Source organism: Galendromus occidentalis, unplaced genomic scaffold (genome assembly GCF_000255335.2).
Source record: "Galendromus occidentalis unplaced genomic scaffold, Mocc_1.1 scf7180000077185, whole genome shotgun sequence".
Classification (NCBI taxonomy): Eukaryota; Metazoa; Arthropoda; class Arachnida; order Mesostigmata; family Phytoseiidae; genus Galendromus; species Galendromus occidentalis.
The window spans coordinates 147,927-256,743 of record NW_003805173.1 but is presented as its reverse complement, the minus strand read 5'-3'; the positions used below and the strand labels follow the sequence as shown (position 1 = coordinate 256,743).

The 108,817-nt window shown below is 51.1% G+C and overlaps 11 protein-coding genes across 11 annotated transcripts; 6 read left to right on the top strand and 5 right to left on the bottom strand.

The window, feature by feature from the left end:
- Positions 1-2,241: 2,241 nt before the first annotated feature.
- Positions 2,242-4,689, top strand: LOC100909065 (uncharacterized). Its single transcript, XM_029110978.1, has 8 exons — positions 2,242-2,466; positions 2,570-2,650; positions 2,770-2,895; positions 3,022-3,120; positions 3,269-3,492; positions 3,630-3,897; positions 4,157-4,378; positions 4,471-4,689. Exons 1-8 carry the CDS (start codon positions 2,322-2,324, stop codon positions 4,599-4,601), a joined length of 1,296 nt encoding a protein of 431 aa, XP_028966811.1. The 5' UTR covers positions 2,242-2,321; the 3' UTR covers positions 4,602-4,689.
- Positions 4,690-4,942: 253 nt separating this feature from the next.
- On the bottom strand, positions 4,943-9,444 carry wapl (cohesin release factor wings apart-like). Its single transcript, XM_003741578.2, has 10 exons — positions 9,231-9,444; positions 8,928-9,114; positions 8,557-8,819; positions 8,065-8,420; positions 7,616-7,870; positions 6,785-7,484; positions 6,412-6,659; positions 6,124-6,315; positions 5,811-5,981; positions 4,943-5,679 (listed from the first exon to the last, which is right to left on the bottom strand). The coding sequence occupies exons 1-10, from the start codon at positions 9,442-9,444 to the stop codon at positions 5,614-5,616; spliced, it is 2,652 nt and encodes an 883-aa protein (XP_003741626.1). The 3' UTR covers positions 4,943-5,613.
- Positions 9,445-14,433: 4,989 nt separating this feature from the next.
- On the top strand, positions 14,434-21,129 carry Cds (CDP-diacylglycerol synthase). The gene is made up of 9 exons (XM_003741552.2): positions 14,434-14,703; positions 16,410-16,436; positions 17,600-17,748; positions 17,866-17,962; positions 18,494-18,702; positions 19,003-19,173; positions 19,300-19,609; positions 19,731-19,960; positions 20,065-21,129. Exons 1-9 carry the CDS (start codon positions 14,596-14,598, stop codon positions 20,213-20,215), a joined length of 1,452 nt encoding a protein of 483 aa, XP_003741600.1. The 5' UTR covers positions 14,434-14,595; the 3' UTR covers positions 20,216-21,129.
- Positions 21,130-22,325: 1,196 nt separating this feature from the next.
- drosha (ribonuclease 3 drosha) lies at positions 22,326-26,698 on the bottom strand. The gene is made up of 7 exons (XM_018638831.2): positions 26,402-26,698; positions 25,214-26,311; positions 24,989-25,127; positions 23,599-23,819; positions 23,098-23,477; positions 22,804-22,967; positions 22,326-22,693 (listed from the first exon to the last, which is right to left on the bottom strand). The coding sequence occupies exons 1-7, from the start codon at positions 26,612-26,614 to the stop codon at positions 22,326-22,328; spliced, it is 2,583 nt and encodes an 860-aa protein (XP_018494347.2). The 5' UTR covers positions 26,615-26,698.
- An 11,735-nt stretch (positions 26,699-38,433) lies between these two features.
- Positions 38,434-39,342, top strand: Prosbeta7 (proteasome subunit beta type-4). Its single transcript, XM_003741551.2, has one exon. The coding sequence runs from the start codon at positions 38,456-38,458 to the stop codon at positions 39,209-39,211; it is 756 nt and encodes a 251-aa protein (XP_003741599.1). The 5' UTR covers positions 38,434-38,455; the 3' UTR covers positions 39,212-39,342.
- Positions 39,343-43,449: 4,107 nt separating this feature from the next.
- On the top strand, positions 43,450-63,915 carry ck (unconventional myosin-VIIa ck). The gene is made up of 21 exons (XM_029110979.1): positions 43,450-43,467; positions 44,668-44,928; positions 45,056-46,322; positions 46,622-46,863; positions 46,993-47,285; positions 48,697-48,873; positions 48,997-49,287; positions 50,884-51,012; positions 51,093-51,427; positions 51,731-51,909; positions 52,073-52,914; positions 53,029-53,195; positions 53,303-53,678; positions 60,759-60,920; positions 61,039-61,449; positions 61,887-62,061; positions 62,155-62,292; positions 62,414-62,798; positions 62,994-63,169; positions 63,291-63,728; positions 63,826-63,915. The coding sequence occupies exons 1-21, from the start codon at positions 43,450-43,452 to the stop codon at positions 63,913-63,915; spliced, it is 6,552 nt and encodes a 2,183-aa protein (XP_028966812.1).
- Positions 63,916-72,742: 8,827 nt separating this feature from the next.
- LOC100908499 (tubby-related protein 3-like) lies at positions 72,743-74,068 on the bottom strand. Its single transcript, XM_003741575.1, has one exon. It carries the CDS (start codon positions 74,066-74,068, stop codon positions 72,743-72,745), a length of 1,326 nt encoding a protein of 441 aa, XP_003741623.1.
- Positions 74,069-77,311: 3,243 nt separating this feature from the next.
- Positions 77,312-84,274, bottom strand: LOC114828120 (uncharacterized). Its single transcript, XM_029110974.1, has 10 exons — positions 84,201-84,274; positions 83,991-84,108; positions 83,750-83,895; positions 83,390-83,516; positions 82,989-83,039; positions 82,607-82,682; positions 81,292-81,879; positions 81,038-81,193; positions 80,676-80,913; positions 77,312-80,543 (listed from the first exon to the last, which is right to left on the bottom strand). Exons 1-10 carry the CDS (start codon positions 84,272-84,274, stop codon positions 77,312-77,314), a joined length of 4,806 nt encoding a protein of 1,601 aa, XP_028966807.1.
- Positions 84,275-98,092: 13,818 nt separating this feature from the next.
- Positions 98,093-99,936, top strand: LOC100904653 (uncharacterized). The gene is made up of 3 exons (XM_003741550.2): positions 98,093-98,570; positions 99,148-99,432; positions 99,564-99,936. Exons 1-3 carry the CDS (start codon positions 98,380-98,382, stop codon positions 99,706-99,708), a joined length of 621 nt encoding a protein of 206 aa, XP_003741598.1. The 5' UTR covers positions 98,093-98,379; the 3' UTR covers positions 99,709-99,936.
- A 1,882-nt stretch (positions 99,937-101,818) lies between these two features.
- On the top strand, positions 101,819-104,475 carry LOC100903879 (deoxyribonuclease-2-alpha). The gene is made up of 7 exons (XM_003741543.1): positions 101,819-102,044; positions 102,318-102,453; positions 102,548-102,649; positions 102,816-103,059; positions 103,205-103,405; positions 103,548-103,792; positions 103,896-104,475. Exons 1-7 carry the CDS (start codon positions 101,947-101,949, stop codon positions 104,025-104,027), a joined length of 1,158 nt encoding a protein of 385 aa, XP_003741591.1. The 5' UTR covers positions 101,819-101,946; the 3' UTR covers positions 104,028-104,475.
- A 1,489-nt stretch (positions 104,476-105,964) lies between these two features.
- Positions 105,965-108,451, bottom strand: LOC114828119 (aurora kinase A-like). Its single transcript, XM_029110973.1, has 6 exons — positions 107,818-108,451; positions 107,478-107,713; positions 107,114-107,333; positions 106,705-106,916; positions 106,370-106,515; positions 105,965-106,199 (listed from the first exon to the last, which is right to left on the bottom strand). Exons 1-6 carry the CDS (start codon positions 108,449-108,451, stop codon positions 105,965-105,967), a joined length of 1,683 nt encoding a protein of 560 aa, XP_028966806.1.
- Positions 108,452-108,817: the final 366 nt, after the last annotated feature.

Below are 108,817 nucleotides of genomic sequence, written 5' to 3'. Positions count from 1 at the left end.
GAACTAGAACTTGCGCGCCCTGACAGATGGGCCGGAGCATGTTCGGCAGTCGGCTTGCCAGAGAGCGCTCAGCACGCGCAGTGGTTTCCGAATTTCCCGAGCTGGATGGGGATATAATTAAGGTTTCCGATCATTTCTGTGTACGAGACTCATCGACCAACACGTTTTTTCTGCGAGTTCTGGCTCCGGGCATCAGGGAAAATTCCGACAGCCCATTTGACAGAACCGCATGATTCCTGATAAGGGTGGGAAACCGGTGCGACCTTCGACGAAGGATGCTCATTCCCATCGAACGAATACCAATGGGAGAGAACCGCTGCGTACACCCTGATGTTTGTCCTCAGGCCAGATGAGACGGGAAGTCCTCCTTCGCATTTTTTCTTGAATCAGAGGATCGAGTGAATGTTCTCACCCAAGTGAACATCACGAGCAGATGCTGAAGGATGGGGGCAGGCTCCCTTTTCCTATGGGAAGGGAGGGTTTCCGATCCACGAGGCGAAGATGAAACTGTATCGCGTCACATGATCGAGGTCGATGCTGCATCCTTCGGTTTCATTTTCGAGGTCTTGGAGGTTCCGGTTTCATTGTATCTTTGAACACCCAAATGACCCTCTCGACTTTCGGAGATCAAGGTACTTGATCTCACAATGCAGGGTGGAATCGTTCTCGATCGGTTTCGAGGAATGCTTATGGTCCACCAATTCAAACGTGGAATCAGGCTGAGAGCAGTCTTCCCTGCGAAGCTACATGGAGAGTCATTTTCTGGCCCCTCTGAAGGAGTCACATCATTCCGTCTCTGAATGAACCCAAGACCCACGGAATGCCATGCATTCATACGGGTAAACGTGATCGACGAAGGGGTCATATCCGATTTCCGAAAGCGCCGCTTTAATGTTCGCTGCACGGTTACTGACTGAGAGATTGTAACCGGGATGTCATTCGACACTCAGACGTTTTTTATCCATTTAGCAAGCGATACGCTGAGGTCTTTGCTCCAGACAAGATTCGCCTCCCCCGAGAAACAATCGTCCATTATTCAGATTAACTTATTCCATGATGCAGGGCAGTCTCGCGATCGCGATATCATGGGGTGACTTGGTGTCGATCCCCTGCAAGCGACGCATCGCCTGTACGATCCAGAGTCCAAGAAGACTCACGAAATCATTACTCATCATCAAAGTATGAATGACATTATACGAGCTCCTGATCGCGTACGTTGACTAGCTCTGGCCGAATCATCCTGTTTTCTGGGCGAGTATGATCGACCAATCGAGGGCTGTCCGTTCACTGAATGCTGACTCGACCGAGTTGGTCTTTAAATTATTAAGTCTTGTTGCCACTCTGTCGCTAGAGGGCCCCATCTACTCTCCGGACTAAATTCCGGGTCATGAAACCCGTCGATTGATTCCTCATTGGATCACTCCCGGAAGGTGGAAGTTTCTGAGCGGCGAGTTGACATCGAATAGAGACGTTTTCGAGAAGCCCGTTTTCAAATAGCGACGTCCCGCAGGCGCAGCCTACAACTCGCGCTAAATCGTTTGCACATTGTCCATTACGATTTTTTGAAGCCACGGGTAGTGAGATCGAGGCGTTTAATGGCTACCTGTTCCCCGTCCAATAATTGTTTTGCTTTGATCCGATACATACATATGTGATCCGATGCACATCCTTATCAATTAAGAGACATTTTTATTAACCCATCACAGGTACTCGGTGATAATAAATTTAGCGAAGAACACATAACTCAATCCAATTCGCCAGCTCAGGAATCGAGTTGACATATATACAATCTTGAGCGTGGTATAAGGAGCATCTTGCTTTGCAACGTTTACAATAAAATCAGTAGTTGGGGCCATGGTAGGCCTCGGTCTGACATGGCTTGGCGTGAAAACCGAGAGCCGCAAGTCTCGTATACATATCTCCATGATCCGGGTTCTCGCCGTATTCAGGAGGAGAACATTGAAAAGCGCGTTGCGGCTCGACGCTCGACCGTACTTTTCTGATTTTAGCTCAATTCGTTCGGGCCCATTTCGTCCTTGGCTCCGAGAAAAACTTTTGGCTCTCCCTACCGAATATCTCGACTGGCACTGAACGTACTAGTTCTCCTCCTTTACGGCCTGGTTCGAGAATTAGGACTCATTCGATAGAAGCTTTGATATATTCATTCCTCAGGCAATCTACCCACTCCTCCGCGATATTCGTACTCGAGCCGGTCCGATCCGGGGCGATGATAACTACTTTCTGTCCCTTGATCTCTTCGTCCGGGGACTATCTCGAAAACGTGCATCCATGCATGGGCTCACTTTTGCGGACTGCTCAAAATGATGTTTCACTGGAATTCGTCTTTCCAGATGAAGCCGCTAACCGGCTTCGATTCTTGGAACTCATGGAGGATCGCAATCACTTGCGGATTTGTCCATCTCGTCTGTTCCATGACACTGGCGTCGATGGGGGAAATTTTCGTCGGTAAATGGAGACACCTGCTTTTCTATTCAAGTATCTCGTGGAAACATCCAGGGTAGGACCAAAGCGGAGGCGCAGGGCGTTTCAAGGTATCGATATCTTTCAGGCGTTCTCAACGACTTCAGCTCTGAACGAGAGCTCGCCTCTTGGCCTGTGACGGCCATCATATGTGGCATGCAATTGATCTGTAGGTTCATCGGACTCCTCCGAATCCTTTAGCGTCTAGGGTGACTCCATCGATTCGATATTGTAATGTCTCGGCGAACGATTGCATTTCGGCAACTTTGTTCTCTATGCCTCCCACAGCTCCCGCCTACTCGATCCTGGTCAGGATGGGGGCGGCCCACGTTTGGATCTTGCGGATCTGTACCTTGATGATCGCCGTGACTTTATGGCTGTGCTACTTCGCCAAAAACATTCTTCATTTGACAGGTGAGCCAGCGCGTCGAGCGGCCGATCAATGCCTGCAGCGCGGCGATCGACTTTTATCTGATGGCAGTCGAATACGAGAATTTCTCAGAATTCTCTTCAATGAGTCTTTATTCGTCTTTATTCCAGTACTGCTCGGACTGCATGGAGCGAGTATCGCGGGAATCTACGTCAGTGCGAATGTTCTCATGGCCGGTCATTTCTCGAAAGAGAGGACAGCAGCATCAGGTGCGATCGTCAAGATCTACGTCACTATCAAATTTTTCCACGCAGCGACCGAAAGGGCATCCTTCACAGCGTCCCCGGTCGAGATTGAATTCCCTCATATATCGTAATAGTGACTATCGGGGAGTAACAACCGCCGACCTTTCTGTAGGCACACAGGAAACGATCGCGGGAACGAGCGTTTTCTTCATGCCGGTTCTAATGCAGCATTTCGTCGCATCTTTCCGAACACCGGCGGCTCTGTCGGTGTTGGGCTGCATAGCCTTCTTAGCATTCCTATTAGCCCTAAGCATTTCGCCAATCGACACCGACGAGGAAGTTGATTCGGCCAAAGAATCAGCCAAAGATCCCGAAGAAGCCATCGAGTTCGGTCCTGTGAGTGGTCCTTCGCGCCAAGTCGAACCACCCGCGGACTTATGTCGGGGTCCCCGCTCATACTATCTGCCTCATTCTTCGCCGGAAATAGCAGAGTTTCAAGCTCAACTCATCAGTATTCCATTTTTTCCCCGCAGACGAATCGATCCGACAGGACGGAGCAGCCTCTCTGGAGAATTCTCACGAGTTTCAAGTTCATTCTCAACTTCTTCTCGTTTTGGGTCGTTTTCGACTGCTACTCGAGTTTCTTACAACTTAATGGCGACTACAGCAGGGACGTAGGGGTCCCTGATGCAGGCGTCTGGCTCGTTCCGATTTTCGGCGTAGGCGACATGGTTTTCAAGCTCGCTGCGGGATTCTTGTCGGATGCCAAGCTCACGTCACCTTCGATTCTCCTTGTCTTGGGTGAGGAGGGTTCCTGATAGTAAACGCTTAATATTTCATCTACGCTGAGGCGCTCGAATTCCGATTCCTGATGTCATTGGGAGAGGAACCGCTCCTGCGGAGAAAACCTGGCGGCGGATATCCTCGGGAGAACCAAGGACGACATCGGCGCATGTTGTAGGCGGCCGGGACTGGTCTCGATGCGAGCACAAGCCTCGTCTCCTAGGAACGAAGCCTCGCAAAACTCACTGTTAAATGAATTTCCATCTGATCTCCACAGGGAGCGTCGCACAATGTGGGGGGTTCCTAGGCTTGAGCTACTCAAACGATTTCAAGACACTCGCGATGAGTTCGTTCGTTCTCGGAGCGGCGAATGGCGCAAGGGTTTTCCTTTTCATCATAGTTCTGATCAATGACTTCGGACTGAAGAACCTCGCGCACACGTTTTCACATGCTAATTTCTGCATGGGGATTTTGACCCTCGTCAAGCCCTCCCTCGTCGGTGAGTCACCTAATCCGGTACGACCCGTTATAATTATCTGCGAGCTCGATAGATGATATACTTTCATCTGAGAGAACTTTTCTTCTGAATAGGGCTCTTCCGAGATCGCAATCAACAGTACCTCGGCCTGTTCCTCATGATGGCCGTGCTCAACGCACTCGTCGCCTCTTACTGGGTCATACGGACTCTGAGGAGTCGCAAAGGAGGGCCTCCGGCCCTCTGATGTCTCATTAAAATCGTTACGGTACACGTACTCGACTAGAGAGTGGTCGCCATTTTTAAATTAAAAATTACCTATTTTTCCATAAATATCTGTTGTTATCATTTGCTAGCAAAGGGAGCTCACATGGAAGATCTAGGATATTTCCCGAGATCACAATCCCGTCGATCCGGATGGGCCGAACGATTTGATTCTACGATCGCCCCTATACTTTCTTCGATCGATTGGATCAGTCTCCCGCCTCTCGCCTTGTCTACCCTAGTGAAAGATGAGGAAGAAGGAAAAGTCGGGTCTCCTAGGTGTCATCGATTTTTACTGCATCCGAAAATAGAAAATGCCGACAGCCGAAGTAAGTTAGAGATCTCTTTTTCTGAGGATCGGCATGGACCGACCTTCGCCGTATGTACAAGAAGAAGGGGTTCGGAGAGAAACATTCTCGTGATTACGCAACCGATTCAACTTTTCTATAACACCCATTAATCCATTCGTTCTGCTCGGCCTACAGCGATCGTGAACGACGTAGCCTCAACCAAACACCATTCAAAAGCCGTTAGTAGAATAGTCATTGAACGTATAAATCCTGTCACAAAGCCTGGTTGAACAGAACCAAACGATCGAATATGTGTACAATACATTTTCCTATTGGCTTCCCGCTGAGACCCTCTACACTCTCCATACACTGATATTTACAAATGTTTTGGGCCATCGTCTGCAGCTTTCAATCGACAAAGATCAGATTCTCCTGAATCCGACAAGAAAAACATTTCATGTGACGTGAGAAACGGTACTTTCTCCCACTGAACTCCCCAAGTTCTGGTCTGATGGATGACCACGGTCATTCCGTAGCCTCGACCCAATCTTCAGGAGGCTCGGAACGGCACTCTATCTCTTATCTTTGTTTCAGAAAATAAACATCCCTTTAAACTATCTCAAAGTAGAACGTATGACGCGTCATGTATCCTTTCGTTGTGGGACTGTGTACAAGTTGTAAGGTGTGGAGCGAGCGTCGAATTCCTTAACTGGTCTCGAGAACCTTGAGAATGCGCTCGATATTCTGCGGTGCCGAGTTCCCCAGCACACCCTGCGAAAAAAGTTCATCTTGTCAGCCTGCCCATTAACGGAACAATCAATCATTCTACAATCTTTTCGACAATCTGTCATCCTTGCCGGGGCGGCTGATTCTACCGCGATGTCAAGACGGAGAGAACTTACAGTGAGGTCTATAAAATCATGGAACTTCTTCAGAGCTTGCATGAACGACTGCAAATTTCCACCATTGAGCTCTTTGAGGGCCGCTGTTCTTTCGGCGTTCCCCTGGATCACACAACCCAACATGAGAGCGAGGTATGCGGAAACAATGCTGTGCTCCATGTGTTTTCCGGCCTGGAAGAAGAACGGTACGACTTATTTTGATTCTGCGTTCTCCGAAAGACCCGTCCCATAGGCAGTCGAGCCACTCCGAATCTGTGCACGTCGATGGTCAGATTGGAAAATCCCTCCCATTGCGATATATGTAGAGTCTTACTTTTTGAATGGCTTTGCGGATAGTCTCCTCCAAATCATCGGCGGCATCTCTCTCTTTATCGTTCACATCTTTCGCCGTGCGATCTTCGAGACGTTTCATTTCTTGCTGCTTGACTTTCTCCTCCTGGTTGTCCAAAATCTCATTGGTCTGGTTTTCCGAAGCTGCTGCCGCCACTTGTTTCTCTTTGAAAAGCTGTAATAAGAGCGAGAATTCCTTTATGCTGACCTCGGAAACGAATCGGAGATTTCTTCGAGTTCACTCCGGACTCAAAAAACGGGTTGTACTCACATCAACCAATGCAGAGAACGCATTGTGCTTCGTGGTGAGTTCGGTCTCGCTAGAGACTCGAACTTTCGACTTCAACAACCATTCCCGCAGTTTCGGGGAATGTTCACTAATGTTTATAGTCAGACCCAGCGCTAAAAGTTGTACATCGAAACGTATACCCGCATCCAGACTGTACGGTATGTGAAGCATACACTCTAGTAGCTGCCGCATCGTCTGGTCCCTGGAGCCCCAATTATCGCTGGACTCATCTGCAATTTCGACGGAAGCGTCAGACCCCAGCTGTTCCTCTCAATCTCTCGGAACCGATGTATCGACCTGGTCGACGATTTAGAATTTTTATTTTGATCCATAATTGTCGGCGTGGCGAACTTACCGTTTTCATGAGTTACGTTGAGCATGACTTTCAGAAGTGAAAGCATAACGGAAAGAAAGACTGGTCCGGGTCCCTCAGCTCTCTGAAGTGCCACCGTAATCGATTGTCCCTCAGGCGCGGATTCGTCGCTCACGTTGAGTACTTTGTGGTACTCGATGTTTTCAAAACAAAGATTCATCAAATCGGCGCAGAAGTTCATAACGACGCCATTGCGGAACTTTATAAGGTACTCTTGGTTGGCCGAGTTTCCGAAAGTAACGTTCTCGAGGACCCGCAGAACGCGATCGATCTTCTTTAGCTTTTCCAGCTGTTGGCCGGATGGTTCGAATATCACACCCCAATGAGGCACGTCTAGGGAATTCATCACTTGCGAGACAAGGTTCGCCAGATGCGTCAAACCTCCTTGGATTCTGAGCTCCTCCTTGAACCATTCTCCGGCGCGTCGAGACGTCAGACTGAGCAATGTCTCGAGGGCGAGACTGCTGGAAGTGATGTGGTTCATGTCCAGATGCTTGGCGAAACCCTTCCTGCGGATCTGTTCACAGAGTTGGAAAACCTTCTCCTTGTGGTTGCCCTCGCCAGCGTCGTCATTAATTTCGAAGAGTTGAAGTAAAATGGCGAGGGTCGAGGCTTCCAAGTCCATGGTGAGTCTGTCCTGAGACAAGACGAAGAACAGAGCCGACACGCACAAAGCCAGAGACTGTGAATAAAGAGGGGAATTTTTCAGCGGGAACTCTCGCCAGGAGCTCGGGGAAACGCTGCGAGCTCGGGTCCGCTGCACGTCGAACGATAAGAACTCGATTCGTATTTCCAGGAGTACGAGACACTCACCGGGTGTTTCGGGGCGTCTTTGACGGTACCGAAAAACTTTGTCATGACACCGTGAGCGCGGAGATGAACTCGAAACTGTGCCGACATGCATTTGCTGGCAAGGGAACAAACTGAAAGACATCTCGACACCAATGAGTTGGTCTGAGTGACGCTTTCCAGCAAATATTCAACGTCGTCGTTGAACTCCTGGGCTTCGCCGATTTCGTGCACCTCGTAAGCTTTCTTCACATTCCGAACTTTGGCATACGACTTGATCTGAAATGGCAGAATCACAAACTCTCATCGAGCCCGATCCGGCGCTATGGGACGCTCAGTGTATGAATTCGCAATGGAATGAATTCAGAGGCTGCAAATGATTGATGCCGAATTTCGCCACTTTCCAATGGAGTGGGATTCGTTGGCATTCTGACGGAGCTCCGTTTTCGGAGAACCTTGCAATTGTTCCTTACCTCCGGTGGAGCGGGTGCCGCGAACTCATCATCGAAAACAGCTGCGTCGACGTGAGGATTTTCTTTTTTAAGAAAAGGCTCCGCTGGCGGTTTCTCACCGAGGTCCTCCTCGTCGGCGACGCTGTTGTTGAAGAATTTATACCTCGATACCGCATTCGCTTTGGCAGCTGCCGGATCGGTTTTCTTGCTTTTGAAGAACGTCTTACGACCGCCGGGTTTCTCTTCTTTCTTGATCTCGGCCGCTGGCGGCGCCGCAGGTGTGGAAGCAGCGATTTCGTTGACATTGAGATTCTTCAACAAAGGGTTCTCGTACTCGATGTAGGGTGTCTCTGTCCGCGCTTCTTTCACCTTCGCGTCTGCGGAATGAAACGAACTTATCGTAATCGTGATTATTCTGACTGAGGCGTCTTTAGATCGAACGTCGCGGTTTCGCGGCAGGACCATAGCTCCCCCGATGTGACGGAGCCCCTCATCGAGGAGGAGAACACGAACCGTTTTCAACGTTGTTCTCAGATGTTGAGAGGGCAGCGGCGCCCCGTTTACGGCTGTAGGATTTCGTCGGCGCTCTCCTGCTAACAGTCGATGGAGGATCGTCGTCTGCTGAATTTTCAGGTTTTTCGCTTTTCGGAACCGGAGTCTCCTGGACCTCGGCTGGAGCTACGATCGGCGGCTTCGCCACTACCACGGGAGAGCCGGGCGAGTCTGACACGGGCGACGGAGACGACGAGCTCGATTTGTTGGCCGAAGATAAAGGGCTGTGGGATCGAAACGCCGGATGACACATGGGCACCACATAGAACTCCAGATTCGAGTCAATACGTGAGCTCGACCAATACGAACGAGTTCCTGGTCGCGTAGTTTACCTTGGTACGGCCGGTGAAGCCGGTTTGCTCCCGGCGAGAGGGGAGGACTTAACCTGCGCTTGCGGAGCCGAGAACAAGCTATCGAACACAGCGTCATTGTTACGGTTACGACTTTTGAAGAATTTCTTGGGCTTAGCTTGTCGAGGAACTGATGCCGATTGTTCCGTCGAGGCAGGTGATGGCGTGCCTGGAATTCCCAGAGTTCGAATATTTCGGAGGTTCGGGAGCGAGGCCCGGGGTTAATCAAGCGCAACGACACATCCACCGGCAGGGTGAAGAGAAATCTGGTTCGGAGCAACTTACCCGAGTTCGGTTCTTCATCGAAGGAATAAGCGTCGTCCTTGGCCGTTTCGCTGTCCCGGATCGATGTGAATGACGTGACGCCGAAGCGATTCACGCGACCGACAGCTCGCTTCGTCGGGGCCCCCTGACTCGCCAGAGTTCCTCCGCCACCTGCACCGGGAGACGGCGCTTTGTCTTTTTTGCGGAAGTCACGATAGGGTTGACACGACGACATCCCGTCCGCCCTGTACGGAAAATAAGAGATTAAATTCTCGGATCGGATTTATTTTCGAAGGAGGCACAAGCTCTCGGAAACGACGAATCATCGGGTGAGACACTTCTTCACCCACTGGTCTACATAAGCCGAATTCACCGTGAGACTTATAAAAAGCACCGGCGGGAAGACAAGAGCACGATGGCTCGTTCGCTGACTCCCACCGCGAGGAAGAATCTTGGGAGAAGAGCCGGGAAGCTTCCGGCATGAAATTCATTTGCAGACTTCAATTCATATCCACGAAAAGTCGATCGATCACCGTGCGTCGCCCCGCAAATAGCGTGCAAAACGCTCAAAGTATGAATGTAGTCTCTTTGACAAACGGGCCTCGGGGAAAGACGCCCCCGAATAAATCCCGCGAAAAGGAACCGCTTCTCCGCCATAGCGGTCTTCCCCGGCCTTTCCAGACCCACGGGTTCTTCGCCACGGAAAGATCGTCACATCCATATCATGGAACTTGACTGATTCGATCCGAGACAGGTGTCGGTCACGATCAGATCGCGGCCATATCTGATATCGTGCCCGGATCGTTGCCCAAGAATTTGGAATGCAACCACTTTAGAAGGTATAGAGGTGGCAGCCGTAAGGAATCACTAACGGTAGCGGCACACCAAGAGAACGACTAAATTTCGGGAGTTTGACCGTGGAAGTCCGAGAAGAGAGTCAGCGAGGGACTCCTGAGAGGAGATCCACTGCGAAAGATTGCATGAACAGTCGCTGAGAGAACTGTCGAGTTGACAAAGACTGACCGAGCTTTTCTCTTCCCGGATAGCCCCGCTATCGATTGAGCCGAATTCGGAAATCGTAGAGAGCTCACGTCAATTCGATTGGCTCTGACAGCGCCCGTCGTTCCCCGGCGATTCATCATCAGACTAAATTCCAGTGGAGAGTCCTAGTTCCACTCGAAAAGTTTCGCCGCATTCATCCGGGATGTGCGGAAACTTGAGCCGACTGTGAATGATCCGATTGCCCTCCTGGATCGCAGCGAACGCCGACCACTGGTCGAGAACCCCGTTGTAATACCAGGAGGCGCAACTCCAGGGAGCGGACGTGAATGTCAAAAGCACGACACGCAATAGCGAATCACCCATACCGCTAAACATGTGAAACGAATCAAACTACTTGGCTTACTTTGAAGATGTGGACAAACTCCCGCTAGGTTTGGTCTGCGTGAAGTGCTTCGAGTCTCACAAATGATCCATTTTCGATAGCATGACCCGATTGCAGTGTGCTCTGCCCGATGAGATATGCCACCAATTGACGGAAAACACAAACTAACAAATCGAGCGACGGCAAAAAGACTCCGGCAAAAACAAATATGGCGGAGTCGTCGCTCCTAAGGCAGCGGCAGCAGCAGTACCGAGGAGAAGCTCTTTCCGCTGCGGCTCTCGTAGGCCATGCGACTAGCGGGCTTCCGGCTGTCGAGCTCTGTCAGGCGGAGCGAGCTCGGAATTCGGTTTGCTCAAACCTATGCCTGAAGGTTCTTTCCGGGACGCTTTTGCGTTGACTTGAGTTATTGTTCCATCGAACATCTGCTGCTCTACGGGGACACGCGGACAGAGAGAACGCGGGGTAAAATTGTGCAAAAATGAAGGCGATGATGTCGATGATCCTCACTCCGGGCGGTCTCTCCTGTTCTTACAAGCTCCGTCTCTTCATGCTCGTTGGTGATCAAAGAGAGGCTTCGAATAGTTTCGACCGTTCATATCCAGGCCGGATGATGATCGATCGAGCCCTATCTCAAGACACGCCATTTTGGCCATTTTGACCGGCTCGAATGTCTACTGGTCCGACAGCTTCGACCAGCATGTTCGATATGCCATGAAGGCGCCGAGTTCTCTCTCAGTGCTCGGTAAGAGAGTGCCCGATAGCTGAATTTTTGAGCCCGTAGCTCTACGAAGTTTGCGGACTCCCAGCGTGCGGGGAGAGACTCGCGCATGATTTGAAGAGCGCGCCGCCTGAACGCATTGTTGGTTCGCACGTTCGCAACGGCTCAGGCCCCTCCTACCGGCATCGGGATTCTCCGGCGGCGGGAAACCTCTGTTTTCGGGGTTGTGCTCAATTGCGAGAATCGGAGCTTTCGGAGCACCGGGATGTCCAACGGGAGAGCTGGAACTCCCAATTTTCACGGAACTTAAGGCTTCTCGCACCGAAGCTCATTTGCACGGCTCAAACAAGAAGGGGCGGATCGGCCCTCCTTTGACATAAGGCCCATGAGAGACCCTCGCTTCCTTCTCCGCTCAATGGACCGAAGCCCCGTGATACTCGAACACTCGGTCCATGACTTCAGATCCTGAAAAATCGACAGTGAATGGATTCCACAGTCCACAGCCGTCGTAGAAGCATACGATTGGGGTCGAGACCAGTGTGAACCCTCTACCCTGAATAGATCAGAGAGAGCGCTTGTATTCTGAGCTTCTGTTCAGTCAGAGCTTATTGACCTCGAGCTCTGCAGCTCCCATTGATGATTCACTCGCTCAGTATCCCAGTGGATCGGGGGACGATTATATCGCAAAACACTGATCTGCCACACGAAGACTAATTAATAAGGTTAAGGGATGCGTTTCTCGCTCATCGTATGACGCTCGCGGCTCGCGGTCGGGGATCGAGGCCCGAGTTATCCTTGACTTGAGCTCAGTCCGGTTCGCTTTTTTCGTTTCCAGCTCGATAGAAACGACGATAAACCCTTCCGAAGCCGGGACTAACCACGGGGGTAGCCCGCCTCCGGATTCGAGGAGCTCCACCAACCTGCTGCTCTCCAATGGAGGTCTCCCCCTGCTGTCACTCCCGTCTCTGCCCTCAGGCTGAACGATTCCCGACCAGGAGCCACTTGCCGATACTCGGGGGGACTCTTTCCGCGAGAGGCAAGTCTACCGTCTGAAAACGCCGCGAAGACTTTCCCCCAAGCCTGCAGAGACTACTCTCCAACGAGCAAGGGGACTTCTGACGCAGCTTTTCGACAGGTCTGTGCTTAATTGCCCGTATGCACGCTCCGATGGTCCATCTTGAGCGAGTTTTCCGCTCGACCCGACATCAAGAATGGTCCAAATTCCTCTGTCGGACCCGAGTTCTGTCCTCCGTGACGTGTCGCAGTACTTACTCCGAGCTGAACGCGGTCGGTCTTGACCGAGCCATGAGTTGCGTGTCGAGGAACAATCTCCTCGGAGCTCGCTCGCTTCCTTAGGATTGTGAAGCACGTATGACGATTACCTTTTCGGATTAGCGTGGTTGCGCACGTATCCAAGCCATGCCGCACGTCGGTTTCCTAGCTCCGTTTATTCTCGTAATGCACTCGATCGAGCCAGTAGGCATAAAGTCTAAGAGCCGGCCCAGGTCCGACATCCGCGCGTGAGAACAGCTCGCACGCCAGCCGGTAATTAAATACTGGATCTACTCCTCATTTTATCCGCGCTGAGTGAGCTCCGGCAGATACGAATCGCCGATCAACCTCCTCCGCGATTCGCTCGGCATCCTTTCCTTCAATCCTTCGTGAAGGCGTTTCATAGTGATAGTTCCTGATGTGGGTGATATCATAGTCTGCTGCAAGAGATTGAGGTATTATTCTGAAGCTGGAGCATAGGTCCCTTAGGTCTCCCTTTGACCTTCACACTCGCCGCTTCCCGAAGCATGTTCCCGAATCTGTTCCGGTGTCAATCAGCCACCGGAATGCCGTTCGCTCCATCTGGGTCGAATGTCCCCGTATTCGAGCGGATTGAATGGTGGCGTCATCGCGATGAATGGCCGAATCGTCTCTCGCAATCGAAGGAGCCTAGTCCATCAGAGGATTGTCTCTCTGCAGATGTCTGCGTATATTGTATAAGTTTTGATTCTTTAGTGCCTACTTTGATCCTGAAAATTCATCGCTGCTTGGTGAAACGTATCGATGTACACGCACTACCCCGTATCCGGAGAGAGACCCTATCACGGACGAGCGACTTCCGACGCAGTTGGGGCGATTAGTCATCTGAGATTGAAAATCCATTCGCCTCCGGTATGGGAGGGATGGAACATATTCGCGGATGGAAGATCAAAACGGAATCAGGTCAATCGACCAAGCGTACCTTCAGCTAGCTTCAATCGGGATAGTACTCGGAGTCATGCATACTCGGAATGATACACGTAGAGCTGGTCAATACGCCCCAATAACTCCGGGGAATACTCAGGACGAAACCGAGAAGACGATGGGAAAGCTGGAAGAAAAAAGAGTCAAGGGGAACGCTTCGGAAAATTCAGAGGAGTAGCCCCCGGGTATTCTACGGAAGTCATCTGACTGAGACATCGACATGAGTATTCACTTGAGCTAAAGAAAATCCGGGAAATGCTGAGTGGGTGCTCGCCCATATAGAGCAGTGGGTCCCGGGCAGTGGGTCGGTCGACCCGCGGACCCCTCCCCTGTATTCTGAGCATCGGATCCGTGAAGCCTGTGGACCCCCTCCCATGGGATCGTATGGAGAGAATCGCCCTGGATCCCCGGGGGTCCATATGGACCACTTCGGAAACCGCTGAATGTGGAGCGAGAAACTCGAAATTGATCAGCCCTTTGTTCTCATGGCGTCATTGTCGGCGGGCTCGCGATCCGAGCCTCACGACTTTGTCTGCTGACGAAACCATATCGATATTGCGACGAACGTGGAGGACTCTCGTTCCATCTCTCATTGGCGGAGTGGCGAAGGTGTTGCGAACCCGTTCCACGCTCCGCCAACGAGACAATGACAGGGGATTATCAGGAAGCGTCGGCTCTGACAAACGATTCTTCAGGACTCCGGAATTATTCATCTAGACATGCGGTGTCAGTCGCCTCAATTGATATCAAGGAACTCTAATAACACTGCCGGGGTCATAGCCGGAAGACCCTCATGGGAAGGCTCATTTTTGAAAGTTGGCGCCGCTGCTCTTCCTCTCCACTGCAAGCCGTCAGAGACCTGTCTGTCCGGTCGTCCACACAGTGCCGTCGTCGGAACGCTCTCATCGTAAACAGAGAGATCAGCTGTACAGCAATCGTGTGGGTCGCCGATCGCCTAAAAGCCAGTGAGTCGTCGCTGATAGGCAGTCCTATTGAGTAAACGTCGTGAGTGGTCACACGAGCAAGGCAATCCCTGCTCTGACGGAACCATGAGTGGACCCGTCGCGGAGGAGGAGCTCCGTCGCAGGAACGTACCCGCGTCGAGCAACATCGCGTCAAGCGACTCTGAACGTGAAGAATCCGAAGCGGCACCCAAGGTATGAAAACGGTGACGGGTATGAGAACACAATTCTGGCAATAGCACAGAAAGCGAGAAAAATATTCGACACCGACGGCTGGGGATGCCTCGAGCTCATCTCTCTGCCCTCCACTCATCTCGCAGCATCGGTCAGGCCTCGCGGAGCTCCTGGAGCGAGCCTGAGCGAGGCCGGAGGGAGACCGATACGATCGCGGAATTGTTTCTGATACGGTCGCGGGTCCGATTTTAGACACTGATCTGATTCTATTTGACGACGAGGTTAGAATTTTGAGCTTCTCTGAGAACCTGTCAATCGATTGGGAAAAGGCGGAAAAGAGCACGCGTTACGCGGCTGTTGAATCAACAGTTATACAAGTGCGCACTCTTCTCCTTCCCTATTACTTCCACGTTGTCCGGCCAATGGTCGCCAGCATCGTACATGGCGGAAAAATATAGGTACACTCATTTCATGGATCGAATGAAAGAGGAAGAACGAGAGGGGACGCTAGTCTGCGCCATCGGATGTTCGCTCCGCTAATCTTCGAAGCCGCCGGTCTTTCCAGCGTTAGATCGTGAGATTAGTACTTTCTTGCTCTTCTGGCTCTTCTCTTCACTCTTAATCCCCGCGCCGCTCGACACGTAATCGAGGCATGAAACAATCCCAGGCAGCGGTTTGTCTAAACATTTTCGTCGTTGCGGAAGCCGAGTCCATGCAATCAGGTGCGCAGATGAGCTCAACAATCGGCAATGATGGCATTGGAGATGAGAGTAGCGCTTCTGGCTCGATGACGACCGAAGGCCTAAGAGGATGAGCCCGTGCGGATTTTTCCCCGGTCTCCCGGGGCTTGGTTGTACTGGGGCTTCCCGGGGCTTGTTCGTGCAGATGTGTAATGTATGACGGAATTCCGTCTTGCCTTGTACAATTGTATTAGGCAGAAAGCAAATTAGCTCACGGACGCGGATTCGACGGGGTGCAGGGGTTCGACTCCGAGTCCTTATTCAGCATTACATCGAGTCCCGAGGAAGCTTGCTTAATATTCAAGGTTTATCTTTTTCCCTGTAGGACCGGAAATTTCAATTTTCTCCCCATGATCTTCAGTCGGATCGAACCAATGTTCGAACAATAATAGCGATAGTTGAAATCCTTTAGGGGGGCTTCCGCTCGGAGGAGGAACATCTTATGCAGTATTAGAAACGGCACTAGCTGAACCTAGAAATAGATACCTGAATGAGACAGCGCGTCGGCGTTGCTCCGTTGGAAGAACATTTCCCTAAATGGAGATGATCGCTAGGCACCGCGAGGGCGAGGATCCTCGAGGCGAGTCTCGCAGGCCAAGTGCACTTAGCCTCCGGTATCTTGGGCTAAGCCTGATGGTTTTCTGAGGAGAGTGTTCATTGCCTCGCCAAGTCAGTCATCCCCAGGCTCCATATCGATTTGGCGAAAGCGAAATCCCTCACCCGACTCGAGCCACGGACACGCGCCTTTTCATCTCATGGAGTTCCCGAGAACCGAATGACTAAAAGTTTCATACTCGACTATATTCTGTTGCTTACTCTTCCTTATTTGAAGCGATTCGAAGTCCAGCCTTGGACCCGATGACTCTATGATACGAGTTCCCGGAGAATTGCGACGGAATCTTTATCCTCCTGTTTTTCCTTACATCGGAAATCATTTACAGCAGTCCTTCAACAATTACCCGCTAAATTGTGATTTCTACTTTTTAGACTCATCCTATCTTGAAACGTGTCGGCGTAAGTTCAGTTCAATTGAGGTTCGCTTCAGTTCTCTGTCCGCTCGCTTTTTCCCTTCTCTTAATTCATGGCTGCATGGCTTGAGCATCCTATACTCACCATCTGACGCAGGTCTAACCGCAGCACCTAATACCATATAGGCAGATATATGTCACGTAGACGCTGTTTCGACCGCCTCACCGCGGAGAGAATCCCTCCATAAAGTCTCCATCTGGATACTCTTTTCCGTGAAGCAGAACAGTTGTGGAAACGTTGAGCCTCTCTTTGAGGGAAAATATTTTGGGCTTTCTCGCAACTCGCTTTTCGAGCTCTGCCGAAAAAGGAAGCTCGCTCCTGTCGTCTCGAATCCGATTCGTGTAGCTCTCGATTCCGCATTTCGATCGGAACATGTGGACACCTGCGCTTTCGGCTAAAGCGAACATCTGTACGCCCCTCTCGTCATATTTTCTTCGAGTCAGGGGATGCAGCTCTCTCCGCCGTATGATCATGTGGGAGAAAACGGGGGGACATCGAGTATCACCGGAGTTGCGGAACTTGCGTCAGGGTCACCATTCGAGATCAGCCGTACGGATGTTAAGATCCGAAAATTTCCCGTACGCATGTCTCGAACTCTCAGCGAATCGATGGTTTCACGATGAGTGCGCGTAGCGAGTTTCCCACTGTCCGTACTTGACGATCGGGGATATTTGTGACAAGTCTGATCCGGGAATTATCGGTTTTGTGAGCGTCCCCTTCCTTTCGATCGCCGAGGAGGAAAGCTCATGATTTGAGAGCGCTAGTTTCGGAATCGATGGAGACAGGAAATCGCCTGCACAACATCCTGAATGCGCCACAATCTCGTGCGACTGGGCGATAATGAGCAATAAATATCTCGGCTGCTACATGATTGCCATAGCCGGGTTCGGCCTGGAACGCTGCGGGAGGGAAGTCGGGTGTCCGAAGAGCGGTGATTTCGATTCCGGAACGCTAAAACGTGACAGTATCGGCCGAAAATTTAGCACTCGATTACACGCAAGAGGGGAGGCGAACTAAGCCCGAAAGCGCAAACTAAGAACTGCTTCTCAAACAGAGTCCTTGTGGTGTCACGTAACTCGATCCGACGTGGACTGGAGTGAATCAGTTGTGCAACTTTTCACTGACCTTGACCCTCGTTATTTTTTCAGCAGTTTACCGATAGGAAAGACTCGGACTTCTCTGAAGATGAGCGGCTTCCTGAAGAACGCCGAATCGAACAAATCGCGAAGGAGATGCCGCAGGGAACTGATAAAGGTCTCCCCTTGCTGGACGACTGGCTCTCAGGCCTACCGGATAGGTGGGCATTCTTCCTTGCTGATTTATCCGTGACTCCGCGTTGAGAAAAATCGAGGGGGCGGTCGAGGATATTGTCAAAGATCGAAGCCGCAATCAGCCGGAATTTTCCTATTTCTAGATGGAGGAACGGAATTATCCGCTTCATCTCGACGTGGATCATGGTGACCGCCTTCGGGCTCGTCGTATGGTTCGGACCTATCCCGATCATGCTATCGGTGAGTCGAAATTCATTCCCGGTCTCCATCCGCCGTCTAAAGAAAATAATCGGCGGGCCTACCACCGTGAAACCTAGAATTAGTCAGATTCCGATGGGTCGAACAATAATCAGTCGGATGTTCTGCGTTCCCGACAACGTAGTGTCGATTCTTGAGCATATAGAACATGATTCGAACTACAAAGGCGCGTCACTGTGAGAGAACGTCTGTGCGAAGGTTGCCACGCTTGATGGGATCGACGAGAATCGCCGTGTCTGGTTAGAACAAATCCTCGTTCAACTGATGTTATGAGTCAGAGTCGGCCTGACTATAGTCACCTTCGAGATTTGATGTACGCGATTTCCGTCCGAGTTTTCCGCAATCGACTCACCGTTCCTGAGAGTCTCATCTATTCCTAACAGAACTGCGACCGTGAAGATATCCGATAATAATTAAGATGATGAATGATGAATAATGACGATCGAAACTGGGGATCACACTGGGCAGTTTTCTTCCCGGAACAGGGCTAACTCGCTAAACCGATCTTTCCAGATTCTGGCCATACAAGTGAAGTGTTTCCATGAGATCATTTCGATCGGGTACGCGGTCTACCGAGTTCATAACTTGCCGTGGTTCCGCTCGCTCTCATGGTACTTCCTGATAACGTCCAACTACTTCCTCTACGGAGAGAGTCTAGTCGACTACTTTGCCATTTTCGGGAGCAGGGCGAGAAACCTGTCGTTTCTTGTCACTTACCACAGGTATGACGTTCCGCAATTCTCGGAATGATTCTTTTTAGCTCTTTGTGGAGGGTGGTCGGTCGTTGACAGATATCGCAGCGAAACTCCCTGACAGATGGACTCAACTTGACAACTAAGACTACTGAGATCTCCCACGACTCTGGACCTTGAAACCATTTGGGGAGCAATAGTTTCTCCTTGACAGCAGCAAAATATGGGAATTTGGGAATAATGCTAAACAGAATTCCTCACAACTAGGAATGAGTAACTGATTCTTAAAGCTACCGCAGAGCCATGTTCCTAATGAGGTCTCATACGCAGATTCATCTCCTTCTGTCTGTACATCACCGGCTTCGTGTGGTTCGTACTTTCGCTTGTCAAAAAGTACTATATGCGCCAGTTCTCGTTGTTCGCCTGGACTCACGTGACCCTGCTTCTGATCGTCACCCAATCGTATTTGATCGTGCAGAACCTATTCGAAGGCCTGATCTGGTGAGCTTTCCAAGACACATGGGGATTTAAAAATTGAGAGTGCATTGTTCCTCGGGGCGGGGACCCGAAATACGGGCGCGTCTGTGTGTGTTACCGCTTCTAAGCTTCGCCGCGTTTGTGATTAAGGTTCATCGTACCCGTTTCGATGATTATCACGAATGATATCATGGCATACGTGTTTGGATTCTTCTTCGGCAAGACACCCCTCATAAAGCTGAGTCCTAAGAAAACCTGGGAAGGTTTCATCGGCGGAGGGATCTCTACTGTGATTCTCGGCGCGCTCTTGTCTCATGTTTTGTGCAGCTTCCCGTATTTCGTATGTCCGATCGCATACGACAGCGTCTCCGACTCAACGAACATGGATTGCGAGCCATCCTACCTGTTCCAGCTCCAAGAGTACACTTTGCCGGGCTGGATGGGCATTTTCTCGAAGGTGGTGAGTTTTCGCAAGGCGTTGGACTCCTCCAGGTTCCGACCGATCGATCTCCATGTTCACCCTGTACGGCTTGGGGAGATGCTGACGACGCTCGAGATTCACGCTCCGATCTTGTTTGCAGTTCCGTCTGAAGGTAACCACCTACCCGTTCGTAATCCATTCGATCGCGATGTCCCTGTTCAGCTCCATCATCGGACCGTTTGGAGGCTTTTTCGCCAGTGGATTCAAGCGTGCTTTCAAAATCAAGGATTTCGGAGATGTTATTCCCGGTCATGGAGGAATCGTCGATCGCTTCGACTGTCAGATTCTCATGGCCACGTTCGTCAACGTTTACTATGACTCGTTCATCAGGTGGGGATCACGCTCACGTAAAAGACGTGTACGGGTCCGTGAGCCGATTAGAAGAGTGAAGGCATACCGGAAGGAAATCTCATTTTGATCGTCTTCGTTTCCAGAGCCCCGGATCCGAAGAAACTTTTAGCTCAAATCATGCTCCTGAAGCCCGAGTTCCAACAAAAACTCTTCAACTCACTCAGAGAAACTCTCCTCGAAAAGGGATCTCTATCCGAGGCGACCGTGGATCTACCGAACACCGAAAGCCAATAGACGAACACCCTAAGAGCGACCAGATCGCCTGTTCTTAGATCGGTCGATAGGAATGCTCTGATCACGAATCGATAGACCGCCTCTGCGTGGATTGTGGGCAGGGAGACCACGAAGATCACTGTCGAGGAGATGTGACAAAGCGAATTATTGTTCCCGCTGGTTATGGCAGCAGATGTTACGGCTACTCTACAATACAACCGTCTGTTTCTCCTTTATTTCTCAACGATTTTAGATCGAGATCTCAGCTCATACCTCATTGGAAGGAGGCAAAGGCGTTACCGAGTATTCATCCGTCGAGCGTCGACGAAGAAGATGAAACTGATGCGTTTAATGGTTTTTAGGCAAATGTAGGTAGGAGCTCCCCATTCCAATTCACAGATTCGGAATCCGTGTGCAATTACCAGAGTCATTATAAGGAGCTGATACAACTCGATGTCGATCAATCATGTGAAGCCGATGAGGAGGATCGAACCTCAGATACCTTAACAATGTCGAACCCTAAATCTTTCGCGTGGGAGGACAAAAACCACGTCAAGTGGTTAGGAACTTTTTTCCCAAGGTGCCACGAAGCGACTCGGTGGCTGAAGTGGTGCCGATGACATTATTATGATTGTTGTCGTCGAATAGATTCCTGTATTTAAGCTGCAATATAGCCAAGTCGACTAGGATGCCTATTGAGGTAGACAGTGTTTTTTGATTTTGTTTCTATGTATCCTTCAAGTTGTGATGTGGCCATGGTCAGATGCTCTGACCGACGCTTCTTTTAATTACTCTGCGCCCACCCATTTATTGAATGTAGTACGAGAGAAGCCCTCGCCTTCCGAGTGGATGGCCCAAACCGAGTTTATTGTTTGTAAATACGTACCTAAATGTCCTTCTAAACCGAATAAAGATGATGATCCACCGGGTGTCACTGAAAATGAGGAAGCCCGAGTCGTATTCTGATCCAATTCGAATCTGTCGCTTCCGGAGAGGCTTTGCCGCGCCGGGAGTCTTGCGTCATGAGCCGTGAATCGCGACGCGACCATGCCCTGGAAGGCTCTGGAGTTTTCGAATGGTCGATTCAGGAGTTCAAAACATGAGCGCTCAAGAAGACTCCGTATACATCCATCATTTATTCAGTGCTCGACGATTATTCTTTCTTACTTTATTTATACCATTCTATTATGATTCATGATTGCTAATCAATTCGCTCGTTACAAAGTATCCTCCTCGAACTCAAGAAGCTGGCTCAACACCAACCGACAAGATATCCATCACGGAAAACTGGGCTTGTAACACTTCATTCCCAACTCGAAGGACAAAACCGGAGTTCGGAGCCGGCGAATCTGCGATTCTCACTCAAAAATCGTGAATTAGGACTGACTGAGCGGGGCAATGATTATCCCTGCATCGGCGGCTGGTCCTAGGAAAGGAACCGTACGTTCGCGAAAAGTCGGGCTGAAAAATCGACTCCCCATTCCATGATAGTCTTACCCTAGTGGGAGAAAGGGACCGTCCTATAAGTTACAGCCGCAATTAATTTCTCAGGGGAATGGGTCTCGCCTTGAGGAAACCCCAAGAAAGCTTGTTGACATTGCACGTGGAGTCACCGAACCCTCTCCTCCAGGAGGATTCAAATCCTGATGGGGCCAGAGGTGAGTGTCCGCGAGACGTCTGAGACGCGCACTTTGAGAGATACACTTTGTGGGGGAGGTTGTGCGGGCGATAAATGAATCTCCTTATCATTGTACGATTAACCTTCACAGTGGCCACTAGATGCCGTCTTGATTGAATCGCAAACATCTCAACTCTCTGCGGTCTTCTTCCAGGGGCGAAGTTCTGTCCACCGAGATCCTCGTCCCCAACACTCCGGTGAGCCTACGATGCTGCTCTGTCTTCTTCTCTTCTGTTGGAATCGTCCCGTTTGCGATCCTCGCGGTTACTCGACCCCTTGATGATGTCCTCGACAACTCGATGATTGAAAAATTCTTTGTAGTTTGCGAGAGCGAGTGCGGCAGCTTGGTATTGAGCATCCCTGAAATTCATACTTTGCATGAGAATACGCTCGAATCAGGGGGAAGCGCTTCGATTCCTTCCCCTTCAGAGGCGATGAACCTCTCGCGATCGCTTACTTGATACTGTGTCCGGAAGAAGTCGCCATCCGCTTTCCTCTGAAGTAGACTGCAACGATGTACCGTCGCGTGTTGGTGGGCCCGCTCGAGTCTATCACTTTGTACAGCGGAATTTCTGGCTGTCCGTTACTCATGTGCCTCAGTGTCAGACAGCACTGTTGGAGCTTAGACTTCGGATCGTTCCAGTCTTGATTGCGGATGAATTGCTCAAGGCGAGGGAAGAACACAACCTGACAAAATCGACGGCAGTACTCCAAGCCTTTGTCTACGTAGAGCGCTCCCAAGAAGGCTTCAAGGATATCGGCGCGATCTTTCATTTTCAGACCGCTCGCCGACGAAGGATATAGGGAGCACTCCAACATTCCTGAAATTGAGCGGCAATCGATGAGGAAACCGTTCCCCATTGTCCGTCCCCAAAGTAACCGTGGGGAATAAGTATCCCCCGCTCCCACAAGCTCAGATCTAGCTTCTTACCGAGATCGTCGTGTACCACCGATTGAGTACGATTGTTGACGATGGAGCTGCGCAACAGCGACAGATGACCCTCATGATGTTCAGGGAAAAATTTGTAGAGATATTCCGACGAAACAAGTTGGAGGACCGTGTCTCCCAAGAACTCCAGTCGTTGATTTGAGCCTCTGCAAAATCCTCAAGCGTCAGTATCAAGCTATAGTTTGAGGAAATCGACTCCTCCGGGACACGTTCAGGGCTCACGCTGCGGGACGCGCTTCTCATGTTCATGTGAAATGGTTATGAAATGGTACTTACAGTGTCAAATTGTTGAATCCGACGGAACGGTGGGTGAAGGCTCGGGCGAGCAGACGGATATGGGTGAACTCGACTCCGATTTTTTTCTCGAAAACGGTCATTTTCTGCAATATCGGATAGTGCTCGATCCAGTGACGGTCGCCGTCCGGCTCCTGGAGCTGGAGGGGATGTCGACTGTAGTTCCTCCACCTGACCAGGAGTTTGGGGTCGTGGCCGAAGAGAGTTTCCCCGAAGACGCGATCGACTTCATTGATGCCGTGGTCGAGGAAAATTGCGCCCATCAATGCTTCGAAGGAGTTTGCCATCGCGTGCTTCAGCTCCAAATCGTGGCAAAGGTCGGAACCGTGGGCGTAGAGCATGAACTCATCGAGTTGTAGTTTCTGAAGCATTAACGAAATAGGGAGTCAAGATGCAGGTTTTCCTCAGACGAGTGGGATTCCAGCCTCTCTCCGACGAGAGAGGAACCCCGGATCGCGCGACATGGGTGTGTTTTCCACGAACCTTGGCGAGGATGGCCAGATGCTGGTTCTGCACAAGCGCCGCTCTGTACGTCGCCAGCCCCCCTTCTTCGACCTCGGGGAACATGTGGAACAGATGTATCGACGATAGGAACTCGATAACGGCATCGCCCAGGAACTCGAGACGTTCGTAATGGTGCATTGTCGATGCGGTTTCGATGTCCTTCGCCAAACGAGACATGATGGACAAGAGCATCTTGATCCCTGAATAGCATATCCTTTAGGTCGTCATTCCTCCTCGAGAAACTCTATTCGCAAGATATTTCGAGCCTTGTGAGAGCAGATTGAAATTACAGCTCTTTCGATAGCTCTCCTCTGGCTCATCAGTTTAGGCTAGGTACAGGTGATCGCGCAGCGATCCCGGTCTCCGAATAACTTTTTTCGCGGCGATCATTGCCGCGTTGAGAGAGGGGACCGGTGCGAGGTGGGCGCCACTGCAATCGCTTGAATATCGACTGGCACATACAACCTCAATTGAGGACCCTGATTCCCCGACGAGAACCTTCCGAATCAAATTATCCGGCGAATAGTATCCACCAGCCTCGGATGGCTGCCCCCACACTCACATACGACCTCCCTTCCCCAACTTTCGTTTTCGATCCGATAGTCTCACCAGAGGAAATTGAGCCGCTCGATATGAGTCGGTGCGAGTGGTTGTAAGTACGGCGAAATTATCAAGCTAAGAAGGCGAAACTAACTCGATAAGAAGCTCTACGGGAGGTCACTCAAAACTCTCGAAAAATAGAGGTCATAGAGCAATTATTGGTGAGAAATCCGAGGCCCACTGATGTAGACCGAGGCCCGCCGAGCAGCAGATTTGGCGGAGAAAGCAATCTCACATTGGCTGAATTTCCACGGGGCGTGAGGAGACAAAGTCCCGAGACCGCCGGAATTCGGCCTCGCAGGATCGTACTCCCCAAGGATCCCGATGCCAGACTTCTGATGCCAATGAAACGAAACAGAGCCTGGTATCGGGTCCAGAGAGGAATATTGGAGTGGTATCAGTAGTTGTTGTAGGCAGTCATGACAGACAAGATTGCAACCATCCTGGTCATCGTCAAAGTTATCCTACTGCAGATTCCTGACGACTGGAAGTCACTATGCGACCAAATATGAGTGGACTGGTGCTCGCATTGTACAGTCCTCCCCAACTTTAGTCCATAATGTTGGAAACTCGGAGCGACAGGTAGATTTTGTGGAGTCCAGTCAACGTGCCCATGCGTGCAGGTCGTTTGGTCGGTCACTTCATGGATCAGTCAGCACCAAGCGACGGTTTAGACACGCTTAGCCCTCGAAATCCGGAGTTTACGTCAAACAACAGCAAGAATGACGGCTGCTCCGCGAGCGCCCTTAACGGGGTATATTGATCTTACCTCGTTTCCTCGAGTATAAATACAAGACTCTCCGGTCCCCATACTTCGGTTGACGCATTCCGCAGTTGCTCATGGCGTTTCGCGCGTGATCTGGATTCGTCCCGAAGTTCTCCCTGTACGACGGATGCGTGAGCGCCAGCTGCGAATGAGGAAATATATCTGTCAGGAAAAAATTTGAGCCCTGCCGACGCAGGAGAAGGAGTCCCGAAACTCCGGAATCCTCACCTGTAACAGAAGCCGGTCGTTGAACTTGAGCTTGAGATTTTTCTCCAATTCGTGGAGGGACCGATGGAATCGTAGATGCCCAATCAGCACCGGAATGATGAGGGCGTGCTGAACTACGTCTGATCGGATTCCTGTCCGGAGGAATCCAGCGGAACTCGCGACGACGGTCACGTCCCGTTTCAGATCTTTGGCTTGTTTCAGTTCCATGACAGCTTTCTCTTTTTTGGCAAGCTTTGCCTTGTCTCGATAATCGACCCTCGGTTTCGTGGCGAGATACTTCTTGAATTTCGTCAAATCTTTAAACGCTTTCTGATACTGCGGGTTCCCGGCGTAGCTGAGTTGAGCGGGACGCATGCCGAAGTGGATGATCTCCGGGAACTCGGTGGCTTTTTCGAGCGAGTTCTCCCGGTCTAGCTGATCGACTCTCATTGCACAGGGTTTCATTCCGGGTTTCACAACAATTTGAGCTTTGACATTTGTTTCGACATAGTCGATGTAGTCATTGTCGGAGAACCTCACGAGACGCGGAATTGCTTCCGCCGGGACTAGGGGCTTGCTATTCCTCAGGAGGTGATGGATTACGTAGTTGAGCGAGAGAAGTTCCTTGCCCTTCTCAACCAGCGGCCGAACGAATCTCGGCATCAAGTGGAATTGGGGGCAACCCCCATCTTGGTCGTTGAGCTTCCAATTCACATCGACGAGCTCGAGTATTTCTTTGAATAGATATTCTGTGAGCAGATCGAGCCCTCCCACAGTGAAGTTATCCGGGCACTCTTCGGGAATGTAGGCGATCAAATACTCTATGTTATAACGGATTATCCGGCAAGAGGGCAAATTCTCGGGGAGCTTATAATGCGAGAACAGTGAGAATCCCTCGAAAATATACTCTTGCTTATCGTGCTTGATCACAGTCGGGAATTTCTTCAGCACAAAGTTCGTCTTAGGACTGATAAAAATGCGATAATGGAATAATTTATCCGCATTGTTCAGGTTCGGGTCACAAGCCGGGTTCGGCGCCGTTTCTCCTGGGAAACAGTTGTGACGGATACCCGACCGGCGAGATTTTATACTGCAGCGGCACAATGGTCCGTCGTTCATCTGGAAGATGTGGAGGATCGAATTAGCTCGCAGCGAATTCGCTGGGGGCGTACATAAGGGTTAACGTTGCTCGCTCGCTCCATCCCTCACCTCTCCGGAGTCATTGAACCAGAGTTCTTCGTGTAAACGATACGGATGCTGTTTCTTGATTTCGAGCTCAGTCAAATTCTCTTCGTCATCTGAGCTGCACCAATCGCTCTCGGAGCTACTATCGCTGTCTTCACTCGTTAGGACCAAGACCGGTTTCGTGAACTTCTGGTCGTGCCTATGATGCATCACTTTCGGTTTCTTTTTGAAGTGCATACAGATGTGGGGCTTGCGTTTCGGTCTTTCGTAAGGTTTCTGGGTGGCTTTGGCTCTCTCGTTCCTTTTCAGTAGTGTTTCGCCGAACTCCTCCAGCATCTTGTTGAAACGCTCAGTACCGCAGCACATTTCCTGTGGAAGAGGCGAGCGATGAGAGCCTCGCGGCGAAAAAAAATTGGCTGTCAATATGATCAATGGAAGCCACCTCCATCGAGTCCTGGGCTTATGTGTTCTATTCCCTAAACGATAAGACATACTCTGTTTCATGTACGTTCGTATGAATATCCATGCGAATTCCTTGAACGTAACCCGAAAGTTTTGGATTCTACTCACACCCTGACGTTTGAAGTAAACTTCTGCGGCCAAACACCGCGTGTAATTGGCGATTTCCATCCGATAATCGTCCTCTGAGAGTTCCGGAACTTTCTCGCTCTCGTCTTCGGAAGAATAATTGTCCGACGAGAAACGAAGATCGTCCTCAGTCTTGTTCGAGGCGGACTTTTTGCTGCGACTGTTTTCTTCTCTGGCATCTCTCCTCGAGCGACCTTCGGCGGCTCTGTTCGGGCTCTTCCGGGACTCTTTCGATCGATTATCCCTCGCTCTATACGCAGCAGGCGGCGAAGAACTCCTGCGTCGCCTGCTGCGGTCGCGACTCCGACTGCGACTCCTACTCCTAGCTCTTTTCACGTACTGTTTACTCTTCGGAGGCGGTGTCCTCGAACGTCGGCGTCGCCGATTCCTATCCTCATCCAGTCTCCTGAAACATCATGATTCTTTGAGCTCGGATATATTCGATATAGTATTCTGTGATCGGTCAACGGCTGGAACTCTCCGGACGCAGCGCATACTTGTAATCCTCGTATTTGTTGTTGGTAGACCTATAGCGATCGTCAGCATCACGCTTCGGGGTGACCTCTGGTTGAGATCGGGGAGTCGGCAGGTTGGCAGACGCTGCTGGATAATGAATCTGATTGTTTTGGAGGTTCTGAGCCGCGTGACTATTGTATCGCGGTGTCTGACAGGCGGGTCCAGCAGCGGTGTGACCGCCCGCTACGTTCGCAGCTTGCTGTGCAAGCTGGGGCCATTGCAGGAGTGCGTTCGGTACAGGGGCTAGAAAGGGCGATGCTCTCAGAAAGCTTTCCCCTTTACGACGGTCCTTCTCGTTCGGAAGCTTCTCTTGATTTAAATGCTATAATGCCGGAGCCATTTTGAACTCACGGAGAGGTGTTTGAAGTGGCAGCATGTTGTTCATTAGGTTCATGGCACCTTGGTAGTAGGCTTGCTGGAGAATGCTCTCGTAGCCGGGAATTTGCACCTCTGGCGGCAAAACCATGGGAGGGACCTGCGGCAGCATCGGGAAAGGCGTCCCTGGAGACGGTATAGCCAGGGGATTAACGACCACAGAGGGATGAGCTCCATAGAAGGGAGCGTTCCCATTTTGAGAGCCGTTGTTATACATCTGGAACGAATTGTTGTTTGGGATAGGTTCTAGCATCTGGGAGAATGTTGAATTCCGTTTCTGGATCTCCGCGCGTACGTTCATTCGGGGGATCCCGAGAGATTAATCCCAAGAAAACTCTCATCGAGACTATGGTTCCGGAGAACAGAGCCATGCCGGGACTGAGCTTTTTCTCTGAGGAGAGGGATTTTCTCGACGCTCAGGGCTCGGGAAACTAGACGTCCCATCTCTACCGGACTGTGGCCGCCAGCGAGCTCGCTTCCGCTCCGATCTTTCAATATCGGAGCAGGGCTCCAAGTAGAGCCTAATCGGAACCTCACGACCGGCCCTTAAAGCAGAGGTATCAATGGCTCCGCGTCGTAAGGAGATTTCGATCCCGTCGACGCTACGACAGCTTCACGCACAGGGGGAGGGACATCAATCGAACTAGGGAGTGCATGCTCCGGGGATTTCTCTTTCAACCTTACCTCGAATAAATTTATCCAATCGAGAATTCGATGGGCTCTGAGCGGGCGCAGTTCTGGGACCCCTCATGCGAACGAAGAATCCATAACGTTCCCGGGAAATCGCCGAATTTCAGCGAATTGTGGGCGGCGATCTTGAATCCAGCGACCAGTGAGCGCTCTGACCACGGAGTGCTCACAGTGCTCATATAATAGGAAAACAAACGTCGCCACCAGAGAGAGAGTGAGCTGCCCGCCAAAATTCGAATCAGGAAGTCCTACGGAAGAGGCATCATTGAGTTCTCGTCTTCTCAAGAGCCATGATACCTACCTCCAATGCCGAGAAGAAGAACGAGCTGAGTACCCTTCGTCGTTGAGGACCTCGCTCATTATCGCTGAGAGCACACAAATCTACAAGGTCTCTCTCCCTCAATCATCAATCATTACATCCGGGACATGTGGAGGACACCGGGGCATAGGATTTGGAGCCTAATGTTTCTTCAATATTGTAATGGAGCCGATATTCTGCGCCCGGGAATTGGGAGGGCATTGACATTCGACAACATGAGGATCACTCGATTCGGATGATTCGGAGGAAAACTCGAGGCTGTTTTGCCCCGGGAACCTCGGTGTGGGAAGGCTGCTCTGGGCCCGGAAGCCATCTCGAAAACGGTAGACAGCTCGCTGGAGAAAGCCCTTATGCTTTTCGCATTGTCTGGGAGCTCATGACGCGCGGCGTGTCATGGCACGCGCCCTCTCGTGCTGCGTCAGACATGTGTAGACGCGGTTTCACCTTACGTCGGCATCTGAACGAAGGAGTATGGACCGATCAAGCCAAATATCCAATCAGCATGAGATCGACGAGGAGAAATAGGATCTCTCTCTTTCAATCCCGGGGGAGCGGGAGTACGAGAGGCGGAGCCACCGTACGAGGCATGATCGATTCGAAGGTTGAAATATCAAGGACGGAATACAGGAAGCGAACTCATTTTCCAGGAGGCAATCGGTTCTTAGCCGCCGAACCCCATGGATCCTAGCAGAACGTGTAGCCACGGCCGCCCTCCTTGTCGACGTAGGCAAGGAAGAAAGGAAAAAGCGACCTAAAGACATAGAGCCAAGAATGCTCCAATTTTCGAAATGTTCAGCGGTCTCCGGCTGCCATGTATGCACCAGAGTTATGCGGAAACCAGATGCAGTAGAACCTCCTTATTACGGACCCGGATATAATGGACTTTTCTGGCGGTCCCGACCAAGTCCCTATAGTTTACCATGTTGAGAGAGCCGGATAGAGCAAACTCGGATATAACGGACTTCCGGTTACAGCGGACCTTTCCCGGAGTCCGCATCCCATAGTGCTCCGTATACTTAGTACGGCTACAACGGACCGATCCTCCGGTATTCGAGTGTGACAGCCGTTGCAGTCTTTCAGTGCTCGAATTGTTCCCATCATCAGAAGTGCACATGATTCGCGAGTGCACGGTTCGGCTGGCTCATAATTACAAGCGGAACGCGGAACTGCTCACAAACTTAGAGCAGTTGCTTATCGAACCTGCCGAGTCGACTTGGATGAGTTCTCAGGATGTCCGATGAAGTGAAACGGAAAGCGCTCAGCATCGATTCGGAAATTACAGTCCTCGATGAGACGATGCAACGATACTTTTCGACATTGAGAAGTTAATCGAGTATCGAAGCAATCACACCCGACAAGCGAGTATTCGCGCTTTCTTCAACAATAAAGAGTGAGACCATCTGTACACTTCGTGGGGCGCTTTCTCGTATTAGAGTCCACGAAACTTACCACGTCCATCATCGGCGGAGAGCGATGATCAAGCCTATTGAGAACTCTGAGAGTGCTCATAGGCTACCCAAGATCCTTGGCCGGATATAAGGGACTCCGGTTACAACACACTTTCGGGTGGTCCCTTGGAGTCCGTTATAACGAGGTTCTACTGTATGATGAAGTTCCTTTCGACGAACTAGCTGAATGCGCTGAATTTCGATGGAATTATGAATTCGAAAGGACATTAGAATCGCCCCGAGAATTGGGCTGCAGGCGCCCAGATACATGCCTAGCAGTATCGTACCTTAATTCCACCAATCTTCTGGATTCTTGAGTCTCTTTCTCCAATTTCTGCAGAGCTCTAATCGATTCATCCCCGAGAAACCCAGAATCACCCGCTCTAGAGGAACCTGAGAATCTTCCCCGAGAGAGAGGAGCAGCGGAGGGTTTTTTCGTACTCACTGAGAAACTGACTGCGATTCTTGAAATGGAGAGCTTCACGCCGTGGGGGTTGAAGGCTCCGGTCCTTACAGTCGATCCGTATGAAGAGATCTCCAATCCGTTGCTAGGTCTATGTTCGACTAGGAGGGCCAGCCGAACACATTCATCAGGCGCAAGACTGGGGCTTATCTACGGGTCCGAAGCGTACTTCTGTCATCCATTCTCGGGGATCCGCTTCAAACGTGCGCCCGAGATCCCATCTCACGGGCAAATGAACCTGCTCATGATATTACGGCTCGGTCCTCGGCGATCTGACGTCGGCGTCGCTCTCAGGGGTGGCCATTGAGACGCAGCGACTGAGGTCAGGAATGAATCAAACGCCGAGACGCGTGGGGATAGCTACTGATCGGAACCTCATCCCACAGCATTCAAGCTGCCAATCAGATGGGGTCTTCGCCGAAAACCGCTGTATCCCTCGCGTTGGCGACCTCTGCGCCTTGAGTAGCGTCGCGTCGCCTACTCCCACCTAACTTGGCAGGCTTTACGGGAGTTGATGCCTAAGCCGAGGATAAGGTCGGCCTGAACTCAGACCGGTGTCCAACTCAGAGCGTCGGGATCGTCGAGCGTCCCGAATCCTCAGGGGTGAGTACGAGCCTGTTGTGAACCAGGAGATGACCACCATGTGATCCGCGCTCCGCATCGACGAGTCCGACAACGATAATGTGGACGTGGGTCGTTCGGACGTTGAGCAGCAGTGAATAGCATGTTTTCTATGTGGCATCCGGGTCCCGTTTCGCATTGCTTTGTGGAGTGCTGTGCAGTGTTGACTGAAATGCACTGCGTCTATCTGTTCGCCCGTTTGTCCGTCCGCTCGTTCGTCCATCTGTCCATCCGACCGTTCCTCCGACCGGCCAGCCGTTCGTCGCTCGCTCGCACCTTCGTTAGTTCGTTCGCTGGCGCGCTCGTTCGTTCGTTCCCGGTCTATCTATGTGTGTTCAAAGCTCCCCACCCAGCGTTTCGTGAAGCGTGAAGTGTGGACCATGCTTCAGACGACGCTCACATGGAGGCGCTGTCGTCGTTCCGTCGACCACTTCTGCTTCTGGGACGTCAACACGGCAAGAGCCGCAACGCCGAACACCAAAGCTGTTGGTTCCAACTTCAGCTGATACCGAGGATACGTTCTACAGTCCGTACAAGATTCGATTCGTCTGCTGACTGGCGAGAACCTAGTTCTATAGGACTTTCCGAGGGCTAGTTCGACGTTCGGTACGTAGTGCGTTGGAGTTTCGTGTTCGAAGGATCTGGTGCTTCGGTGGAGTAGTTCAAGAAGGTGAATCAGTGCAACGATGGACCCCATTGGACTGAAACCGTGTGCTCACCACTCGGATAAATCGCTCCGTGCTTTCAGTGCTTTTAGATACTGAGCCCAATTTTTCTTTGACACGGCCTCCAGGGAGGAGCCTCGCCCCATCAAAAAATTCTTTGTCGAGAAACCTTTCCCTGCTCGGATTTATCTCTAGTCCGCCCGAGTGATCTTCCTGGTTGCCGCTGCCGGTCGGCTGTCGGGATGGATGTCCCAGAACTAGACGACTGGAAAATATATTTGACAGCTTTTTATCAGTGATAGCGTGTCCAGCTCTCGCATGTCACACGGCGGCCCTTAAATGCTCAGGATGCGAGAAAAGCTCGACAATCGAGCAGCACAGTCGACTTTCTATCGCAGAGCCGATTTTTTTCTTTGACGGACATGAGTCTCGCGACGGGGTACCATCCTATGAGCTGTGTCCCCTCAGACGTCCTGCCGATTAGCTTCGGACACTAGATCCGATCGAAGTGTCGACCTGTGCGTCTTTCCGTAGTCCTTCGATCACTCAACAGCTCGAGATAAAGCTGAATCGTCATAGACAGGAATATTGCTCGGACGTAGTAAATACCGAACAGGCTCGAGGGTGGAATTCCTTCGAGAACTCCCTGGGAGGTCCGATAAGGCTCAGATGTAGAGTATTACAAAACACGAATCCTTTATCTTTCTCACTAATGGTGTCTCCGAACAGTTGGTCACAATGCGACTCCTGAGGACCATCTACAAGTAACAACGAGCAGGTTAGTGTCCACTCGAGTGAATAGATGGATCTCGCTAGATATTCGTAGGCAGTACGAACATGCAGCTCATAGAATGATTCGCGGATAATCACGATTGTAAGAATGGGGCGCGATCGCTGCATCAGATTAGAAAGAATAATGCGCTTAGCGAACATCGGTGGGCCGTTCGCCAATCGATAAAATTCGACTCTCAACGCACTGCTCGAGATCTTTGTTTCTGTGCCACCAAGCAGGCATGGAATCCGGTACGGATTCCGGCACATCACGAGAGCTTTCGCTTCACGAGAATAGCTAAGGAGGCGGCATGACATAATGCTGCAAAACTCGAACTACGGATTCCCACGGCGAAAGCAAAGATTTCCCCCATTCCATCCTTAAGGCTAACTGTTGCTCGATATCGGCGTCCGAGCGAAGAATGTTCGGAGGTGTCAACCCAGGAGATTCGAGTCCCCTGATCTTCCGATACGCGATAGAGTTCTCAGCTCCGGCGCAGCCTCCCCACCTCTATGGTACCGTGTTGAGATCTAGAGAGATCGAATGGAGTCATCTGGGACCGATCCCATGGATGAGATTTGATCACCTGGTCCTTGATCGGGAGCGTCACACCGATGCGATGGGCTTCCAAAAGCTTTGCCGCATGGCAACGACGGGATACTCCACGTGCCGCTCGAGCATATGTTCTGTTCAATGGTGTGGATTTAAATATGAAAAGCTTACAGCTGCAAACAGTCACTCGATATGACGGTCGCTTCGTTCACGACCCATCACATATCGGAGTATCAGATATCGGAATCAGAACGGCTCCTGAGAGAAGTCTTATTTTTGGTTGGTTCGATTCCGGGCACTTCCGACTGATCGTCGAAGTCGGCGGGAATCCCGTGGAATCATCGTGAGATATTCTGTGGACTCCCTGATTCTATCGACGAAGTTCGCAACCCCCCTCCGTGGCTCGGGCTGCGGAAATATGCATTCATCGAGCTCCAGTTCTCCCTCGCGATTAAATATCATCAAGCGCAGCCATCGGTGACTCATGCGGCAAGGGGAGCTGGCATAAGGCATACATGTCATCGACCGACTTACCGTCCTGAGTAGGTCTAGCTCGGACAGGTAATGCGATATGTAGTCGACTCCGTCAAACGGTCATGGAAGAAAGCGGTCGGTTCCCCGTGGCCTGTTCCCTTGGAAAAGTGTCTTGGGGGAAATTGTGAACTATTCCGTTGAAAATTCGGAAGTTCTCCTTCGCAACCAAAAGAAGTCGACGCGTTTTCTCGTTTCTTGTTGACAGCTCTTCGTGGTAATGCTTGTGTTTCCGCGCTGCGTTCAGATGCTTACGCGACGGGCTTGCGATTTTTCGGTTTTAATTTGAATTCGAGCCGCTCCGTGGAGGAACGACGTCGCTTCCTAGCATTGTCTTCTAAATTGGCGTATTCTAGATTTTCACTCAGACGGCCAGGCAGCTGGTCTGCAAGTCGCTTTATTTGACACCTTGACAACTTTTGCCAGCGACAGTAGCCGCAAGTATGGAACGGAATGCGACACCGTCCGGCCTGAAGGCATCGCATATTTTTTTCGGTCGTTTGCCTCTCGAGGGAGAAATGTACCAACTGAGTCACGCTGCACATAGCGTTGTCATTGGGCTTTTGTCAGAATTTTTAGGAATCCACGAGCACCATCGCTGGCGGCTCTACAGAAAAACCGCGTCAGATGTACGTCGCAACAAGGAGGCTAACGGTAAACTCTCGGCGGAAATATATCGCTTGCGGGGGCGTTTGTTTGCGGCCGCTCCAGCAACCAGACGGTAGTCGGTGGTGGCGAAGACCGCCGACCGGCGGAATGGAAAGACGATCATTTACGCGTGTCTTTACTCTCACACTTTTTCGGGTTGCCGCTTCTTTCTCTCCCCACTCGGCCACGATGGATCGATTTCGGTGAAAAGACTTGCGAAACACGATGCCCCAGAACGCGGCTCTCCTCTGAACCATCGGAGCATCGCATGTTTTCTCATTCCACGTTTGGGCGTGGAAAATCCAGGAACCATGCTCCGGCAGAAGAACAAATCAAAGGCGAAATAACGGTCCTCCGGGGATCGTGGAGTACCACCCCTCAGACGACACTTTGGAATATTCGTGTCTGTCACCAGAACGTCCGACGAAGATTCGGTTCTGATTTCTCATGCTTAGAAGAACATTAGAGCTATCCGGCACGGGGGGAGAATGCGGGAAATGATTTCCCAAAGTCCTCTCGGGGCGACCGGGACTGAAGAAATTTAATGTGGCGCGGAAATCAAAGAGGAGATACCGCGCGCCGAACTTGGACCCAGCCAGAATTCAGTCATCGGGAGAGACATTAAAGAGCGATAGAATATTCTGGCAATATTGTCCTTTGAACATTGTGTGACCTGACGGCCGACTATATGCATTCCGGAGCCATTCAGCGAGCACGGAACGACGAGCCTGCCGCTGCCATCCGCAGAATCCATGCAGAACCCGTCTACCGACACTGCGCGGGATAAAAAAAAAAACAAATGCAAAAACCGCTGACCAAAACTGGTGGAATGGTGGAGATAGGAGTGGAGCGGACTCATCTGATTTGTGGAGCCGTTCGAAATAAAATTCGACCGAGAATTAGTTCTGCGATCACTGATTGGAAGACCCGTTCCCCCCGATCGGATTGGAAACCACCAAATGAGCTCAATGCAACGCGAGGCTTGCCTAACTGGTGTGCGAAAATATCATAGTTATCCGCCGGCTCGATAGTCCGGGAATGTTTCAATGAATCATTCCCTCTTTGCTTCCTGTCGAACGACCTGCGCTGATTCAGAGCTCGAATATATGCTATCGGAGAGATTCCCTGGAGTCCCGTCTTCGAAAATAATGAATAGTGACTCTTGGGCGCGGGGCTCGGACCGCAGAACATTCCATCTCCTGGTCAACGGATTTCGCAGTCCTCGAAATTCTCTGCAGTTGTTCCATCATCCTCAATTTCCACACGAGGTTCACTTAAAATGTTACCCGACCTGTCTCTATGTCAGTAGATTTCCCTTAAGGAGGAGGTATACTTTAGAAGTCCTTCGATTTCCGCAGGATCGCCGCAGGAATTCGAAAGACGAATGAAGTAGCGCGGATCCCCGTGGAGATGAGAAGCTTCTCCTCAGCCTTCGGTCCGGGGTCGGGATTCCCTCCGTGGTTACCGATGCGATCGAAATCCCTCGATTGAATCGAATATGCCGGCTATTTACATCTCATTCACTCACTCAGTCAGTCAATGTGTCGACGATTCGATACTCTCTCGGGCACATCGAAAGCGGCAGTATTTTCGGCGATTTTTCTCCATCCCATCCGATGACGCGACTCAAGCTGAAACGAGGACTTGGAACTGTCAAACGGTGCTGGCTGAATCCATCGAGAAGCCATGCAGAGTATCGGGTGCGAAATACTTGAATTCCTTCTCGGCCCACCGAGAAGGAATCGACTGGAAGTGGGCGGACAGCGGATCTCATTCAGCGCCGAATGCCAAGTCTTCTTCAGAAGATTCTCCTCGCTCCAGAATGATTTATCATATCACCACCGCCATCGGTTGTAGCAAGCATCAAAGCAATAGCGATCGATGGATCGCATTGATAAAGTCGGTTCAATTGGATTCAATCTGTAGAGCGACATAAACCACGCGGACTCATTGACCCGGGTCCGTTGCATGCGTCGCTACACCCCAATCGGAATCAAACGAATCTCGCTCTGGATCTTCAACAACCTCTTCGGGTCGAGCGCCGACACGGAATGCGCGATCTTGTCAAGGGTGATTCAATTTTTCAACACCTTCATGCCTGCCGATCCTTGAAGCACTTGGTGGCAGCCCGCGTCTCAACTTCGGAGGCTGCCTCGGAATGCGAGCGAACTTTTCGGTTGAGCCCCGGAAGCTCCCGAGTAGTTCTTGAAGTAGGTGATGGGCTTTGCCGCTCGCGGTGGGGAATGAAATAGGAATCGATTTCTAGCCCGCGACATTCCTGAGGGTAACCACCGGGCGTCACATCTCCCGGAGTCGGTTTCCTTCCCGATGTTGACTTCCACGGTTTACGCCGTCGACGCGGGACATATCTGGATACTCTCGACGATGGCACAATCCTTGTGCGATCGGCGGGCTCCGCCGCACGAAAAATTTGATCGGAAAACTCCCGGACCCTTTCCGTCAGAGCTCTTCGCTTCTGAGTTCGTGCTGAGTTCTAGCTCGAGGTACCAGCCGCCAGAAGAGGAGGCCAAGCAGACAGAGCGCCGATTATACCCCTTGGAGCTCGAACGATTTCTGCGGTCTCGGAACACCGCAATTCCATGAGCGAGGTACCCGTCGCTGCGTGAAGATTATCTCGTTTAGGTAGGCGACTCGAGCCACCGATATCCAGGAATTATGGTCTGATGGAATCGAGTTATGCCCAGTACTGGCAAAGAATAACGTGACTTCTACCGACCGCGTGTGCCCGACAAGCTCTCTGTCACAAAAGCAACACGATATCCGTGACAGCAGCGGCAGCAGCATCGGAAGAGGTCCCAGTGGTTCGCCGCAAAGTAAGGACTCGTCGGAACGATTCCATGTCGAATGGGAGCTTTCGGTGATAGCGCCTTATTGCAGCTTGACGGCGATTCAGTCGAAATGGAAAACGAAACATTCGTCTCTTTTTCGGGGAGCCGAGCCCGGGATCCTCTGCGTACATGAAGAGTGTTCGACTGCACAGCTCGAAACTGAAACTATTTCCGTCATCGATTCTCGGTGCAGAAAAAGGTGACGAGACCCAGTTCCATAAGCGATCGACTTCGCGCTGATAATATTGTATGACATTCTGCTGGCATTACGGAGCTGTCGAATTCACCTGAACAGGCTTCCGTGTGGCACCAGCCTCGTTTCAACCAGCATCTGAAGAATGAGTTCGGAAAAAATCGCCGCAATGAAGAAAGAAGTAACGACGTTTCCTACAGTTCAAAAACCGCGGGCTGTCGTTTTGACCGCGCTCACTTAGTCGGGAGTACTTAAAAATATAGCTTCCGTCACAGGCCTTGCAGAACGGCGTTACGTTTTGCGCTTTTTGAAGCTTGCGGCAAGTTCTGCATCAGAGACTTCTAAGGGGGGATTACGCCCAGAGGTTTCCCCCGCAACAGGAGCTCTGTACGGAAATGACATCCTCCCGAGATGAGCTAGCCCTAGATGACGGATCTAACAAGCTTTGACGGACTTCTTGCTCCGATCCGGGAGCTCCTTCAACAACCTCGCCGATCGGAAACGCTGCGGACATTGAACAGTCTTTATCTTCCATTCCTTGGATACAGACCGTTAATGCGAAGCTATAGCTTTGATTCGTCGACTTCCGCCCGGATACCCAGAATATAAAGCCTATTGAGAATTCTCGATGCGTCTATCCAACCAGCGCTGAGTCAGTCGCTCACCAGTCGATTCTGACGGCGAGCTGGAACGAGCGCCATGGGCGCCGAGACGCCAGGGACAGGAGACGTCGGTCAGTTTTGAAACTGCGCGCGCTGCACCGAATCCCCGACACGCGCCACTTGCCATCATGGCTCGAACTCGACACAAGCGCTGTTCCGAAGCAGAAAAACAACATAGTCATCAAGATGGCACTCATGAGGGATGCAATTTTCCACAGTGAGGGTTTTGATCCTTCTTCCCAAATGTCACCGTGTGCAGAAACGAGGAATCAATCACTGGTGGCTCCTAGACAGAGAACCCAAGAGCCGACGTACATGAGTGGGTCCGTGATAGGACTATGCTACGAAAACGGTGTCCTGTTGGCCGCTGACATGGGTGCTACAACGCGATTTACGCGGATTCCCCACCAACCCCGGATCCTCAAAATCAACGAGAACACAATGATCGGAGTCTCGGGCGACTTTGCCGATTTCCAGTACCTGGAGAAAATCATTGAAGCGAAAATGATTGATGAGGAACGTAAGAACGAAGGATTCCAAATGAAGCCCCGGTCTCTGTACGTCTATCTGAGCCGGCTTCTGTATCAAAGACGCAACAACTTCAACCCCTTGTGGACGAATATAATCGTAACCGGTATGCAGGACGGTAAACCATTCATGGGCGTCGTGGACATGATAGGAACTGCTTTCGAAACCAATCTGTACTCGACCGGTTTCGGAAACTACCTCGGCATGGGTGTCATGCGAGAGGCTGTGGAGAAGCACGACGGCAAACTGCCGTTGCAAGCAGCTGTCGAGGCACTTCAGAGCGTCTTGCGAGTTCTTTACTACAGGAACACAGCTGCGTTCCCTGATTATCAGATCGGCAACTGTACAGCTTCGGGAGTCAAGATCGAAGGTCCGATGCGCATCGACAGCGAGTGGGAGATCGCTAAGCATTAACTTCCGTTGGGAAGAGGAATTTTACAGGCCCCCTTGCGCCGGGACGGTGATCCGGAGGTGTCTCGTATGTTCGCGATAACATTTTGGGTTCGAATCCATGGGAAATAAATATATATGGAAGCTTCCGTTTATGAAACGAGCATTCGTTTTCTTTCGGGTTCTGACTATCGTAATTGGAATCATTCTGTACGGAACGCTCGACTTCCCTACCATTCGGAGTACCGATTTTTGAGAATAATTCCTGCGAAAAAGTATACGGTTCTCGGATGAGTTAATTCCTCGGGCATTCGGTTGATCGTTGTGAGTATAATGTACCCTGTAATCTCTTCATGAAAGTTTGGTAACATAGATCTTGATAGATCCACGTCAGGATGAAGTTGTGTCTCACGCAAAGGCGCAAGAGGCGAGAAAATCAGCTGTTCGCTGATGACGAGCGCTCGGAACAACGTGTTCACTCGGATGCAGTCGTGATGACAGCTTCGGAGGTTCGGATGGTCTTTGTGCCCAACTAAATCTGATCCGGGCCCGGAAAAAGGCGGCTGAAGAGCCATCTCCGAATCTCCAGCCATCGGCACGCGGCTTCACCTACACAAAGACATTCTCTGCTACCGGCTGTTGTCGACGACGATTTCTTTACGAAGACCGACGCTTAAGTCCCCCATCATCTGGTGAGCTCAGATGCCGTCGTTGGAGGATTCATCGTGAGAAGTGTAGCACCGCAGGGTGTGGCGGAGTTGAACTTCTTTGAGCTCAATGGCTGTTTCTGTGAGCCATCGGGTTCTCTCTTTCAGTCCGCTGCTCTTCGTCTCAAGCGTCGCAGCCGGAACGTGCGTCCATTGCGATGATCCATGCGATTACGGGGACGGTGCGCCCAGACTCGTTCCATGGAGAGCTAGAGCTTCTGCAGGGGTACGAGCAGTATTTCACCCGACAAGAAAATAATGACATTCGCGAAGCAAACAAAACGATTCACATCGAGAGGTCACGCCCTCCGGGCCTGATCATTGTCTTGTGTTTATGAAGGCGACGACTGGAATCCTCACCGCGATAAGGGCTCTCGTTGTCGCTACCACGCCGACTGGAGGAACCACGCCTTCACACAGACTAACATTGTTTCCTTCCAATCCAAAACTCAGAACCGCGTTGGAAAAGTCTCGGCTGATAGTTTCCAGGAGCTTGAACCGTTCTCTCCCAGCCTGATAATAAATTGAATAAGTCTGCGGAGGGAATTAGTGATGTCAGTGGTCTCATATCTTCCGAAATCTCGCTGCTCGCCACGCGTGAGAACCCGATTCCGGGAACAAATTATCACAAAATTAAAGTCGGCGCTTCTTTTGCCGAGGCTCTCGGCTAGCGAAGTGTTCTCCCCTTGGACTGCAGAATTCTGAGCTCCTTGACTTCGGACTTCAAAAGCGAGGTAATGTCCGGCATAGCAAGTCTTGTTCCGAGCTGAGTTTTCTGCAATATTCGTCGTGGCACGCTTATCCACCGACGGAGAGCTCGAGATTCTCGGACACCGTCTTCGTTAAATGCCTTCCTCGCATCATTACCCTCGTCATGATTTTCTTGTTGTATCATCATTATCATATGAGCCAAGCGATGTCTCAGGTGGGCGTAGGGAAGCAGACAAAGCTCCCGCGATCTTCAACACCAGCTACTCATTTATTACCATGCGATATGTGGGCAGGCGGAGCTGGACGTCTCATTTCAGGAACGCTCCTGATTCATCAAGATGCATGTTTCCCGTCCCGAACGCGTCCAAAAAATATCTGATTTTATTCCTGAACAAACCAAGCGGACAAGTACCGCTCGGTACGGAGTATATCTCTTGGAGGAATGAAAGCTGCGGAGGGAAACCGTCGATCCTATTGCGTCCATACAGTCAAGACACAGAAGGCACCCGAAGCTCTCTGATTTGCTCGTGACTGCTGATTCTGAACAGCATGTAAGGAAGACCGAAAAGAAGAATTTCCGAAATTCTCTGAGGCCGGGGATGAGGTTCAGGCTAGTGGAGTCCCTGTTGGAAGAACGCTTCCGAGGTAGGCCAGAAAGGGACGGGGAAGCTCAGTCACCGCAATGCTCCTGCAGAGTGAGAGGCATGACAAGTTTTTTTTCTCTTCTCGCTCGGACTTCTATCAGTGAAGCCCACATTAATCTACCCAGCGTTCCCCGCATTTTTCTCTCAAGTCTGGTGGTCAGAGGAAGCTCTCAGTTCGCTCACAATGCCGCCTGGACTGATGTTTCATATGAATCTTGTGCATTTGCGCTGGGAACCACGCCTTGATTCGAGATAGCTCGGCAAATCGCCCCCGATGGGAATTACCCCGAGGCCCGATCATCCATGTGCTTCTTCAATCAATTATTTAATTTATCAATTAATTAATTATCACAGGGCTCGGGTGTGTACATTCTGATTCCGAGATCTGCCGGGGTCGAGAGCGATATCACTTATCGGCCCTATCGAACGAAGCCGTCCGGAATCGATGAGGACCTCCCATTTCGAAGAGCTTCGATCTCCGACGCAGTAAAATGTGAAAGAGCTGTGAAGAACAACGGATGCCGTCGCTCAAGACACGCTGTGTGTTTGTGTATCTAACAAGCGGTGAGCAAAGCAGAGAATGCGCAGTGGACGTCTGAAGGGACAACAGCGGGTCGACCCGTCACGACCCCGCTGTTGAGCGATTCTCTGGCGGTGGTGATCGTCATCATCATTGTAATCATCATCACGTTGTTGTCGTCGTCGTCATCGTCGACAAGTCCCACACGGTACTTCCGGCGTTCGGGCCGACAAGCAACAGAGCGGTTGGCTGCTTGCTCGCATACTGGCGGCGTCGTTCGTCGCTCGCTCGTCTGCTCGGAGGGTCGCTTGGTCGACATCGCATTGTCTTGCTCCGCTGCTCTATTCAAAGCGTTTTTTTTCGAAGTCATCTGGGGGAGCGCTCCGCTGCGCGATTAAACGCCGGCTCGCTGTTCTGTCGCTTGACGCTATCCGACAGTGTCGTCCAGACGCACTGAGTCATCTGCTCCTCGGCACGGCTGGAATCTCCTTTACAATAACATCAGAACCCGTACGCCAGTCGGCATCTGCAACAGAAACAGCCCCTGAAGCTCACTTGCTCGACACTTTAGACACCGTAAAAACGGCTTGACCTGAGGAATGTTAGAAATTCTGTATCCGAAATCGAATCCTCGAATCTCATTCGAAAATCGAGACGAGGGAACCTCAATGAGATTCTTGATGACGGTGGTCATGATTCGTTGAAGGAGCATCCGATGATGGATCTCTCCGAAAATGTCGGAAAATTACTTTTTCTGCTCCTTTCCAGAGAGAATCACAAGTCGATACTTGTCCGCTCCGTAAAACGGGCACTTCTGTCCGGCAGAATGAGCATTTTCTAAAACGAACCCGAAGCATATCGTCTGAGCCGTCCAAACAAAAATCGGTTTTTGATTTAACCTGGGATTCCTCTTGGCTCGGCCGCTGCGGGGTCGATCTCCGGTCAACGGGCGGCCAAGTTCGTGTTGGAGGAACATTCGCGTTGTGGCCTGAGGATCCACCTGCTTGCCGCATGCTGCAATTAGGGTCTTGGGAATGCGGCGGAACATTCTTCTGTCGAAATGAAGAGCAAGTCGCCTTGCCTTCTTCATGAGGAAGATTCTGAGGGAGGACTCATGGAGCGAGACTCCAATGTGTGAGATACAGACCGTCACAATATATCAACGATGCCATCGAATGTATCAAAGGGGAGCGTGCTCGAGGGTCGGCATCACACAAAAGAATACTTTGAATTACTCCGATGACTTCTAATGGGTTTGTTCAAAGAATTCAGTTTGGCATTTCCTTCCGCTTCGCGTAGATCGGGAACTCGATAAAGACGGGAAGAAGCTTTTTCTTCGGATCGCTCCGTTTGCTAACCGCATTTTTATTTTTTCTCCTCTTCTCCTTTTCCCGCGAGCGATCCGTTTTCTTTTCCTCATTTGAGAACATTGTTTTTGGTAAGACGATTTCCGTGCGGTATCTCTCTCGAGGATCTGCGTGGGTAGGTGTATTCAGCGAAGAAATACCCTTCGTGCCGAATGCTCGGGCGGGGCTGACACTCAGCGATGATCAAAGCGAGCGAACCCGCTCGTTCAGCAGATAACGTTGATAGAGTACTCCTCTCAGAATCTTCTTCCGAATCTCAGTCGTAATTCCATCTGTTTTTTTCCAGAGCCGACCCGGCGGGGTCTCCTGCAAGATGGTCATCGTCACGAGGGTGAGCGCTCCGTATTTTCCCTTCTCTTTTATATTCTCTCAGACGTGAACGACTCTCTCCGTCGTATCTCATAAGGCTCTCTCAAGTATCCGGCCGGCGGTGTTTGTTCCGATCCTAGGTGCAGAAGCCGAATCGCAGGAAGCTCTCGTGATTCTTTCTTCAATGATCTATCATCATTACCGACTTGCCTCGGCCCGAGACGGTCCTTTCAGCCGCTGCCGGAGAAACTTGGTGCTGTACTTGGTCTTGATTGAGGAGCCGGGTATTCCGGAGCTGGTTTTTGAAATCCATGCGGCTTCGGCCTCGAAAGTGATATTTTCGCGAGACTGCTTGGGAAATTTTAGGGAAAGGAGACTTCTGCCTCGATCTTAGGCTTCTCCACGGCTGGAATTTCTGGCGTACGTGTTAGACGAAAAGTGATCCTATTTCTCTGAGGTCACTCGAGCGGTACCCGTGTGAATGTTTCTCTCTAATCACGATTATGAATCTGTTGGCTGCCGCGCTGAGCTGAACGGGCTCGTTCCTAACTTCTGGAGCAGATCGCGAAATTCAGCTCGGATTTCCCCCAGACTGAGGATCGCGCTTGTGGCTCTGTTCTCCCATATCGGACAGGATTCCGGTATCTCTGTGGAACTCTCTGGCACAGGGTGTGCCAAAGTCACTACACAATAGGATGCAGATTCGATTTCTACATATTACTTGGTCCAGACTCCGAACCCTCATGGCGCGGGGAATGACCATCAGGGAAAAAACCGACCCTCGATTGGCCTATGACTGAGATTGTCATGGTGTGCCGGGAGTTTGGTGCGGCGAGGTTCGACGTCATGGCAAGAAAATTCTGTGCATGCGTCCCCCCCCTCCGACCGGGAATAGCATCATTTGCAGAAGCGACGTATCTCCGATCGGAACTGGCGGAGAAGCCCTTATCCCCGAAATCCGGCTTGCTAGGATTCGATCAGAGACTGCGGAGTCCACAGGCGTTCTGGGCTGTCGATGAATACAATTCATTCGATCATCCATTCCACGATCGATTCTCGCGCTCCCGCAGTAGGCGGGGGGGGGGGAGTCGTGCCAACTCCATCAATGGTTCCGGAAGCGGGAACTCTCGTGAATTTCATATTTGGGTTATATTTATGGGCTGAACGAATGCTAGAAAGAAGAACTCGAGACTCATCTAATGATCGAATATCTTATGCTCAGGGTGACTTCATCTGGATTGAGCCCCAGACAAGGAAGGAATTCGACGTGGCCATCGGAGCTAAGGTCATATCTGCCGAAGGACGCCGCATCCAAATTAGGGATGACGACGGTCAGGAAAACTGGCTTGCTCCTGAGCGCAGGATCAAGGCCATGCACCCCACATCGGTGCAGGGAGTGGAAGACATGATCTCACTCGGTGACTTGCACGAAGCCGGAATCCTCCGCAATCTTCTGATTCGGTATAATGACAACCTTATATACGTGAGTATCGACCTCTCCTTCCCTCTATCAAGGATCAGCTGCATATCAATGGATGGAAATTCCCACCAACTCACGGACGCCAACCTCCCGCATGAATTTGAATGCCTACTCGCTTTCTCGTTCGCAGACTTACACCGGGTCGATTTTGGTCGCAGTCAACCCTTACCAAATTTTACCGATCTACACGGCGGATCAGATTAAAATGTACCGTGAACGGAAGATCGGCGAGCTGCCGCCGCACATTTTCGCCATCGGAGACAACGCTTACGGGAACATGAAACGCTTCCACGTAAACCAGTGTATAATCATTTCGGGGGAGTCGGGTGCGGGCAAAACCGAAAGCACCAAACTAATTCTCCAGTATCTGGCAGCCATATCCGGTCAGCATAGCTGGATAGAGCAGCAGATCCTGGAAGCGAATCCGATACTCGAAGCCTTCGGCAACGCGAAGACGATCCGCAATGACAATTCTAGTCGATTTGGAAAATACATCGATATCCATTTCAATAAAGGCGGTGTGATCGAAGGTGCGCGGATCGAGCAGTACCTGCTGGAAAAGTCTCGCATCGTTTCGCAGGCTCAAGACGAGCGAAACTATCACATTTTCTACTGCATACTTGCCGGATTGAGTCGAGAAGAGAAAGATCGACTGGATCTCCTGGATTGCTCAAAGTACATCTACCTGACCGGCGGCGGGTCGATCACTTGTGAGGGGAGGGACGATGCCCGCGAGTTCAGCGACATCCGTTCCGCGATGAAGGTCCTCATGTTCTCGGACGACGAAATCTGGGACATAATGAAAATTCTCGCCGCTGTCCTCCATCTCGGGAACATACAGTTCAAACCGACGCTCATCAACAATCTGGACGCTGTCGAAATCGTGCGGAGCTCGGCCATACAGAGCGCATCCAAGCTCCTCCAGGTTGAAGTCGGACAGATGACCCAGGCTCTCACTACGAGAACGATATTCGCGCACGGAGATACCGTGGTTTCGAATATGGGCGTCGCGCAGAGCCGGGATGTCCGAGACGCGTTCGTCAAGGGAATCTACGGCAGGATGTTCATTAGAATCGTGAACAAAATCAACGCAGCCATCTACAAACCAAAGCAGTCTTCGCAACACTATCGGACCTCGATCGGGGTGCTCGACATATTCGGTTTCGAGAACTTCAACGTGAACTCCTTCGAACAGTTCTGCATCAACTACGCGAACGAGAATCTCCAACAATTTTTCGTGCAACACATTTTCAAGCTGGAACAGGAGGAATACAATCTCGAAGCGATCAATTGGCAACACATTGAATTCGTCGACAATCAGGAAGCTCTCGACATGATCGCCGTCAAGCCAATGAATATCATGGCTCTCATCGACGAAGAGTCGAAGTTCCCAAAAGGTGAAATTGAGAGGGGAAGCCCGCAGAGTCAGGGGCGATCCCAGGATTTTTTTTTGGGGGGGGCCAGACTAGGTTTTCGGGGGGCCAGAGGTCCAAAATGTTGAGGTACCCTGTAGTCCAGCATTACGCAAAAAGAATTTTGGGGGGGGCCATGGCCTCCTTGGCCCCCCCCCCTCGGGTACGCCACTGCGCAGAGTCGTAGAGATAAGAATTCCCATTCGGAAAGGGAGACTCATTTCCCTGAGCTTGGTCGTCCTGTCTGTAACACAAGGATAACGGAGCTTGTTCCTTCATTCCAGGAACGGACATAACGCTCCTTAACAAGCTCCATAAACAGCATTCGATTAACCGTAATTACCTCAAACCGAAGTCGGACATCAGTACCTCGTTCGGAATGTGTCACTTTGCCGGTGTTGTCGTATACGAGACGAATGGTTTCCTGGAGAAGAATCGAGACACGTTCAGTGCTGACCTCATCCATTTGATACAAATGAGCGAGAATCGTTTCATGCAAAATCTGTTCATCAATGAAGTCAACATGGTAAGTCACCGTCTGCGCTACAGATGCTTCCTCGTCATCGCGACTCTCCATAAAACGACCCCGGCATAGAACTCGGAAACTATTTCGAAAAAATCGTTCAAGTTTCCGAGAATGATTGGAAATTTCCAGGGAACGGACACTCGGAAGAAAACGCCGACCCTGAGCGCTCAATTCAAGCGATCGCTCGACTCTTTGATGAAAGCTCTGAGTCAGTGTCATCCTTATTTCATACGATGCATCAAACCAAATGAATTCAAGAAACCCAAAATGTTCGATCGAGAGCTCTGCTGCAAGCAACTCCGTTACTCGGGTATGATGGAGACCATTCGGATTCGGCGGGCCGGCTATCCTATCCGTCACACGTTCCGTGAATTCGTCGAACGGTATCGCTTCCTCATCCCTGGAGTTCCTCCACCGCACAAGTAAGTTACAGGTACTCGGAGGAATTTCCCCGAGGAAATCCAGCCGCAGAAGGTTTCCCTTCCCGGATCAACTTCTTTTTCTCTGGAAAAGGCGCTCGGCTTTATTGGGGATGCGGGATTTATAAGGCAAGTCCTTTAGAGCAAGGCCCTGTCAGTGGTCAGCAGCTATGCATCACGCAAAGAGCTTTGAGCTGGTTGACGCGCCTGGATACCTAAATCTATGCAGCGTTGAGATCGTCGCTGAGAAGTTGAAGGCACATAAAACTAGCAAACTAAGAAAAAAGGATAGGGACTCGATCTGCGGTTTCGGATGAGACAAATTATTTCATCGTCTTCTTCCTCTTTGCGACGCCGACCGAGAGCTCTGTGTTGTCAGAGAGACAGGATTCGGGCATATCGTGGACTGTGGCATATCGGTCCAAATGGTACTCGTCGGATCTGATAGTTCGACATAGCGGAGGACGGAGGGCATATGCAGATAGAGTCTGGTAGTTGTGAGCAGATCGCAGAAGATTCAGGGTCTCCATCGTCCCATTGAGGTTTGTGATACGGCCCTCAATGAATAGACACCGAAGATGGAGACTTCCAAGGGGGAGAACCCCACATCTACGGAAGAGCTCTGACATCGATTCGCCGGGACTGTTCTGGCCTGTCCTTGAACTCTGTGACCTCCCCCATCGAGCACAGTGTGATTTTGATCGAATCGGGATCCTTGGATTTGCACAGTTCCTTGCTTTGCGTTCTTGTGAGCGGTCTACAGAAAGCCAACTTCGCATCTTTCTTGACGACGTTCGCCGTCTTTAATAATTCGGCTAGGAAAGAGCTGAGGTGATATCGCACCTCGAGCCTGCCATCGCCACCGAGACCGAGCGTCGACAGCGAGAGATCTTTGGCGTTTCGTATCCTCTTGAAAACCTCTGGAGCATCGGTGCATTCTCCCTCTGTCCGAGTCGATATGCCACAATCACTTCCTTTCGGATCCCAGTTTTAGAGAATACTTTGGCAACGATGCTCTCCGAGGTATCCCGTGATTCCTGTGCTGGACGGGGTAAGCCGTATAGGATGAGGTTCTTAGCCTTCACTTCGTGTTCCTTGGGGTTCACTTGATGTTTGAGCTGTGACATCTCGAATTTTGAGCTCATGTTTTCAAGCTCGCCGATCATCACCTGCATACCCGGCACGATTTGGATGATTTATTTAATGCACAGTAATTCAATAAGCAGGGTTTCTCTCTGTCTACCCATCTCTTCATCGATTTGTTCCATCACGGACAACAGCGTATTCTTGAGTTCTCCCCGATCTTCTAGCCTTCTTTTTTCGTGATTTCACTTTGCCGCTTTCAGTACGCGTGCAGTCGTCAAAACGAAACAAAGCAGACCGACTTACTCATGGAACAATGTATTTTTCGCAGGGTCGACTGCCGTCAAGCTACCGCGAAGATCCTGAGGGCGGTGTTGGGAAAATCAGATTTCCAGATTGGGAAAACGAAGGTATTCCTCAAGGATGCGCAGGATCTCTTCCTCGAGCAGGAGAGAGACCGAGTTCTGACGAGGAAAATCTTGGTTCTACAGAAAGCCATCAGGGGCTGGTCAGTTGAGTTTTGGGCGATTCGCTGACTCCGTTACGGAATCGATGCACGAGTCGAGAGCTCAGGGAATTTCAGGCAGTTTCTTTCCTAGAGGCGCATGACCGACAACTCCGGTCCTTTCAGGTACTGGCGGCGTCGATTCGTCCGACAACGAGCCGCAGCTATCGTCATCCAGCAATGGTGGAAAACCAAATTCCAACGGAGAATGTTTCTCAAGCAGATGCGAGGCTTCCAGAGACTTCAGGCTGTTTGGCGAGGGCGCAAGCTTGCTCGCCGCTTCCGACTGCTCAGGGCTAACATCGTGTCGCTCCAGGCTCGATGTCGCGGGATCTTAGTCCGACGTGAGGCCCACCGCAAAATCCGAGCTGTTATCGTTATCCAGAGCTTCATTAGGATGTTAATTTGCAAGAAACTGTAAGTTGACTTTGTCAAGAGTCTCTCTCTTTATCGCGATTCTGGTCAAACTCTTCGATTCGACGTCCGATTTCGTAATCGAGTCATGTCGAGATTCTCAGAATTTCCAATCTGGGTCGAACGTGAATTCTAACAGACCGGGTTCGGTGAAGAACGCGTTCTCTGCTGTCTTCAGTCACCTTTGTCTTCCGATCGGCTCACGGCTTCTGACAAGGATGTGACGCGGGCCGTTCGGATTTTGCTGGCGTTTTGAAGACTTCTTCTTTCTCACACAATCGGCTGAACTTCAGTGCTCAGCAGCGCATCGCGGTCGTCGATGTCAAGTGTTCGATGATGATGATAGTAACGACGACAACAACTATAATTGAGTTTGTTGAGTGGGCGGTCCGGGTCGGGTTGTCTACTTCCTTTCTCTTAGAAGGAGACGGGGTCAAATGGCATCCGTCATTTTGCATTTTGTTTTTTCCTCACCGTCTCAGAACACCGGCGATTGTCTTCACTGACAGCTTGCCAACAAGAGCGAGTGTATCGCGGACACCTCAGTGAGCCTAATCGATTATCGAGAGCGTGTGTTGCATCACGATCGGATACTCGAGGTCCAGGTTAAGTCTCGAGGGTCTGAGATCTCTTCCCCTCCGACGAGTTCCCGATGTCGGATGGCTCGCGCACTTCTCGGTCAGCGGAACTTCGCGAGCACGACCCGAGGTCGGGTGAGAATTCGCACATTTGATTTCAGGTCAAGAATTCCCTGTAGAGCCGCTGCCGAAGTGCTCCTCGTAGACGTTGCTGAAGCGTCGAAACGGGGTGTTGCGAATTTGTGGAAAAATCTGCGGCCCTTATGGCAAAACGGATCGGCGAGCTGTGCGAGGGAGTGCGTCTCTGTGTCAGTGCTTAGATTAATGCACCGTCACTTTCGGTCAGACCTGCCTCGAGGCAGTCTAACCTTAAGCGTGATTAGGACAGCCTCCCTCCCCGTGAGTGTGCGATGCTCCGAAGCGGCGTGTTTCTGTGTGTGCTTGTGTTTCGTCAGTCCTCCGAGCAGAAATCAGTCCATGGCGCATTGTAGTTAGGCGGCCTGTCAGCATGGCGGACAACCTTCCTGTCCTCGCCAATCCCTTCGACAGCTCTATTGTGTACGTTACTCGTGCAGCTGGGAAGCGGCAGTTGTCTGATGAAGCTGATGACTCTGCGACCTTCCATATCCGAGTCCAACGCTTTGTTCCGCATTCTCTCAGAACTGTGAGAACTGTGTTCTCCATTTGTGAATCAGCCGAGATGTCTAGAGACCCAAGAGGCGCTACCCATGTATTAAAGTTCAGATCAAGTGTCAATGAGGGGGATGTGACTTCACTCGCGAGCATCTGCAGTCAGTAGTCCGCGGGCTGAGAATTTTCTTGGAGCGGTTATCGCCTAGGCTACGGAGAATGAGACCTACTTCCCGACATCCAGGAGGAGAATCGGTCTCGCTGTTCTACTGGGCTCGCCCAGTCGGATTTCCCATGACGGGGTCCGTTCTGATTGCGGGCTCCGGCAGCCACCTCCTGTGCCTGGTATCGAATATATATCCATATGGTAAACAATATTTTCTTCTTGCAGATACCAGAGGATGAGGATTGAGCAAGGTGCCCAACTGGAAGCTATGAGGCTTCGCGATCAGGAGGAGATGACGCTCTCGAAACAGTTCGGTCCCAAGAAGGCGAAAGAGATCGCGGAGAAGAAATACAGGTACACTCCGCTCCCTTCCAGTGATATCTCGAAATGCATGCATGAAGAGCTTCAGCATTACATCTATTCCTCGTGCTCAGGGAACGTCTGGCGGCCATCTATAATCGGCAAGTTGAGGAAGACGTTGAGGTTCGCAAGATCCTCGAGATGAAGAAAGCGGCTATTCTGGACGCCGAGAAACGTCAAGATGAGCCCCTCGATGATTCGAAACTCGTAGACGTCATCTTCGACTTCTTGCCGCGAAGCGATTCGGTGAATGAACAGGCCGGCCCGACCGCGTTCAAAGACCTCGAGATGCCACGAGACGCCAATCTCAACTCGGAAGCCGAAGGCTCGATTCCCTCTGTGCCTCAGGATCACTCTGAAGATCTTTCCCAGTACACTTTCCAGAAATTCGCTGCGACGTACTTCCAAGGTAGCAATCGTTCCTAGGTGTTGAAGTTCCGGGTCATTATATTTTCAATCACAGCCTTGAGCAGCGGCTATCGAAGTCCTTGGAGTCGTGGGCCCCTCATGGTCCCCCCATGTATTCTGAGCTTGAATTATGAACCCTGTGGACCCCCTCCCGTAGGATCATACGGGGACCCGAGAATCGCCATGGAGCCTCCGGGGTCCATATGGACTTGAGAACTCCCCCACAGTAACGAGATCAATGATATATTCAAGGATAGAGAACGGCGTCGTTTCAGCGTTTCTGACTTGGCGGAATTCTTTACAGGAGTCCAGACCCACATCTACCAGAAGAAGCCGATCAAGCAGAGTCTTCTGCCTCTCCCGACCCACGGAGATACGATGGCAGCGCTTGCTCTCTGGATCACAATACTTCGTTTCATGGGCGACCTTCCGGAACCGAAGTTTCACGTCATCGATCGGGACAACTCTTCGGTCATGTCCAAGGTGAGATGCCCCGCTCCGTAAGGGGACGATGGGTCCCCGCGGAAGATATTCCGTATGCCAAGTTTGGATCATTTCAAGGGAAATATCTGGGGGAGCCTCAGAGGGCTCGAGCGGTAGGAAATCAGAGAGAGAGCTGCAGCTTCGATTCTCATCATTCCCGCAGGTCACGGCCACCCTCGGCAGGAACTTCACCAAGTCGAAGGAGTTCCAGAACGCCAAGGAGGTCATCGAAAACGGCGCAGAAGTTGGCCAAAGAGAAACAATCAAAGCGAAGAAGTCGATCAGGAACAGACTCGTTTCCTTGACCCTGAAACGGAAGAACAAGATCACAGAAGACATGAGACGCCATCTCCAAGAGGAAGAATTAGCAGCCGACAGCTACTCCCAGTGGCTCGAGGCACGACCGACGTCAAACCTGGAGAAACTGCATTTCATCATCGGTCACGGAATCCTGCGAGAAGAGTTGCGCGACGAAGTCTATTGTCAGATCTGTAAACAGCTGACGGGGAATTCAGAGAAAAATTCCCACGCCAGGGGCTGGGTTCTCCTGTCGTTGTGCGTGGGATGTTTCGCTCCGAGCGACAAATTCGTCAAGTATCTCCTTAATTTCATCCGAGAGGGTCCTCCGGGGTACGCGCCGTATTGCGAAGAGCGTTTACGCCGAACCTTCATGAACGGAACCCGGGGTCAACCACCGTCGTGGTTGGAGCTGCAAGCGACAAAATCGAAGAAGCCTCTAATGTTACCCATCACCTTCATGGACGGGAACACGAAGACCTTGCTGGCAGATTCCGCGACTACCGCAAGGGAACTCTGCAACCAGCTGTCAGATAAAATCGGCTTGCAGGATCGCTTCGGTTTCTCTTTATACATCGCTCTCTTCGACAAAGTTAGTTCTCTCGGCAGTGGCGGAGAACACGTCATGGATGCCATCAGCCAATGTGAACAATACACCAAAGAGCAGGGTGCGCAAGAAAGGAATGCGCCCTGGCGTCTCTTCTTCAGGTGGGCGAAAAAATGTTTTTCTCTCGAAGAGGTATTCGCGCACAATGCATTCACAGATAGGAAAACGTGGAGACTTTTCTCGCTTTTACGACGAAACGACTCTGTGCGTTGCAGGAAAGAAATTTTCGCACCTTGGCACAACCCGATGGAGGACTCGGTCGCCACGAATTTGATCTACCAGCAAGTCATCCGAGGGGTGAAGTTCGGTGAATACAAGTGCGAGAAGGAAGAAGACCTCGCGATGCTCTCAGCCCAACAGTTCTACGTAGAAAATTCCACAAGTACGCCAGCCGTTCTCGCTGTGTCGTCACTGCATTCATGCTAAGGGCCAGAATCTTCCTCCCAATGAGTCTTATCACTCGCGACAATAATCGTTGGTCGATTGCAGGTGCCGAGGCTGAAATCTCTTTGGATCGACTGAGAACTTTGGTGCCAACCTGCATTCCGGACTCCTATCTAGTGTCAGGAGAGCGAGCTCTGGAGCGTTGGACCCATCTGATTTCTCAGGCGTATCGGAAAAGCTACTACCATCGGGAGCGAACCGAACCGTCGAGAGTCAAGGAAGACGTCGTGGATTACGCGAAGTTCAAGTGGCCCTTACTGTTCTCGCGCTTTTATGAAGCTGTGAGACTGTCAGGGCCACCCTTAGCCAAAAATGAAGTGATCGTTGCCATCAATTGGACCGGAGTATATATCGTTGATGAGATGGAGCAGGTCCTGCTGGAGTTATCTTTCCCCGAGATAACCAACGTCGCCAGCCAGAAGTGAGTTCCCTCATTATTTGCATCCTCTCCACTCAGGTTCCCTAGTCAATCCGATCCGAGGAGGGCAAAGAAACGGAATGTATTATCCGCATTCCGTACGGAGCTCCCTCCTGATTATCGCGAGTCTTCCCGCTGCCATAACCTTCGAGACGGCGTCGAGAATAACGTTCGAATTCGGAGCATTCAATTTTCCGTCATGCCCGGAATAATCTTGGCACAACTTGATGAGTGGTCAACATACATGCTCAGCCTCCATCACCGACGTTTTCTTTCCCGGTAGTCTGATAGTCCCGCTCCCGTGATAGATAAAGAAAAATCAGAGCGATCGTTCCGTTCTGATGTACTCATTCTAGTCGGCCTACTATCATCTAGGGGGTCGGATCGGATAGGAATCTTCAGCAGCTAGTTTGAATCAGTTCTCCCCTTCCCGCATAGCTTGTCAGTATTTATTACGGACTTTTTTACACTAGGATCCGACCCAGGCCGATACGCATGTATTCGGAGTCGAACGTGATACAATGTGTAGGTCTCTGACGTAAAGAGGAACGCCATGGAGGTCAGATTCTACGCGAATGATGAGCCGATTATGCACGAGCGAGGCAATGCCCATCGATAAACACTCCCGATCACCAGCTCGGAGCGCCTACGAAAGTGTTGCGTGGCACCATGTTCTCCCGCGATCAGGAATTTCACCTGGGCGGCCTCGCTGGACTGCTTATGGGAGAAGACAGACCTCTAGTCCGCGAAATCGCAGAGCTAGTCGCCGCGTCTTCTGCACGAGTTGGAGGGAACCGATAAGGGCTCCAGGGAGCGCCCGGGGAGTTGTTCGAGAGTCAATCCGATGTTCAGCCCCGGCAAAATCACAATGACTCCGGCGTCGACCATTAGAGTCATGATTATCATCATGGTTGAGATGTTTGCTTCTGGAAATAGTTCACACAAGTCGCTCTGACGGGCATGGAGCTTTACGAGAATAAGAACCGGATTGTTCAAAACTCCTCAAGCGCGACCTCCCAAAAAGTGATGATCGCTCGCTGGTTTTCTTATCCCAACATTCGCCAGCGATCCGTGGACGATGCCTGAGATTGCCCGAGAGGGCTTCCGAATGTTCCTGATCTTCATCATATTCTTCCTTGATGAAAATCTTCGTTGATCTTCGTGAGGTCCAAACTTCGATGACTGCCTGAACCGCCTAAGGAAACTGGATTGCTAGATCAAATGATCAGCTCGAAAAATCCTCGATTGGTTCTTATTCTAAACTGATCACTGAGTACTAGCTTCGAGGACTCAAACTCATTGCAGCCTTCGGATGCCGTGTCCGTCCATCCCTGGTAGCTCCATTTGCCGTCCTATGCAAAGTCTGCCTCCGATTCAAAGCGAGAGGACCGGAACGGGGAAGTGAACTCGTTCCAAAGGGGAAAGTCGATATAAGACGTGGGAGCTACTTTCGATTGGTTTCTCGGGAGTTTAAGGGGTCTTCGAATGTCTAGGGGCTATTCCGTGGAAGGATATTGTCGAATCCGTGTCATGTCGGGTCAACCCTGCCACTTCCTCTATCCCGATGACCTCGCTCTGACTAATCAATCGCGATAATGAGCCAGGCCTTTCCCGGCGTACGGAGTGCGATTCTAGGTTCGGGATCGAAGTTTTCGACTTCGTCGGATTTAGAATTCCCCATGATCCGAACTACCATCACAAGATTCTGCGAAGAAGTCTCCCGTTCCCGATCCGGGAGACAAACGCTAAATCGTTCGTCGCCTCCGTGGTCTCCTAGGGGTTGAGTCTCCTCCGAGAAGCTTATCAGCTGGGTGCCGAATCAGCACTTTTTGTCTTTCGCGTGGCTGATCTTTTGTCTTTTTTGGGTGAGAAGTTGGTGTGGTCGAGCAGACCGAAGAAACGAACCTCAACCCCATTCCATATTTTTCCCATACAAATCAGCGTCTTTGTTGATGCTGTGGAGTTTTTATCCTCCACATTCTCTTTAATTTTATCATCGCTTTCTCTCCGATTCACTTTTTTGAACAGGGACGCGTTTTCGCGGCCAGAAGCCCTTGCCGACTGCGGTAAGCTCTTCCATGGGCTTGTTCTTACCCCGGTTGGCCGTCTCCTTAGCTGCCGCAACGGCTCTTTCGTTTCTCGAACAGCCGCAACAGCAAAGTCGATGATCTTCTGACCAGTCCGTGAGAGCCAAATGTGGCCAGCGCTCGGGCTCGCTTTCGGCTAGCTGACGAACAGGCTGCTGGCAGACGGTCAGGCAGGCAATCACCGTCCCCAATTTTTCCTCTTTTTTTCGCGAGTTTTTTCCCCTCCATGGAGGAAAAAAGAAGCCCGGGCAGTCGCCGATATCAAGTACAGCAGCGGCGGCGACGACAACAAGTTCCGAACACAAATTGTTGTTGTCGTCATCGACCCCGAGGATCACCCGTCTTTTTTTCGCGTCAACTTTGACCACTGACAACGCGCAGATTGGAAATTATAGTGGAAGAAAGAGCAAAAAGAAAACAAGGAAGAAGGTCTGGAAGATATCGACAATGCGGCTCCTCCATTCGCTGACCGTTTAAGGCGTACTCGGGATGAGACACGCGTCCTGAAATACCTGAATTCTCCGCTTGAAAGGAAACCAAAAGCGTACCGATGAGCGCGACCCGCAGCTTTTGGCGGGCGTTAGGATTCCTTAAGACGACTTGGGGAACAGTTTTCAGGATTTGAGGAGGGCCTCTCCCAGAGGACGAGGGCGCCTCGTGATACTCGCGAGCGGAACTCGATCCGTGGTCGATTAGATCTTCTATACACAAACTTGATGCCTCAATTATTTTTTCATAGTAGAAGAAGAATCTCAATCGGATTCGGGATCAGTAAAATGTTTTGGATTCTCTGGCTCATGATTTATGCATACGCATGATTATAACCATGAACGACGAACCCAGTTCTCAGGAAACCTCGTGAGGGCAAAAGTTCCGCTCACGCGCGTAAAGACCGGTGAACGGATAAAGAATCTACTGGTCCATTCGCATGATCCTATCATGTTGAGGTTCTGATTCAATTACCTAGGCCTTTGCCTCCGACATCCTGGTTCAAGCTAGCCCGCCGAGCGAGGCTACTGATGCTTCCTTTGAGTTGCGGGCTGTGAATCGACAGCGTTGCGATTTCAAGCCAAACTCTGGGCTGGACAGTCCCGCCGAGGCCTCGCCGTGCTCATACTTCTCAAGTTCAGATGCTTCAAGAAAACATTTGCCGCCTTCGTATGTAATCGAGTAATCAGGTGAAGCGAGTATTGACCGGAAGTCGAATCGTAATCTCCGGAAAACTTGGACAGAAACAAACAGTTTGTCCGTGCGAGCGACGCCGCCACAGAACTAAAACTGCGAGAACATGCGGGGATTCCCTCACCGCTTTCACGGGAGAGGCGTTCGGAGTCAAACAAGCACAGCAATGTTCCCCTACTGCTGCCGCGGCATTTCACGGAGAAGTTGACCGAAGAGCTCCAAATCCGAAGGTTTGAACGGTGAAGGATTCGTAGAAAAGGATCATTAAAGTGAGCGTGGATAAGTGTGTCTATTCGAGCGAGGTTCGATAAGACTTGTGCCAGACACGCTCCGGACTGGTGACAACTCGAGTGAAGATTCCCGCGCGTAATGATGAGAGAAGATCCATGCCGCTCGATCTGCGGATATCCTCGAGTCGAGCAATGACAGACTCCATACGGAGATGACGCGCGTACGTAACTCGACACGGATGTTTAATATTTGCGCATTCAGAATGATGAATTGATTGACAGTTTGTGGTGCCATATCGAGTTGATATCGAGCGTATCCTCTGGATCAGGCCGAGGATCTGAACTCCGCTCAGGATTTTCGAATCAAAACTCTCGAAATCTGATCTAATGAATCCCGGACCGCGATCGACGATTCCTCCTCACGAACCGAGCTTGGGCAATAATATCTTCTGTGGGAGCGCTCTTCGGCTTCTCCGGGATATTTAGTACTTTGACCGAGTCTTCATCGAGCTAAGGAAGATTTGAATGGTTTGAGAGCATCGGTCAAACTTCCGCCTTCTTGCTCCGTCTACGTAGCCTATGAATCGTGTAGTTTTTCGGTGAAAGTACGGACGTTACTTGATTGGGTCAAATCTATTCTCGCTCACTCGTCCGACCGTCTCCGCCATCGGTGCTTTCGCTACGGTCATTTGCAGAAGAATCACGAATTCCCTTCGCTTGGGTACGGCATTCAGTCACCCGATGTGCAGCGCTGCACGCGCTTGCCGAAGGTGTGGGTCGTTTTTTCGGCAGAGGAATCGAAACTCCCCTTCTTTTCCGCGCGCTTTGTCGGTGCTGTGCCTCAAGTCCCCGGATAATTCTACATCGGAATAGGCCGACCTTCTGTACATTTTCATTTCACCACTTACGCAGCGAGAGATCTAGCTCGGAATATACTTCTTCCCTTCTCCCGTCGATGAATGAACCCGAAAAACATACATGAGGAATCGCCCGAAAACTGCGATGATTTCCAGCTTGGATAAGAGGTAAACTCTGCGACGTCCTACAACCACACGCTGACCCACGCCACGGCGATCGGCTATTAGATTAGCTTCCATTGGTGGGACTCGGGTATCGCACTTGGAAAAGTTCGCGATCGTCTCCCGCAAACGAAACGTGAATGACCGACTTCCAGTCCGAGCACCTTAGATTCGGAAACTCGTCTCGGCGGATTTCGCGTTTTCCTCGTTCCATCTTCTTTGTTCTGTCAGTAGACTTTGATATGTTTTGCATTCTCACAAGCGGAGTCATTTCCTAAATCGAGCAAGATATGACATGTGTCTCGCTGAAGGAGCCCACGATGCTCACAAACCAAGAAGTGAAGGAAACGATCTATAAAAATGAAGTGAAACAAGATGCCCTGGAAGACGTGTCAGAGAGCTTGATTGATGAGGAGAACAAAAGAGGGTACAAAAAATTTTACGATGTTTTGATGCCACGGGGAAACTGTCGAATTCCGAAGTGCTCGCTCGCGTGTGGCCCACGTCGCTCCCGCTTCTTAGGCTAAATTGAATAGCGGAAAAGTGTCAATATTCGCAAAAGGAAAATGTGAATCGAGTTTCCCCGACGGCATAATTATTCAAGTCGAAAAAAGTCTGTTGGTTGGAGAATAGGAACACCTTTCAGAAAGGACGGAGTCGGAACAGATCCATCGGGCGTTCGATACTAACTCTCATGCTTACTCAGGAAACCTCTAGCATGGAGAAATAATACGAATGGTTCTGTATTGAGCCGGAGGCCGCGCATTTCGGTACATGAACGAGTCGGCGCCCCTGAGACATGGATTCTACTCCCAAAAAAAAGTCCCGCAAAGGGGATCCCATGCTTTCCCATGGTCAATATCCCTCACGATCGCGAACGATCCCGAAGTGACGATGATAGCATTAATGATTGGGAGCGAAGAATATGAGCTGCATATCAGTAGGTATTCTTTCGGTGCTGGAATTTTGACGCGTTTTCTCTCTTCTATTGCCCATCCCATTCTCTGATCACGTTCCCTCGAGAGCCGTTCTTGCATGTCCACCGATTCAGATTTGTCGAAGCGTCCCAAATTCAATGCCGGGTGTTCGTAGACTTCCGTCACAGAACGCGACGAGCATAGATGCTACGGAGGATTCAAGAAAAGTCTCTGCCAGCACTAAACACATATCGTTATCGGTAACTGCTCGAGCTCGGCTTGTTTTCCGCTAAGGATCTGTTGCTCAAGTTCAGTGTTTTTTTCGAGAATCGACTCCTCGCGAATTTCGTCATCCGTCGACGACCCTGGGATCGGCCCTGGCTTGACCGACTGTGGAGTGAAGCCGGGCGAAGACTCGAGAGTTCGGAGATCCTGCGCGGTAATAATACTGACCACAAGGGTGAACTCGTTTGAGAGCTCCATTCTGAAGAATCTCTGAGCTTTCTCTACTTTGAAAGGAGATTCGTCACCTAGTCTTGGCCGAGTCCCTCTCAAACACGGCGTTCGGAATGGAGAAGATAACATTGTTCTATAACTTTGTACCTCCTGATAAAAACGGTGCCAGTGGGTGGGTCCATTCGGCAGCAGAAACGCGAAAGCAACAGCCGGAGCAATTTGGAGCGCTCTGCTCTGGTCAGAAGCAGACACAGTGGAAGGATGCTTCGGCGGCGCTCTTGTTCACCATTCCCGAAAACTGAACAAGAAAGACCAAGGGAAGCTTCATTGGAAGTTCAAGATTCCAACGCTAGCTTCGCGTGTGTCCTATAATGGTGGACATGGCTAGAATGTCTAGAATCATTCCTTTTCTGCCCATTTCCAAGTCTGCTCGTTATTCGTGGACCTTTCGCCAATTCAGCTATTCAAATGGAGAATGAAGGAGCGGACGGGAATCTGTCGATTGGGCCGGAATGTTTTCCCTTCTGAAAATTGAGCTCCGACCATCCCCCCTGAAGAAATTTGCTCGGAGGAACCATCGAGAGTGAAAGCTGCGATCTATCCGAACCAAGCCGAAGAGCGTCTGGCGACCCGGTTGGCATGATTCGGGCTGACACAGGAAATCCTCCGCGTGGTGGGTGGATTCGGGATAGTATAACATTTCGAAGAATGAAGCAGGTGGAGTTGTGACTTTCCAACATTTACCGCGAAAGATTAGCATTAAAGAAGATACTCCGAATCATCGTATTGTTCGGGGCGGCCGAATTCTCCCGCTGGTGTTATTCACAGCCCACAGGATCTGGGACTCGCACACTTGAGGCCGCAGTCGGCAATTCCATACTCCCTGTGATGCCCTTTCCATTTCATCGAATTCATCGGTCCCCGAAACTATTCCGTTTCTCTTGCCGGGAATCCCTCGTGGAAATGAATGGCATGGATTCCATCCGTACTTTCCGAGTCCATCTAAGGCTCAGATGCGGTCCGAGGGCCTCAGCTTCTAGGAGAACAGAATATCCGTATCCTCTGTAGTTTGGGTTCGAATGCGATAGGGGTCAGAACCTCTTGCGTCTGCCCGCTGTACCGTACTCGGCTCTTATATTAGCGAACAGGAAAGTCCATGCGACAGCTGACTCTGATGACGACGCTTTTCCAGGGGTGCCCGGCCGTATCTTGCTGCTTTCTCTCTGACAACAATCCGTGGGGAAGAGTTCACATTCCAATCACCGAACTCAGAGGACATCAAGGAACTAGTTGACGGCTTCCTGGAAGGTTTGAAGCGCCGGTCGAAGTTCGTGATCGCCGTGCAAGAATTCAGGTAAGTCGATGCCCGGCTGAGGGAGTCCGACTAGGTAGAGTTGTTGTATTCGGAAAATAATATCAATGAAGTGGAGCGCCTCATCTCAACTAATGCTCAATGATTGCCCTTATCGCAGAGGTGAAGCTCAAGGCTACCTGAGCTTCCAGCAAGGGGATCTGATCACTCTGGATGACCAGCTCTGCGGAGAGAAAGTTTTGGAAAGCAATTGGAGCTCGGGACGGAACGAGCGAACGGGAGACAAAGGCGATTTCGCGTCCGAATACGTCTATGTTCTCCCGACAGTCAGCAAACCTCCGCAGACTATCCTCGCGTTCTTTGCCGCCGACGAGGAGGGTAGACGCCACCTCCTGAAGAGATATCGAGCGAGCCTCAACGGCAGTCCAACAATGCCGATCGAGGGTGAGAGACCCCATACGTTGGAGGAGTATTCTCTCGATCACTTCCGACCGCCACCGAAACGAACTTTGACATTGACACTGTCGTCCGCACGGAAACGCGACGGAGAACATCTCTGGAGACACTCGCGGTATGTACACTTGCGTCTCGCATTCAACCAAGCCGACAACGAGTTCTACGTCTTCCAATCATGAGGGGCATAGAACAAGATCGGAACCCATTTTCGAATTCTTAGTTTTTTCCTTGTCTCTGCGCCTATGAACGGCTCCCTTGTCCGGTCATGAACGAAGCATTGTAGCTTCAGAGCCCCGAACGATTTTCACAATGTCGATTCCTTTGGTTTGTGTCGCAGTTACAGCGAAGAGTGAGTAGACAACGGAAGGTCCGCAAAAAATACATTTTCTAGATGCTCGTTTCAATCCGGAAGTCTAGCTCGTGAGCATCGGCTGGGTCGGACTTGTAAAATAAGTCTCCGTCAGCGGGATTTTTGAGCCAGTCGGATCTCTTCCGTCCACTCCGAAGCCTTTTGCCGATAACTTGAACGCTTTTTTTTCGTTTCAAAAACAGAGAGCCCTTGAAGCAGCCTCTTCTGAAGAAACTCCTCAACAAAGAAGAAGAACTTTCCCAAGAAGCCTGTCTGGCTTACAATGCCCTCATGAAGTACATGGGTGACTTGCCATCGAAACGTAGCCGGAATGGCAACGAACTCACCGATCAAATCTTCGATGCACCCCTCAAGCACGTGAGTTTCTCGACATGATTCTTGACTACCAAGGGGCGATTCGCAATCAGGATCTCGCCTAGCTTATTTCTAAGACGGGAGTCATCATTGTAGGAAATCCTCCGTGATGAGATATACTGCCAGGTTATGAAGCAGTTGACCGAAAACAAGAACCGGATTAGCGAGGAACGCGGCTGGGAGCTCATGTGGCTCGCTACAGGTCTCTTTGCTCCGAGTCAGATCCTTCTGAAGGCACGTACCACTCGAAATCATACAGTGTTTGATCCGGCCATTTAAATTCGATCATTGGTGGTACCTATACCGATTAGTCGAACCGGGACTGACCGATGCATCCTCACGACAATTGTTCCAGGAGTTGACACAATTTCTCCGGACTCGTGCGCATCCGATTTCCATAGACTCCATGCAACGGCTCCAGAAAACATTGAAAGTCGGTCAGAGGAAGTATCCGCCCCATCTTGTCGAAGTCGAAGCTATTCAGCACAAAACTACGCAAATCTTCCACAAAGTCTACTTCCCGGACGACACTGACGAGGCGTTCGAAGTCGATTCGGGAACTCGAGCGAAAGATTTTTGCTCTAATATCGCCCATCGTCTCAGTCTTCGATCGCCAGAAGGTTTCTCACTCTTCGTGAAGATTGCCGATAAAGTCATCAGCGTACCCGAGAACGACTTCTTTTTCGATTTTGTGCGCCATCTTACCGACTGGATTCGTAAAGCCAGGCCAACCAAGAACGGTGGGTTTGTGTATTGCCGCTGCGATCGGAACAGGAAATGGAGGGAGAGCATTCCCGATCCTGGCTCTCACTTAGTCTTTTCGCTCTTATTTCCTTGTCATCGGATCGGTCTGATCCAGGGGATATGAGATCATGAAACTCCCCAGTCGAGGTGTCCAGCACCGAGTCAACATTTGGCCTGTCTTTTAATTCCAGATGTAATTCCGCAATTCACCTACCAAGTTTTCTTCATGAAAAAGTTGTGGACTCACACTGTACCAGGAAAGGACCGTCATGCCGACGTGATCTTCCACTACCACCAGGAGCTGCCTAAGTTGTTGCGCGGATATCACAAATGCAGCAAAGAAGATGCCGCCTATCTTGCCTCTCTTGTGAGTAACGCAGGAATCTGTGTGAACTGATCGATCGTTGCGAATATCGTGCCGTCACGTACATATATCGCGAACTCCGGATTTCCAATCGACGTGGTACAATTGATGTACCTACTTACAGGTGTTCCGAGTGCGTTTCGGAGATGCGAAGAACGAGCTGCAGGCGATTCCTTCTCTCTTGCGTGAAATGGTTCCAGTAGATTTATTGAAAAGCCAATCAGCTTCAGACTGGAAGCGCGCAATCACGACAGCTTACGCTCGACACGGGAACATGACTGTCGAAGATGCCAAGATCGCTTTCCTCCAGTATATTTATCAATGGCCGACATTCGGATCTGCATTTTTCGAAGTCAAGCAGACCACAGACACCTCTCTCCCTGACCAACTGCTGGTAGCAATCAATCGCCACGGCGTTTCCTTAATACAACCTGTCTCGAAGGAAATAATTGCAACCCATCCCTTCACGAGAATATCCAACTGGTCGAGTGGTAATACCTACTTCCACATGACGATTGGCAACCTCGTTAGAGGAAATAAGCTGCTATGTGAGACGCCATTGGTGAGTTCCCTGCATGGAATTAAACATCTCGATGGGCTCGGATAATGTCGGGAAATCGAATGAGAAAGAGAATCTATTCCCCTTCTCTTCATTTCAGGGCTACAAAATGGACGATCTTCTCACTTCATATATCTCGCTGATGCTTTCCAACATGAACAAGCAACGGACTGTGAGAGGTTCGAAGTGAAACCGAGCGCGAGTCCAGAAGAAATGAAGTGACGAGCGTGAATGCGAAGTGAGCCGGTCCGGAAATCATTTCGTGGCCGTGTACAGAGAAGCATCGAGTCAGGTGAACAAGCTTTGGAGAGTTTGAATGATTCTGAACATGGGGAGTTCTGCCACTTTCTGATGGAATAGACTCAGATTATGTTGGATGACTGAAATCCAGAGTATTATTATATACGATCTATCCATCGCTTAACCCTCGGTCTTATCTTGCCGTTCAGGTAGACAATAGGAACAGAGCTCCCATGATTTGACGGTTCATAGAAAGGGGACTGCGAATCCAATCCGAGAATATTCGCCAGCATACGGCCGAACATTCCCAGTTATGGTTATCGCTCTCCGAGTATGAGAATAATTTATTATGTTCGCGATTCGCAACAACCAACCACATAACTTCCACTGTGATGGATAAGAGGATATGTTCAGAATTACGAAGGAATCATGAGTATTGTAGTCTCCATTATAAAATTACGCGGTCAAGAAAGACATGAATAAAAGGCCTTTGTTGCGAGCAACGGAAAACTATTGGTTCCTCCTCCGGGATACAATATTTCATGCGTTCCATCGGGCAGTGGTTAGCGCTTACACCTTGTGTCTCTTCGCCGAGAAGGCAACTTCACCGGCGCGGAAAGGTCTCCATCGATCTTCAGTGGCGTAATCCGGGGAAGGGGGGCTTCATCCGCCCGCCTACCAAGGGCCATCGACTTCGTCATTATTTCGTTGTCCCTCCTATCACGCAATTCTGGGGGGAGGGGGGGGGCCTTCGTTCATCTGGCTGTCGTTTTTGGAAGCCAGCCGAGCCGCGCCATTCTCGCACATGAATGTGCAATCCATATGCAAGGGATTTCGCGGGTTCCCTAATTGGATGGCTCGCCCGAAGCTCGAGCCGGCTTCGGGGCCGCCTCTCATCGCCTTGACATCGTGATTGTCCGCCATTAGATCCCCGAATCCCGAGCGTTTTCAAGCTCATTGTTGGAGAGCTCCCTCCTAAGTCTGATCGATATTTCACCGAAGGAATAGTCGGTGGAACGATTCCAATTATATTTTTCTTGGTGCCGAAATAAAGGCGGCTTGCGGAGAAAGAAGAGTGCGGTCTGATTAGTACCTGGTCGAGAGCACCATCTATTGTAGATTAATTGCTAAGTGCCCGTGAGCCGATGCGGTCGCCGAAGTAGCTGGGTTTCGGACATTTTTGAGGCGCGCGGCGGGACCGGGGTGTGAAAACCTACAGATCGCAAACCTGTCCGAGACTTCTTCAATTGAGCAATGATTGGGTCCGCACCGCCGGAATCTCGTCGTCCGCATCCCGACGGATCGGGTTCTCCGAAAATGAGCTTGATTTACTCCATCTGTGAGGAATGGGTCGGCACATACGGGATGATAGTTTGCTGCTCCAGAGTCAGTCATGACTCGGTTGAGGCGCTCAATCCTGCTCACAGGACGGTCGAATCCCCTCAGTCCCTCACCGGCGTCAGAAGGGGAGAAAGGGAGGGCTTCCGATCATTTTTCGGTTCCACGTCCTCCGTCCTCTCCTCCATGACTCGGCCGGAGAAGTCAGTGGTGATATCTCGATGGAACACGGGCGTAAATTCCGCAGTAATCGGGACGTCATTATGCAGTCTCGTCAAGGGGTTCAATCTCGCTTCTCGGACTATTCGCCCGACTAATTGCAATCCATTCCGAGAAAGAAATAGAATTGTGGGACATTCCTGTTTCTCTCTCGAATCGTTTTCATTGTTGAGCTCACGGGGTCCAATAATGATCCCGCCCCCTCCTAAGCCGCGGCGAATCTCAAGAAGCTTAATTGAACACTCGCTCGAACCGACTGCTCGAAGCCGGGGTCGCTCGTCACAGTTTCATTCTCTCCCACTTCACACTCTTGTGGCTGGCAGCCATATACTCTCTCGTACTTTGGGTATAAAAAGCTCGGAACCTCCAGAGGAAATACATTCTCGCTCTACGCATCAGCCCGTGCATCTCTATCTTTGCCCAAGTTTAAGCGCTCAATCCGTGACGCAAGCCTTCGTCGATCGTCGACGCGGCTCCCGAGACCTTCTCTCAAGCAAATTCCCCTGAGTCCAGATTCAAGGCAAAATGAAGTCGTTCCTGATCATGATCCTGGCCGTTGGCCTCTCATCAGCCAGTTTCCTCACAACGCCACCCCCAGGAGCGCCGATGACCCCTCCGCCTCCGCACGCAGACCTCCTGGCTCATATCCACCGACACTTCCACGGGATCATTTCGACACCGAGGCCGAGCGTTACTCGGGGCCCGATTATCATCATCCAAAACCAGAACAAAGTCGTGGAAGAGACCGACACGGAAGCTCTTCCAGCCATGCCAGAAGCGCCATCTGCGGTTGTACTTTCACCTCCTGCGGCCCTTCTCCCAGCACCAGCGGTCGCAGCTCCACCCCCTGCGGTTGCAGTCCCAGCTCCCGCAGCCCTTCTTCCAGGGCCAGCGGTCGCTCTCGCACCTCCCGCCGTCGTGGTCCCACCAGCCGCGGAATTAGTCCTGCCGTAATTACTCTCGTAGCACCTTGCGACAAATATACGACGACTAGCTAATAAAAATTTACATCAAATTCCGGTATCCTCATTCGAAATGAACTGTTCGAAGGAAGTCTTCCCTCCGCGATCTTGTGTGATTGCAGCGGTACAGAATTATTTTCCCCCCTCTCTAGCGACTCAAGGAGCTTGGGAGATACTCCTGTTGCAGGCGCCATATATGTAGATGCTCCTGTCGGAGGCGCCATATGGATGCTCCCGAATGCCTCTTATCATACAGGCAGGCTAAACAAGGTGATTTCCAAACGCTGCAACGCCCCCCCCCCCCGTCGAGCTCGACGTAAGAATCCAATTGTATTTGGGATCACCGAGCTGGATTCCATTCTGAATGTCCGGAGGGGTGCTTATGATCGTCCGGGAAGTTGCTCGACCAGGAGACTTTTCTTTCGATCTCACGATCAGCATACCGAAAATAAATCGGAGCGCGGCTTTCGTGAAAGTCGAACTTCGATGCTCCTCCTTTAGCCGGCGATGAAGATCAATCCCAATGAAAACGGGGTTCAGGATATACACAATTCTGAGCGAAATACAATCCGGATACAGTGGGAGTCTCTGACCAATGACCATCGAACAAAGTGTAGGCTCATGATGATGCTATGAGAGAACAGACAGAATCCCGGATACAGCTGAGGGAAGGAATCATCCCCGAGTGAGCTGCTAAGTGTAGAGACCTCGAGGTTAGAGAGTCAATTTTCGATGACGTGAAACCCGAAGCACCTACCCGCAGATCCTATCACTTCCGAACGACCTCATCGCAAGGCGGGAACAGAGTAGCTGTCGCCTGCTAGAGTCACACGACTCCGCTCGAGGACTCTTTGAATGACGGGGCTCAGGAAGGAGTCCTTCGAAATGCTTGAGAATGAAAGAATGAAACAGCGGTTTGTTCTTGGGACTGCTAGTAACTGTACAACGTGAATGCTCGAACACTCGACAAGAAGTATTATAGAATGAATAAATGGTAATCACTTTAAGAAAAGTAACTGTATCACAATCGGTCCAGCCGAGGATCAGTCTGTCAGGGTCGAATGTCTCAGCCCGGCACGAAACTGTCTCGTTGAAGCCAGAGTACGGACCTTCCCCGGAAGTGCGTTCCTCACGGACGGCACGCGGTGGGCGGGGAGGCGCGTCTGAGCGACGCGGGTCGAGAGACGGTGAACGCGGTGGGCCTACGGGTCGGGCGAGATGGAACTTTGGCGACGATAGGAAATCTGATGTCCGGAGGGACCATACCGCCCGCGATCTTGAAAACAAGTACGGCCAGCAGGATTTCGTATAGCTGATATGCCCGAAGTAACCGGTGGCGGCGGAAAAGGTCGGCAGCGGAGTCCATACGGCGGCGGTCGAATATTTCTCGGAGAGCGTCGTTCAGAAAGATTTGAAATCTAGTCATATCCACTTTGCCATGATTGCCCCAGACGGACAAGGCGTACGAAACGGTATATACTACAAGAGAGTGGAATACGAGGAGGAGGAGGCCTCTACACGCCTTCACATTCATTAACCATCAAAGGTCCTAATGGAAGACAACACCAAGGCATCTCGCGGTTTCGTCGAGTCTGACCGAGACGCCCTGGAGAACGACATGAGAGATACTGACCCCTGACCTGACCGATCGGGAGCGGATAATTTTACCCTTGCCTGGATTAAGCTCGAGACCACATCCGCCGAAAATCTCAAGAACATCATCGATGCGTGACATAGCCCCGGTAACATTGGCGTCGACAGGAGCGTCGGATACGGAAAACCAACGATTACCCTAATATCCGGGAGATAAGGAACCCACTTTTTCTTTTTCTAAAAATTTTTGAAGATATTTCTGCTGGTTAATAGCTACTGAAAATTTGTTGGGCCAGATTTCCGGCCCGAAAAAGCATGGAGCCAAATTTATATAAACTTATGACCAGCAGAAATATCTTCAAAAATTTTTAGGAGAAGAAAAAGTGGGTTCCTTATCTCCCGGATTTTAGGGTAATAAAGGTGATGATCTTCGGAGGTAACCGAGTCACACAGGACAATTCCATGGTAAGGAGAGGCCTTTTCGATTGAATGTACATTGACACTACATCCGTTCCCAGGTTCCGTTCCGCGGACGTGAGCGAAACATCTCAAGACAAGATTCCCCTCTCGAAAGTTCTCAGGATTTCTCCCAGTAGGTGTGAGTCAGGTGTATGGGATCGCCGTTTCCAGACTTTTGAATGGCTCGATGCCGATACAATCGTCACCGGACATTTCTGCGGAACGATTTATCGCTCAACTGTTCGCTTAGCTTGCCTCTCTTTTCCTGCGTTCGGACTAGCCACGAGTTCACGTCACGAATTTCGAGAACGGATTTGAATAGTTAGTGCACTCAGCTTAATAAGGGCAGGTCAGCGACTCTCCCCATGATGCCGGACGTTGGATGGCGGTTCCGACCTTCGTACCCGTCGAAGGTCGATGACCTCCCAGAGTCCACGTTCCGAACGAAATCGTGGATGGATGGCATAAGGACTGCCGGAGCTCCTGGATAGATTCCTCGGAGGATCCGGATCCGTCCACGTCCATGGTTTCCCCTCATTTCTGAGGAAAATTTTCGAGTCCAAGTTTTCGGTGCAGACCAAAATCATGAAATCAAGGCTCCAAAAAGAAGGTTTTCAGCAGGCATACCACAAATCGGCGCAGCAGAGGGAGAGAACCTAACTGATATATCAGCAAGAAACCTCTCCTCTACCTCTTCTCCGTCTAGAGCCGCTTCACACATCAGCTACGTTTCGTTCGGGAAGTATATCTCGGTTTATTTCACTTCGCAGTTTATTTCACTTTGAAGGCTCATCGAGCTTCAACAAGTTCATCCACACGTTCTGCGGAAGATCATGACTCGGTGGACTTCTCGAGAAACTGAAACTTGCGATTCACGGCCGTTCTCGCCGGAAGAAGCTCTTGCTCTACATATATACAGATTGCGGATTGTCTAAATCCTCATACACTCTGCTCTGAGAGAAGTCGAGGCTCCTCGGCCGAAACCTGTGTCTATCATACGAAAGGATCCGGAAGGCGGAGGTCGCTTGTCGTTTATCGAAAGAGAGCGTACTGATACCCGAAAATTGGATGAGCCACCTCTGCAAGCGGTTCGGGATCTCACTTGTAGACGTCTGGGTCAGTCCCGAGAGTCCAACCTTAAACGATTCATCGATTCGGGGCATCACCTCTCTCAGAAAGGTGGGTTGCGATGGATTCGGAGGTCAGAGTTTATATAACAATCGATTCAGCGAGTCCAGTACGAGCGGCGAGTCTCTACTCGCCCAATCTTTCGTTCCCCTGGGGCTAGGAGTATCTGTCATCTCGGATTTTGTGTGGTAAGTGGTGTATTCTAGCGGCCGGTTCTCCTCTATATTGCCGTCCGATCAAGCTCATTTTCACGAAGGAATTGAATGAAATCATCTTGCGGGAAACTCAGGTGATGAAATCGTAGATCAGGACGCTTATCCCAACAAACTTTCCGGAGCAGAGCATCAATATTCGCGTTAGCCACAATCTGATGCTCACAGGAATATTGGTCGATGGCGAGTTGATCAACGCATTGACTGGCACGAGATCGATTCACTGTTATCACATTTGTCAATTTACAGTAAGCAAGTGCAGCGAAGCTCGCAGTGACCTCTGGAAGCCACAGAAAATTACGCTTTCAGGTTGTCGGCTCTTCATGCCTGCATCCACTTGTTCGAATTCCTCCTTGTTAGTATCGTATGGGTTTGCTTTGAAGAAGAGGACCAGAGGAAGAATCCAGAGGAAAGGAGGATTTCAGACAAAACTTCTGCTTACTGATCGATTCAGCGAAACAGGGCTTCGGTCACACCAAGGACGGCAATACAGCCAGGAAATTCCTCGAGGAATCGGCTTCAAGTGCCTCGATTGCGGGGGTCGAAAAAGATCTCATCGAACGCTTCCGAGTCGTTCTCCAAACATTGTAATCGAAGCGCGACATAGACGCTGTTGAGTCTGGTGTCTGCGGTTCCCAAACTTGAGCCAGTTTGATCGAGCTTCATCGATGGTTTCCTTCGACACCCACGGTCCAAGGGAATTCTTGACCATGGCGCTGAGATTGTGTGGAATCACGCACTTTACATCGGGTCCTTGAACGAGGAGCCTCAAGAACCACGAAACGAGGAAATCCTGTACTTCTGATTCCTCAATACGAGGTAGTCGAGGGAGAACTCCAATTCAGACCTTCTGGCCATGCTTCGACCTTCCTCCAACCCCTTGGTTGCCAGCTTCCGTGAAACAATACAAGGATGTCTCAGACATTTGGATCTGAGTGCGACAGCGGTGTTGATGAAACAAGCGTCTCAATCCGCTGAGAGAGATTCAATTACCGATTCATTCCGAGGCGATGAGATTGGTCCTCGCTGAATATCTGAACGTTTCATTGAAGTCTGACAGGTGATGTCTTCCCGCTCGCTCAAATATCGCGCGGAAGCGGAGTTGACTCGTGAGATGGAGGTGGAGGAGCCCAGGTCAGTTTGACTATTCGGATGTAACAGGAAGAGAACCAGGCACTGTTCTTGGGGAGCATCCTACTCACGAAAAGCTCGAACAGTTCGAGATATTCGCTTTCGGAACATGTCTGTAGAAAACGTATTCTGGATGAGGCAGAATCCAAGGCAATTTTCCTCACCGAGAACGTTCACCGTGCGAGTTTCTGTGAGGCACAATCTGCGAGCGACCGAAGATGGATGAGTACCTCCGTACCCGGGAGATGGATCATGCAAGCGAGTCCGTCATATGGGAGGGACAGTTTAGTGACCATAATCGACGTTTCCGGAGCCGCGTAAAAGCCCCATTTCATCGGAGCTCTGCGCGTAGAAGATTGCATCATCGAAGAAACCCCCGGGACCGCCGGTTCGCTACGCCAGAGCTGCTCCCACGTGCAGGAAATATCCTCGGGTACCCGACTTCATTATTTCGGGACTATCTGCTCCTCGATGTTGTCCTTTGGGATCAGTGTGTTGCTCTAGAATGTTTCACGAGCAGTCGCGAGTCGAAGTTACGGGGGCTGCTCTAAACCTCCGCCTATTTGAATCGGACGACGCTTGTGGCTGGACGCTATCCCCGGACGCTGTTCCTGAGGTGACATACAGTGCGCTTCGGACATTACGAATGGAAAAGTGGAAACCGATTCAAGAGAGCGTCCAGTGTTTCCACCATTGGCATTCCATCTAGAACTTGAGACCTATGATGAAGTCAATTAGAGTAGAAAATGTCCTCGCGCAATTCGAACTTCGATAGCTCTGGCCAGCATCATCACAGCACCTGTGAATTGATGCCGAGATCGACGGTCCTTGCAAGCTGCCCGTCTGACGGGGTGGCGGACGAACTCGCCACGCAATTTACGTAAGAAATTCGAAAACACCCCGTTCATGTGGTCATCGTTAGCCTTCACCGCCGCGCTTCACAAGAATGATTCCGTCGGACTGAGTGCTTACGATAGCTTGCGTGAGCAAGCTCGGCGCGCGCGTGAGAGTCGTGTGATAGAATTAAGCACTCCCTCCCCCACGCGAACTTTAGAAAACTGAACTGGACACGCAGATGCTTCTCGAGACGATTTCAAAACCCCTCGCTTTGATCGATTTTCGGATCGTCTGACCAAACAGTCTGTAGCTTCCATGGCGGCCACGGTTCGAATCCAGTCGCAGCATGGACACGTAACTCGCGTCGCTAGCACTCGCGTCGTGCATGAGCTCGTTTTTCGTTGGTCCCCGAGCGTAGGCGCACTTTCGAGTTTAGTGCACAGTATGACTCATCATCGAGTCGGTTCAGAATGACCCGATCTTGCCGAAACTACATATGTACTATACGTTCGTGAATTCCGCGTGCTTCGCCTACCGAGTCGCCAGAATGAAGGTCACTCTATCTGCGCGTGGAAACTAATCAATCTGATTGTGAGTCCGGTGGGGATATCGGGCTGGATGAGCGCGACCGGAGATCGGAACGCCGGAAACTTCGATGTCAGCCAAAGAGCACCAGTTCGAAGCAGATAGCGCTCCAGAATCTACACGAATTTCGGGTGAAACGATTTCGATCATTTTGATTGAGAAGAGTTTTCGAGGATCCGGATGTCAACTCGAATCGATTCGGTCAAATTATCGAATATTTAATAGCATACAGTGAAATATCTGTCTACGTTCCCTACGACCCGTGAAAAATATTCACCTTTTATTTCTCCGAAGCTCTCATCCCTAGCATAAATTATTCACATGCCAATTTCGAGTCGAAGCTGCTGAGTGCGATCGAGAAGGCTTGAATAGCGCAAAATGGATAACTGTAGTCAAGCGAAAAATGGTCCTCCTTAACTCGACCGAATTGCATGCAGATATATTCAGGGTCCGACTCTTCGATAAGCTGGAAATTCTTCACCGACGCTTGATTAACCCGTCCGTGAAAATTCAAGACGAAAGATTGAGTCTCTTCGTTCCACACGGGATTCTTGTTCTTGAGAACGAGAAGATCATCGACCTTCGCGGCTTTGAACCTCTCGTAGAGCGTTTCCTCTTCGCAAGTCGGCTGCACAGTTTTGCGTTTGTAGTTCTCGTCGAGCTCCGGAACTGCGACGCACATTTTACGCGGACCCTTGAAGCCCAAAAGGTTCGTCTCGTAGACGACGAGCGCTGTCTCACTGCGATTGAGGTTACCGTTGGATTTGGCTTTTTTCGGGTTTTCGCCACTGTCGTAGGTCGTGAACGCGGTTCCCAACATGTTCGAGCGAACTTTCCCCACGAAGGACTCCCCATTCCGCGACAAATCGGTTGGGTCATACGAGATCAGATAGTTGGAAGTCGCGCTACGTTTACGTTTTCTACCGGCAAGTAGAAATAGTTTTTTCTGTCCGGCCCGTTCCAAATGTAAGTAATACGTTGGATAGAGATTCCGATCCATTCCCTTGCGGTCGCGCGTGACTCTACACCGGACAGTCACGTTCCGCGGGCACGGTTCCGAAACGAAATCCAGGATGTCGTCTTTGATGAGCTTCTCGAGCGCACCGAGATCGTCGCGATCGAAGCCTTGGTCCTGTGCCCCTTCGCCGTGGTTGACATCGGCGACCTGAGCTGTTCGATTGTCCACCGGCGTCTCCGCTGAATCACCCGAAACTCGTCGCTCCTGGAAGCGGTCTGGGGAAGCATGCGGAACTAGGCTCAACGCTCTGGTTTTCCGAACCATGAATTCAGGTTTCCCGTCTTCGTCCTGAGTTTCAGGACTTGGTGATTTATCCAGGTCGTCCACACTCCCGAATTTCCCGTGAACCCGAACAGCCTCGGAATCATGATAATCCCCATCTATGAGATCGGTCTTCGAGCCGAAACCGGACAGAGGTCGGCGACGATTCCGTACATCGGTCGCTTGAATCAGAGTCGCACTTTGTAGCCGTTTCTGGCGTTGCTTCTGTTCGAGGAGCTCTTTCTGGCGCAGAAATCTCGCGTTTCGTTGGTTATTCACCGCGCACGTTTCAGCGTCGTGCACTTCCTGAGAGATCAGAGCGCGCGACCACATCATACCCTTAGCGCCGGCGCCATCCATTGCAACCAAGTTCAAGGTCAGTTCTTTGTTCTCGCTTTGCGGAACGCACTTCACCGATTGCACTGCACTGCTCCGACGAATCCACGAGCCGAAATCCTCCACTCACTCGTGCGTCTGCTGATCCGACCGCCACTCCGGCCGACCGAATACCGCACTCTAGCAACTCTTCGGGGATTCGTGGACGGCGCCTGGTCGACTGCGCGGTGTAGACAGAAATAGGGGGATTTATCGGGGAAGTAAACAGAACTAGTTCGCACGAACCTCAGCCGAACCAGCAAGGGTCCATGAGCTTTCGGTGTTCATTGGTGCGGATGTAGACACGAATGTCGTGAGGGAGTCTCTCTTGTGAAGGCGAGGGACCCTGTTGTTAGTCGTTGCTATGGGGACTCGTCGCGAAGGGTCAGCAGGTTCAGTCGTCGCATATCTTGATCTCGGAGTCCCGCAAGCCATACTATACATCAGAGCGGGAGCCACACGATTTCCGGGAAAAGCGCGTCATCGGACTCTATCTCTCTCTTCCATGTTCCATGTGTGTTTCTTCCATATCGCTCCGCGCATCTCCGTAAAACTGCGTTGATCACCGTGGATCATTGCGGAGGAGAACTGCGTCAAAGCCGAAAACGATTTCGGATAGGAGTTTTCTCTCTCATGTGTGGCTTGATGGCCATGGAATCAATCAGGAAAACTGGGTTGTAAGGGACGAAGTCAAGACTATGATATCCAGCCCGGGGTCGCGCGTCGGAACGCCGGCCTACCGCCTAGCGAGCATAAGATTCCCGGAATGAGTGAAGGTTCCTGGAATGAACGGTGTAGTGAGTCTCATTCGATCGATCATTCTATGACGGACTCTCCGCTGATCTCCGACGCTCTGGGCAATCAACTTCCCATCCCGAGCCCTGGCGAAACTCATCGTTTGTTCCGATAGTATTATTCATCATCAGCGATTTTTTGAAATATCTAGTATTTTATTGATCCCCCGAAAAGATGAGCGAGAGAGAAGGAGCGGTCTCTTCGATAGATAGTCGGCCGTCTCCCGCAGAAGAACAGTAGGCTTCGGAAGATCGGGCAAATTGGACCGACCGCTTTTGCTCAGCTGGAATGAGCTCCTGTCGTGAGAAGAGTTCGGGAAGGGATTCCGATCGGGGCTTATCCCCTCCGCGCTTGACAAGGTCCAAATTTTGAGAGTGTTCTCCTCTATCGCAGGGCGTCGAAGGAAATTTATTCCATGATCGGTCGGCGAGAGTAACTGATTACTCTCGAGCGGAGAATCCAATCTCGGTTGCCCTCGCTAACGGGAGATGACTGTGCCGTTCATCCTGACAGTCTGGCAAGGCCGACTCATCGCGAGACTCACGCCACGGCGTGATCAGCTCATGGAAGTCGGAAGAGTATTGCGCAAGTCTCTCCTCATAATAGGGGTCGTTCACCGAGCCAACGATGTCCTCAGACTGAGTGTTAGCGATTCCTGGCGGCTTTGTAATCAACGATAAAGCTTCCTATGTGACGGGGAGCGGCAAATCTATTCCGCTCGCACAGAGCGTTTCCGGTAGATGCTCCTCCGCATAACCCCAACACGAGACGTTGCTCTCGTTGGCGACCCTCGATGGAATATGCGCATAAGGTATCCGCGGCTACCGTGACCCACCCCGACGAGTCAATCAATCCGCCTCGTTGCGTCGTCGATGAGTTCACGCCGATAAGGTCCGCGGTAACACACCGCCGCGGCACACGATTTTTTTGGATCAATGGGGACGGCGGCGCTTCCTCGAGGTTTCACTTCCCTCGAGCACCTCTCGGGCCGCCTCTTCTAAATTTTTCTGATTATCGTCAGTCTCGGTGCGACAGCCGGGGATGTATACGTTCCCCTCGACGTATGCCTACGAGAAGGACAGGAGGCAATCCTTCGTCGCTAGCCCTGTCGCTGGGCACGGTAGGCGTTACGTTGATGGGATACCCGCTGAATTATGGATCAGCTGATTCCATAAAACAACAAACGTGGTCGCTGAATGAATTACCGATGGGGGATCATCTGTTCAGCTCGACGAGTCGGACTGCAGCAAGGGGTGGACGGAGCGGCACGGTCCGAATTTGGAGAATTATTATCAAACGCGGTTTCCATAGCAAGAGATTCCGAGAGGCATGCCACGAAACGAAGCGAAAGCACTTCGGCCAACTTTCTGTGTTGCGTATCGATTAGTTCTACCATAAACATTCTGTAGGAGCTCATTTCCCGCTTTCTGAGATTCCCCTCCGCCTTCCCGAAGCTTCAAGGGATCTGAGCTGCGGAGTCTATCCGGTTCAGATACGTGCTCGTTAGGGGAATCCGAGTTATAGCCAGACGATGAATAGAATCGTACAAATCCCACACGTAAGGGCTGTCCGCTGAAACAAAAGACGACGGAACAAATTGAACTGATTCGGGAGAAGAGCGATCCCTAGGGAAGAATGCGCTTCCGAAGAAGCGATCGTTCTGGAACTCTCGTCCGATTCAGTTTTCGTGCCCAGTCAGATCTCCGTCTCCCACGTGGAAGCTCCCTCTTTCATATTTGCAGCTTTCTATTTCTCATCGCTCAGCCTCTCGCTCGTTCCTCAGCCCGTCCCTCCATGCTTCAGCCGGGTAACTAGTCTTCACCGGCAAGAAAACACTGAAGATCATCAAGAACATCTCATCATCAGCGGATGAAATAACGCTCCCGCGGGAAGTGTTACGCAACGGAATGACGACAGCGCGTTCGCGAAGTCGCTACCGGCTCGTCCGGTAGATGCGATTTACTGAGCAATTATATAGATTTCCTCGGATCCGGAATTTCAAGTCGATTCCGGTCTTGCTGAGGGAGCCAACAAGATTAGGCAAGCATTTGTAACTTTGAGACTGGTCGTCGAAACGATCTATCGGGAGTTACGTGGGCTTGCCGTCTACTGTCCCCAACGAATCCCTGAGTGAGAAGATATTTCAGACTAGAACGAAGGAAGTTGTTCATTCTGAGGAGTGCGAGAAAAGATTTTCAACTTATATTTCGTTTGATTTTCAAAAGAGGGCTCTCAATATATATACTCATTTAGCCCCTAGTCAAGTTCGGAGAATACGGGGCAATAGTCACTCGAGCTGCTCCGGGATGCGAATTATCCTTTGCTCTTCTGGAGCTCATTTATCTTGAGCTGTACCCTGGTATGAAGAGCGGATCGTCACCAAACCTGCCGTTTTTGATCTCGCGAGTGTCCCTTCTCCGAAAATATCTCAAGTCAGCGTCTTGAGCCCATTCCATTCTTCTTTATGATGGTCAGTAAATCGTCTCGAACTTCTTTAAGCCTAGATTTCGTTCCCAAAATATGGCGCATAACACCGAATAGGGTCAAGATCTGCTGACCGCTAAGCGCGGGAATTTCAGAGGGATCCGCTCCTCTCCAGATCGAGTGCCATAGGTCATGCGCGTCCCTTGCATCCTTATCTCTCTGGTCTTGGACCGCGGTTCTCTCTGGGTTCTGGGGTCTGAAGACGGTTTTGCCCTCGATGATGTTTTTCATCGCTTCCCGCGCAGCCAGGTTGGACGGAATTCCGTTCGAGAGTTCATCTTCGGCCGGGAGTTCTGGTGGAGAGTACGTATCAACTTCGTGAGCGCTCCGTATTCTATCCGGCCCCATGTGAGCGGCACCGTTGCTTCTGGAGTAATCGTCGTTCGCGGGAAGCTGAGGCGGCTCGTATTCGTTCTGGGAACGAACACGCTGCTCGCTCGGACTCGATGGGACTCGGTAGGCATTTTGGGTTCCCTCCCCTCTATCGCTCTCCGGTTCTGAGCTCCAGTACACTTGGTGTCGATCAGCGGTACCGTATGCGTTAGGCGGGGGGATGATCCCGGATAATCGAGCGTTTCTCCGTCTAATTTTCTCAATTTTGGCGAGTTCCTGTGCGACCTTTTTCTCGGAGACGAACTCACCGTCGCTGATCGCGGCATCGCTATCGAGCTCAGAAACTTTAGAGTTTGGGTCGCAACCGCTGTCAGGGGTTTTCGATCCCTCATATCCTCCGGCTGCGCTGATGAACTGAGAATCGATGTAGCTCACGTATCGTTGAGCTTCCACGGCCAGAAGATACGAAAGTCTACGCCGACCGAGTACGTCCAGGTTCGTGAGAACGCGTGCGTCATCAGCGAAATGAACGTTATCGATGTTCGAGGCGAGTCTTCTAGGACAGACGACCTTACAGCAATTCCCGTCGCAAATGTGCCTCTCGACGTATTCTCGTAGATCGCGCGTGAGTCTGGGATCCAGCGAATAAGTTCGTCCTCGCAAAACGGGATCCATCTTCGAGTGAGAGTATTCGATCACGGACTTGGTTCGCCTATCGCCTTGAACATGGTCGTCGACGATGGGTTTGTCGCGACTGAGTTGCTTATGGGAATCACTCGCTGGTCTCCGGCGGTTTTCGCGGTCCCACGTTCCAGTCGTTCCATCGTCACCATCGTCCTCGTCGTCACCATCGTTGCTCAAATTCTGATTGTGAGCGGAGGTTGCCTTCCGTTTGTCGGACTCGACGTCCGCGATCGGGAGTTCCGGTGGCACGTATGTCAACTGACTCGACCGAGACGCCGTCTGCGGGGCTGGAAGCGGTTCGTGTTCTCCTCGATGAACTCTTGGCGATTGGATTTTATTTATAAGTCCGATCTCGTCATCGAACTGCGGCGGCGGCGGATAATTCGCAGCTTGGACTGACTGATGCGGCAGCGAGCGCTCGGCGTCCCGACGGACTTCGCTCGATTCTCGAACTACTCGATTTCTTTGTCTTGGGATCGGTGCTATCGGCGTAGGCGGGGCCTGGTACGTTTCGTCCGGAATGAGTAGAGATTTGGCATATTCCACGTGAATCGAGCCTGCGGGAGTTGAAGACTCGAATGGGAGTTTTCCTCGGGAGGTGCTCTCATGATCACGCGCTTCCGTCTCGCGGGACTTCGATGGGCCGAAAGGGGAGGGTCCCCCATCGCCTCCGGAATGCATGGGTCTCCCGGAAGCGGGTGGTGTGACGAGTTGCGTCCTTTCCACAGGTATCTTCTGATCTGTCGATGAGTTCTCTTCTGTAAATTGACGAGATAACGAAGTTCCTCCGATGACTCCGGACAATAACGGCGGAAATGCCCGGGGGATCGGTTTGATCCGTCGCGTCACCACAATAGGGACCTCTCCCGATTCCATGGATCGAGTGACGACGCTTCCTTCCTTGAAAACGAGAGGTTCTCCTCTTCGTGCAGTTGACGCGTCTCCCCGCTTGGTAGTCGCCACGCTGTTGTCCCTCGGCAGAGACGGTTTCCTGAACACGGCTTGGAGGTCCCGTACCGGCGAAGACGTCTGATCAGTACGGCTCGCGGTCTCTATATTGAGCGTGGGGTCCGCTTTGTTTTCTTCGTCCATATCGGAGACCCTGCCCGCCAGCGGTTCGAATCTGTGCTGCACGTCGTCAGCATGCGGCTCCCGGCGCATCGTGGGTTTGAGTTTCCGCTCGGCAGCGATCGGGGGCTCCCCATTAGCTCGGGGCTCGAATTTCGTTCCGGTATCTCTCTGAGAGCCGAGCTCTTTCACCCAAGACCGATTATCTGCTGCGGCCGGCTCTGATGGAGGTCTGTATTTATCTTCACTCTTCCCGGAAGTCGGCCTCGACCGAGGGTCTCTTGAGCCTGCTCTGACCTGCAGGGAGTGTCGAGAAACATCCTCGACTTGAACCTGGTTCCATCTAGCTGCGGTTCTCACGTCTGGGACGTGAGTTCCGACATCGGACGGTTCCGAAAGAGCCCGAATTCTTCTCGGAGGAATGCATTGTTGGACGTACATTCCCTGATCGGGCAGAGGTTCGATTTGCTCCGCAGGGAAGCTATCTTCTTTGCTCTGCGCGTAGTCCACCATTATGTGCTTCCGTGGAGCTGGGAGCACCACGAATTCGAGAACGTCGCTGTCGAACGCCGGGGGACTGCTTTTCGGGATCTCGGGTCTCCACGCGGAGTCCGGCGAGGCGAATTCTTCGGGCTCAGGCTCCTCCGGTGGACTGTATCCGCGGGGAGCCGATCCTCTCGGGGGAGATTTCATACCCACGAGTGGTTCCTCGACGGTCTGAGGAACTGGCGGGGGTCTATACTCCTCGACGGTTTCTGACCTTGGCTCTCGAGCATCGCAGGGCTCTGCGCGAGCCCCGTTTCCTCTACTCTCAACATGAGAGGGAGCCTCGTCGTCGATTCCTTTGGCTGATTCGCAATTAATTCGAGGCTCTGCAGGGGGTCGATACTCTTCTACTGATTCGTAGGTTTTCCGTTCTCCTTTTGGGGTCGATCCGGCATCTCTCCTGCGCGCCTCTGACTCATCGGGAGGCTCGTCCGAAGTCGGCTCAATTTCCGGGACGAATCGATGAATTTCGGTTTCATTAAGAACGACCACCGAAGTGGATCTCCCTGACTTGGGACCGACATCGTGTGGAACGTTTCGGGACTGCCTCCTGCGAAGACGTCGCTTCCATTGAACTCATCAGCTTGTGATACGAACCTCACGGCTCCGTCTTGTATGGAGAGTAATTCACAGAGACTCAATGAAGTCTGAGGAAGCAACTGAAGACAAAGAAGGAATTTACCTGGAGCTGTTGCGTCTGGATGCGCGGACGCTGATCCTCGGCAGAGTGAACCTCCTTATTGCGAAGTAGCTCTCGTCACAGAACTCGTCGTCCAGATTGTACTTCCGATAGGTTCCATTGTTCCCGTAGGGATGCTCGTCAGCATATCTCCCGTGACGGATCTCGGAGTCTTTGGGCAGTGTGAACGTTCGCCGGTGCAGGAACTTTCCTATCGTCGATTTTCTCTCAACGCGTGCACCTGTGATATCGACTGCCTGAGTACCTCTCCCACTTCGGGTGATTTCTGATCGGCATTCAGACTCGACGAAAATTCTTATCACTTCAAGTTCAGGAAAAACGAAAATATTCGGATGTAGTCGTACCGGAGGCCGAATTCGGCGAGCCTCTGCCATACGGTTGGGTGAAACGTCTCTGCTGATCGGGATATATGAGATCACCGTCGATAGATCTCTCAGGCGCGCTGGCAGGTCGTGGCATAGGCTGAGCCCGTAGACGTCTTCGCGCCACGTGTTGTGTTGCTGTGGAGCAGAACATCATGTGAAGGATGCGCCTAAGGAGGCGTGAGGACCTCTATCTCCGATCCTTTCAAATGACTCACTTAAGACGGGCCGATTACCCTCATCTCCAGCTCTGGCATCGACGGGAGCCGGATCTCCTGCGCTTCTAGGACTTGGAATCTGTTCGACCTCAACTGTCGTCGTTATGCCCTGAGAAGGTGCATGTCCTGTGATCTCGTCATCTTCTCCGGTATCGAATTCATCCTTGCCGATTTCATTCCTCTCCAAGCACGGAGGTGTGGGTGGAGGAACATAAATTGAAACCTTATCACCACTCGTCGGTCGTATCGTAGCTGTGCGCACACTCGGCGATTGTGTTCCCTTCTTTGCGTCCTCGATATCGAGCGGGAGCTCTGGAGAGTAGTCGACGTTTTGATTCCTACGGAGCATTACGTCCCCCTCTGTTTCAGCCCCCGTCGTCGAGCTGATTTCAGGCGCCTCCTTCTGAGAATTCGATTCTCCATTCGAGAGACTCCCATCTCGGGAAATCTGTGGTGGCTTGTAAGCAGGCACGGCGCCGGATGGGAGAGGAGACGTGTGATTGCTGTCCGGGAGTTCGGGTGGCTGATATAGTTCCATACCGGAACTTTCCTCGAAGTCGTTGCCGTCACTCGTGTTGACGGGCCCACCTCGGTCCTCGTGGGCGCCTAAATAGACAGGGGTATGGGCTCATTCCGGAGGGTTGAGAACCGCACCGGGCTCTACTCCAGGCCCGAAAACATCAACTCCAATTCATTGATTCTGGTTTTTGAGCGATGAAAACCATTATCCCAACCGGACGCGATCTTGTCCGTCTCGATGTAGTAACTTATCGGTTCCTCACCTTGAAATTCGGTAATTTTCGGTCTCCGGCCCACTGGAACTAGAGAAAAGAAATCTCTTGATGACCATGTTGCTCCCTCATTATTAGAGACGGTGAAGCCGCGCGAGGAATATCATCCGGAAGGCACAATCCACCCGAGCTTCAGCTAAGAAGGACTGCCTACTCCTGAGACTGTACGATTCACGTCACGCACGTGATTCGGCTTGATCTCAGCTTTGTGAGACAATAAAGTCTCAGAAAGTAGGCCAGATATCGAGGATGGAACAAAGCACAGCGCTGATACGATCACGGCATATCCGGTTCGGTATCAAGAACTCGATTCGTTCTTGGCTTATCATTGGCGGGAAAAGGAGACCTGAACTTGGTCAATCTGAGCCATTTAGGACGGGTCGTTTCTAGCGTCTTCCGGGGGCTTTCTCACGATGTGGTCTCCTCATCCAGAAGCCGAGACGATGTGAACAATATTCACAATCTACGAGAATTCTTGGTCCCCTAAAATGCGACGGTTGAAGCTCCGGGAATCGAGCCCTGTAGCTCAGAAACTTAGTCACCTTTCGTTTTCTGTTCCACGTGTTGGTTGATATCATCGAAATAGAAAGCGCTTCCTCTCCGTCCGCCGTCGAAACCCTGGAACGAGAATTCATAGGTGTCACATAAATTATTCCCCTCGTTGAAGCCTCTCGACTCACATAGGAGCACCTGATGGAAATTCCAGCTTCTCAGGCACGTCGGGAGAGCTCCAAAGTTCGCTCTCTCCGGAGTGGGTTGGGGATCCGGGAGCTCATGCTGCCTGTCTTAGCGGACGGATAGAGATCTCTGACCTCATTGAGTCGGTTGCCGTTGTAGCCATGTCGAAAACCACAAAGAGTCACTCGATCGAGTCACTCGACAGGCACGATTATCATGTGTTTATTCGACACAAAAACGACTCACCTCCTTGGTTCTGGCTCGTGTTGATACTCCGTTGCGACCTTCGCCACCGTTCTGCAATAATCCTAATGGTCAGGCTAGGATTGGGCGAGAGTCTGCTCATTCGATCACTCGATGAGACCACACCCGGCACACTCGGTAAGGTTAAACGTAATCTCAGCTTGGAATTTCGGGATAGCGAGGGATTGGCTCTATGAAAGTTCCTTTTATGACGGCATCAAGTCGCTCGTCATCGTGCCCGAGAAAGAGACGAGAGGATCATTGAAACCGGTGAAAATGCTGTTAAAATTGGATGTGGAGCTCCTAATGCTCGGCCGAGCTCCCGCCAAGAGTCGACACGAGCTACGAACGAGCGATGTCACATCCCACCGGCAAGCAGAAGATCCATAGGGATTCTCATTCACCGGAATCTGTGCAGCTTCTTCGTAGATAATCTCGGGCGAAGCAGGACAGCTCCTTATGGTCAGCAGCGAGGGGTCGATACGTTCCAATAGACACGTCATGAAAGCGTCTCGGTTTTCCAAACTCCATCTGCAACGAAAGCGGCCAGACGAAGAGTAATTATTGGAAGAGCTCGTTGCTGATGTCGAGGAGGTATGTCGAATGGGCTTCTCATGATAGGAGGATCAGACCCTGCCCCCGGCCAATGTTCGCTCATCGGATTCTCAGTGGAGCTATCCGGCGGACGTGGATGATGTAATTCGCGAACTTCGTCGAATCCATGGTCTCTATCCAATTATTTCGAATCACGGGAACCCACTCACTCGATAGCGTCACATAATTTGAGCCCCAAAATCTCCTCAGGTAGATACATCGAGTCCGGCCATACGAACAGATCGCAGAGGATCCCGAGAACTCGATGATCTTTGCAACGCCGGAGTATGTAGATGAGTTCATTGGAGACCTTATCCTGAGTCCGGAGCATATGATTAGTCTTATTCAAGGAGCATGGACCATTTCAAGATTCGTGATTCGTGCTTCGATGGACGTCCAGAGGGAACTTACATCAGGTGTGTCGATGAATTCGAAAACTCCGGGGGTCAGGAGTACCAGCACAGTGTTACTTTGCTTGATGTCGCGGACTACAGAACAGCCTCTCCGGATTAGTTTGTCTCGGATGAAGCTGCAAGTTTTCGATTTAGAGATAAGTCTGCGATGACTTCTCTCGGCAATGGACGTGTGAATTATCAATGCTGACGAAGAATAATTCCTCACCTGACCATAGACTCTTCCGCTTGGCTCTGCCGGTACAGTAAGTAGATCCTGTGCCTTGCGCTGAAAGTCTTCATCGCTCATTTTTTCCTGTGACCACAACTCTCAAAACAACACCTAAGGGAGCGCCTGCGACACTACGCGGGTCGTCATTGAAAAACTCGAAGCAAGACTAAGGCCGAATAGGAGTGGATTTTTGATCTGCACACGCCCCTTTAGGATTAAAACGGTGTAGATCGAAACGGTACAGCTAGATGTGTTCTAAGCCATTCCGCCTCAAGATTGAAAGTGCGGCGTCTAAGTTCATTTAGAGCAGTGTCGAGAAATTCCAGATCACTTCCAATATCCATCAGAGCGAGGAGGGCAGGATCGCTGTGCGGCGGTATTTGACGTGCCCACCTGGCCAAGCGCATTTTTTTCGTAGCTTCTTCTCTTAGCAAGGTAATTAATGGTCTGGAAGCTTTTGAGGATCGCTCCCGAAGCAATGCAACAAAGATTCGTTTCTGGTAACACGATACACGGTTCGACATTGCGGGTGTGCCTCGCTTCACATTCAGTAGAATTCTGAGCGAGTCATTCCCGAAACTCGCTTCCTGCTCCGAGCGAATTAGCATAGCAGCAGAAATTCTCTGAACGTGGTCCGAAAGGAAAAGTTTGTTCCTCAAGACAAATGATAAGAGAGCTTTCACTTGTTCAACAAGGAGATCATGGGGTATCTAGTTGGAATGGTTCCATTCATGGGGCGAGTTCCGGGAGAATTTATTTTCCTCGTGAAGAAAGAACTCCCGTTGATTAGTGATGGCACGCTCCGTCCACGAGTCTTCATTCTCGTGAGTCCACGATAGTTCTATACGAATCCGCTTTCTCGCAAATTGAACCCCAAGACAGAAGACGGGAGCCGAAACGAGAAACTCGAGTTCGCCTTGCCGTCGGATCCCGCATCGTGTTATTCATCTGCAGTCATTACCGGACAGATCTTGACCGTCGCAGAAGTGATCTTGGTACCGGGATCGTTCTTGTCGAACCCAACGACATCAAACGATGATTAACTCATCGAATGATGAACAGCTCTCGTATTCGCGCATTCGACTCTGAGCCAACGAAGAGGTAAAAGAATAAATGAATTACCTTCCGGTTCATTCAATGAAAATCGAATCAAGTAAGATTCCGACTTGGAAAGGAATTAAGCGCCCAGGGAACGGAGTCCCCCGAGGGCCCCACACTGTAAGATTCCGCCCGCGATCGTTCTCGAATCCCCCCTTTGTACCTCGACTGCGATACGCTGCCGAATGGAACCGATGGCCCTCGAGTTTCTGTCTCTGCTCTCGATCCTCCGACCAATCTCCCTTACGAACTTGAGGGCCTCTTCCCCCCAGACCCCAGAGGACTCGATTGCAAAAGTTATCAGAATGTATCATTGAGCAGTGATTCGTAGTTGGCCTGCTTTTCCTGTTCGCCCCTGGTGGCCGCACGTAAATTTCGTGCAATGCCACGATAGCTCGGTGCGAACGAATCCTCCACAGTGACGTCCCAGATAACTCGCTTGCCGCGAGACCACGCTCCTATGGCCATGCCGTCCGGTCGAAGCGCATCATTCGTCGAAAGGTTCCTTAGTGCTAGGAAATCCCGCCGTACGTGGAGCACGTACTAAGAGGTCGTTTATCGCTGCATGACGCGCCAACCGACCGGAAGCAAGCTCGTAGCGCTTGAGCCACATGCGCTTTCCTCACCGTTCGGCAGTCCGAGTCTGAGACTCACCGCCCGCACAAAGTCAATGTCCGAAAGGAGTGTGCCGATATTCTCGCTAGGCGGGGCCTGAAGCCGCAAGCCAGACTCCGGTAAAGCTGCGTTGCCGAGCGGGATGGAATCCACCTCAGAGCCAGCGAGCTTCAGGCGGAGCTCCGCCATAATCTTTCCATCAGCAGTGTGCATCCATATGTACACCCTGACGGGCTCGTTCATCGTCAGCTGGGGTTGAGCCACAGATAGCTAAGAAGTCAGCCGTTGCCTCCCCTCGTTGGTACACGCAAGAAGCCAGTCCGCCTAGGATGTCGAGAACGTCTGGTTCTGCGCCATGGCAGGAAGCGGCTAACGCTGGCAGAGCGACTCTTGACCTCTTGACGGCCTTGAAACACCCATCCCTCCGAGATGGATGAGAGCATCGCCAGATAAGGAGATTTTAAGGATGCTCTCAAACGCTGACACGAACTGGTCATCCAATCGACCCAGAAGAGTCTTCATCTTATGGGCAGGACTTGCACAAAGCAAATACGCTTGGGTACGCCCACCGCCCTTTGCATGATGTGAGTGGCAACGTGACTCCCCATGTGTTGCAGCCGTCGTCGGAAGATGGTCTCCTACAGCAAGCTCTTCCCCTCAAGGGCTGGGGCTATTCCAGCATCGAAGACCGGAGCACCCAGGAGGCCGACGGCGGACCTCGTTGAACGAGGAGGCGGCAGCCCGGTGAGACCTCAGCGATCCTCCGGTTGATGTCAGAAGACTCTGACTCCGAAAGACCACGGATGAAGAGCTGAGACTTCGCGGGATTCATGTTGTACCGCGTAATTGGCCCGGATGCGATCATCCACGATGTCATGTGAGTTCTGGCAGCATATCGAGAAACGATCCAGATATGCCACAATGACGTCACTTCGGAGCGACTCCTATGTGCCTTGGACAACGAGGCAGAACAATGCCGGAGGGGAAACATCCCCTTGAATGAATGAACCTTGATATCTACTAGTCAACGATCGGGTTGCTTCCGTTTCGCGCCACGTAGTGCGGCCTTTGCGGCGTATATTCTCTTAATTGGTGGCTACTGATAAGCGCAACTTGCTCAAAAAAGAAGATCTACCCCGTGTAATCGAGGCGGCTTCGAATATCGACTGTCGGCCGACTGCTGCTGAACCATCGCACACACGCGGTGTTTGGGGGCACCATACTAATGATAACGACGGACATTGTCGTCATTAGTTTGTGTATGGTGATTCGCGAAGGAGGCGGCGCGGCCGCGCCATCCAGGGCGTGATTTAAGGAGACAAATCTGCCAGCTAGGAAAGAAAATGGAAAACTCCTCCTTCTCGCATCCTGGCTAGGGGTGTGGGATTTTCCGAACCAGACCGACCCGAAAGCTATTTGAGGGACGCCTTTTGATGACTTTTTTCCACAACTGTTCTGCTCGATTGATGACCGAAGTCTCAAGCAATCGCATCGCTTTCGCGTCTAGGAATCACGAACAAGTACTGTCCCAAGATGAGGAAAATTTTTTCGGGAGCGCGATACAAAATGTACGGAGGTTAGACAATCAGATCCCATCATTGGCTCAAAAGCTCGCGGGTGCCGCTTTAATTCACTAAGATTCCAGGTAAGAGAATTGCGGGCCCGTAGGATGGATGAGCGTCTATCGATATCCGCATCCCGGAGCTGAGCAGTCGACGACCCGGTGAGTTTTGGCTCCCGTAAGTCGCGTGCTGACGATGAGCGGAGAGATTGTCGCCATATCGTAAATTATTTGTTCGGTCTATTCGTTGAATCAACGGGCGCTACAGCGAGTAGATGACACTGCCAGTCAGTCAGTCAGTCAGTCACACGAACGCAATAACGCCATCGTGGTCATGTCGCCGCGAATAGCGTTTTGAGCTGGCGAGCAGCTTTCTAAGGAAGTTGCAAATGCCGTATAATTCAACAAGACTCGCGCATTCCGTTCGAGGAAACGAAAGAGCTGATGGCGACCGGTGCGAGGAACGTAGAGCTGACTGAGCGGCAAGATGATCCGGCGCCAAAGAGACATTCTTTCGGAAACAAATGTCGATCCCCGTCTCTCCCCACAACCAATTTGTGGCTTCGCTGCTGGTCCCATAGAAGCTCAGGCAGCGCAGTGTAACATGATATTTGTCTTGAGGTATAATAATGGTCTCACGCATCAGCACCGCTTGAGCGAAAGCAGAACCCGCCGGGGGCGAGGGAAGGGAGGAAGTTCAATTTTTGATCCCGATAGCGACCGAAATGCACCGCGACTAGAGACAAAGGACATCGATCCGGGTCTTGTGAGTAAGAAAAATGTAATGGATTGAACCAGAGACGTGATCAGAATCCCCCAAAAGGGAACGAGGGACACGGAAGATCTTGAATGAATTTTCTGTAGAGGCTTGCCTGGCTGCGTGCCTGCCCGCCCACGTCTTCTCATATCGAGAGGATGGGCCACGATGCATGAAAAGTATAGATCGTCCATAAAGTGATATTCTATTGTACGTCCGGTTCGTAGGCTGTCAGCGCTCCGGGAGCTGCTTCCGAATGTCGGGTCCACGAAGCGCGGTCCTAGACGCTCATAGCCTGTTCAAGAGCGATTGAAGTATGGGATGAGGATTGGGGCGAAGTCTGGATTGCTTCAAGGAGTATTCCGAATGATTTTCGTAATTGTTGTAAGGAGAAGAGGGGCGGTCTGGGAGATGGCTCATCCGTTCCACGGGTAGCATTCTTGCTGAAAAAGACTCATGGGGCTCTCGAGCTCTTCACTCAGAAGCGGTAGCTCGCTGTGAGCAACAAAAGGAAGCAGTTTCCCGAGGGAAGAGAATTCCGCTCATCTAACCGATATCCCAAGGAGGCTTGTAGACTTGACCAGGTCCCCGTCGAATCCGATCAGGCGGGAAGGAACGCTCGCTTTAGAAGATTCAGGCGCCGCATTCTCAGGATTCAATTCTCTGAGTGTTGCGGGACGAGGGCATACCCTGTATTAAGCTTTCGTACATTGACTGGTCGCTTCGACGGTCGAGAGCAGCTGGCAGTTCTGTCAGAGTTTCGAGTGGGAATTATGACTATTTCGATGAAAATAGCGTGTCGCAAGCGACGCATCTGTCGTCGGAATGGAAGTTATAAAATCGCGTTGCGTGCGCTACTATGATAGACTACATCGACACGAAGACGGTAATGATTTCCGCCCGGGGCTAGGTTGAGACGTAATCGTGTCTTCGGATTCTTCTCAGTTTTCAAACACTCCCGATTTCAACGGAGTTTCCAGAGCCCGGTCATTACCACGTACGCTTGCTCACGTACAGACGACGGTGACGACGATTGTCACAATTTCATTCCAGGGAGCGGAATTCCCACAGAGCGCTCAATCATCATTACACTGAAACTGTCGTTCGCCAGGAATCGGTCCTGTCGACGGACTCGTGATCTGGCATCTGACCGCGAAATAGCTTCGTCAAAAATTCCCTTCGGCTCACTTCCGTCTGCTCGCGGACCCCCGATGAGCAGCTTCGGGCGCGAGTGCGTACAGAGAGAATTATTCGTATCAATGGAAGCATAACAATGAGGTGTACGCATGTGGCCACTGACTGACTTTTTTTGGGAGAGCCAGCGGCCTCCGACCCGGATCGGAACCGTTCCTCCCCTTCACGCTCTCTTCTTGATAATGGAAGCATATAGATGATAATTACTCACAAATAGTCAGTGAGACCGCTACCGGAGCTATTCGTAGGTCGAGCTCGCGCGGGTTTGCGGAACCGAAATTCAAGCTCAGGTCCTCGAGCATCGATCACAAACGAACAAAAACGCGGAAACGAATGCTCTTGGGAGAAGCGCCGATATTGCTAATAAGCCCAAATAAGCCGTAGAGAAAAATTTCGAGACCCAACTCGACCCAGATGGGTGATCGGTGATCACTGATCCGGTCATGAATCATGACTTTAAATTAATCTGGGCCGTGAGTAGGACCGCCGGAACTACGCGTATCGCAGGTAGCGAGACTCGAGATTGCCCTCACGCAGTGATTTATCAGTTTCTCCCTACAGCTGATGCGGACATCCGGACATTCTACGGATTTGCGAGCTCATCGAATTCTAGACTGGCGTGCCAAAAAGTCGCAGCCAATCGAATCATGTTCCTAAACCCATTGTCGTGCCTAGTTCCCATGATGCCAGCAATGATGATGAATCCAATGATCACCACGATCATCATCGATGATTATTATTATCATTATTATTATCTAAGTGCGGGGCCGCTCCGCCTGTCGGTCGGCGGGCGATTTGAGCCATTTCAGATCGATTTAGTGATTAAGGTAGAAGATGGCACAAAAGCGCTCGGATCCTCGACGTGGTCTGACAGGGCATGCAGCCGCTGCTACCGCCTGAAATTGGCCGCGGTCGACATCATCATCACCATGGTCGTCGTCACAGCGGCCACCGCGACGTCTTTGTCGGTCGGTCGATCATTTGGTCGGTCGGTCGGTCGATCGATCGGTCGGTCAGTCAGTAATGGTGACAAAACTTACACCGAAGAGGCAGTAGTCGACTGAATGCGAATGATATTATATAAGCGATGCTCTTCTTCCGGCTTCCAGTGTGACTCGCGGGCTACCCTTGGGCTACTGGATCCACCGATCGATGGAGAGGCCGAACGCCCGCCCGGCTGGCTTGCTTGGTGATCGGTCCGACGGACGGCGAACCGACCTACCGAGCAAACATCTTACGTATGAACCAATCAGTTGTGTTGTACCAATTCGAATTTGAACGTCTTTCGAACAAATGCGGACGAACTCATGTACCAAGACGACTACGTCGACCGCGGCGGCGGCGGCGGCAGCGACAGCGCCAATAGACCGCCATTTGGCTCCCTGACGGTCCGTCTGTCCGTCCGTCCGGCCGTCCGTCGATCGCAAGCTTGATCTGGGTGTCTTGACCACGAGCGACGCGACGCTCTGACTCTAGCCTGACTACCTGATTGTTGCAGCAAGAGCCGGAGCGCTGCCTCGGCTCGTAGCGTGCTTCAGAAAAGCAAGCGTTTTGCAGTCACAGAGCACTTCACACTGCGCGTTGTAACGGAATACAGCGCACTTCATAGATTTGTTCATACTTCTTCCCCTGACGTCCATCAATCCCGCTTCCTTGTCAAATTCGACAATCGTGTGAAATTTGTGTGTCACTTCTGCTCGATTCGAGATATTATCGCCGATCAAATTGGAAATCTTTTCAAACGAGTCGAGAGGATCATCAATCCTTTTTCTCCTGTTGAGGATTATCCGCAGTTTCGTTTTGATTCATTTTCCCCATCTTAGGGGTTCCTGTGGAGTCATCGCGGGGCGCGGATATTGACCAACGGGGGACGAGAGACGTGGATTCCCCCTGCACCGGAAGTTGTACAGTAAGAATCCTGAGGGCTTCCGAGGGCTGATCTCCATCCTGTACATCCTACCCGCGCTCATCGAACTTCCACTTCCGAACCGCGCAAAATTCATACTTCCGTACGAGTGCTTAATCGCGAACGAGCCCTTTGAAGGTAGAGCCTTCCCCTCAAAACTTCCCGTCCTGTGGAAATAGTGGGAGTTCCTCTCCCTAGAAGCGTACCCTGCATAATAGTCCCAGAAACGGTAACGAGCAAATTCAGTCGTACCTTCTGCCCCGGGTCCGGTCATAAATCTCAATCCGAACCGCCGTGACAATGGATGAAGGATGATCATCGGGCTGCGACGACTGTGGAATAAGCAACCGCGGTGATCATGGTCACGGGGAACTTTTTGTGACCAAAATCAATGAAAGCAGCCCGAATTGCGGCGCGGAAAGACGGAGAAAAGTCGTGTCTTCCGGTGTGATCGGACTTTCTCTCGATTCATTGTCGCACAGTATCCTGACGCGTGCGTATCTTGAAATTCCTGTCGTTCTTTTGTTGAACTGTTGTGGCTTCTCTCAATGATGGGGGCAAAGCGGAAGATCACGCATAAGCGATTGATCTCGGATTGTTATCCTTCGATGGGGAAACTCCCTAAATTCGATTATTGGAGTCCCGCGAGCTGTGAAGCATTCCGACGATCCACGGCGCCGACTTCCCCGGCATCTCGGCGCCAAGTGCGGACTTGCTCTCAGCAAGGGAATTTCAGACGGAAGACCCGTCTTGTCATTCTGAACCTCCTTCGCTCGCTTTCTCGGCGATGAAAAGAATTCGTGCTGAGACTCGAGGAATAATGGATTTGAGGGGAGAGAGTCGGCTCCATTAAGGAATCCGGGGATCGAAACAAAGCTTTTGAAGTCGTCGAATCTCGAGAGGAAAACTATCAGAAAAAAATCCGGAGGGCTGAACGTATGGTACTAATCATCCATATCTTCAAGTGTATCTTATCTTATGTCGAACAAACGAAGTTCTTGAAAGTGAATTCTACCGCCAGGACGATGGAATGCCCGACAACCCGAGCTAGAGACATAGAACGTACAGCAGCATGAGCGTAGGAATATTGTTTGGGTTTTTGACTCGATCTAGAAACTCAGAATTTCTGTCTGCAGAGGGAGCGTCCCAAGGAGACTTCTGGCCGTCTCAGACTACCTTCGAGACGAATCAGTGACCCATAATTTGAGGCCGCGAACGAGGTGGTTATCTCCCGTAAGTTCTCGACTTGTCCATGCTTTCAGATCTGAGTAAGAGGAAATTGATCAGGGAGGACCGCTCCTTCGATATACGAATATACGATGCGACGTCGCAGCCAAGTGTTTCCGAAGACGTCATCATTTTCTATTGGATCAGTGCCTGGAATGTCGGCTGGAATTTCGCCGGAAGAAAACAAGAGAATACGAGCTTCATCAGTTACGTAACTGATGCGATGAATTGCCAAACAAGCGAGCCTACCTGGAAAAGGAGAGAAAAACGTTATCAGTCGCTTTATACAGTGTTCCTCCTCCCATTCTCACCTGCCAGTGACAATGTGAGGACTTTGCACGCATAGGCGTCGGATTTTATCGAGCACCGCTCCGAATTCCAAGACATTATACAACTTGTCTGTCGCAACCGATATGATACGAGTCGACTCCAGAAAGAGCTCCCTCTGAAGCTACGGGGAGCGACATCCGATAATCTCTCTTTCGTCTGGTCAGATCGCGGATTTTGCACCGAAAGAGCCTCTCGTATCATTAACGGATCGGATTTCTCATCAAGCTCGGGTGATAAAACTTTCCGGAAGACTGAGATGCTCCGTCACAGCATGACTCCTTTCCCCAAGAGCTTCTCCAGACCATGCCTTAAATAAGTATTCGCATGGATGTTCCATCAATTCATTGATACTTGACCCTCGTCAGCTCACTTAATTCTTTAGTTCTTTTGATCAAGAGGAAACTCGTGAACTCAAGCCTCGACTCGAGGCGAATACGGAATTGTTGACAGAACTTTGGACGGAGTCGCGAGCCGGCAAATGAACTCCCGCCGTCCAACTCTGCGGAACAGAAAACTTCACTATAGACTGCCTCACTGATGTTATGCATCGTATTTGAGTCAGAACCTCGAGATGGAAGTCTTCGTTTCTGACGAATGAATAGGCGGCAGCAGGTATCGCCAAATTCCAGGCAGCAGACCGCAGTGCTCATTCAGAGCGTCATTCGTGATGGAAGCTTTCGCGATTGCCGTCGATGATGCCTTCAATCGATTTCAGTCACAAATCTCGCACTCGCTAATCTATAGAGCAATCGCCTTGCGCCTCCTCTCATTACGCTCTTCTCTGCAGGATTCGTCGACGGTGAAGAAAAAAAAACACAGATATGGAAGTTTTCGACAAATCCACGATATGTCGAGTCGGTCGCTGGAGAAAATCTGAAGGAAAAAGAGACCGAAGATGACCACAACGCAGCAGAAGTGAAAGTAAAAGGCGAAGCGGCAAAAAGCATCATAAACTGCTATCTGGCCGAGAATTTTGCCCGAGAAAAAACATACATCGTCGGAAGATGTTCCGGATTTCTCTTCTTCCCTCCGTGTGATCGCAGTGGCTCGCCGAAGTTCTTTTAGAACTCAGCTTTGTTCCTCGACGTCGCTCGCGCGACTTGTGGCCGATAGCAGACACCGCAGCGATTGCCGAAACGAGGCATGACTCGGGTAACTGTCCCTCAATCGGACAGCCACTCGGCTCCGATTTCGGAGGAAACTATAGGAGCCGCTCGGAAATAGATCCCCGAAATTAGCACCCGGAGGGTCAGGACGTGTGGACCACGCAATCTGTCGACATCCGTCGGCCGAAGGGGAAACCTCTCTCTCGAAGTTAGAATTCATTCCCGGCGAACAAGGATGACGCAGACTCGTGGTCGAAATTGAGTCAGTCTAGCTGGGAAAGAAATCGCATCCGTTTCCGCCTACGTGTGGGGCACGTTAGTAGGAAGTAGTGGAGGTATTGAATCATTGCAAGGTGTTATTTAGGGGATGAACACTAAACTTTTGTCACACGATCGGATCCCACGCTCGATATCCGGCTACCTATGGTTCTCGAGAGTTATTTACGAAAGTATGAAATTGGGAATAATTTCGGAAGATAAGTGTGCACGAAAGGGTTGGAACAATCGAGGAAGAAACGATCGCGTTTTCCGTCGCCGGAACTCTCGTCTGCTTGTTTCTTGTGTGCTTGCCCGCCCCCCTGCCTGCCCGCCAGCCTGCTTGTGCCTGGCCGACTGTCTTTCTATCTGCTCGCTGCCTGGCTGGCTGCTGGGCATCATCACTCTCATCCCTCAAGTGAAGCCGGAGACGACTTAGATGACGACACCTCCAATCCACCCGCTACTCGATCCGCTTAAACGATCTATCGGCTCAGATTGGAATCCAATAGGAATTTTCCGACTTTTCTTCCGCGATTCTGTCGGCCCCGGCGTCGGCGGACAGCTACGACTTCGTCGCCGACACCGTTTCCCCGTCGGACGACGGCCCGAGCGAAGCAAGCTTAGCTGACTCTGTATCATTTTATAGCTCGATCCAAATAGAGAAATTTTCTCAATTTTCCCCGATGGTCCACCATTGTCGTCATCGATCTGGTCATCGGATGTCAATTGATTCGACCAAATCCGGGTTGGATTCTCCTCCCACGATCCGAGTGGTTATGAGCGGCGAGACCGTCTTCGGCGCCAGGGAAAAGCAAGGCGCACAAGCGTGGACGCAGGCGGACGAATCGATACAGGGAAATGATCTCGGTCCCATGCGGACAGTCAGCCAGTGAGTCTGTCTGTCGTCCGTCGGTAACTTGACGACTGGTTCGAATCCCACCCAGCTCGCTGAGTGAGATCTACCAGACACGGTCGGCCGGCCACCGAGGCAAATGGAGGCAATGACCAGTTCGTTAACAAGATGGTTTTACTGAAATGCTGGCTCGCTGTTTCGTTCGTGTGCTCTGTTAGTCTATTGGTCGTGTAGCCAAGTGTGAAAATTCTGCCAAATTTCCGCAATTTCCCAGCGCACTTCTTTAAGCGTGCCGGCGAAACCCAGCGCGAATGCTACGTCGACCCAAGGGGCGGCGGAAGGATGGACGATCCAACGGCCGGTCGGCGGACGGGCGTTCATTCCCGCCAAACCGTCGAGCCAGCAGTGTTAATGCCCCCAGCAGTCGTCAGGACCCAACCTCGCGGGCGTTCTTTTTCGGCGATCTTTCAACTTAATTTCTTTACTCGTTAAAACTAGACTCGGAAGTGTTTTTCTTATGTTTTTTGATGCCTTAGCTTTCTGCCCATCCAGCTTCCGATTGAAAGGAGGCTTTCAGAATAAAAGGTTCTCTCATTCCGTGGCAACGCCGTTGACGGCGCACTCCATCGGGGAATCGTTCCTTCTCGGCTCTGGGTGACAGCTAACGAGCTGCTAGTCCTATCGGGCTCCCTGATTTCAGCAAAAAGAAGCTGCCGACTTTAGATCCGCAGCTGAAGCTAAGGGAAGCGCAATACTGAAGCCTCTACGGAGAGAGCACTCATAAAATTCGGTCGGAGGCCCCCCACAACGAGACAGGGTTTCTCGAACTCTCATTGGGAAGCTCTCTCCGTTTGAGAACTTCGGGGAAGCTGGAAGACTTATCTCAGTCGGCTTGAAGGCTTTTCGTGAGCGTAAACTCGTTCGGATATTAATTGGGGACGAAGAGAAGTGCTGAAGATACGTAGAACATCTGCAACGCCTCTGAAGCGATTTGCTCAAGATAACAAATTCGTTGACAAAAACCGCGCGTCATGCTGCGCCCCTCGGCTGCTGCAGAAAAAACACCCATGAGACGACGAGCTTCGAAGGTATCTCCCGGTTCCGTCACTCGGATTCTGACGGGGACTCTCCTCGTTTTCTACCTATGACAAAGACTCGTATTAAAAATCGTTTCCTCAACACTTAACGGTTTGAGTGCGATGGGATCAAACACCGCGGGGCGAAGATCCGTACGCGAAATACTATTGCAGACTCTCAATTACAAGCCGTACGAGGCACCGTCTACCGAGAAGATTCAATGACACCTCATAGTATTAGACAAGCGAAAACGGAGGGGGCGATCGAACGAAGCGAAGGTCGAAGGTGCGAAGGGATGGGGCATTAAAACTTGGAATGCAAGGGAGTTCGAAATTTTGAAAAAACATTCCCGAATCTTAAATTAAGATCGGATCCCACTCTTATGGATTGGCTCGCCAGTCGTTGAAAATCGCGGCAGGCAACGGCGGATGCCTGCAAACATTCGGATTCGGCTGCGCAAGTGAATCGACAGGCTTCTAATTGAGACCTGTAACTTCGGAATTCGATGGGATACACAGCTGTCAATCGTTGCTTCGTGTATTTGAAGCCCCGTTTCCGATATTGTTCCCGCAAACGGATCGCATTGGTATCTCAGATTTTATACGATCAGAGCAGCGTTGTCGGAATTGATGCCGAACCGGGGCTCCTGAAAACATCATAGCCACAACTCGGATTCAATGAATAAAGTGGACGTCTGTCTGAGTGGGATACCATTCTTTTTCTTGTCTGAACGATATAACCATCATCCATGAATACAAGTGGTGAATGGAGAGATGACCGACGGGGAATAGAAGAGTAGGAAAATAACGGAAGACCTCTAAACTGATCCACAATCATGAGAAAAACGATGATGGTGATGTTCGTCGTTGTTGTTGTTCTCGACGGAGGCACTCGGCCAGACAAGTTTTGGGCGGGCTTCTTCGGCTTGTTCTGCGCGTGTCGTTCGGATGCTTCCAAAAGCACTTACTATAACAGATAATGTCGTTTTCAGATTACGGAACTTCATCGAACGAACGAGTCGCGGTCCGAGCGGGAATTCCATCGGTGCCGCCGCCGCCGCTCGATCACAGCACCGGCTTCAGCCCTCGGAGAGGCTGGAAAAGAATTATCGGAGTCCCGTTACTTCTCGGAGCTCCCTCTTGTCGGACATGATGTCCCGCCGTCTCGGCAATGATTAGGCTATGTGTTAGTCCATTCACTACTCTAGCGCGATGTCCGCGAAGTGCGTCACCATCATTGCTTCGCGTCTCGGCTCGCCGCGATATGAAGATGGAAGTGCGTTGAATCAATCCGATCTGAATTGCGCTCGCTGATCGGGGCATCGGTGCGATCACTCATCGGCCTGTGTGCCGAGGGATACACGATGACAAAACTTCAGGAAATTGAAGTTATCCGAAGAGCAACGAAATAAACCGCAATAGCGGAATTATTGGACATCCCGCGGACATCCGAAGAGCTTGTCACGTCTCAATCCTCGCCGAGTTCGGGGAGTGCGAATCATCTTCGGCCTCCGCTCAACTTCGGCCTTCGCTCATCTTCTCCAGGAAATCAAGGCACCCCTTGCAGAACGTCGACGCATTCCGCGCAAGACTCGACCACGATCTGGTCGTGTTTCCGCCCGCAGATTTCAATTTATCCACTGAACTGTATCAGTTCATTTATTCACCAGTGTACTTGAAGATTACGCTAGCCTGATTGTTGTCATTGTGCCCGGCGCGAGAAATGTCTTCAGCGTCGTCGGCGAATAGCGCCAGTCAGGGAAGGAGGTAGGTGGGTTGGGTGGTTGCTTGGACGAGCCGCTGCTTGGCAGTGGGGCGGCCCGGCTTGGAATTTTCCCTTTGCTGACAGCGAGGGAGAGTTACGAATCCGATATAAGCGGGCTCCGCAATGACGTCGGTCGATTTACTTGTTTGCTCGTGTTTGCCGTCAGCAGGTGCTCGGTAGATAGACGTTGTGGGAGCCGCTGTCGCTGTTGTCACTGGTGTAGAGGCTGCTGAGCTCGTTGTCACCCACTCTCGCTGCAGACACTCTCGTTGTTCTTGTTGTTGTCATTACTGTTGTCGTCGTTGGTTCTTCGGAGAGTTCACCTCAGCCGTTGGTCGATTGGTTCCCGAGAGACGACTGACGGTCGCGCTTTCTGAGACTGCAACTTCGTCGAACCGCCGTCACTCGACATACACCAAAACACATCAAAATGCGGAGCTACCTTTGCGTCCTCTTAGTGGCTGTGTTGTTTGCGACTTGCGCGAATCAGAGCAGTGCCTCGAGTACCCGTCGACCTCTGATTCCTGGCCTTCCACCTGTGCTCTCCGGATTATCGCTTGCGAACATCCCAGGGATTTCTCACATCATGAACATGCCGCTCCCGTTCAACGTGCCCTTCAGGTAAGCTTTTCGCGTGATATCGGTTTTCCATCCAGCGTCGCTCGAAGTGTGCCGACGGCCAATGATCGCCTCGATATCCGACGAACTCCACAGGGGGGGCCTCCCGGCCTTCTCGATTCCAAGTTTCGAGGAATCACTAGTTCAGTCTCCCGACCACGAATGCTTCTGATTAGGCTGAAAATTATAAACTATTGCGAGCGATGCCGATTGCGAACACCGATTAGACTTCGAAAGGCTGATCCAGATCTGCAAATACGGCGAGCGTTTAGCCTCTTCGCACCTCACAGCTTTCTAGCGAGCCAGAAAACTCTCTCGACGTAAAAACTCCCCAATTTTCATTTCTGTGAACATTTTTCTTCTCGCCTCCACGCGCTCGATTGCAAAGCCGATTTTTATTCGGAAGTAAAAACTCATCCCGCCTCCTGGCGAAAATCGACGTCGGAATTCCGGCTGCCTACAATCAGCTGATGGCTCGCATAAGATGATACTGTGAGTTTTCAGATCGTTTCCTCGCCGGTGCGACGGAACTACTTCAGTTTACTAGCTGATTTTGAATTAATGTCCATTTATCTTCCAGTCTCTCATCACTGCCGCCGCTGCGACTTCCTATCCGGCTTCCGGCGTTCCTTGGCGGAGCTGGCATGCTGCGAAACGCCACTCATCTCATCCGAAACACCTTCTTGACTCCCGGGGGATCATCAAATGCCATAAACACCAACTCTCTGACCTCTTATCTCGCCGCACCTCTCCTGCCGCTCCTCAACCTCGGTGGTGGATCCGGGATCGCGCAAGCCGCCAACAGGAACATACTGATTGATCCTCTCCAGTACGCTCAATACTTCCGAGCGCTGCAACTCCAGAGGTGAGATCATTCGAAAACACGAATTTTGGCATACACCCACCCCGTATTCCATTGACCGTGCCATTTTTCTCTTGGAATGCTGATGTCGCTCGACTCGGTCGCCTGGTGGAACTAATTTGAACAATTTCCAGCGCACACGAAAGGCGGCGCAGGAGCATCGTACAGCAGATGCTGAGGAACTACCAGCCGGGACAAGTTGAATTGGCGAGGACGCGCCTCCAGGCTCTTCAGATGCCCCTCGAAGCTCAGTTCCGCATGCTTTATAGATATCATTGACGGACGTGCGTTTAGTGAAGTTCTAGTACAATGTGTGCGAGTCGTCTACCTGTATGCTGTATGTGAGCGTGTGTCGTGCCTTATCTTTCCGCCCCTCTCTTTCATCTTCCCCTCGAGTTGAAAGCTTTCCGGGAATCTTCTACAATCCGCTTCTGCAGGCCGCTGGTCGGCGAGCTTAGGTCTAGTCAGAAGGAACCCGATGTCAGGATAACATCAAGAACCGCTGGACGGTCGAACGCTTCCTCGAAGCCCGTCTTCACGTATTTATGTTGAGTTTCATTAGTTTATCCTTCTGGAAAGGAAAACCAAGATTTTGTTCAACAAGCTTACCGCCCGTTCTCAAGCATCGCGTCAATGTTGCTACAATTTACGGACATAATAAAAACCAATGGGAAAATTCGCGGAGATAAACCGACTCGGATTGTGCTTCCGTCTCCATCTCACCGGACTTTTGGTCCGGATTTCTGGGTATCGACCTAACCCACCAGAACTTAACTCGATCATACGATCATCGCTAAGGGCAGCGATGGTCGGCATTCCCAAGGTATTCCTCGCTACAGAGCTCAGGTTACTTCGGTCACTCGGGGGGATACGGGGAAAGCACATCGAGAGACAAGGGGTCTCGGCCCGAGTCGGCGACTTCGGAGGGGCTTTGCGCCTCAAAAAGACATCGAAAACCTCTGTTCCATTTTAGGTCACTCTCCTGGGCAAAAATGCTCGGAAAGAAAGATCGAAATGCACTCTCATGAATCAGGAATTGGATTGAGGAATGCCTGACGTCGGAGCCCAGTCCGAAAATGTCAGTTCCTTCCTGGGAACGGGCCGAAGAAAAAGATGGCTGAAGGAACCCAACCTGGCCAATTTCATTCGATAAATACCTCCCATCCAATATGGGGAGATCTTAACTCTTGACGACTACCTCAGCATATTCATGTCCGAACCACTCGAGATATCCGCGGATTCAGGCTCAATACTGAGGTAACGAAGTCAACTTTTCCGTTTGCGGGGATCTATCTTTCCCTCAAGCATCAACCGTTATCATCGCACGATGGTCACCTACTAATGTGAGCGATTGTTTTCGGGATCTTATCATCAGCGTGACGTTGATTCCTCGATATCAAAACTGAGTAACAATGCTTTCATCCGATCGATCTCCTGTGGAAAATCATGAAGTAGTCGATATAGGATTTTTGTGGCTGTCGCGGCGTAAACGTCCGGGGGAACTCCGATGAGTCTTTCCCCTCAGGATAGAAGAGGATAGTCGCTAGCGGCATCCACTGCATCCGAGCATTCCATTGTGGATACGGATCGTGTGATCGCAGCGAATTTCTACTGGAGTAAATGTGACATACCGTAGCCTCGATCTTGGGAAGAAACTCTGATCATGAGGAAAACTCCGGAGACACCTCGCGCATCTGCTTCCGGTGGAATTTCAGGTGTGACAAGCGCAATCTCTCCTCGTGGGGGCTCTATTTCAGGCTCCGCTGGATTGCACCAGGGCTCGGGAAAGAATATCGAGGCCTCGAATGCCTCTGTTCATTCGGGAACCGATTCTCGATCTCTGATCTCTTCGGCGAGAGATCCTTCAACAGTTTGTGGACAGCTGAGTGAAAATTTTTTGAGTCGTGATGTGTGTCTTGAGAAAACTCCGGTCACGTTCCGTCGCTTGACTGTGGGTGAGAAAGTTCCTGCTCGTCGCTCCACCAGCAAACACGTTTTTGCGATATATGGGCAGAGGACGATTCGACTCCTCTCGTGGTCAGAATCAAACTTTTCCAAAGTTCAATGAGGGCCCTTCTCAGCTCACAGTCATGGTCTATTGGCTCGGAATTCGGCGAGTGTAGGATTGCTCTAGACATCACGGAGTTTCATTCTGGTAATTCTCTTCCCGCTTTATCTCTACGAAAATCGTCGAGTTCAGCGAACCATACACTCGAATCCCATCGTCTACTGCTAATAGCCGCTCGAGGAGCATTCCGCTCGAAAGCGATCATATCTCGTTCGGCTCAATGGCTTTTTGGAGAAATCTCGACGCTAATTCCGGTTTACTCCTCGATCTACCTGGACCCAGATGAGAGGCCGGCTTCTAATGAGGGCATGAATACTTGACGCTCACGGAGCAAACCGAGCGAGCAGGAGACACCGTGGATCATTGAGAAAACAGAGAGAAGGAACCGCATCGTCTCGCTGGTGGACGCTTGGAACTTGGAGACCTGAAAAGCCGGCACTCGTCTCAACATGAAGATCCTGTCTTTCGTTTCAGTTCTGATCTGCATTGGGAGAAGTCCATCGGAGGCCTTATGGTGCAAAGACGCCGAAGGCAATCAGGTCGAATGGTAGGTTTATCTTCTTGCGAGATCTCCGGTGAAGTTTTAGAAGAAATTCCGCTAGCGGATGGAATTGTATCATACAGAGAGAGCAAGTTCTGAGTAATCCCGAAGGAGGGATGTCGAACAACTAGATGAATAGTGCAGGGAACTGTCCAGCACGAGAGTGAAGGAGAAAATGTACTGGTGAGCTCACCAGAGTAGAGTAGAGCGTCATAGTCCAGACGTGATGGCAGGGAACGTCCTAAGACGTAAAGCTATAATCGTTCCCGCTCCGTGAAGGTCGCTCATCTATAAGTTGCCGCATCGATTGTCCCAACCTCCGTCGTCACCTTTGAGTTCGGTTCCCAAGAGAAGTAAGCATGATGGTTCGGACTACGGATACATCGATTCTCGCATGGTTGCGGATGGCGCAAGGGTGAGCGAATATATATCAGCGCAATTTTGATGTCGATGGTCTGCGGCGAAAGATGGCTCGAGCGACTGGACTCGTGTAACTCCTGATTTCGCAGAACTTCTCGAGCGGCGCCAAAGGAATTTTTTCCGACGAACAGAATCCCCTCGCCAACTCACTCGAGCCCCTCTTCAAATGGAGTAAGGCGAAAGCCAATCGGGTGCGTCGGTGTTACCCTGATGAGTTCAATTGTCGACCGTCCTCTTGAAACATGCCAGAAAAGCGACTCCTCATCGGACAGAGTCGTCGTCGAAGCGGGGCATGCTTTCCGCGGCATATTCGATATCGGTCTCTCGAACCTCATAAGTATCTTTCGCTGCGAACAGGAGCTCGTATACATTGCTTACAACGATCAACCACCGGTGGAAGGAGAGAAAGCTTCTTGGTCGAGTGGTCACACAAAGGGCGTGGTCCTATTCGATTCGGACTCGGGTTTATGGCTCGTTCATAGCGTTCCGAAGTTCCCTGAAAACACGTTCTCCGGAAATTTCTCATTCCCAAAAAATGGCTACGTCAATGGCCAAACGCTTCTTTGTATGAGCTTCAAGAGCCGGCAACTCAACTCTATTGGTGCGTTACAAAGTTATTCCTCCTCAATGTCAGACGAACCCCCAAGGTGGGCGCTCTGCGCCCTCGTTCCTTTCTTCTCTAGGATTATTCCTGCAACCTGAACTCGGTCGAATGTAATTTCCGAGTCTCGCGCCCTCGTTTACAGCCGCCCATCTACTGAATCAAGAGGCGCACATATATGAAAGTCACGCACCCGCAAACTTTTCGAAGCTCTATCCCAACCTATCGCTGCTGTTATCGAATCCCTCTGCCTACAACGTGACTCAAAATGTCACGAAGAACGTCATCCGAGGGGTTCGCGGAATGCCTTTCCTCGCTTTTGCCAAAAGCGGCTCTTTGGACGACGGTGAGCCACAAGATCCCTGATCTAATGCTGACTGAGAAAGAATTGAAGCCCCTTTGCCCGAGCTTGGTTCAATTTGCTCACGCGTCTGATTCGCCGCCGACCCCCGAGGGGCAAACTGAGAAGGAACTTAATTCCCTTCCAGACGTCTATTCTAGAGCCATAGCCCCCGCCCTCGGGTCAGACCTGTACGTTTCCAGTTGGCAGAACGGTGAAGGGGGGAAACTCGACTCGGAATGCTCGATGAAATTCAAAGTGCTCGACGTCGAGAGCGTCTCATTCACTTTCGGCGAGTCCGAAACAGCTTGGTCAACGAAGAACGATCACTCTAAATGGGCTGTTACGCGCTCCAAGTCGACTTGGCTGTGTATCGGATCAATCAATCGCATGGTGAGCTCACCGGATGAGTTGGGAATATGAAAGTAATCAGAGGACATGCCCCAGGATACGGGAATAGATCTTGATCTCAATTTCCCCTCCCGGTATGTTGCAGCGCTCACAGTTCAAACGAGGGGGAGAGACTGTTTGCCTGTCGGAGAGAACTCTCGGAAAGCTCTTCCAGAATGCGGTCACGAACCACACTACCTGCGACAGCGATAAGGCTGTATCGTCCCGAGAACCGTAATTTCGTTTACTCTGTCTCATGTGCGGGATACCAGATTCAAGACCAGATGGGCACACTCATCGTGGATACGGCCCGTGTCAAATACAATACTATCCCGACCTCTCAACCCTTGAGCTGATTCGGAGACAAAGATCCTTACCGAGATGAGGTATCGTGTATAAGCATACTGAGAGGACAAAGGAGACCTATGGCGCATGTCCAGGGAAAAACAAGCCGGTGTCACCGCTATTGACTCAGAATACGGTCGTCCTCTGTTGCGCCAACGCTCCCGCGGGAGGGCCACCCTCCGGGATGCAGATGTGTTGGGTCGGAACTGTCAGAAGTCAGAATGCCTCACACTCGAGAGATTTGTCTGCCCCTGATACATTTGTCGAAGGAGTCATCGCAGGATATCAATTAGAGTTCTCGATATAACCTGTGAATAAATTCTGTCTCGGTATTAATGTCGCAATCGGGAGCATTTTCCACCCTAGTGTTTCTAGACCAGATCTCCGCGGAATCCTCGAGAGGATATCTTACCGTACCCAGGGTCCCTCATCGGGGGTCTTTGCTGCGTAGAGCCCTCCCCTCGCAGAGTCCTAGTTCAGCCCCGCTGCCCCCTCCCTCCCGGCGGATACGAGGGATTCTACGAGGAGTGCTTGACGGGCGGGAGCAAGATGGCGATAGGGTGTCGATCCTCGGACCCCCACTGCCTTGAACAGCTGCTGACTGATAATATGACAGGCAGCCCAGCCTCTCGTTCTTGGAGTCCGCGACTGTGCCACGGGGTCTCGGAACGATATCCAGTTTCCCTATCGTCGTCACCCAGACTGGGGGTCTTTTTTGTAGCATTTCCTGGCTGTGTCGAGGTGCTACTTGGCATGGTATTTCAATGTGCAGAATCTTCGGAGAAATATCGCGAAGATATTTCTGATATCTATTAGCCGGCTGTATTGACTTGAGCTGCTCGGGAGTTGTTCCCTTCATGGGTAGATTGTTGTAGATTTTTCACCAAAAATCGAGTGAAACAGAGAGGGGAAACTGATCAAGATGAAACAGAGAGGAGGAAGGGATCAAGATAAGTAATAAGAGGGATGGAAGCCTTCTGAGAGATTGCATTGGGGCGATTAGCCCTGCCGGACGCAGTGCCCGGCGATGAGGCTTGACCATATTGGGAATGGCTCTATGCCCCGAATATGATGTCATGCAAATGATGAGGATCGAAGCTGCAAGACGGATGGCCTTGGAAGTATGACATCTACGCAGCAAGATAGGCTCGAGTTCAAGATTTGCTCGATCGATTGTTTGCTCATCTTGGGGGTTCAATCGACTGTTCGGAATAGCGTTCAAGACTTTTCCGGTTGTATAGTGATATCATCAGGATTATCTATGGCGGATTTTCATGACGAAGATTACGAGCCGACGAGTTTTAGAAACCGTCAGGAGGTGGTCAGTGCCAAAGCCCAACAACGAAATCATTTTTCTCATGGAATTGATCGCATCGCGACAAACCGCCGCGATTCCTGATGGTGGATTTGCCGCTGCCTTCAAGCTACGAATTCTCACCCGGGTCATGAGCTCGGGAATCCCGTTTGAGTCCACAATAAGGAGCACGGCCGAAGGCCGCGTTCCCCAGGGCTGGTAAATAATACGAGAGATGGAAGCCTTCTGAGAGATTGCATTGGGGCGATTAGCCCTGCCGGACGCAGTGCCCGGCGATGAGGCTTGACCATATTGGGAATGGCACTATGCCCCGAATATGATGTCATGCAAATGATGAGGATGAAAGATCGAAGCTGCAAGACGGATCGCCTTGGAAGTATGACTAATACTGCTCGGCTCCATATTCCTACTCACGGAGCATCTAGCAACCTTAACATATGTGGCCTATGCGATCTGAAGAGCAGACTCTCATTCCAATTTTCTCCACAGCCAGGACATCGAGATGGTATTCCGATTCAAATAAAGGGGACTTTAGAACGATTCTTCAGGATTCGTGAAAGCGCGTTGTCGAGCTCGGTCCAATCGATGCCTCGGAAATATTCGTGCTCCCTGAAAGGCTGAAAGTTCATCTTGTTCCGCGCCCCGAGTCGCTCCGAGGGATTCTCCCGGAAGAGATCTTTCAGGAGCAGGCGCTTGCCCTTTTCGAGCAGAGGATTGATGGGCACGGTGGCATTTTTGGCTACTTCGTATCTGTGAATGGCGAATACAATGAGGAGAAAATACAACTCGGAGCGATGTGAGAGCGGATTGAGAAAAGGGAACATCAGCTCCGCTCAACTAAGAATCTCAGGCAGAGACCGATGCTCGGACCTGATCTAGCCCAAAGAGAACCATCGAGGGGACCTAGGGAAGCTTCTCACCTATTCTGCTTAGACAACCGATTCAGATCGATGTTCCAACGTTTCACGTACAAACTGAGCGGTGTCATACCCTCGAACATTGTGAACAAGACAATCCCGTACGACCACCAATCCGCACCGGGCCCCGATGTCCGACATGCAATCACCTGCTCCGAAGACAAAATTTTTTTCGCCGAGAAATTCATCTTCGATGCCATATCCCGCGGCGCGCCCTGCTTTAGAGTCACAGATGCTGTTCCCGCTTGACTGGGAAACACGCTCGACCGTGGATCTAGTGTATCTGTAGAGATCGGATAGGGCCTATCGCATCTCTTCCCACATGATCAAGAACTCGCCTCTGGTGCCATATATGCCAAGGAGCCGCATCTCGTCTTCGCGCTCAAGCCCACAAAACTTATGCCGAAATCGGATAGTAACACGTCGAATGACGGAGTGATGAGAATATTCGAGCAGCTGATATCACGATGGAGGCATCCCAAGGCATGGACTGTATGTAAAGCATGCGCTAGCTGTGCCGCGATTTTCCGAGTGACGTCGTCTGGAAGTCCTGAGATGATGAGGGTGGTCAGAAAAAGGGCCTCCAAGATGAGGTACGAACTGTATGAAGCGTCGGGCGGCGGCTGGTTGAAGGGAAAATTGCAACTGCAATTTTTCCCGTGAATGATATCCTAACCAAAGCTCAGAATATCGAAGCCGATCGATTCGGGCTCGAGACACTGAGGGCACTGACTGAGAGTAGCTCACTCGTTTTCCGGAGAACACGATGAAGACTCCCCGTTTTGACGTAGTCCATCACGTAGCAGTAAGCTCGAGCAGTCTCGAACGCAGCATATAGAGAGACAATATTCGGATGGCCCGCAGTTCCACGCCAAACGTAAAATTCTTTCTCTTGCATTTTGAATCCCTCCTCGATCTTCGTCGCCTTCTTACGAACGCATTTTATGGCGTATTTCTTCTTGGACTCCTGTGAGCAGTTCGAATGTGCATCTGAGAGTCTAGATAGATTACAATTTGCCGAAAAAGTCGCGGAATAAATCCTGTCATTCTCTACACGTGGCCTTCCGGCGGAATATCGAACTACTGCATGAGTTCTACGCACTTTATCCACAGCGCAGTAAACCACTCCGAAACTACCCGATCCGATTTTCCGCTCCATGACCAGACTGCCTGGCCCGATGCGGAAGTCGTCCCGAAACTTCGGGTTTAGCCACACTCTCCTCAGATCGACGTCATAGAACTCCGCCGCATATCGAACATCGTGGATCTTGTGCTCAAAGAAAGTGAAGAAGCTTCTTAAACTGCTACAGAAATTCGGCTTCTCGGGCTCCGAAAGCTCCGATAAAACTGCGGAAGACAAGGCCTGCTGAGGAGTTTTGTCCAGTCTATAATCATCCTCGGGACTCAACGGAATATATCGGAAGAAATAGAGCGACAGAGTTGAATATTACTTCTTCTCTCGGTCGCTGGAAGCGACGAAGGTGTCGGGAGCGTGTTCAGGAACTGCCTGACCTCATTTCTTAGATTAGCCTCAGCTGAACACTCCCGAATGATTGGAACTACCCCGTGAACTTTAGAGCCTGGGGACCTCGAGCCCTTGTTGTGAACCTTGAGGATGGATTTCACCGCCGAACGTCTGTAGCCTCTCGAGGTTTCCTTGGACGATCCGTCGCTGGGGTTCATCGCTTCGATATCTTTCTCCGATCTCGGGCCCCGTCGCGCCTTGGTTGCACCCGACTCTGCTTCTTCGCGAGAGTTCAGCTCCCGTCGCTTAGACGATGGCACCGGATTGTCATGCTCTAACAAGTTCGTTTTCGCCTTTCTCGCAGACCTTATGAGACTATCTTGAATAGGCTTATTGCGTGGATATGGACGCTTTGTTGGCTTCACATTGAGAGGAATAGCGCTATTCCCGTGACGACCTGATCGGTAATTGGCCGGGATCTTAGCTTCATGGGCGAAGAGCTCAGCTCCCCTGTTCGAAATCGACCCGGATCCGTCGCGGGAATCTGGTTTCGATGAGCTCGCGTGCTTTAAGGCGAAGCCGACACGTTTTGCCGCGGCGAATTTCGGACGCAAAGACATCTCGTGCTCCTTTCCTCACTGAGAGATGCCGACTCAGCAGGCTCGGTATGCTGATCGCCTGAAAAATACACGCTTGGAAGACCTAGCGCGGATATTCATTGTTTTCGCGAAATGATGGATTCAGTGACATTCGCTCACTCGGTCACACGCGGCCCTGCTCTTGATTTTCCCGACCGATTCCTTCGGCGCATAACGGGAACCCCGGGGAGATGGACTTCAGCTTCCTGCACAGGACCTTTGTTCGCGACCATCTCTGACCTCGTGGGGGGGGGGGCAAGAATCCGACGAGCGCCGCAGAGAATCTCTCGGCGTCATAGCGGGGGTTTCCCCCGCTTTGACGAGTTCCCGATCCCTTGGGATTGTATG

Coding starts and splice junctions, on each gene's coding strand:
- LOC100909065 (XM_029110978.1), top strand. CDS start 2,322: ATGATGTTTCACTGGAATTCGTCTTTCCAGATGAAGCCGCTAACCGGC. Junction 2,651..2,769: donor ATGTGGCATGCAATTGATCT/GTAGGTTCATCG, acceptor TGCCTCCCACAG/CTCCCGCCTACTCGATCCTG. Junction 3,493..3,629: donor AAGCCATCGAGTTCGGTCCT/GTGAGTGGTCCT, acceptor TTTTCCCCGCAG/ACGAATCGATCCGACAGGAC.
- wapl (XM_003741578.2), bottom strand. CDS start 9,444: ATGTCGTCGTGTCAACCCTATCGTGACTTCCGCAAAAAAGACAAAGCG. Junction 7,871..8,064: donor CGGCACCCGCTCCACCGGAG/GTAAGGAACAAT, acceptor CTGCCATTTCAG/ATCAAGTCGTATGCCAAAGT. Junction 5,680..5,810: donor ATGATTTTATAGACCTCACT/GTAAGTTCTCTC, acceptor CTTTTTTCGCAG/GGTGTGCTGGGGAACTCGGC.
- Cds (XM_003741552.2), top strand. CDS start 14,596: ATGAGTGGACCCGTCGCGGAGGAGGAGCTCCGTCGCAGGAACGTACCC. Junction 17,963..18,493: donor CTATCCCGATCATGCTATCG/GTGAGTCGAAAT, acceptor CGATCTTTCCAG/ATTCTGGCCATACAAGTGAA. Junction 19,961..20,064: donor TACTATGACTCGTTCATCAG/GTGGGGATCACG, acceptor CTTCGTTTCCAG/AGCCCCGGATCCGAAGAAAC.
- drosha (XM_018638831.2), bottom strand. CDS start 26,614: ATGCACTTCAAAAAGAAACCGAAAGTGATGCATCATAGGCACGACCAG. Junction 22,968..23,097: donor GGATTCAACAATTTGACACT/GTAAGTACCATT, acceptor AGGATTTTGCAG/AGGCTCAAATCAACGACTGG. Junction 22,694..22,803: donor GGTGGTACACGACGATCTCG/GTAAGAAGCTAG, acceptor GCTCAATTTCAG/GAATGTTGGAGTGCTCCCTA.
- Prosbeta7 (XM_003741551.2), top strand. CDS start 38,456: ATGGCACTCATGAGGGATGCAATTTTCCACAGTGAGGGTTTTGATCCT.
- ck (XM_029110979.1), top strand. Junction 44,929..45,055: donor ATAATGACAACCTTATATAC/GTGAGTATCGAC, acceptor TCTCGTTCGCAG/ACTTACACCGGGTCGATTTT. Junction 62,799..62,993: donor AGCCAGGCCAACCAAGAACG/GTGGGTTTGTGT, acceptor TTTTAATTCCAG/ATGTAATTCCGCAATTCACC.
- LOC100908499 (XM_003741575.1), bottom strand. CDS start 74,068: ATGGATGGCGCCGGCGCTAAGGGTATGATGTGGTCGCGCGCTCTGATC.
- LOC114828120 (XM_029110974.1), bottom strand. CDS start 84,274: ATGAAGACTTTCAGCGCAAGGCACAGGATCTACTTACTGTACCGGCAG. Junction 83,040..83,389: donor AAGAAGCTGCACAGATTCCG/GTGAATGAGAAT, acceptor GGATTATTGCAG/AACGGTGGCGAAGGTCGCAA. Junction 81,194..81,291: donor TGCCAGAGCTGGAGATGAGG/GTAATCGGCCCG, acceptor TCTGCTCCACAG/CAACACAACACGTGGCGCGA.
- LOC100904653 (XM_003741550.2), top strand. CDS start 98,380: ATGCGGAGCTACCTTTGCGTCCTCTTAGTGGCTGTGTTGTTTGCGACT. Junction 98,571..99,147: donor CCGTTCAACGTGCCCTTCAG/GTAAGCTTTTCG, acceptor TTTATCTTCCAG/TCTCTCATCACTGCCGCCGC. Junction 99,433..99,563: donor CGAGCGCTGCAACTCCAGAG/GTGAGATCATTC, acceptor AACAATTTCCAG/CGCACACGAAAGGCGGCGCA.
- LOC100903879 (XM_003741543.1), top strand. CDS start 101,947: ATGAAGATCCTGTCTTTCGTTTCAGTTCTGATCTGCATTGGGAGAAGT. Junction 102,454..102,547: donor TGGTTGCGGATGGCGCAAGG/GTGAGCGAATAT, acceptor CTGATTTCGCAG/AACTTCTCGAGCGGCGCCAA. Junction 102,650..102,815: donor GTAAGGCGAAAGCCAATCGG/GTGCGTCGGTGT, acceptor CGCTGCGAACAG/GAGCTCGTATACATTGCTTA.
- LOC114828119 (XM_029110973.1), bottom strand. CDS start 108,451: ATGTCTTTGCGTCCGAAATTCGCCGCGGCAAAACGTGTCGGCTTCGCC. Junction 107,714..107,817: donor TCCAGCGACCGAGAGAAGAA/GTAATATTCAAC, acceptor TGTCTTCCGCAG/TTTTATCGGAGCTTTCGGAG. Junction 106,516..106,704: donor TGGCATATATGGCACCAGAG/GCGAGTTCTTGA, acceptor TCTTCGGAGCAG/GTGATTGCATGTCGGACATC.